At 39.2% G+C, this 132,400-nt stretch overlaps 22 protein-coding genes across 22 annotated transcripts; 14 read left to right on the top strand and 8 right to left on the bottom strand.

The window, feature by feature from the left end:
• Positions 1-6,417: 6,417 nt before the first annotated feature.
• On the top strand, positions 6,418-7,490 carry GCK72_017889 (uncharacterized protein; the record flags this gene model as incomplete). Its single annotated transcript, XM_003112685.2, has 4 exons — positions 6,418-6,456; positions 6,513-7,004; positions 7,055-7,333; positions 7,386-7,490. The coding sequence occupies 4 exons, from the start codon at positions 6,418-6,420 to the stop codon at positions 7,488-7,490; spliced, it is 915 nt and encodes a 304-aa protein (XP_003112733.2).
• A 216-nt stretch (positions 7,491-7,706) lies between these two features.
• On the top strand, positions 7,707-8,672 carry GCK72_017890 (uncharacterized protein; the record flags this gene model as incomplete). The annotated part of the gene is made up of 5 exons (XM_003112678.2): positions 7,707-7,844; positions 7,896-8,055; positions 8,101-8,199; positions 8,249-8,539; positions 8,587-8,672. The coding sequence occupies 5 exons, from the start codon at positions 7,707-7,709 to the stop codon at positions 8,670-8,672; spliced, it is 774 nt and encodes a 257-aa protein (XP_003112726.1).
• Positions 8,673-19,531: 10,859 nt separating this feature from the next.
• On the top strand, positions 19,532-21,974 carry GCK72_017891 (uncharacterized protein; the record flags this gene model as incomplete). Its single annotated transcript, XM_053732298.1, has 5 exons — positions 19,532-19,536; positions 19,891-20,026; positions 20,615-20,876; positions 20,926-21,648; positions 21,766-21,974. 5 exons carry the CDS (start codon positions 19,532-19,534, stop codon positions 21,972-21,974), a joined length of 1,335 nt encoding a protein of 444 aa, XP_053581211.1.
• Positions 21,975-24,425: 2,451 nt separating this feature from the next.
• GCK72_017892 (uncharacterized protein) lies at positions 24,426-26,242 on the bottom strand (the record flags this gene model as incomplete). The annotated part of the gene is made up of 7 exons (XM_003112276.2): positions 24,426-24,666; positions 24,809-25,018; positions 25,067-25,155; positions 25,205-25,289; positions 25,337-25,702; positions 25,948-26,027; positions 26,075-26,242. The coding sequence occupies 7 exons, from the start codon at positions 26,240-26,242 to the stop codon at positions 24,426-24,428; spliced, it is 1,239 nt and encodes a 412-aa protein (XP_003112324.2).
• A 678-nt stretch (positions 26,243-26,920) lies between these two features.
• GCK72_017893 (uncharacterized protein) lies at positions 26,921-27,314 on the bottom strand (the record flags this gene model as incomplete). Its single annotated transcript, XM_003112366.2, has 2 exons — positions 26,921-27,101; positions 27,154-27,314. 2 exons carry the CDS (start codon positions 27,312-27,314, stop codon positions 26,921-26,923), a joined length of 342 nt encoding a protein of 113 aa, XP_003112414.1.
• Positions 27,315-27,656: 342 nt separating this feature from the next.
• On the top strand, positions 27,657-28,874 carry GCK72_017894 (uncharacterized protein; the record flags this gene model as incomplete). Its single annotated transcript, XM_053732299.1, has 3 exons — positions 27,657-27,905; positions 27,954-28,379; positions 28,425-28,874. 3 exons carry the CDS (start codon positions 27,657-27,659, stop codon positions 28,872-28,874), a joined length of 1,125 nt encoding a protein of 374 aa, XP_053581212.1.
• Positions 28,875-28,920: 46 nt separating this feature from the next.
• GCK72_017895 (uncharacterized protein) lies at positions 28,921-34,455 on the bottom strand (the record flags this gene model as incomplete). Its single annotated transcript, XM_053732300.1, has 9 exons — positions 28,921-29,216; positions 29,263-29,419; positions 29,470-31,529; positions 32,124-32,832; positions 32,881-33,220; positions 33,269-33,633; positions 33,725-33,996; positions 34,210-34,290; positions 34,341-34,455. 9 exons carry the CDS (start codon positions 34,453-34,455, stop codon positions 28,921-28,923), a joined length of 4,395 nt encoding a protein of 1,464 aa, XP_053581213.1.
• A 3,065-nt stretch (positions 34,456-37,520) lies between these two features.
• GCK72_017896 (uncharacterized protein) lies at positions 37,521-40,296 on the top strand (the record flags this gene model as incomplete). The annotated part of the gene is made up of 7 exons (XM_053732301.1): positions 37,521-37,685; positions 37,800-38,063; positions 38,118-38,304; positions 38,823-38,939; positions 38,991-39,631; positions 39,680-39,970; positions 40,024-40,296. The coding sequence occupies 7 exons, from the start codon at positions 37,521-37,523 to the stop codon at positions 40,294-40,296; spliced, it is 1,938 nt and encodes a 645-aa protein (XP_053581214.1).
• A 2,660-nt stretch (positions 40,297-42,956) lies between these two features.
• GCK72_017897 (uncharacterized protein) lies at positions 42,957-43,999 on the top strand (the record flags this gene model as incomplete). Its single annotated transcript, XM_003112468.2, has 3 exons — positions 42,957-43,454; positions 43,500-43,819; positions 43,867-43,999. 3 exons carry the CDS (start codon positions 42,957-42,959, stop codon positions 43,997-43,999), a joined length of 951 nt encoding a protein of 316 aa, XP_003112516.2.
• Positions 44,000-46,467: 2,468 nt separating this feature from the next.
• On the top strand, positions 46,468-47,533 carry GCK72_017898 (uncharacterized protein; the record flags this gene model as incomplete). The annotated part of the gene is made up of 3 exons (XM_003112652.2): positions 46,468-46,565; positions 46,619-47,325; positions 47,373-47,533. 3 exons carry the CDS (start codon positions 46,468-46,470, stop codon positions 47,531-47,533), a joined length of 966 nt encoding a protein of 321 aa, XP_003112700.2.
• Positions 47,534-47,777: 244 nt separating this feature from the next.
• GCK72_017899 (uncharacterized protein) lies at positions 47,778-48,533 on the bottom strand (the record flags this gene model as incomplete). Its single annotated transcript, XM_003112725.2, has 4 exons — positions 47,778-47,825; positions 47,878-48,264; positions 48,308-48,421; positions 48,468-48,533. 4 exons carry the CDS (start codon positions 48,531-48,533, stop codon positions 47,778-47,780), a joined length of 615 nt encoding a protein of 204 aa, XP_003112773.1.
• Positions 48,534-48,799: 266 nt separating this feature from the next.
• On the top strand, positions 48,800-51,992 carry GCK72_017900 (uncharacterized protein; the record flags this gene model as incomplete). The annotated part of the gene is made up of 15 exons (XM_053732302.1): positions 48,800-48,882; positions 48,926-49,109; positions 49,156-49,213; positions 49,264-49,443; positions 49,493-49,788; positions 49,839-49,934; positions 49,982-50,059; positions 50,102-50,335; positions 50,379-50,512; positions 50,562-50,666; positions 50,712-50,832; positions 50,884-51,018; positions 51,072-51,173; positions 51,540-51,863; positions 51,909-51,992. The coding sequence occupies 15 exons, from the start codon at positions 48,800-48,802 to the stop codon at positions 51,990-51,992; spliced, it is 2,214 nt and encodes a 737-aa protein (XP_053581215.1).
• A 138-nt stretch (positions 51,993-52,130) lies between these two features.
• GCK72_017901 (uncharacterized protein) lies at positions 52,131-53,717 on the bottom strand (the record flags this gene model as incomplete). The annotated part of the gene is made up of 7 exons (XM_053732303.1): positions 52,131-52,287; positions 52,334-52,485; positions 52,529-52,798; positions 53,074-53,158; positions 53,206-53,324; positions 53,369-53,494; positions 53,541-53,717. The coding sequence occupies 7 exons, from the start codon at positions 53,715-53,717 to the stop codon at positions 52,131-52,133; spliced, it is 1,086 nt and encodes a 361-aa protein (XP_053581216.1).
• A 3,847-nt stretch (positions 53,718-57,564) lies between these two features.
• Positions 57,565-57,975, top strand: GCK72_017902 (uncharacterized protein; the record flags this gene model as incomplete). The annotated part of the gene is made up of 3 exons (XM_003112778.2): positions 57,565-57,633; positions 57,681-57,790; positions 57,843-57,975. The coding sequence occupies 3 exons, from the start codon at positions 57,565-57,567 to the stop codon at positions 57,973-57,975; spliced, it is 312 nt and encodes a 103-aa protein (XP_003112826.2).
• A 372-nt stretch (positions 57,976-58,347) lies between these two features.
• On the bottom strand, positions 58,348-59,086 carry GCK72_017903 (uncharacterized protein; the record flags this gene model as incomplete). The annotated part of the gene is made up of 4 exons (XM_003112631.2): positions 58,348-58,491; positions 58,655-58,743; positions 58,804-58,896; positions 58,945-59,086. The coding sequence occupies 4 exons, from the start codon at positions 59,084-59,086 to the stop codon at positions 58,348-58,350; spliced, it is 468 nt and encodes a 155-aa protein (XP_003112679.2).
• Positions 59,087-63,482: 4,396 nt separating this feature from the next.
• Positions 63,483-67,165, top strand: GCK72_017904 (uncharacterized protein; the record flags this gene model as incomplete). Its single annotated transcript, XM_053732304.1, has 15 exons — positions 63,483-63,645; positions 63,693-63,946; positions 64,038-64,240; positions 64,290-64,465; positions 64,522-64,647; positions 64,879-65,207; positions 65,258-65,547; positions 65,597-65,690; positions 65,740-65,928; positions 65,977-66,087; positions 66,132-66,203; positions 66,267-66,521; positions 66,567-66,743; positions 66,788-66,909; positions 67,069-67,165. The coding sequence occupies 15 exons, from the start codon at positions 63,483-63,485 to the stop codon at positions 67,163-67,165; spliced, it is 2,658 nt and encodes an 885-aa protein (XP_053581217.1).
• A 7,304-nt stretch (positions 67,166-74,469) lies between these two features.
• GCK72_017905 (uncharacterized protein) lies at positions 74,470-77,120 on the top strand (the record flags this gene model as incomplete). Its single annotated transcript, XM_003112738.2, has 9 exons — positions 74,470-74,500; positions 74,572-74,651; positions 74,736-74,858; positions 75,097-75,261; positions 75,376-75,896; positions 76,000-76,169; positions 76,251-76,423; positions 76,480-76,757; positions 76,862-77,120. The coding sequence occupies 9 exons, from the start codon at positions 74,470-74,472 to the stop codon at positions 77,118-77,120; spliced, it is 1,800 nt and encodes a 599-aa protein (XP_003112786.2).
• A 501-nt stretch (positions 77,121-77,621) lies between these two features.
• On the top strand, positions 77,622-79,422 carry GCK72_017906 (uncharacterized protein; the record flags this gene model as incomplete). The annotated part of the gene is made up of 8 exons (XM_003112467.2): positions 77,622-77,668; positions 77,716-77,848; positions 77,894-77,962; positions 78,012-78,305; positions 78,361-78,629; positions 78,676-78,816; positions 78,867-79,220; positions 79,272-79,422. 8 exons carry the CDS (start codon positions 77,622-77,624, stop codon positions 79,420-79,422), a joined length of 1,458 nt encoding a protein of 485 aa, XP_003112515.2.
• A 1,675-nt stretch (positions 79,423-81,097) lies between these two features.
• Positions 81,098-82,804, top strand: GCK72_017907 (uncharacterized protein; the record flags this gene model as incomplete). The annotated part of the gene is made up of 7 exons (XM_003112644.2): positions 81,098-81,220; positions 81,267-81,335; positions 81,383-81,676; positions 81,730-81,998; positions 82,045-82,185; positions 82,242-82,595; positions 82,648-82,804. The coding sequence occupies 7 exons, from the start codon at positions 81,098-81,100 to the stop codon at positions 82,802-82,804; spliced, it is 1,407 nt and encodes a 468-aa protein (XP_003112692.2).
• A 266-nt stretch (positions 82,805-83,070) lies between these two features.
• Positions 83,071-85,642, bottom strand: GCK72_017908 (uncharacterized protein; the record flags this gene model as incomplete). The annotated part of the gene is made up of 7 exons (XM_003112555.2): positions 83,071-83,140; positions 83,191-83,332; positions 83,609-83,733; positions 85,038-85,227; positions 85,280-85,350; positions 85,403-85,496; positions 85,564-85,642. The coding sequence occupies 7 exons, from the start codon at positions 85,640-85,642 to the stop codon at positions 83,071-83,073; spliced, it is 771 nt and encodes a 256-aa protein (XP_003112603.2).
• A 6,712-nt stretch (positions 85,643-92,354) lies between these two features.
• Positions 92,355-92,645, top strand: GCK72_017909 (uncharacterized protein; the record flags this gene model as incomplete). The annotated part of the gene is made up of 1 exon (XM_053732305.1): positions 92,355-92,645. The coding sequence occupies one exon, from the start codon at positions 92,355-92,357 to the stop codon at positions 92,643-92,645; it is 291 nt and encodes a 96-aa protein (XP_053581218.1).
• Positions 92,646-118,750: 26,105 nt separating this feature from the next.
• Positions 118,751-120,659, bottom strand: GCK72_017910 (uncharacterized protein; the record flags this gene model as incomplete). Its single annotated transcript, XM_053732306.1, has 4 exons — positions 118,751-118,855; positions 119,595-119,691; positions 120,161-120,372; positions 120,423-120,659. The coding sequence occupies 4 exons, from the start codon at positions 120,657-120,659 to the stop codon at positions 118,751-118,753; spliced, it is 651 nt and encodes a 216-aa protein (XP_053581219.1).
• Positions 120,660-132,400: the final 11,741 nt, after the last annotated feature.

The raw sequence follows: 132,400 nt of genomic DNA on the forward strand, positions 1-132,400 counted from the left end.
GAATTGGAGATGAGTGAGGGTGGCGGTTGGTTGCGCAATGTTACTTCTTATACGGGCGGACTGTACCGTAGGATTTGACCGGAACAGATGTCGTGACTAGATTAAAACACGGAGGAAACTTTTGAAAAATCACTAATTTGGTATCTTAAATAGGCAAGAGTTGGGCCCCCGGGCCATCGAGGTCCAGTTAGTTCAAAGATCTTACCTCAGAAAAACACGAAAAACAAGATAACAACTCTCCAAAATCACGAGTGTAGTGCTAGAATATTCTCGAAAAATCTTAACCTAGTGCGAAATTTGATTAACCAACTTGTTATTCTCTTGAGTCATTGAGCAAGCAAAGACAGCCGCAGGTGTAATGAGTCATAACCAGTTTTGATATAACCATCTCATTAGCATCACATCAAAACCGTAAAACAGTAGTGATTATGATGATTCATAAAGCGCCAGCGCGGCTTGTGTTGTGTTATACTTTTCTACATTGACATTAAATATCGAACGTCGTCGTTTTGGTGACGAATACGAATGATGATAAGTACCGTATCCACTTTTTTTGGAAAGACAGAGAGAGAGAGAGGCACTCGTTTCTTGATGATAAGACCGAATTGATGAATCTTTTGATGTCAATGTCGCATTCAGTTTGTTACGTGCCGAAAAGAGAATCTTTAGAAAAGATAGAAGAGGAGGAGGAGCTGAATGGGGGTGATAAGCAGCCAGGGGCTATAATACCGATAAGGATCAGTCCCTCGAGAGAAAAGAAGAAAAAAGATAGATGTCACATGTGAAAATATAAAAAAGAGTTGCAACGAATGACGAAAAGAAATGGGAAAGATTGAAAATCGAGGCAGGGGGGAGAGAGAAGGAAACGGAAAACTCGGAGATAAAGAGAAGAAGGACGATCGACGACCAACACAGAAATTGACTGATAACCTTTGGGAAAAAAGAGAAGAACCTTTCGAAGAATTGTCTCCACTCTCGTTATCGGGGACGCACAAAAAATGTCAATAGAGATGTGATGGGTGCGAGAGAAGGAGAAATGAAACGACATTCCCCTTACTTTTTAGTGTCTCGATCACTAGTGTAAACGGAGGGTAAAAAAAAAGAATGAGAAGAATACGAAGAAACATTTGACGAGGGGAAAACATTTTTTGCGTTCGAGATCACGGAAAACTTAGGTTGGGAGAAGTGAAAAGATCATGTTTCTCTGGGGGAACTTCCAGTAAGTGTTGGGTTTCCTGACGTGGGTTCAGGAGTCGAAGAGGATATTCCAAACATCGGAGAACCATGGGAACGAGAAATTGTAGAACATTTCATTGAATTTTGAACACAATTATATTTACCTATAAATGAAAAATCGCTGATGATAGCGATTCATTCAACGAAATTTGTCAATTAATTGATTTTTTTTCCCTTCAGTACTACTGTGACCGTCTTCAACTAGACCTGATGATTCACACTACCGTATTCTTTCCCTCAACAATCTCCAAGTATTTCCCAGAATCTCTCTATCAGCTACCGTATCCACCCAGCAGTTCCCAGAGTTGTAAAGTAAACTAAACAAAAAAGAGATTCTCCTCCTTTTCTTTCACTCGTTAAGAATGTGTTTATGTTCGTGAAACCTCCCAAGAGTCATTCGAGTGAACCACAAGCGTCCCAGAATAAAAAAAACTGGCGAAAAACGAAAAAAAACCGCTGGCAGCTGGTCTCCGCTCGCCTTTCCCCGTCAACCCTCCTACACACTAGTAGTCGCCGGTTCCGTCAACAAGTGTTCGTGTGTCCATCTATATTTTCAGCCAAGTGGAAAAAGAGAGAAAATGCCAGAATAAAAACACCCGTTCAGTGTTCTCTGTTTCTTGTGTTTTCATCTATATTTTCAGTTTTTTTCTCCAGTTCTTTTTCCCAGGAATAGAGGGATGTGTCAATATATTTTCAATCAAAACTAAAGTACGAAAAATCCGATTTCAGTGCCTCCTCTCCCAATAGATACGTCTTGTTCAATGTTCAATTTTCGATTCGACGATAAGAGGCTTATTATTATCGCTCTTTCTCTCTCTCTCTCTCTCCGCCAATAATGATTGACCGAGGCAGCGAACCGGGGGTTGAGAAGAGGACACCTCAGCTGGACAGGTCGAATAATTGAAGGCAATTATTTTTTGTGAATGAATGAAATGAATAGAAGGGACAAAAAATGGTGGTTAAAAAGGGAGAATAGCCTTTCATTATGACATTTCATCGCTATGTATCGCAGCTTTCGCTGACGATATTAAGCTTTACTCTCATGATCCTCTAGCACTTCAAATGGGAATAGACTTGGTAGAGTCTTGGGCTTCTGATAACTCCTTACCTCTGGCCCACTCTAAGACTGCCCTTCTTCGTCTCGGACCTCGAAACTCTTCTCACCCGTACACTATTGGAGGTTCCCTCATTGATTCCGTTGATTCGGTTAGGGATTTAGGTTTATTAATAGAACCTAATCTCAAGTTCACTAGACACATTAATCGGGCTGTTGCTCTCGCCTTACTCCGTTCAAAACAACTACTGAAATCTTTCAAATCCAACTCTCCCCAATTTTATATCTTCCTTTTCAAAACTTACGTACTCCCTCTAGTTGAATACTGCTCCGTCGTTTATTCGCCTCCCCCATCATCTAAACTAGCGCACAAGCTCGAAACTCCTCTCAGATTCTTTTCGCGGAAAATTCTTCAACGCTGTAACACACCCTATTGTTCCTACTCGGATCGCCTCTCCCAACTTGACCTCTTTTCTATGCGCCACCGTAGGCTCAAAGCGCAACTTCTTCTCTTATACAATCTTATAATCGGCGCCTCATATTTTCCTAGTCTTGAGACCCATGTCAGGTTAAGTTCCTCCTCCCGTCGCCCAATGTCTCTTATCTGTATAAATCCTAATTGCTCTAATTTTTTCTCAACTGTAATACCTATTTGGAATGCCTTAACTATTAATGTCCCCCATTTTCTTTGCCCATCGGAATTCAACTCTCTTCTTGTAAATAATATTGCACGATTCTGATTTTTTTTCTTTATTCTCCCTCCCCCTTGCCCAACACCTATTTTATAATTCCTTATTCCCGGTTTCCTTTCTCAGGTTTAGTCTCGTGAGGGACTTTACCTGACCTCCAGTGACATTTTCTGTATATTTAAATAGTTAAATAAAATATCAAAATTATGCACGAGAGGGAAGGGTAAAAACAGCTGGGGCATCATGGTTCGTTAACATGAATTGTCATTGTACAAAACTGAAAATTTATTCGGACGGAAAGAATTTCATGGTAGGAAGAGCATCGAGAGAAACATCATTCTGACGTCTTCCAAAAACTGGAAATATGGAACAAAGGGGACTGAAACTGAATCGACTTAGCCTTGAGAAACCAAAATGAACAACAGTCATTAAGTACAGTAACCTTGAATGTTGTTTTCTTTCAAAACCAAAAAAGTTCAAATTCTTGTTTATAACTCCAACACCTTCTAGCTTTTTCCACAATTTTCAAATAATATTTTGGTTTTACGTTTGGACAGAGATCATCTAATTCTTTTCTGTTTTTCAAAAGTTATCGCGTGGAAAAGTCCAGAATTTTCCTTTTGCAAAAACCAAAAACAACTCTTTTCATTCATGTTTTTTTCCAACTAAATTGCCATTTTTTCATCTTCTCATCTTTTCTCTCTTTCTCTTTTTCCTTTGAGTTGGTGTCAATATTGACGAAGACTCGAGACTGGTTTATGACTTTGTCTCGTTTCAAAAAGTGTACAGTATACGGTATTCCCCGCGTAAACTTTTGAAAATCACGTTGAGTTACGTAGGTGTGATATCAGAAATCACAGGTTTTTTCAGACTGGAATTGGAAGAATAACATAGAGTCAGAACAGTGGACACTATAATTAGGGAGGGTGCGTCACGTGTTTTTATTTTTTAGAAAAAGAAATAAGAAGAAAAAGAAGACGTACAGGTCTCGTTACAATGATCATTTTATGAACTCATCTGTCATATGTCATATGAATGTCTAGACTGGTTTCTTGGGGAGAAGTAATGTCCAATTCGAGAAAAAAGCAATGTAACGATTACCGTTCTGGCTTTCTAGTATTAGAACGGAATAGGTATAATTCTAAACAAAAATAACCATTTTTGGTTTGGAAAAGAACAGAAGCAGAATCAAAATTACAGGTTTTGGTGTTCCACGAATCGATCGTATTCAGAATTAAATCAAGATCGTCGATCCAGATTTATGTTGGAAGGGAGAAAGAGAAACTAAACAAGAGGTCGTCAATCGGGAGACGTAAAGATTGAAATAGAAGGGAAGACCAGACACCGCCACACAAAGGAAAACTTCTTCTTTTGATGCTTTCTTCGTCGTTTTGAAGACGTCCCGACGAGTACACACCCTTGTGCTTCTCTTCTATTGTCACATAGAAATATACACAGAGACACAATGAGGTAATAGACCACAATGCTTTTCTACTTTTTCTCATTCTTCTGGAGAGGTTATTCACATAATGTTGGGTCTCGACGCGATGGAGGAATTCCAGAAACTTGAAAATTCTCTGAACCAAATAGGGGTACGGTAGTGTAATTGGTAATTTGTAATTGATAATGCGATCCTATTTCGCCGAAATATTTTCCATTTCTCATTTCCAGTTTCTCTTCTTTCCTTTCTTCGACCCAAAACAAAAAATTAATTTGATGGTGTAAATTTGCCACCGATACAGAATTAGAAATGGGAATTAATGGTGGACTATGACGACCGTGGTGATGATTTAGAATGATTCGATGATTCGATTAGGATTGAACCGGAAGAAAATCAGCAGAATGAGAGGAAGAAGGAAATCAGAAAACCGTTTACTGATTTCGATTTTCAATTTGGTACGTGTCAAGAATGGACAAAAAGTGACCGAACAATGTTTATAAACGAAACCGGACCCGGTTGAAAGGGTGTGACCTCTGGTGTCCACTTTCCCAGATATCTGTCACCCATTCATTTGCATAGAAACGAGTGGATGGAGCAGATGGTGGCCTTTTCCGTTTGTTTTTTTCTTTTTCTGAGTGACTGGTCATCGGGTCGAGGGGAAAAGGGAACAAAAAGGTTTTATTCGGAGAAGGGGGATTATAGGGAATATGAAAGGAGATGTGGGCAGGTGTATTCAAACACGCTGTGCTACAACAAATAGAAACAAATTGGCACGATAAAAACGAGGGACATTATGAGAATATTCGAATATCAATATTAAAAATTGTTAAAAAGAGAATTCGAATAACGATTCATGTCCAGGACAAAAATACGAAAAATTTATGTCGAGCTCATTTTTGATGAACGATTCAAACCTAGATCCGATTCAAACCTAGAGATTGTAGTTGACAACTTATTTTTTGACGGGGGTCTCAAAACTAGAAATTTTATGAAAAAGAATGACTACTCAGAAATTGACAATCTTCTGAGCCACAATAGAATTTTTGAGTTTTTCTCAGCTTAGAACTGGAGAAAGGGGGTTTCAGATCAGACACATAGACGAAATATAATCGAGAACGATTCCTCTGGACACGTAATGCACTCACAATTTTGAAAAGAAAAAAATCCGATTCAGATATACTCACTGAAAACTGAACCAGTGTAGCTCTATGCAGTGAAAATGAAAAATCCTCACAATGTACCAGTAAAAAAGCCATAAAACCCCATTACAGTACTTTTAAACTGTATGGAAAAAAGCCAGTTACGATTTTATGAATGAAGAATAAAAAAGCCATAAAAATGCATTTGAATGATTTTTTGCGTTGTGTGGGTGGCAATAAACCTTTTCCGTTCTCAATCCAACAAGCCAACACTCTTTCAGATGTGTAAATAGAATTTTCAATCAATCTCAGTGTCCAGGGTAACATTTCTAGTCTTCCAAGTATCCATTTCCATAAATAATCTAGAATTTTCTTTTTCGGTTCCCATGGGAACAGAGTGCAGTCATCCTGTCTAGTAGATTTTCTATTTTGAATTCAAGACAACATGTTATTTCTTGCCCGTGTCCACGGTAATAGTCCAATAGAGCGCGTTTGTTTTCCAATTACCCAGGGAGGTCCTGTGTACTATCGAATCATTTTGTGAATATCTTTTTCATTTTCTTTTTTTAATATTGAATTTAGAATAACTTAATTTCATTTTTGATAAAACAGAAAACTATTGAACTTCCTCAATCGAAATAATAGCGTTATCACTCAAAAGAATGGAAATTTTGGTTTGCGATAGAGACAGAGACACAGACAGCATGTACACATTGATTGATCCAAAGGGTGCGAATGTTTATTTCTTTTGTACTTTTTACATGAAAGAGTAAAATAATAATCGATATTTTGAGCTAGGTTTATCTTTTCCTTCTCGTTATTTTAACTTGGTTCAATAATCTAGTTTTCAGGAGCTCAATGAACGAAGAAACTACTCATGAGTTCCAGTGGGAAGAGGTAACATTCATCTAAATTAAAATATTTTTAAAAAATAAAAGTAAATAGGTTTTCAGGAGAATGTAGACAACTACGATGCTCCTCTTCACAATCTCGTCATTGATTTTTTTGAAGATGTAGGCTTGCCGTTCGCGACCGTGGAAAATCCTAAGTTCCAAGAACTCATAAAATATCTGAATCCAGTCGTCACTCCTCCAACGATTAATTCAATAATGTACACCGCAACAAATACTCACGAACTAGAAGCCATTCCCGTATCCGACAATGAAGTAGTCGTAGTACCTCCACTTAATCTGGCAGAATTCCCGTCTACTGTTGATATTGTCAAGTATTTGAATGGAATCACGATCAGTGGAGGCACAAGTTACGTTTGTATTGTATGTTTGAAAAAGAATGATTGGAGCAAAGTGCGAAGATTGGATCGCAACGAAAATCTGATCTTCCTCTACGTCTGTGTCGCTGTAGGACTCTATTCACTGGACATTGCTCAGAAGATGTATACGATGCCTAAACCTCTCAGATGTTGTTCCGATCATTATTCCCATGTTGTAAGTGATTTCAATGCATCCAGAAGTAGAAGATAGAATTCTTATTTCAGGTTGAAGCTCTCATGAAAAAACTAAATGTAACAACTGTGGATGATATTGTTACTTGCAATGAAAAGCAAGTTACAGATTCTTATCTTATTTGGAAGAAGATAAAGAATCCAGATTTTATGGAAAATCAGCAGTCGCAGAAGGAAATTCTAAGCGGACTTGGATCATTCAGATATACTTTGAGGTGTTTCTCCAAGAAACACTTTCTTCCACCCGTTGATATGCAAGGTTTTCACATGCCTAGAGAATCAAATGAAACTGTTTCAGAGTTTCTATCAGATGTAAGTGTCTTTGTTTCAAACAGCTTTTGATCCAACTCCTAGAAATTTTCAGCAAAACTCTCCGCCGAAAGTTAGACGTGTGGAACAGTCCGGAATCTACGGAAATCCTAGGCCTGGAGAAGAAACATTCCCCGACGATTTCTTGGTAACCGACTGAATATATTCATTATTTTTTATTTCAAGGAGTCCATTGTAAAACCCGATCTCTTTCCTTTCTTGCTGTAATTTTTAAGTTTCACATTCCCAGTTCTTTAGCAATAAATCGGTTGTTCTCGTATCATGTTCTGTGTTCTTTTTGAAACGTTGTTTTCGTTAATCTTTTTTTCTTTTTACAAGTTGTTCATACATCTAACTATCATTTTCAGATAGAATAATGTCAAAGATCTCAGCAGTTTTGATTGATTTGAGTGGAACTCTCCACATTGAAGAGCTTGCAATTCCTGGAGCACAAGCAGCTCTTGAACTTCTCAGACAACATGTTCAAGTCAAATTTGTCACGAACACTACAAAGGTGAGTAAGAGTTTCAAAAATAAATAAAAACGTTATGTAGTTTTCGTTTAGGAATCTCAAAATCTTCTGCACCAAAGACTAAAAAGTTGTGGATTTCAAATTGAAAAACATGAGATTTTCACAAGTTTGAGTGCCGCTCGTGATCTCATTCTTAAGAATCAGTATCGCCCGTATTTTATTCTGGATGACAAAGCAATGGAGGATTTCGAAGGTATTAAGTTTTAAATTTATTTGTTCTAGGGAAGAATTGTTTCAGGAATCTCAACAGAAGACCCAAATGCAGTTGTTATTGGGTTGGCACCGGAGAAATTCAACGATGGAATCATGACGGAAGCGTTTCGATTGATTAAAGAAAGTATGTGAAGATAGTAGAAAGTTTCTATCGATTAATGTATTTTTTTCAGAAAACGCGTCATTAATTGCCATTCACAAAGGGCGATACTATCAGAAGAAGGATGGCCTTCATCTTGGTCCAGGAGCATATGTGGCTGGATTGGAATATGCAACTGGAGTTGAGGCGAAAGTTGTTGGAAAACCTGAGAAGTTGTTCTTCGAATCTGCACTCAAAACTCTTGGTGAAAATATTGACTTTTCGAATGCAGTTATGATTGGAGATGATGTGAATGACGATGCTCTCGGAGCAATCAAAGTGGGAATGCGTGCAATATTGGTCAAAACTGGAAAGTTCAGAAGTGGTGAGTTATAACTCATCGAGAATTTATTTCAACATCTCATCATTCAGGAGACGAATTGAAAGTCAAAAATGTGGCGAACTCGTTCGTTGACGCCGTCGACATGATCATTGAAAATAAGGTGGAGAATGATTAGAAAAGACATTTGAAAACAACATTTTCTGTCAAAAGGACATCTATATATCCGGATTGTTGCGTGTATTGACAGTGTGTTTTCTGATATTTGTATAAAATGATAAATCATTTAATATTGACATAAAAATATTGAGTGCAAGCTGGGTTTGATAGGATGAAATGGGAGTTCTAAGCATAAATAAATCTGGTTTGGAAAGTAAAGTAGATTAGATAAAAGAACGAAAAATATATATTATAAAGTTTATTTTTGCTCATAACAATATTATGATGTAGGCTTGTCAGAAGTTTTGAATTCAATCAGAACTAAACTTAATTTGGAAAAAAAATTGGAAAAATAAACCAAGCTGCAGGGCTAAAAATATATCTTATGAAATTATCAACTTTTTTTTTGATTTTATGGTTCCAGAGTCCATCTACAATCTTGATTTCTTAAAATGTATCATAGTACTCGTAATATTGTTTATAAGAAACATATTTTTAGCCACAATATCCACTCAAATGCATATAAAATTTAAGTTTCAAAAATATCCAGAACTAATCTGGCCCCCTACCTAACTCATCTAATTTCATAATTCCTTCCTTCTTTTACAATTTGCAGTTGTAAAATATTTTAATCTTAATCCAATGCAATGCTAATCCACTACTACTATTCGATGGGTGCATTGTATGCTAATTCTGTTCCGATGATTCCCTCCGAAACACTCGAAAATGTTACGAATCATCGACGTCTTCTTCTTCTTCTTTTCTTCTTTTCATTCATCTAATTCCTTCTTTTTTCTACTCTTTGACCTACCAAATGATCGAGTACGTCCCCTACCGTCGACGTATCGTGTGAAAGCAGCCCACCATGATTGATAATGAAAATCATTAAAGAGAAAGAGAAGTCAGTGGGTACACGATGCACCCTAAAAAGGCGGAAGAACAACTTGTTTTTCTTCTTCGGATTTTATAGTCTCATGTTTTTTTTTCACATTTTTGCTAGTGTGATAATGATTGAGGCCAAAGGATTGAAAGAAGAGTAGGGGAGGAGAAGATTGGATGATCGACCACAGTTGAAAAGTTGAGAAAGAAAAATGGAGAAAATGCAGGTAGTCAAAATGAAACGTCATCGGACCGGAGACTGATCCAACTTCCAATTTCACAATTTCAGTCGATAAACAGATTCTGAAAACTAGAACAGATGCAAAACATTGTATAGGTGGGGTGACATATTGAACTATGGACTGCTGAAAGTTCATGGTAATTCTATTCATATTTTCATTTGAATCAACAGTAGATTCTACCTACAAACAACCCCTTTTCGTTTTCAAAAGTTTTTATTTTATTTTTCTCAATCGATTCACGTGTAAAGTCGTCTTATCAAGTAGATTATGTTTATCAATGACTAAAGTTCGTATGATGATAAAAACGGTAATATTCTGACAATAAATGTCAGAGTTTGAGCAAAATGTTCTTCACTTCAAATTTTGTGTTTTAGTTTTAATTTCATTTTTAGTTTTTTTTCTAATTATTTGAGTTTTTGGGAACCGAGTCCCTAGCTTAGGATTTCTTTTATCTGCCATGATACATGGATGAAACGCTTAGAAAGATCTGAATTAGAATTTCCCGAATTATGTATTAATCAGAAGCTACACCATTGAACATTTTCAAAAATCATAAACCATCATGTCTCTGTCCTTTTAAAGTCATCACTTATCAGTTGACAGTTTTTCTGACTTTCGAAAGTTGTATGTGCAAAGTATCGGCCGATGGCGAGAACTGCGAGTATAAAACGGTTGAGAGGCATCGTTTTGAATCATTGCCCCATTTCTGATTTGTTTCCAGTTTTTTCCGGAATCCCTATTCGAATAAAGTGTAGCCCATTCCTGTAAGTAACTAGACTAAATCCCATCCATTTTTGAAATTCGTATGTTAGACTCCACTGTGTTTCATTGATCACAATTTATTTAGTCTATTCTCGCTACGTGCATTTGACAAATCTGTACCCATTTTGCACAGACAATCGCATTTTCTCGTTTGATTAGCTGGCCCGTTTTATCGACGACTAAGCGCCCCCATCGGCTGTCAATTTCTATCCGCCTTTCTGTCTCCTTCAACATGATTTTTTGTACAATACCGTACTCCTCCTCCCCGCCCACTCGTCTAATTTATCTTCATCCTTTTTCCTATTCCAACCACTTTTATATATTCACATACACTCACAGTTTTATGTTCTATGCAAAAATTAGGATTGCGGTCGATTCGATACGCAGAACTAAGCGATAGACGACGTAACACACTCGCAAAAGATTGCAGTCAAAAGTGAGAGTCTACTCGTTTTTGAGTGCTTTTGCGGTGCGTTTCGATTCATGATAATCATTTTGTTAGTGGCGTGAAAATGAAGAAGGGGAGAGAGGCGACACCAGAAGCCTATCAATCGGCCTTTTACATCTCGTGTAGAGTGTCGTCGGAGAAGACACAAAGGGTTGGATAAATCAAGAAGAAAGAAGAGGAAGAAGGAAGCCTTCAAAAGTTCAAACATTCTGGTCCTATTTCAACGTCATGTCAGAGTATTACGTTGGAAGAGAAGGAGAAGCAGGACAAACTTCAAAGAACTGTGTCAATAGCGAGCGCTTTTAGACGTTCTTTGAAGACTTATTCTGCTCGAAGATATGGGAAATTGGAGACGGAGATAACACCGAATGAGATGGAAAAGCTATGTATACGGTTAGGTGTAGCAACTATTATAGTTACGAGGTACATATTGACATGGCTTTCACCCTTCACGACATTGGAAGATCTTCAGATCTCCGAGATCTTTTCTGCTGAGATCTATTCACAATTGTATCGGACTCCTACCGGTGCATCAATCGCCTATCCGATTCCCTTGATCCGAACATCTGAGTCCCCTACACCAAATCCGCAATCGTCAGCATTCAGTCCTCCAACATTTTTGTTAAACTATACAGTAAATATGGCAGTTGAGGGCTGTTCAAAGTACGTACAAAATGTGTTGCGGGCGGTGCCTGTATGTATTCGGTGCGCTGCGCTCGCGCAAAAGCGTCACAATGTATAGAAGGGTGTTTATTTGATCAGATGTAAAAACCAGAGAGAAGGGGAGGCTTACTGTAAAACGTCCTCACTCTCGAAACGATGAGAAACGCTCGTGGAATGCACGTGTGATGAGAGAAAAGATCAAAAAAGTACCCTTCCTCACTTCCACTTTTTGTCATTTGTCGAAATTGCGGTGGTGATGGGAAAAATGGAGAGAAAGAGACATTGTGAAACTTTGAAAAATGAAATTGCAAAGCGAATCGAGGTAGTTGATCTTTGAATTGTCCTCCGCACATGTCTACTCAATCAAATTAAGCTGTAGTTAATTGGTTGACAAATTGAAACAAATGATAAGATACTACCGTAACCGGGGAAATCAACAACAGGGGGAAAGTAAGAGATCATCGGAAATCTGAGTGACCGTCTTTAGAAATCCTTTTGTTTGTTTTCCGGATTCGCCCGTTCGCTAGACAGAGAGCTGATGATCAAGAACACTTTTACGTCTTTTCAAAGATCTAGGAGTCATCAAAAGAGATTTTAGAAAATGCGGTGTAGTTAAGAGAAGGTAGACTGTACAATAGTCTTCATCACCTTTTTTGAAAAGTTTTTTTTGCAGAACAAGTACATCTCGATAGACTTTCTGACATCACTAACTGTCTATGTCCTTGAAATTTCTTTGATTCTTTTGTCTCATAGAAATCCCTCTTCTTCCTTTTTCTTTTGAAAAATCAAGACATCGAAATGTTTCTCTGGAAAAACAACATACAGGAACCCATTTCTAACTGCTCTTTTCCATTCTTTCTGACTGAATTGCATTGTGAAACCCTTCAATTAATCGTCACTTTTTAAAAATCTTTTTAATTCAAATGAAAAAAATAACTCAAAATCTATCTGAAAGCACTCAGTTCAAAATGTGTATTTTGAGTCGAGACACACCTAATCACAGGTGTTTTCGTAGACAGACATCAAGAAGAACGAACGAGGAAGGAGAGTAACCAAAATTGAAAAAAAAATACGCGAAGAAGAGAGAAAATTCTTAGAAAACACGTATAGATTAGTGTCTGTCTGGAAAGTTACTCTGAGACTTTTTGAGTCATTTCCTACTGATAAATGGGCCACATGTCTAGCAGTGGTCAACAGGGATGCTTGTTTATTCTGAAATTTCCTTGCAATCATAATCGAGTTTTGTAAGCGCGCTTGACTAAAACTGTTCTGAAAACTTTTTTTCATTTTGAGTGTACCGGTCACTGGGACATGTGTGACTAGGTGTTTAGAAATCTAACCTATCAATTTCTTCAGAATATTCTGATTCCCTATCATCCCTCCGTCAGTAGAATCTAGCTTCTCTCATTTGCCTTATCACTTCTTTCTGCGATGTCAGCTTCAAAAGTCATACTGTGTTCCTGTCACAATTTTATCAACAAGTTGTAGCCTCTAGCCACAATTTTCATAACAGACTTTGATCTTTATTGTATAAAGAATCAATCAAGTTTTCCCATTTTTTCTGACAGCATTATCATCAGACACTGTCCCTTCGCCCAGCTGATTCCTTCTTCTTCTTCTTCTTTTCATCTATATATTTTTCTAGTTTCCACAACAATCTGCACTCACCCACTCCCATCTTTTCCATCTCTTTCTATCTTTTTCATCTTTTGACAGTCCTCTCGTCGTATTCAAGTCTCTGTAGTCTGATCTATTGTTCTAGTTCACCCATCCCTACGCGCAACATTCATTCCGCTTAAGACGGAAACACTTGAATTTTCGAAGGATGGGAGAACGAAAGAATAAAAAACATCCTCACTTTCAATTGTCAAACAAGTTGAAACGTTTTGTGAGTTTCCCTCTGAAATCTATACAAAAAATAGTGTGTGTTTGGTCGGCTGTGGTCGATAGACGAAACGAAAGAAGAGAAGCTTATCGATAAGAGAAAGGGAAACTTTTGAAAGTGATTGAAAATGGTGGGAGGAAGCGTTTCTGTGTACCCGTGTGATCGACGGCTCGCCAGCGTTATCTTCTCCTTTGACAACGCACGTTTCGCTTCTTCGACTTTTCGCAGCCGCTGATCATAAAAGTTTTATGTGTAGAGATTACACAAAAACAGGAGAACGCAAAGAATCAGAGATACATCATAAAATCAATCGGGTTTACATGTACCCATAGGGCGCAGTTGCATCGACAGTTCTTTAGAAAATCATTCATGTGGATTGTTTTTTGTTCGATTTTTTCTTCTCAACTAGAGGAAGTCATTTTTTGAGTTCGCATATTCTTAACTTTTCGTGTTCGTTGAGGCGTTACGAACTCTCACGGTCTGCCGAGCTTTAGGTGTCAAAACTTCCAAGAATAACGTCATTTGAATTCAGGTATTCTTGGTCAGAAAGTTGAAAGTCTAGAACCTGTTTATTTCTCAAATTAGATGGTAATGTTGGAAACAACTTTTTCAGGAAAATTCTGAATCTCTGCGCTGAAAAATTGAATTGGTGAGAAGCAACGGTCTGAGCATGGGATACAGGCATATTCCGGTTTCCTCGGTAAAGTGAGTTGATTTTCTAGAACCGAAACATACCATTTTGAATCAAGAGTGAGATATACATGAGACAACCGGGCGGTTACAGTCTGCTCATCAAAGACTCTGTTACAGTTTAGTTCCCAATTTACAAAAGTGAACACTCTAATTGGCTTCATAATTGATCACAGAATGCTTCATCACTCAAAGTACCCCTTCCGATCCAATCGAATGATTTGATTCTTGTTGATCTCGAAAAACGTGAAAAACACTTCGCAGTTTTGACCTTGTGGATTGTTTTCATTTTTCCTTCAATGATTACTTTCTGAGATTTCTGATTCTTTGAACACTAATGGGTATGGTATCTGAAAATAATTTCGTTCGATCTATTAGACTTTGGAATTACTAATTCTAAGGAACAAATAGCAATAAGTGACCTATTATTTTCTGAGTCAACAACATTTAATTGAGCAGAATTAGTATTTTCAACAGAATTCGTTTCCTTTTCTTCCTCTTCCTTCAACAACAAATGATTTTTTGGACGCTGTCGGAGAGGGAGGAGTAGTGCGCTCTCAGTACATTTCTTTCTGAGCCGACTCCACACTTGTTTCTCTGCTCTCTTGCTCTGCTCACCTCCAGCCGATCTTTGCCCGTCGTCTTTTTCCGTCGTCGGAAGCTGCTAGCCACTGGGGTGCGCACTGCTCCGAAAACAAACTGCGTTTAATTTGATTGCCAATCCTTCTCGCACTCTGGGGCCTTCACGAACTGGACGACGTCTACTCACTTCTTCTTTCCGCTTCATTTTCTAGTTTCAGTTTCTCAGAAAACGAAGAGAAAAAACGAAAACTTGTTTACTACTTGTTGGACGAGACATGTACATATTTAGAAAATGAGCCCGGTGGTTAGTCATAGCCAAGCGCAAAGTACGACGAATGTGACATGACGAGGAACTGGAAATGGAAAAAAGAAGAGAAACGGGAAAGAAAAACGGGGAGAGCAGATGAAAAGAGAAAGAGCAACGTGCGATTTGCAAAGAACAGAGAAAGAGCTCTATCCTCTACTTATTCTGGGTGCATGTGTATCTGTTTGCACCCAGTTGGATCTATGTATTGGCTTTTAGAATTGAAATTTTATACTCAATTCTGTCGTGTTTTCGTCAGAAAACTATACGTCGGAAGCACATTGTATGTATTATCTGCTACGGTAATTATCATAGGATATGAGAATGAGCACATCGGAAGCGTCTGTCTGGGTAACTGTTTACGATAAAGATACTACGATTTCGTGTGTTTCTGCTCAGATTCAGACTGAAGACGGATCTTCTAGATATAATATACTGTATTCTTATTGTTTCTATCTGAAAGTATATCTCTAGGTCAGTGAAGTTATCTGATCCAGCTAAGAAACTGTGTGATGAAGAGATTTTTGGTCGTGTAGCTGGAAAACAGAGAAAATATTCTAGAATGAACTTGAAGAAAACTCTGTTTTAGTGGCGTTCTGTTTTCGCCTTATGAGTATCTCGAGATTTTCTATTGAAGTTATGGATCTTGGTGACAACACGTTGAGCTAACGCGTAATCTCATGAATTCTAAACCCAACGTCTTCAAAGATTCTGTGTCATTGAGAGAAGGTTACCGGAATTCCGATTCCCGTTGTAACATGAAACTAGAAGCAGCTGGCTCCAAAAAAACACTCATGAAACACTTCATTCTTTGAACTTTCCTTTATGAAAACTCTCAACATTTCTGTCTGATTCTCACTGCAGATTAACCAGATATAAAACCGCTACGTCAGGGGGCAGGATCTGGTTTCGAAATTGAATTGCATTTCGAAAATTTGGTTAATCCAACGAAAACGTGGCTTCAACGGCTTCCGGGGCATCATTATTTCAGAGACATTTCTAGATTTGTGACACATCACGCAGACAGGATTACGGTGGTTGATGATGCTGATGATGATTGTGATTCCTCACTAGAAATCAGAATGAATAAGACGTTGTTGTCAGTCTTACAAAAAATAATCAGGTATTGTTGTTATCGTTCTTCATCAAAGAATTTTGAAGATCACGATCTCGAATGGCTGTCAGCAAAAAAATGGGTGGATAAGATAGTAATTACTGTTTATATAAGACAGAACAATACTGTTTTTGGGAAATTTAATCCATTTTCTTCTTTCAATCGCCTGATTTTTTTCTTCTTCTTTCTATTTCATCAAATTGCTAATTGCTATTGGAGGGAATTTCTCGAATGTACCCAAACGTGTGTATTAGTGATAGAGATAACCTTGGGGGCCACCGCCTTTCAATGTCTTCTTCTTCTCTTCTTTGCATCACCGTATCAACCACCTTGTTCTTCTTTTCATTATCTTCTTTATCTTGCAATCACAGTCATCGTCGTCAGTGTCGCCCATTCATTTTAACACTAATCAAATCTCAGTGTCGTTAGATGGTACATTTTGGACACAATCTATCTCTCTTCTCTATCTCTGACACTACAGAAGAATTAGTCAGTATCAATAGACCACCGGACTTATTTTATATTCAAACCATTTCTATCTCTGCGTCTTCTCATCATTGTTTGTGTATATGTCTGTCTCAAGGCCCGAAATGCACCCACTATGTACCCAACGCCCCTTTTTTTCTCCGCGTCTTTTATTCTTTTCATTTTCCGACACAGTCTCTACGTCCATCCATCTCGTCCCCCGTCTCGACTCCGCCTCGCCTTGCCCTCAGTTTGCCTCCCTTTCCTCGTTTTCCTCTTGGACCCCCAATGTGCGTATGTCATCTATGTGACTATTGCAATTCCCACCAAAAATTCCAACTTTTCGAACTGTTCATCTATCTTCTTATTTTTTCTTATTCTTATCAAGAAACCGGTTCGTCGTGTTCCTCGTGAACCCCACGAAAACTACAGGTTACTGTAACTGTCTTCAAGAATCTTTTCTCGGATTGTAGTTTGTTGTTTCGATGGTTTCGAAATATGGACGCTGTATACGAACTCTCTTTCAAGGAGTAGAGACAGTCATGCCTGCCAGACCAGAATGAGACCTGAATATCAAGTATCTCCTAGTCTCATCCAGAAAATGCTCTCGTTCTATGAATGAGAGGACAAACTAGAGACAGAAACTTACTGTTCTCCGATTCACCTCAAGGGTTTTGTGTTACTTTGCTCTTTTTTGTTCGTCTTTTCAAAGTGTGCACACTCCTTCTCATTCCCAACCAATTCACTTTTGTCTCGTTTCCCATAGAAATATTTCAACATTATTCCCAATTCGATCTTTCGAAACAGTTTCGATTCCACTCAATACATATTCAATTCTTTTCTTATCATGTGTACAGTCTCTATATCTCTCTCTCCTCTCTCCACCTCTTTGTTCTGATTTTTTCTACACATGTCTACATGCATAACGAAAGGTAAATCTGAGACCTTCAAAAGTGGGCGGAGTCAACTTAAACCTCTTCTGACTAGGTTTCCAAACGCACTCGGTGCAAAAGGTTCAGCCTCGTGAAAGAATAAAAAGAAGAAGATTCTTAAGAAGAAAGTGAAAGATTGTATGTTCGTCTAATACTCGTTAATTCACAATCTATCTTCTTCTTCTTCTTCTCCGTATCGTTCCATATCCCTTTCTACAGTATCCGCTATCATATCCTATCACATCATTCGGCCATCAAAATGACAGTTCTTTGGAATGAAGAGAAGGGAGGAAGAGAAGATTAGATAGTGGGTGATAAATCTTCTAGAAGAAAAACTCTTATCTAGTCGTAAAATGGATACGGACTCGTTTTTTTTTTCTGTTTAGACACTGTCCATCTTTGATCGGTCTGGAACCAAGAAGTGGGTTATCAATGGACGATTCGATGAACTAGATGAACTATGAATCAAGAATTAAAGGGAAAAGAGATGAATGATTTTTGAAGAATTGGTTATCCAATTGAACTTTCAATGGTCACCCGACTAGTTTCTACAATCCGGATTGGTCATTGATCTATACAGTAATTTAATCTCTTTTTCAATTTTTAAAAATTGAAGAACAAACGACCCCTATTTTTAGACAAATTTGAATTTGTTATCAATCATTCGAAATGTAACATTCAATGTGCTCAATGATATTTATAGATTTGCCACTTTATCTTTTTTCTGTCCCGATTTCTTTTTCGCCAAAAAGTAAAGTCAACGAAAAACGAAAACACTTCCCGGAAGGCCCTCTCCCCGCTCGTGATTTTCCGATTTTCATTGAGCGCACTTTCACCACGGGTCCGAAGATCGTTGATTTCAACTGAAGTATTTTCGAACAACAACAGCTGTTCTCGCGAAGAAAAAAGAACCTTAACGATAGGAGAAAAGATTGCTTTTTCTGTTTTTCAAAGAATCAAATGTGTTCGGCGAAAAAAAGAAAGTGAGCACTCGCGCTCGGAGAGGGATGGATAACATTTGAGAGCAAATCATCGAAAATCGAAAAGCAATGTTTGCGCCTATATCGATTCAGAAAAAAGAGAAGCTCAGAGTTCTAATTTGCGGAAAAAATTATTTCTTTGGTCAGGTTCATTTTTATTTGTTATGTGTCTATCGGATTGATTTCTTTCTAATTTCGGCAGACAAACTATTTCGAGCAAATTGACCTGCATGAGTTGTACACGTGAATCTGCAACAACATTGTGCCAAAAATCAGCAAAAAACAGTTGACGATCCCTCGCTCAATATTGTTCGCTTTTCGAATTTTCAATGTCAACGACGTTGTTGACATTAAATGCCAATAATTTATACGTTTTTACATTGTCAGGGTGGTTGGATGGGTCATATCAACATTCCATTCTCTTTTCCGTTTTCTCGTTATTCATCTTCTTCTTTTCCCGTCATATTTGATGTTTGAATCCAGTTGAAACAATGTTACAACACGAGGGACAATCTTTGAAAGTCATCGTATTATCACCTTTATTGATCATCACGTGTTTCTTTTTTCATGTTTGCCAGTCATTAAAACGGGGTGGTCAGGAAGAGAAAAAGGAATGAAAGACCGCCTTTTTGTTCCCACTGTCATCTGTCATTTTCTACAGTAACCCCCCGTCTCTCAAACATGATTCGACTTTAAAGAATGTTTTTATTCAATGTTTTCCTCCTCCTCCCTTCGTTTTTATTTCTTTTCTTTTTGTCTCTGATCCTGATTATTTTCAATTCGATATTATTTCAGGGCCTGCCCTTCTGGGGCCGCTCGTGGTCACTTCCCTGCAACGACACCCCCGTGGATTCAGCGCTCATCCATCCAGACGATTCGTCGTTGTTGCAAATTCATTCAGTTTTTGCTGAATCCCTTCGCTTCTCCGGAGAATGAGGTGAGTCGAAATCGAATGATTTCATTTCTTGTTTCGCGATCTTTCCTCCGCGGCGATTTCGATCTTGCGATCAATAAAACTCGGGACAAAGTTTTTGAAAATTGTGAAAGTGAGGAGTCAAAAAACCAGATCTATCGTGTTGTGTCACTCCACCTCACTACCTCAAAACGTTTTAGTGCTATTTGGTAGACAGAGCGGGAAAAAGTGAAATAAAAGAGACGAGTTGCTGTATTTACAATGGTTGTATTGATCTCCAATCTCCATGTACAAACATAATAAAACATTTCAAAGACTGAAATTTACGGATTACTGTAGTGTCTTGTTTTTCAAAAAACCGTCTGTCTCTATTTTCAGCGAAATCGTCGCTACACTACCACAAGGAACACAAGTTGTACTAGAAGCGCAATTGCTCACTTCTGATGTCGATCATACTATTGAAGAGGTTCGACAGGAAGTTTTTCAACGGCAAATTGGAGGCCTGACCTGCGGGGTAAGTACTTGATTTCTGGAAGAGCGTCATAAAACTCTCTGCCACTTCATACATCCAGAACTTTCTGCTACCGTAATCCCTCTTTTTCCCATAGCTTCTAAAAATATTCTTGCACTTTTGAGTGGAACTAAATTCCAAGAAAAAAAGATCCTCCTCTCATCGCTGGCAAAAACGATGAATTATTCACTTTTCAAAGAGGACAACAAGCCGGTTGAGAATTTCTCTGTTTTTTGTTGGTCGTTTTTCCGGTGGCAACAGGAGCGAAAAAACAAAAATATTGAGTTCTTCACGCACCGAATCAGGCCAAGAATCATACTGTAATTGATGTTATTATTTTGTGGAAGAAGGAAAAAAACGGGGAGAAGACACAATAATATAAACACTGCCAATTGCAAAAATTGGGAGAAACAACTGTATACGTCATGAATGATGCAAAATAGCAGTGATTAGGAAACAGAGAAAAGAAGGATTCTGATTACGGTAGCATTGTAGTCTGACAGTTTCTTGAGTAGTTCTAGTGGTCTCCTCGCAATCCAGACACGAATTTCGACATCTGAACGCATGTCTATAATGTAATCTCAGTTCCAGGGTGCGTCACGATCATCAAACCGAACACTTTTCTGCCGTAAATGCGAGGGACATGGACAACAAGTCGTGCTCAAAGGACATGCGAGCAGATGTCCATTCAACAATTGCAGTTGCAAGACATGTACAAATGTCATGTCGATGCGTGCAAACGCTATCATCAGAAGATATCGTACCAGAACTTTGGAAGGAGGATTGGTATTGAAGCCGGTGCATTTCAAGAACGGAAACACCAGATTGAGAGTATTCCCGAAGAACATCGATGGTAAGATTCTAAGTTTTTCTCTATTTTGTACTAATAATTTATTTTTCAGAGAAAGACGCTGTCACTATCCATTTCAACAACAAGAATGGAAGTAATGGACAGAATCAAGGAGACATGCAGATGGAAGTTGGAGCCTACCAACAAAATTCACCACCAGCCACTGCTATCCCTGACTCTGGGAATTCTCAAAATCCATTTGCAGTGAAAAGAAGTCAATCGGATCAAGAACTTGATAGAAAGAATGGAGGTACACCAACCATTGTAGAGCAAGCAAGACAAGTTCAACAGGCATTGGGACAACCGACGTTTGGATTGGAGACATCACCACCGCCACCAGTCTCCAATGGAGCACAACAACCACCTCCATTGAACTTGTTGGCTGACCTTTCATTGTTGACTCCAGAAGCGATCACAGCTATCAAGAATCTTTTCTCCGGTCAACTACAATCGAATGAGACCGTTCCAACTACAGCTCCAACTCCAACAATCTTCGATAATTCTAGTTTGTTCTCCAGCTTTACAATGCCAAACGGATGTACCTACACATCTGCAAGCTTGAATGGAAATTCGATGATGATGACTCCAGAAGTACACACATCTTCATCAAATGGAATGTTCTCGTTTGATGATATTGAGAGAAAGGTATCCGACACTTCTTCAATCATCAATCCAGCTGTATCTCAACTCGATAATCTGAACATCGCGGTGACTGTCAACAGCCCAACTTTTGTGACTGAAACTGCACCAAACCTGACACCACAAATGTTTAATGGTTAGTTTTCTTTCTTTAATGTTTACTGGAACTTTTATCATCTTATCAGTTGTTCTCAACACAAAAAGTCAATTCCATGATCTGTGACTCCTCAGTATTCATGATAATTCCTTTCAGCCAGCTGTTCCCTCAACTCCAACGGAGATCAATCACCACCAGAGATCAAGTTGAAAGACATGATTCACGAGTCACTCGGACAGCAGAACTTGCTCATTTCATCGGATGCTCCATCCCGTAACCATCCCAACTTCCAAATGTTCCTCGACTGTGTCTGCAGTCTGGAGAAGACGATGCTGTTCGCCGGAGGAGCCATAATGAGTGCCTGAGGAGATGATGAGCAAGTACATCACCATCCCATAACCAACTTTGTCATATTTACCCGGATTCTGTAGAGATAATTAGTCCTTCCAAAAGATATATATTCATATATTGGTTCTCTTGCTCTCTCTCTCTCTCTCTTTCTCTTTCTCTGTGTCTCTCTCACTCTTTCTCTCCTTTTTTGCACACTCTCGGGAATATTAATTTATTGACTTTTAAAACATTTCATTGAAAAAAAACCCATACAAATCCCAAAAAAAAACTCATTGTTTCCTTTTTCTCTTTTTTTCTTGAGATATTTGACGGTTACCATCTTCTAAAACTCCTCTTTTTTCCAGCAGGTACTTTGTCTTCTCTCTTGTTTCATCTTTAAATATACTATAGATCAGTTAGGACTGTTTCCCTTTTTTCTAAATTTCCACACTTCTTTCTTTCCCCTATCGCCTAGAATTGGTCTGCTTTACAATCAATGTGCTCTTCCTAAAAGAACCTCAATATTCTATAAATTTTTGCTGTTTTGTTTTCCTGACTGATCTCGGTTTTTACTGTTTTTTTCTTTTCTCTCTTTAATCCTTTTCTAGCTGTATCCTTTATACATTTGATCGTTTTTTGTGTCTCTCTTCAAAACAAAAGTTACTGACTTTTTGCTTTTTGTCTTCTTTTCACCACATATTTCGTTTGTGATTGTCTAAAAAAAACAACATCGGGTTCACTCCCTTCTCAACTCAAATAAAACACTTTATAATTATAATTGTTTTTCAAATTACAAGAATAGACTGGAGCTCTGCTGAAACAGGTTGTAGTTATTTCAGAAGCAAGAATGTTTTTCTCGCAGGAAAATTTTTTCGAGATGTGCGTGATCTATCTCCAAATCTTCTAATTATCGTATTCTGTGTCTTAGCCATTTGCCTCAACTCGAATAGGTATCTCAACCACGGATCTGTCTTTTCTCAGAAAAATTTTGTACCTATTCTTTCCTGGCAGAAAAACAAATTCATTTTACTCCTCCTCCCTTCTTCGTATGTAGCTTGGGAGAGGCCGCTCTTCTAAATTGTTGCGGAAAAGAAGAAGAAGACGACTAGACGGATTGAAATCAGATCCTGAATATTCTCTTCTGATGTTTTTAACAAAAGGAAAAAATAAATAGAATGAGAATTTAGTGTGTGTTATAGTGCCACCGCGGTGAAGTTCGAATTCGTTACGGGAAACAGGAAGCAGAAGAAGAGAAAAGAGGAAATGACGGGATGAGCGATGGGGACTGAAAATAAGGAAAGCATATCTAACGGAATCTTCTAAGAAGTTTCTAATGTTCTAGTTTCTAGTTGTGATTTTAGTCTGGTCGAGACTCTGTGTGTAGTTCTTCTACGAAGGATTTTCAACAAGCTAGGGATTGCCTATTGTGGTTCTTATGGACATGCTACAAGAAAGAATAGTATCGGATTACTGATACTAGAGAGTTTGCTTTCAGACCACCATTCAAAAAGTTCTTCAGGTTACTGTAACTACGATAATATTGCAGTCAACTAACTTTAAAGATGGAAGATATCTTTTACCGAATAAGAAACCATGCCTTATAATGAGAACCTTTGAAAATGCACGGACGCGCAGGCAGACTAGCTTCCGTTTCCCGGACAATATTACTAGCCCATTACTTTTCTTGTTTCATATGATTCGAGGAAATCCGGACGTTTTAAAAGCTTGAACTTCTGTTCACCAGTAGATTATATCTATTTCTGCAATTCATTATCTTTAAAAACTTTTAGATAACCATTTTTAGTATAAAACAACTAACTTTTTTTCATCATTTCTCCATCAAGTACCTATTTCATTTGTCTACCCCCTTTAGTGTCTTATCTCCATGTTGACCATCGTCTATTCATTCTAAGATCCTAATCGATTTGAGTTGACTTCTCTCCCCGCAGCGCAAAAATTAGACACCTCTCGCATACTATAGATCATGGTGATTAGGTAAATCGGTATCCCGACGAGAACAAAGGTGAAACAGGTCAGATGACGTGAAATCTGAGAAACTGTTTCGTAGATCTTGAATCTTTTGAATAACAAGAAAAGGCACGTCTTCCACAGAATCGTATTCAAGGATGAATTCACGTGAAGTCAGTTTTCAGAACATGTGTGACTCAAGGTTGCAACTCGACTATAAAACATTCAAAACTTCACAGTCGGGTTCAGTGAATCTACGTAGTTATACTTTGAACTAGTTGAATTGCATATGCCGTACCAGCCTGTAGACGGCCAGTAAATCGGCTCAAAATGGACATTCGAAACGAGTACAATCGTCCTCGAGAGAGGATTATCGACTTTTGCTGCCGATTTTCTAAGTGTCTCTTTCCCTTTTTTTCACTCTCTGAAAAAGAACAAGAAATCGAACGATGAGAAGGGAAATAATTATTTTATAGAAGTAATTTAAGGAAAGGGAAAACAAAATATACATTTCAGAACTACCATCGAATAGTTTCCTGCTTATATCTAACTTTTCTTGCCTCTTCTCGTTTCTCTAGAATTATTTTCTTGCTTGTTTCATCTCGGAATTGACAATGATATACGTTAACCGGGCACCATGACAACACTTCTATATCGAATTCATCACAATATATCGGACGGGTGTCGTAGTTGTATTTGACTCGAAATAGAACAGAAGACGTCACAGATTCTGGGATAGAAGGGGTGAATATTGAGGCTCTGGAATAAAAGGAGAAGTTAAGCATACTAACTTTTTGAAAGGTACTGTATCTGAAAGTTAAACACCCACTCATGCAAACAGATCTAGAATTTCTCATGCTACAATGATCATTCCTACTGAAAACCAATAACTGAAACTCACTTCTTATATACAAAATCCTCTGATATCTGATCCATCGATTGAATATTCTTTGGATCAGTCACTTTTCTGAACTGAACATGCCTTTTATAACTAAAAGATCCAAGAATATCTCTTGTTTCCGTTTCATTTTTATATCTTTTCAAAGTACTATCCATCTCTAGAGTCTTTGTAACAACTCTTGTTTCTGTAACATCATCTCCTTTCAAGTTTCTGAAATTATTCAGATGAATTCAAACAACTTCAGAAACCTAGACGAACTGCAGGAAAAACGGTATATCCACAACTCGTTCATTAATTCTCAGAAAAGTAACCAATTTGGAATCTGATCTGGATTGAAGCAAACAGTTCTGAAAATTAAATGTTCATATTGAAAGCACGAAACGTCAGTAATCTCACAGTTCTCTGAATAGTCTTATAGTCGTCAGTTACTGTAGTCAAATTTCTGAAACTTCTTAACGAAGTCAGTTTGACAACTCCTAATCTGAAAACCAAATTCCTACAAATCCAAGGAATTCAGGAATCCAATACCTAATATAATCATCGAGAATCCTTCTTGTGTATGCATCCAAATCAATCGTTGTGAAATGGAAAAACTTGATATTCAGATTCTGATGATACTCGATAAATGCAGTAATTTCCAGCCAATTTGGTTCCAGTTCCAACTCGACACAGACTGTCAAATCGTGTTTCGTTTCGAAGAATTGCCGCTTTTGAACAGGAATCGGAACTAATTGAGGAGATTTTCGGAACGAATAACTCAAAGAAATGAATCTTGAATCAGAATTTTCAGGTTTTGGACATCTGGCAATTGTCTCTGTGAACATTGAAATTTGTCTCGACGAATCGGGAATCGAACGACGATTTTTGTCAAAATAGTGACAGTAAACTGAGGATCTGGAAGAAGAACTGTTGTTCAACTTTCTTAAAAAATCATGATAATAGGATTCTGAATTGAGAGTGTTGAACTCAACAGTTGACTTCTGAATAAAAAAGTTGGGCTTTGCTGCTGTAAATCGGAAAAATAGTGAAATCTTTTTCACAATTTTAGAGTTCTGAACCGCATTATTTTAAAAATTAAAAAGTGAGAACACTGGAATTCGAAAATTGAAAAAGCTAATGAACTGGAAACTATATCTTACCCTTTCAAAAGAACTTTGGATGTTGCTGATGTGATAAAACCATCTTCAAAATCGAACGCCGACAATAATGCTATATTTTTCTTCAATTCGTTATTTTTAATTTAATTTTATTGAATCTATTAATTACCTCTTCCGCTCTACTTCTCATCACTTCTTGATAGTATTTCTTCGCTTTTAGAGACACTTGAATTTCATCTCTCTGGTGACTATGAATCAGTAAAAGCCACAGTAAAGAAATAATAATTAGTGGAGTTAGAATTAAAGCTGAAATATAAGGGACACTCAATTTTCTCATTGTTCTAAAAGAACTAAAAGTGTCTCGAGAATCGAGAAATGTGAGGATGGATAAGCATTTCAGATTTTATCTCACAACGAGACAGGGATTTTAAGCACATAAAAAATGAAACGGACACACAATTACACACCAGAATGAAGAGCGAACAGGCGGGAAATTTGGAAGAAAATGTCTCTTGAAGCAATATCTTAATAATCTCAGTTTTACAAAAAATAAGAAAACAAGAAAATTGTATTTTTTCTCTATTGAAAAAAGAAAAATTCAAAAATTTTTAAAATAATCGTTTCGTTGAGAAGAGAAAAAAAAACAAAACAAAAGAGAGAGCAATTTGAAATGAGACATGATGAGAGAGAAGAGGAAACAGATTTAAAGAAAATAAATTATAGTGCAAAAATGTGAAATGAAGATGGTAAGAAGCACAATTTCAGATGACTTGTGTGCGCAATGGGGAAGTTAAAAACAGTCAATAAATAAATGATAGAGGGGTTATTTCTCAAAATTATGCTAAATTTTGGTATAAAAATCAAAAGAACAAAAAGCACAAGAAGTACAAAGTAGAGGAGGGGATGAGAGTGGGGCACCAGATATGAAAGCGTTATGTCTAAAAGTAATAGCACCAGATGTACATCGTTTTGATTTTGGAACAAAAAAAGAAAAGAAAAAAAGAGAGATGCAAAGTTAGTCATTATTTACAGATCTATTCAGCGAATCCTTGTCGGATGAAGTATGCGAATGATTCGACTGCAAGTCAATAAGATTCTTCTGCAGCTCATTGACAGGCGCCGGTCCCATGTGCACTATATGCATGAAATCCGACGGGGTCGAGATTTGGATGTGACTCCGACGCTCCGAAGCACTTCTGAAAATATGCTAGGATTTTGGTTCGGCATGTGCTGCAAAACGTGGCATACCTATCATCTTTTCCTATAGCCTTGAATGTGAACTTTCGTCGCGTCACTTTGCGTCCATCCGTACTTCCAGATGCCAAATTCACAGGAACGTCTATGGAGTCCTGGTCTTGAAGCACATTTTGAAGGAGCACGAATATTGGTGAATCATTGCATAGGCACATTGAAAGGATTCCATCATTTGATAATGGCTTCGCCGATCTGAAATTTGTTCAAATTATTCCTAGGAACCTGCTAAAACCAACAAATTTGTTTATAACCCGTTAACAATCAATCAAATGATAAGATAACACTGATGTTTCGAATCCAGAAAGCGAATGGATTCGCAAAATGATATAGGTGATGATCATTTTCTCTTTTCACCGCAGGCGCGCGCACGAAGCGCATCGAACTAGGCCAACAACCTAGTTTCTTTGCCTCCTGTTTCTCTCTCGGATCATCAAATCTCGAATCTCCTTTCCGAATTTTACGTTTGATATTCCAAATTCTTAACAGTTTCGCCTGAAATGAAACATCGAGAGGCTTTGGCTCTCGTGGCCTTTGGTCTCTTGGCAGTTTCTATCAGTGAAGCTGGTAATGTATTAGTATGTAGAGATATCAAAGACTGTAATACTTGTGCTGACAGTTATATTCATATTCTTGGCTTCAAAGAAGACTGCAGATGGTGCCTAGAAACAAATACATGTGGTGGACCTATTTCATGTCCTATGGGAAAACCAGTTATCCAGAAAGACCCATTCAAGTGTCCAACTCCAGTAAGTTTTTGCCTCAATCAATATGATTCAACATTTCTTAATTTTTAGTATAAGCCAACAGCTGGTAAACGGTATACCGATGCATTGGGAAGATCTCTATTCGCAATCTCCACTGCAGTTCGAGACCGTAACGTGTCTGAATGTCTCCGAAGTGTTCGACCTGATATTACTTTCTCCCGAACTTATGAAGTCGAGTGCGATGGATCTGGTAACTTGTGCAAGGGAATTATTGCAAAGAGTGAAGAAGCGAAGGCACTTTATGTAGCATACAAGGGAAGTACCGCTGGAAAGCAAGTATTCGCTGAGATGCTCCATGGATTGACCGCACAACTTGGTGCCTGGGAGAAGTTTGAGTCACAGGATGCTGGAGTTATCAACTATTTCCATACCGCTTTCTATCGTCTCTTCATTGACAGTGGAATGGAAGATGATCTTATGGATTTGATGAAGAAACACAAGAATTATAGAATTTGGGTGAGTTTTTTTCTTCTTGCGGACTGTCTCAATTAATGATTTCAGTTGACTGGACACTCTCTCGGAGGATCTCTAGCCTCCATGACCGCCCTCCATCTCGTCAAAAAGAAGGCTGTCGACAAGAACCGTGTACGACTGATCACTTTCGGAGAGCCACGTACCGGAAACATCGCATACGCCAAGGAGATCGAAGAGAATGTACCGTTCAGATATAGAGTTATCAAACGTGGAGATCCAGTACCAAATATGCCTGCTCCACTCAATCCAGCTGTTCTAACAGCAGCTCAGTACAACCGACAGGCGATGCATTATCGATATTTGGTTCATTATGATAACAATATGGCGAAGGGAGATGGATTCAATGTCTGCTCAGTGGCAGATGACCTTGGTTGCCGGAACACAGCACTCAGCAACTTGGCTGACCACACTAGCTATTTCCAAATCGATCAGGATGATTTCATTAGAAATCATTGCCCACGGCATGAGCTTATTTAGTTTTTCGTATAATTATTAATAATTTTGATAATAATAAAAACAAAACCTACCTCAAGTTAATCGTTTGAACCCATTCGGCAAGTGTCACATTGAAAACGTCGACTTCATTTTCAGAGAAAACACACAAGTAGGGCTCATGATATGCGAAATATTTGGCTTGTGTTGGGAACATCACTTCTGGTAGACGAGATCGACGGCCCATTTCGTTGACATACAGACCAATCATATTGAAAACAAGCAAGTATTCATCCGGTGATCCGGGGACGTTTACGATAAGTTTAGCCTCGTATTGAGTTTGTTGGTTCAGGAATTGCAGCGAGGTATCTTCCATGTTGACTAATGCTGAAATTTCTAGTTTAGATTTAGAGAGAATCATGGTAATACTTACAAATATGTTGAAGAACAACGCCGCTTGCATCTCCACCACCAATCGGGGAGGCATCAACTCCGACAAGTGACCATGAACGGAAGCTGTGTGGGAAACCGACGTAGAGACGGCCATTGAAGATTGCAATGGATTGTGGAGTTCCTGGCATAGCAAGATCCTGAAAAACAATTGTTTTTAAACTAAACTCAAATCAATTAATCTTTTTACCTTCCACTTTTTATGCCTTTTCTCAGATCGATCTATCTGGAATATTGTGACACTCTTCTTGAAAGCAACGGCAAAGAGTCCGGATCGACCTGGAGTGTTTGTGCCGACAGCCATCAGATGGCATCCTTTCGTATCATTCACTTTAATCCACTTCAAATCTCTTCCATCTAATGCTGCACTTGGAACTAATCGAACATGACGGTCTTTAGCTGGTCCAACAATCATCATGAGCAATTGTTCTCCTTCGTCGTATTCGACAGTTTCCACACATCGCTGCTTGTTCTCCTTCTCACCACCGACTGGAATCAACACTTGTCGATTGATTTCAACGCAGTAGAGTCCATGATCAGAAAATCCTATCACAATTTTCGATCGATCGATTATTGCACAACACTGTGCTACTCGAATAGATGGGAGAGTTGTCACATCAAACACTTCTTTCACTAGGAATGCTTTGCGGTCCGCCAGTTTTGATCTTCTGAGCAACGTCTTCAATTCACTCAAGGCAACAACCCACTTCCGTTTTTCTTCTTCCGTCTCAGCCATGAACAGAGTATAGAATTTCGACGATGACGAGTATTCCGATGACGAGTTCATGATTTGGGTAGTGGTTACTCGGAAGATCTTTGGAACATCTCCTTTCTGCGCATGAATTACATCGGCTTCACTGACTCCACACACTGTGAAATCTGGATCACGCATATCGAGTACCAATCGAATCTCATTCTTCACGTCTTGCATTTTATTCTGTTTATCAACAGTACAGTCGTAGAGATAGAGTTTGAAGTCACACACAACTACATATGCGGTTTGCCATCCTTTTCGCACACCACCAGTCCTCGGTGTCTTCACAAGTCCTTCATAAGCAGTTCCAACTCCACGAGTTGGATCTATTCCCAGTGGTCGACGTTCTTCTTCTGGTACCGGACATGATTGAGATACTCGTTCAGCACATGACACGTGGCAGGCGTAATGACAGCTTTGGCAGAAGAGACCTTGACGATCGAGTCCGATGAGGATTGATGTACAGTGCCCGCATTTCGTTGGAGTTTTGATTTTCATCCTTTCGAAATTATGACCTCTTTCCATTGCTGATACGGAGACTGGAGAGAAGATGCCACTACCAGTTTTGATTGGTTTCTGTTTATATCTCAAATCATCAACCCGTTTCGGCGCTTGATGGTCATGGAGAAGAATCGCATTTTCGTAAGATGGAGTAGATTGTCTTGAGATCATTTCTTGTCGCATTAAAGATGAATTCGACATCTCGTAGTCGTTTGTCATACTAATCATCAAATCGCCACGACCTACAGTAGAAGAGAAAGCGCTGTCTGTTGAATTATCGATATGTTTCTGTTGTTTGAGCATAGATACTTCTCTCATCAACGAAGCCATTCGTTTTTCAGTATCATCCAACCGAGCGGTGGCAGTGAGGTATTGTTCTTGGGTGTTTTTGAGCTCAGACTTCAGCTTCAACTTGGCATCAATTTCGGCTTGAAGTTGACGTTGCAAGTCTAATCCGTCCTTTCTCGCAACATTATTCATCCTTCGCGATCCCCATCCAGATGGAGTATTTTGGATGTAATTCGAAGTTGTTAATGGCGAATTGTTCTTCAATGACTCGACTTCTCCGGTAATCTTTCTTGTCAAATTCTCCATCTCCTCACGTGTTGCCTTCTCCTCATTCACCCAGTTGAACAGTTCCAAAAGTTGTTGCTCTGTGAGGGCACCACGTGGAAGAGCAGCCATTTGCTGCGAGAGCTTCTCGATTTCATCGCGAAGTCCACGATTCTCGACGTTCATTTGTTCAACGTTATCCTGAAGCATCTTCTGTGCTCGTTCGTAATGAGCCTCCAATTGCTTCATTTCTTGCTCCGATTGAGCCGTATGGGATGCACGCTCTTCTTCCATTCTCTGCTTCAGCTTCTTGATTTCTGCCTCTTTTTCTTCGTTGGCCGATTGTAACGTGGCAATGTTCTTCTTGGCGGCAACGACTTCTTCCGAGAGTTGATCGTCGGGTTGAGCGGATTTACGAGCCTCGCTGGTGACTTCTTCTTGCTCTGAAAATAGATAATATTAACTAGGAAACAGAGAAGAATTGAAGGGGAAGCTGAGAGATTTGCTAGGAAAACAATGATAAAGCTTCGAAAAACCGTTCAAAATATGACTCATAGCTCTGATTGAAATTGAAAAACCAAAACATTACATATTTCATCACATGATATGCTTGTGGTGTTTCCAGAAGATTTTTTTATTTGATACAGCATCGAACTGGAGAAACATGATTCAACCTAGTTTTTCAAACATTATAATTTTAAGAAGCTTCTTTTTATATTAATTATAGAAGTCTAAAATTATCTCAGCATTTTTTTCTGGGAAAAATAGTCACTACTCAATAAATTATATTTGCTAGTGATACGAATGAAGGGCGGTCAAGTACACATCCCCATTCTGTGCATAATAATTGAATGAGAATAATTAGAACGTTTCGACATTTTTTCATTTTCGTTTTGAACAAGAGTGATTTGTGTAAGGATATGATATGTAACGATATTCTTCTGTCTTTAGGTTATTGATAACATACCATTTTTTCTTTCTTTTTATATTTCGATTGATTTGGGTGACTCCAGAGTTAGAAAAGTTGACAAACTCACTCTTAATCAATACAATCTTCTCAGCTTCCACAGTTTTCAGTTTCTCTTCCAGCTCCGCAGCCTGCTTCTTTGCCTTCTCAGACTCTTCATGTAATCGTTTCACCGTATCTTTCTCACTTAGCAAGGCATCTCCAACATCAGTCAACTCTGCTTGCATATCATCTCTTTGTTGTACAACTGTCGCTTTCTCAACCAAAACTTGATCCAAATGATCGTTGATATTATCCAACTCTCTCTGGATTTCGCTTTTCTCCATAACCAACTGTTTGTTTCGTTCTTTCATTTCTTTCAATTTCTTCTCACTTTCCACAACGATTTCATCTTTTGGCTTCTGTTGTTGTTGAGCGACAGCTTCATCTTCCAGTCGTTTATTCAAAATCTGTATTTCATCTTTCAGTTGAGCTATCGTTGCTTCATAGTTTCGGTCCTCGTCAGTCCTTGGATTTTCTGCAACGTGTTGTGCAATAATTATCTGAGCTTCTTTCAGTTTTTGAACCAATTCAGCCTTCTCATTCTCAAGTTCAACCATAAATCCATCGACACTTTTCTCCATTAACTCAGCATCTCCTTGACACCTCTGGGCGATTGCTCGTATTTCATCTGTTAATGAGCGAGCATCTGACAGTAAACTGCCATGTGTGTACGAGAAACCAACAAAGGGGAGATGGTTTCCAGTGAATGCGGCTAGTACTCGAGGTGGTTGAGTTTCCTGAAACTTTTATAACGTTAAAATTATTTTTGAATTCAGAAAACTCACGCATGGAGTGAAATCGTCTTCGCAAACATCGACATCGAAATTCGAAGTATCTTCCGGACTCGAAACTTCTGGTTTATATGGAGGACTTGAATCTCGAATCGTGTTCCAATCAATTCCTTCGAAAAATGGATGAGACTGGAAGTCACTCAAACCATTTCGTCCGAATCGTACATCACTTGAACAGATGAGTTGTCGTATCAGATCTTTGGCTTCCTCTGATACAATCCAATCGATTTCATCATCAGGGAAATCAAGCATGTCTTGATGACTCATAATTTTTCCGTAAGTGTCTACCAGTCGTTCCGAATAGAATGGTGTTGTGCCGTAGAGCATTTCATACCTAAGAAAGATTTGAATTTTCACTTTTATCAGTTTTTGAAACACTTACATGCAAATACCAAGTGACCACCAATCACACTCTTTTCCATATCGGCCTCGACCATCTTCCATGGCTCTTAAAATTTCGGGTGAAATGTAATCAGGGGTTCCAACCGCTACGTTCGACGCTACTGAACCATCGGGAAGTATCCGTAGACAACTTCCAAAATCGGCTAGTCGAATGTGTCCTTGCATATCGAGAAGTACGTTGTCAGGCTTTACATCTCGATGTACATAGCCTAGCCGATGAAGGGAATCGATAGCTAGCACCATTTCAGCAATATAGAATTTCGCCATTGATTCGGGTATGTGATCGACGAATTTTGAGAGAAGTGTGAGCATGTCACCACCAATGTAGTAGTCCATCACGAAGTACTGAAAATATTAAGCAATTAATATTTAATATATATATTTTATTTATTTATTTTATTTGCGAACAATTTTTAAAAAAGTAAAAAATAATCACCAAATTCTTCTCATCTTGAAATGCATAATGCAAATTCGTGATCCACCTTCGATCTCCATACACTAAAACATCGCGTTCTTCTCGAAAACAAGCAGTTTCTGCTCTTTTCACCATTTCCCACTTGTTCAGAATTTTCATCGCGTAAATTTCACCGACTCCGCGCATTCTGACAACGGCTACTTCTCCGAAAGCTCCTTTTCCGATCACTTTGAGAACTTCGAAGTCTTCTCGATTTAGCCGAAGCTTCTTAGCTTTGCCGATAACTGATTTTACTGAAAAAATGAATATTAAACATTCGAATTGGATTGTAAAATTTATTATGTCTGAAGAACAAACCAAAAATGCATTAAATCTTGTAAAAATTAGAATTTTAACTGTCTTCAGATTCTTGCTATTTTTAGAACTTTTTGGTATTTCTATTTGAAAGTTTATGAAAATCTTGGGTTTTGGATTATTTTTTACAAATTTAAATTCAAAAAACGAACCTGATTCTACGAACTCTGCAATACATTTTTCCTTCCTTAACGTGCTGTTGCAACATTCGTCGTATAAGCAGATAAGGGAATCTGAAAGATGTTCGAATCGATTTTCCGTAAAATTTATTCAAGCGACTTACCAATAAGTGTCTCGAATGAAAGTGCTTCAGGCCTCTTGCTGGGACCATCCATATAAATTCCTTCCAGGTCTTTCAGCCGAACCGGCGCCGAATCATCGGGCGGTGGTTCTGCCATTTCTGAAGCGTAGAAGAATAATGAATGAAATATTTTTATTGAAAGAGTTTTCAATAAATAGACGAAGCACGGTTTTTGTTTTGAGAGCATTGTGACGAAATGCGAACAAAACGAAAACAATGATAACGAAAAATAATAAAGCAATTGAAGACGAATGTGATGGTATACCAAGAATGGAAATATGTTTTGATAAGAAATTCAAAACAGTTTACAAAACTATTTTTTTGAAATGGAATAAGGTTAAAAGTGCACTTGAACGGATAGTTGGGAAAAAAAAGAAAAAAGATGAGAAAAGGGGGGCAAGTTGTGGGAAAATTACACTATTTTTCGTCTCTATCCCTCGGTTTCTCCGCTTTGTCCATCCGGACGGACAGCGGCGAAGATCGGTTGATTTGATTAGCTTACGCGTTTCACGTGACACTACGAGTGCGCAAACCGTTCGCAAGGCGTGTTCTCCGTGCGTCCGTTTCGGAGGACTTTGAGGAGGCCAGATGTCACATTGACCCAATGGGAAAGGCTTCGAAGAGAAGGTTTTATTACGCATCTAGTACAAACTTGTGAGTGAAAGCTGGAGGAGGAGGAGTAGGGGATAAGTCATAAAAAACGTGAGGGAGCGGCGGAAAAAACAACAACTAATTGTGATAAGAGGTAGCGGAGAAGTCAGAGTTCAATCGTATTTTTAGATAATTTTTTTTCGGAATTTTCTTATTTTTAGTGAAGGCAGGGAACTAAAGAAAGATATAACAAGATCTTCTCTTACGCAGGTAAAATCCAGAAAAAAAACAGCAAAGTAAATAAATCACACTTGAAATAATGGGATTCAGTTCTACAAGTACTGTAGTCTCAAGTTGAAAAAGCTTTTAAAAAACAAGATTGTCTCTTGAAATGTTGGCATCTATTGCCTATTAATCAATGAACTTCCATTTTTCTGGTTTTCGGAATTCAAGAATCACTCATTCGCCTTTTCCATATTTAGAAAAGCCCAAATTAGTAGCGACAAAAGCAAGCAACATAAGTCTACCTAAACCCATTGTCAGCGTGGAGCGAGGAGGAGTTCGCAGCCAACTACTAAAGTATTTATGTTTACACAAATCGGAACCAATATACATTTCGATGTCGTCGTTCTCCTCTTCTTCTTCTTCTTCCCCTTTTTCCACCATCGTCATCGTCGTCACCCCACTCGGTTTTCGGATGGCTTTGGGTGTGAGGAATGGGCAGTGAACGAAGGAAAAAAAAGAAGATGGAGAAAGACTTTTTGGGACGGAAAAAGGGAAAAGTTGAAATCGAATCCGGGAGAATGGACTCGTAAATTTGGGATGATAACTTTGAAAGATTTTCGTTTTCTTTTTAAAGATAGAATTTTTCTTTAGAAAAAATTAATTTCGAGGAAGATTTCTAGAGAATTTCTTACTGTCATATTAATGAAGCAACCACCATCATCAGGGATTCTGTCATTAAGAATATTGCGAAATGTTTGAAACAAGGGATGACTCAAAAGCTGGCAGCTCACAACAATAACTCTTGGGTCCTCATTTCATTAGTTTCAACATTTTTTCCAAAGAAAATTTCCAACTAAAAAACTGCAACTGTTTCAGAAATAGAATCGAAGAAATAGAAAAAAGCTGTCAAAGAGCAGTAATTCCCTATTTCTAGTTTTGAAAAGTAAATAGTGATTAGTGAGAAGTATAGGGGAGCAGAAGATCAACGCATGTAATCATCAAACATTAGTTTGAACTGATTCGATGCAGTTTGGAGATAAAAATACAGTTCAGAAAAAAAACAGCTTTGGAGGAAAAGTTTCAATTTTGTGAGAGCCGAAAGCTTATGCTCAAGACAAAAGAGATAACACACATGCCGCAAAAATCATATTCAGGAAGTCCTTCGTTCTGACTGGAGTCACCACTAATGTCAATAATCACTAAGCAAACTATAGTACTTACATAAGTGCGCAAATGTGCAGAGAGCATCCCTACCCAACGTCTCTTGCGCCGCAATGAGCAGTTGCTCTGGCGGAGTTGAAACGAAAGAAGAACTGGCCACGGATCGGTCGGTTAGTAGAGGAAGAAGGGGAGAGACGCGGTGAAGTGGTTTGCCGGACGGATGAAATTGTCCAGGAAGAAGGAAGAAGCAACGATGAGAAGGAGGGGGAGGAGTGATAAATATTGCGTGGACAGATGTTCTCGATCTGTATGTATGTGCATACTTTCTGTGAGTGGACAGCCAATGAAAAAGTGTTGAAAAAGAGAGGAAGAGGAATAGAGAATGATGTGAAAAGAGGATTGAGTAACAGGATTTGCATGCTAAATCAGACTGTTTTGTTCTTTCAAATTTCGAATTGGTTGGTTATATTGTTTTTGTTGACAGACTCAGGGAAAGAAGGTGACCGTTTGGTTGAGTTATGAGGTGTGGTCATCTAGAATCTGAACTTCTGTGCAGTAGATTAGGAATACATAACGTTGAAGCAGTGCTCTAAGTTTCAGAGTCTTCCTAAACCTTTTTTAGAGACGTTTTACAGAGATTTGTCAAGAATAAATATCGTGACCCGTGAATTCAACAAATTCACAATTTTGTAGACTGAAAGATTCTGAATACCAAATCATGAGCTCAATTTGCCAAGATTTGATTTTGGGATCTTATCGAAAGATTTCGGAGATCTAGCTCTGGGAAAATGAAAAATCCTTCATCGTGAGAACTACAGTAATCCAACGATGCGTAATTTAAACTCATTCGGGTTACGGTAGGTACCGTAATCTGCTTCTCATTGTTAGCGCAGTCAGTTTTCCTGCATGATTCCTTTCATTGTCTCCCTAATTATCTTTGGTTTTTTCTTCTTCTACAAAAAAAGAGAAACATAAATTTCTATATTATTTATGAGTGCTCCGAAGCAACTATACAACTCTATCGGCTTCTAAAAAAAGAAAAAAAGAGTGATCCGCATCCCGACACAACAAAAACTCCTAGCAACATCCCAGCGAAAAAAAGAAGAAAAAAGAGGAGACCAACATTTTTTTGTGTTGCTTTTTTGTTATACTTCCCACTGACACTAACGACATAAATAGAAAAGAATGCTGACAAAATTCGATTTGTTTTATCTGTTACTTCTGTTTTGTATCAATGGAGGCATTGTTTCTGGATGTATCTGGCCAGAGGTGGATGCCCTTTTCATTCTGGATTCCACACCTCAAGTCACCTCATTTCAACATCGTGCTGAAATTGACTTCTTGAGACAGGTAAGTAAAGATATCTCAAAAAACTAGAATAGTACAAAACTCTTGCCAACGAATAGTTGTGACAAAAAACGACACCTGAGGTGTGCATTTCATCACAAAATATCAAATTTCTAGGTGATGTCCACAATGAAAATGAGCTCGTCGAAAGTTGCGATGGCTCAATTTACTCCATGGTCAAGCGTTGAATGGAGTTTAGCGAATGCATCATATCCAGAATCTCGGGTTCAAGAAGCACCATATTGTCCGTGTGAACAAGATAACTGTCCATCTACTAGTATCAATTCATTGACTAGATCCACTATGAATTCTGCAAATCGAAAATCAGTTCCAGATGTTATTCTAGTAATTTCAAATAGTTATCAGCCATTAGTAGAAGTTGTAAGTTATCGAATCATTTTCTGAAATTCCAAAATCTTTTGTATTACAATTCAGCTCCCAAATGAGCCTCTCATTTCTCCAACATCCCCACTTCACGTCTTCTACATTGTAATCGGATCAAATATGCATGTCTCTCGATTCGAACCATCTGCTCACACAGTTGGTATCAAAGTGACAGATTTTGAACATCTCCCCCATTTGGTTGGACCTTTGTGCCAGAGTGTTAATGGATATATCAAAGGTTGGTAGAGTTTTTTTTTGGTTAGGTACAGTTTGTACCTTCGTACGAGATCTGATTTTCTGACTTTCTTCAAAAAGTTTAGTTTCGTAAGATTTTGAAATAAATAGCCTCCCCCGATCCCCTTATAGTGTTTGGTGTCATCCTTTTTGTGCACCGATTCCATGTGCTCTGCGAGCCCCCGGAGCCCATCTCGTTGTCATGGGTGCCCACGAGCGCAATAGTGAAAAGAGAAGCATTCCTTTTTGACCACCACCACGATACGAATTGTGTATTTGTTCTGCGTTACGTGTTTTTTTCTTTTTTTCGTCAGTCTGACCGACAGTTTTATGCATGAGTAAAATTATTGCTGATGTGTCTTGGTGGAACTTTTTGAACTGGAATTCCACAAGTTGTCATCGTCAAAACGCTGAACAGACAGTGTTTTGGACAGTTCCATGTAAGTTATAGAGATTGTTCTTTTAGTGAGAATAAATTAAAGGAATGAAATGTATCGGGTGGTAACTAACTTTATCTTTCAGGTACATCCACTACTCGATTCGGTCCACTTTGCTGGATCATCATCGGCGCAATCCTATTCTTCGCTATCATTCTCGTTTCACTTCTGGCTTACGCAATCTACACTTACAACGAAGAAAGTGAGTTAATGATATCTTCTGATTTTCAGAAAGAATTATATTCGTATTCAGATCGTCGCTTACGACACCGAATCGCCGAATCCGAACGTCTTCTCAGAAAGCAAAACGAATATTTCACTTCACAACTGCATACAGAAATGCAGAAACAAATTGCAAACGGAGAAAAACATGCAGAAGAAATGAAAAAGCAGCAGGATATGATGCAAAATCAATTCGATCGTCAATTGGATATGGCTTATCAGCAAGGATCGAAAATTCAGATTCTTCCTCCGTTCCTTCAGCCACCTCATCATCACGAACATCATTCAGAAAATACAGGAAAGGAAAGCAACTTGAAAATTCTTAACTCAATGTCTTCTCAATTTTCAGGAAGAGGAAAAAATGATCGAAGAGACTCCGGTATTGCGTCACCAAGAAGTCCGAGAGATGCAGGAGTCCAAGTGACTCCGATTCCAACTCCAATTGATGACAAGAAAGATGGAAGTGAGGAAGATAATGAGTCATCTGGGACGTCTGAAAGTGTTTTCGGATCTTCGGGAAGTGATGTAACTGATAGTACTGAGGAAGATCTAGAGGAGTTGAATAGAACGACACATCTTCCGAGAGATCATCCTGCCAGAAAGCTGCCACCTATTGATTTGATGTTCCTGGTTGACACGTCGAGCAGTATTGGAATTAATAATTTTGATATTGTGAGCTTTTTGAGCTGATAATGATATATTTAATCTCGTTATCTTCAGCAAAAGAACTTCATCTGTGAGATTCTGAAAGACGTGGATATCGCACCTGGAAGATCAAGAATCTCAATGGTCCAGTATGCTCAAGACCCAAGTGTTGTCTTTGGATTCGATCAGTATTATTCATATGAAAGTGTCCGTCGTGGTGTTATGAGACTCTCTTATACAGGAGGTGCTACGATGCTATCCAAGGCGTTGGCTTTCGCCGGCGGAATCATGTATCATGAACAGAATCTGAAGAAAACGACCAAAAGACATCAATTCCTACCCACTCCAAAACATGACAGACTTCAGGTGACTAGTGTACTTTTTCTATTTATTTTTTTCAAAGTCTAATCTTTTTTCAGGTTCTCTGTCTTGTTTCCGACGGCTATTCAGATGACAGTGCCGATAAGGAAAGCGTAAATCTTCACGATCGTCTACATGTCAAGATCTTCGCTGTTGTCACCAGATCATTCAACAAAGACAAGTTGGTACCGATTACTCGATTTGATGGAAGTGTTTTCACTGTTCATCAGAGAGAAAGTGTGGCCATTTGGTTGTGGAGACAACAGAGAATATGGGCTGAACATTATAGTGCATTCATTGAGAAGGAGAAGAAGAGAAGTGCAAGGAGATGATAGTATTTTAAGTGTTTTCTGGATTTTCAGTCTTTCATTTCAACAGTTCTTTCAATAAAGTTTTCACTGGGTTACTAAGTTTATTTCTTTCTGTTTAGAAGTTTTCCGAAACTGACCGACTTCGATGCTGATTGGAACCTGAGTAGAAGAAACATAATAATTTTCAGAAGCCTTTATTGGAACTGTTTTCTACAATCATAACCGGTTGTCTCCTTCCAGGCATTGTCCAAATCGTTCCGTCGCACTTCTCGGTCTCACTATTTATTACCCAACTTTTCTTCGCTACGTCTCAATATTTTATACTTTCATCCTCGTTCTTTTGACTCTTTTCACCCGTTTGTTATCTTTATTCCATTTTTTGAAAAGTGAGAGTCAAGAGGGTTATTTGGAGCTGCAACTGCAAACCCCTCTTATCACTTACTCCCTCTAATTCTCCGATTGTCATGTGGCGGTCTGTCGCGATCATTAAACACGCAAAATAACATAATGACGTGGTGGAAACGTTGCGGTGACTTTCGAAAACTATTCCCACGAGATGATCTTCTTCGAAATATGATAAGAAGAAACTAGTTCTTTTCAGGAATCAAGTGGTCACTAAGTATCCAGCAACTTATCTCTAGTTTGATTTTTATCGAGCTGAAATATTTTAGAGCAAAAAATAGTGTGTTCATCAGAATAAATTTGACAGAATAGAGAAAAGAGTGATCTATGTTATAAGCCCGCCTAGATTCTTGTTATTTACTGTCTTTTTTCATCAATAAGCTGTTACCACGTTTTGACACGTTCATCAATTTTGTGCCTGAAGATCTGAAGAGGTCGTAGATGACCACTATAATCTATGTTCAAGGTGATCTGTTTTATGAGAAGATAAGAAAAACGAGAGAGAGAGATACCGGTTTTACTACGATCGTAAGAAGATGATTATTGAACTCATAGATCTACAGTTTCGTCGATTTTTTCATCTCCGATTAGAAGATTATAACAAGAATCTAAGACCAAAGGTTGGCTCTTTCTCTTGTTTAAAGAATACGGGTCTGCCCACAAAGTCACAGTACAAAATATGGACCGTTATCATCAAAAGTCTTTAGTCTTCTTTTAATTGCGTATTAATTTTTTTTCTGAACCTGCGTCACACACTTTTTTTTGAAGCGCCCTCTCTTTATCACTGGACTCAAATGTGGCCCTAAACCAAAAAAAGTTTATAGTCTTGCGGGAGAGTCATATCATTTTCTGGGAACCAGTGGAGGCTCGTGACCATTCCACAGGCTACATTAGAGGAACCATCAGAAAAAAACATAATCGGATGGAAAATTTCCAAGGTATTAACAGTTACATAGAAGTTTTTGAAGAATCCGGAACCATGCTGGGCGTATAATAACAAAACTGTAGTAGATGGGAATCGGGTTGAGCTATTTCGGGAATCTGGAAATGTAAACACAACTAGGTCAGGGAGAATTGATGATAATTTTGAGTCACTTGAAATTTAAGAGAAAGATGACGTCTCGAGCAGTTACATCATAATTCGTTAGCATTTCCTGTCATTATTAGAACGGTACACGGAGAATCTTAGGCGACGTTCAACTACAGTACCAATACCAGCTGAAAAATGAGGAAGATCCTCTTCAGTTTTAGAGATGACACGATCATTGATGTTCAGATGTTTTCAATTATTTTCTAGGAAAACTGTGCATACTTTTTTCCTTGCGTTCATCCATACCAAAACCAGGAAAGCTCTTCTCCTGGATAACAACTGTCAAGTAGTTCCATCTTTTTTGGGAGTAAACAACTGTTCTTTTGTGTCGAAAAAACAATTTATTTACATACGGGACAGTCCAAGAGTTCAGCTGATTCCATCTTTCTCCATTTTTTTTTCAAAAACAATTTTTTGCTTATCAGCGCTTCCCATTCCCTTTTCCGTGAGCGCGAAAAAAGAGACAACCATACAAAGTTCACTGGCTGATAATGAAGATCTTTCGCGCATCCTGGACACTCACACTATTTTCATTTGAATCCAAATCAAACAAGCATACTTTCGGTGATTCGGTTTTATTGATAACCTTGTTCAGTGCCTCACTCTCTGAGACAGATAAACACTCTCTTGTGTCGCCGCCCATTATCATCAGATTGCGGACTGGTCTCGTGATTTTCAGTCTGTTCGCGACCTGCATATAAGGCCGCGTCCAAACACGGGTACCCGTATTCTTATCAAATAGACACAACTTCACCTATTTCTGACCTTGTCCTATTCAATTGGTCGAGACTCGGAAAGTCCTCAGGCTGCCACGTGGCCTCCGATCATGGCAAATCGGATGCGACGTGTCAGGCGATGGATATTCTGGAGGTCTTGTCTTCCCTTTGTGCACGTCTCCATGTATGTGTAGTTGTTGGTGGGAGTACGATGATCAGTCTTAGAAATAGTTGTAGCTACAGAACTCCCATCAACACAAAATCTAATCTCAATTATTTTTTCCATAGGTCCTTCTCCTTCTTCTCGTAATGAAGACAGATGCACCCAAATGGTCTATGCCAGGACCATTTGTGCCGATGCTCGCTCTCGAATGGAAAGCTGGAATTCAATCCAATTTCCATAACTATCCAAACTTATAAATTCCATTTTCAGATATCCTATTTCCCCAACAAACCAGCGCGAAACTAAGACGATGGGAGTGACTGCAGATCTAAACATGCGGAAAGGCATCCGGGTCGTGCTCAACCCAACACAAGAGTATTTCGATCAGTTCCAGGAGTGGATCTCGGAGACGGAACGCTGGAATTATCGACGCGGAGAATACAAACTCTGGTGCACTGCATTCGAGAAATTCTGGCTGTATATGGCAATTGATGAGGAGAACGATGAGGTGGTCAGTGTTGTTTCATTAGCACTTCAACGTAATTCGGAAGGCAAGATGCTGTATTCGATCGGAAATTACTACTGCGTGCCGGAATGGAGGGGAAAAGGAATCAGTAACAAACTGTTTGTACAGGTCATGAAACATGTAGGAAAAGAGAATTGTACATTGTTTGGAGCCGTCGAGATGTCCCCTCTCTACGCATCACGCTTTAACTTTTCCATCATGAACGAATTCTGGCACAACTTTGCTGATATGGATGCAGCCGATCTTGTCATTCCAGCGATGCCAAACGGGTTTACTTGCAAGGTAATTGAAGTTGGATTTAATTAAAACTTATTGTTTTGTTTTCAGAAAATCGAAGAAAACGACTGGGAGAAATTCCACGAGTACGACGAAACGATCTGTGATCTCGATCGCAGAAAGTATATGAAAACCACAATGACTTTGGCGGCAACTGTATCTCGCCTTGTCCTTAACGAATCCGGAAAGATCGTCGGATTCGGATCCATCAAAATGGCTTTTGGAAACGAGCTCATCCTTGCTCCATTGTATGCTGAATCCCTTGATGCTGCAACTGCTTTGGTAGCCTCCATGATGAAAGGAATTCCGAATCTCCTCTCGTTTACAAGTCTAATTACGATCTACCCAGCCGCCAACAATGACGTGCCACGGTAACAGTTACAGTACCCCCGAACTATCGAAACGTTTCATTTTTCAGCTTGTTATCGTTAATAAGTAATAACAACTTCGATACCCATCAAGCGTATCGTCATCAATTCACCAAGGAAATGATGCACTTCCCACAACATAAAATCTACGGAACCGACGAAGTCTCCCACAGTCCATGCTAATTTATTTTTTGTATTTTGACTGGAAAATCATAGAATGAATATTTAACCACCAATCCTCTTCGTTTCATGTTTTCTTCCAAATTTGCAGATATAAACTATCTCAATAAAGTTTCAACTAGGAAATAAGATTAAATTTTTTGACAAATTAACACCAGGCATAGTGGGCTAAAAAACAATATCTATTGCCAGTTGCTGTTTGCGTTTCGCATAAACAACATGATATGCAATTAAATTTACAATAACATCTGAATAAGGTTATTTATGGCAGGATTACCCAAACCTTAAATTCAGAACTATCAAAAGAATTTTTCTAAGCAATTAGAAATGTCTTTTCGAACTTAAAGAGATCATATAAGAAGGGTCAAATTTCAAAAGTTTTTATTTTCGGCCATAATTCGATAGGTTTTGTGATATTCTGTAGCCAATCCATGTTTTTGCACGATGAGAGGACGCCATAAATTAGCTGTATAATAATACAAGAATTTTTGAAGTTAAAAAGGAAAACCAAATTTACAGTATTTTCCTATAAATTCATTGCTGAGTTTTCTATTTTTGCCGACGTGACCTATTAGTTTGTTAAAAAACTTTATTGAACAGAAAAAAAACAAAGATACTTGAATAAATAAAGAAAAACACGTGAACTACAGAAAATGAACATGTTCAAATTCTGTAGTTTAAGGAGAAAGCCACGTGGACTACAGAAAATAAACATGTTGATTTTCTGTAGTTTAAGAAGAAAAAGACGTGAACTACAGAAAATGAACATGTTTACTTTCTGTAGTTTGAAGAGAAAGCCACGTGGACTACAGAAAATGAACATGTTCAAATGTTTGAATAGAAAACGTTTGAATAGAAAAATGATAAAATTAACCAATTGAATGTCAAAAACCAATATGGTCCGAGTACTATTAAAGTGGAGAGTTGAATCCGGCCATGAAAAGACTATGTAGTGATATGTAAACGTCAAAATGAAAACTAACACAAAATAAAACAACAATTTATTTATGAAAAACATATTCAACGTCTGAAAAACAGTGATGCAGCAATATAAAATCCAGTTACCTGCCAGTGTTTCATTTTGGTGAATGAACACAAATTCACAGATTTGGGATAAAAGAAAAACAAAACTGATTATTTATAGCTAGAAAATGCAGCAGCTTCTTAGATTCGTTTTTTCTCGATTCATGCCTTTACTTCACGATTAGCCAGAGCAATTTTCAATATCAAATGCATATGAACTCTATTCAAATTCTGAAGGCACAGAATTTTTGCAATTCTTAGAAATAAAACAATCCATGTATTATCTTTTTTTTATTCATCTATAATTGTCATCGGTCTTTCTCTTAATTATTCAATTTCAGAATCCTCTGTTGTGCAAGTATTTCCAGTTATCACTTAAAAATACTCTTTGTTAAAAATACTCCAGATTTCAAATTCGCAAAAAGGTAAAGATATTATAAAAACAATATAAATTTTTTCTGGGTCTTCTTTGTGTAGTTGTTCATAAACACTTTTCGTCTAACAAGAAATCGCCGCGAGTAAACGCGCCGGGGACTCATCAGACTCAGATGGTACTAGCATAATATTTATCTACAAAGGAGGTTCCACTGGTAAAAACCGTTTTTCAGGATCCTGCTTGGCTTCAGGCATTATCAGTTAACAACTTTTGGACCTGAAAGAAAGAGAGTCATAGCAAAAAATATTGAACAATTGAGTTCGAAAAAGATTATAGCGTTTTTGGCTCCGTCAATATACGGATAATTTCACAGTAAAATCTATCATTATCTATTCTGAATTTAGAAAAAAGATGGTGCTATTCTCAGATTGGACAAACGCAAGGAACTAAGCTGACAAATGCACTTATCCTTATATTTGAAAGCGCCTACACTTTTGAAATAAAATTTTGAGGTTTCAAAATTGCTGTTATGTAAAATTTTTCTAGTAAAATTTTTGATATAGGTGCTGGCAATCTTGTCATCCCATCAATACCAAACTAGTTTGCTTGTAAAGTAATACCAATCAGATGCTCTGCCAGAAGTTAACTGATTTTACGACACTATTGTCGTTTAGGAAAACGAAACTTCGGCAATTAATAATAGAAAGGCAAATAAATTCTAACCCACTTTTTTCAAGTTGTGGTGACAATTGAAATTTTTGCTCTCTCGGTACTTCTGCACTTATGAACCCAGACATCACACATCGAGTAATTCATAGTATACCCCACACATGATATCACTCCCACTCCACCTACACGCATGTTTGGTCTACTGTTTTATCTTACAACTCTTACATATTCTTCCTCTCCTGACGCCAATCCTCCTCAATTTTCTGAAAATCAGCTCCTCGCCTACACACAATTTCGTCAGTTATCAGTGTTCAAGACACAGTTCAAAACACATACGTGTGCAACATGACTGTATAAAAGAGCAGGAGATAGGTGATACTCCAAGCACTTGATTTCATTCAAAATGCTCTTCTCAACCATTCTACTTCTAACCATTCTTGGTCTAACATCATCGGCAATCACTGGTCCACTATCAACGGATTTTCAGACTTGGTTGAAGAGGTTAGTTGTTTGAAACTAATAGTAAGATTTACTTATAACTGTTTTCTTTTCAGTAACGGATACGGCTCCTATGACTTTGTCCGTAGCGATTATGGAACCAAAGGAAGTTATGGAGGATTCACAACAAAATTCCCAAAATCCACCAAAACCCCTGTTATTTTCTTGCACGGAAACTCGGACAGTGCATTGAAAACCTCTTCAATGGCAACTGGATGGGATAACTCTATCACTTACTTCACATCAAAGGGATACACACAAGCTGAACTATACGCCACTTCATGGCAAGATAACAGTGCAGCAAAAGCCTCAACACGGACTCACAACTGCAAGGATCTGACACGTCTCCGTAAATTCTTTGAAGCTGTTCTCGCATATACTGGAGCCGCCAAAGTGTCAGTTATTAGTCACAGTATGGGAGTTACTCTTGGAAGAAAAGTAGTGAATGGAGGAACAATCACCGCGTCTGATGGAAACTGCGATTTGGGAGATTCTATCCGCGACAAGATCGATGTTTTTGTTGGAATTGCTGGAGCTAACTACGGTCTCTGCAGTTGTGCTGGAACCATCGGACTCTTTGCTGCTACATGTAATAAGAAGAACGGATTCTGGCCAGGAGATTCATGCGGTTCTCATACCTCGGCGTATTGTGGATTGTCAGCCATTCCGTGTAATGGAGTGTCTACATATTCTAACCTCCTCGATTCAATGAACAATTCAAATCTAAAAGATGGATCATATGTGTTCAGTATGTGGAGTAAAGGTAAAAAAATTGTTTAAAGTTTTAGAAAAACTCATAATTCTTTTCAGCCGATGATCTAATTGGAAACAGCGACATCGTATGGGGCCGTCCAACTTCTCTCATCCCATTGAGCGACGGAAAGATCATTTACGATTCGTTCAGTCATATGCAAAGCAAGGAAAACACCGCACCAGATCAATATAAATTGGTTGTTTCGAAAGCTGTATGAAGCTGAAACTTCATGCCAACCGCCATGTCTGTAAATTATCTCCGTCGTTTCTTTTTTGTTCCTTGTGTATCGCTCAAATAAACCCAATAACCCCGTATTAAAAATGTGTGATGTTACAGGATTATAGAATGGAATCGTATGATAAGGAAAGTCTTATTTCTGAAAAGTTTTCGTAGTGTCAGATGCCTTGGGTCAAACGAATTTTATTAGTGACAACGAAATAATTCATTGGGAAATCAAAAAGTTAGTATGCCTCGTCGTGGTAACCAGTCCGTGCTCTCGATTGGATGAACTGAAAAACACGTTTTGGTAAATGAACACGATGACTTTGTATAGTATCTTACTTTCGGTACTTGGTGACCATATCGGTTTCGCAGGAACGTGTGATACTTTGAAATAAAACAAATGAATAGAAGGCAGCAGAGAGCAGCAAACAAGCACAGTCCCATCACATAAATGATGATTGCTTCCTGATACTCATCAGTTCTATAGTCCTTTGAAACCACCAAGATTCGAGCTAACAGAACACCAAAAGCCAGCAAATTCATGAAAATTCCAACAACTAGAGCTGTGAAGTTTGGAACAACAAACACAGGGCGATAATATTTGAAGGATAAAACCAGGATGAGGATAGAGAAAAGCCAGAATGCTCCGAATCCAACATACCAAGCCATTCCAAGCTCAACCCACGACTCACTCCAGATCGTTGCATTGAATTTCAATGTATTATTCTGAAACTTTTTCAAATTTTCAGCTCTTTCAGTAGTAACTAACAGAAGCCGCCATAGCAGTTGCATTGTATTGCGTCTGTGGATAAGCAGTCTGCCATGTTCGATATCGAGACAAAATGAGCCCGGTACTGGATAGAGTCAATAAGAGAACGATCAGCTGAAAATGAAAGTTATGCTTCAAAGTTAGAAAATGGGGATTCTACCTGCAAACTGGTAACAACTCCAGCAGATGTGACAACATTACAACCACAAACTTTGTCAGTTGTCATTTCAGAATTTTCAAGAAAGAGAAATGTCAAGAATAACGACAAAAACGAAAAAAATCTTGGCTAAGGACCAAAATGAGTGTCGAATGGAGACACTGAAGAATTCTTCATGAGCATCCCCATTGTCTTGAAACAAACAAAAAAGATTCCATGGAAACCGGCCACGCATCGTTGAACGTGATGTCCTCCTCCACGTTTTTCCCGGGAAACGAAAAATAACGAAGAACGGAGTTGGAACATGTGGAAACAGTTTATTTCACCGTTTCGGAATGGGATTCTTCGATGATAAGAAGCGAGAAGAAATCAGGAGAAGACAGAATACTGGGTTTTTGACAGATTACTTTGTTAGAAGGTAAATGTTAAAGGTGTGGAGAAAACTCCTTATTCTGTTTCAGTGAAATAACAGATTACTACCGTCTCCGCCTTCTTGTCAACTTTATTTTCGGTCTTCTGATTTCCTCGTCCCTATATCATGCTGGTTGGAAAAATCTGAATTTTGGAGATTTCGATTACACTTATGGGTTAATTGTGAAATGGACCATAATATCCTTTTCCACATATGCTTTTACTGTTAGTCCGGTAAGAGAAAAATATGTTATGTTCAATTATCATAGGCTTCTTTCAGACTTTCCGATGCGCCCTGTTCTGTGTGTTGATTGGTGCTTTTGGAAAACAGGGACAATGTAAGCTTCTCTGAAATGATTCCAGACAACTAACCTTCAATAATTTCCAGATCCTTTTACGATGTTGGTAATGAGTAATCTTCAAGAAGGACCAATCACAAATATGATGACTAATTATGAAACAACGTCTGAAATCGTCATGTGTCATATCGAATTGCAGTCAAAGATTGTGGCAAATCGAGTTGCATTATTAACAGGTCCACTGGAAGAGTTGATTGAAAAACTTATGGGTACGTTGGGAAAGAGATTTCTGGAGATACTTTACTTTTTGTTTTTCAGCCAAAGGAATACGAGCAATGAAAGCAGTTTCTAGAGAGACTCGAGCTCTTATAACACCTTTCATGGAACTATTGAAAAAAGAGAAAACTAAAACTGATAAGAAAATTGAGATAGAAAGAAGTCAGCTGGCAGACATAGAGAAACGAAAAGAGCGAATATTAAAGATGTGGGAGAAATCGATGAATAGAAAACTGACAGAAGACGATGAGATTGCTGATGAGCTGCTTCCAGCAGAAGATATGATTAACAATGTGACAGTTGGAGAGCCTCCGATTTGGAAAAAGTTCAAGACTCCGGTAAGGATAATATTTCGAAAAAGTTCAAATTCACTATTTTCATTCTTCAGCTAGTTCAAAAAATGGCTGACAAAATGGCAAAGAATTGTGAGGAAATGTTCAACAAAGGAATAGATAAATGTAGGAATGTCGCCGGCGAACTTGTGGTAATTAACGAAAATCACTGGCCATTGTTTCAATGTTCCCTTTTCAGACATCCTGTAAAGACGCTATTATCTGGCCGATTGAAGCATTCATTTGTCCAAAATTGAATGTCGAGGGGCTTTGTGACGTCAGTCAGTTTTATCAAACTGATAGAAATGTTATCTTTCAGGCTGTTGAAAGAAAAGTTCAGTCTATGAATATCTGTAAAAACCAATTGGAGGATAGCCACGTGGATCCAACCATTGAGAAGGATATAACTGATGTGATGGAGTTGACAGATCAGCTGGAAGATAATAGCAATATCGAATTACACTCTGTTCGAGTGGAAACTCCACGTGTTGCTATTGAATACAGATTGTCTGATCTGAAAATCAAGATTCGAGCTGCAAATATTTATTTTAAGGTTAGTTGGTTAACCAAAATGACCAATCTTTCAAAATTTGCAGAGCCTTGTCGGAGTATCCAAACAGATATTTCAAGCATTCTTCATCTATTTCGTCTATACAATTTTCCGTGATTCAGTTGGAATGATTCGAAAATATCAAGATGATGTGGCTTTCTCAAACTCATTCGTCACAAAGTCAGCTGGATTATAAGTTTCTTATTGATCCGATTATTATGTTTTGCAGAGAATTCTGGATGATTGATCGCTTTCGAGAGGGTCGAGGACAGACTCATTTGTCTCACTTTTCGAAACAAGAAAAAGTCGAATGGAAGATAATGGAAGTTTTTAGGTAGCAAAATTTCTGAAATTCATTTTTTAGAGTTCTTGCTTTCAGTTTTCCAACAAAAGCGGAAAGATCCAAAGCAATTCGTCCATTTTTCAAATGGTTCGTTCTTGCTCTCACCGTCGCCATTATTTCAATTTTGGACTACTACCTATTCGTTTTCCTAGACTCGGTATGCTTGAAAATTTTGCTTTGATCATCGTTTCACTCATCCTATTTCTAGGTTGTCGAGTCAGCACGGCAGCAGATTAAGCAAAAAGCGAGTGCCCCCGCTGGACTCAACATTACTGGAGACGGAGTGATTGCAGACTTTCTTAAGACTATGACGTCGACGAATGAGACTTTGGAAATTGATCAGGTCTGTGGGAAACTTGAAAAAAATGGATAAGGAGTGAGCATTGATCATTTCAGACCCTTTCCAATGAGCATTGTCTCACGAAACCGTTGTCACCGAATACTGATATTTTGATTTATTGGTTGGGAATTCCATTATTGTTGTCTTTCCTTTTCCAGGTGGGCTCATGAAAAGTGCTTTGGAAATCGAACCAAGTTGGACTAACAAACCAAACAGCAGTGATTCAATTTTATAGTGATTTGGTTAGGTGTAGATTTTGTTTCCCAATTCTTATACAAGTATAAGAGAAGAATTGATCTTTAACAAGAAAAATCAGAGGCAAAGTTTAAAAAATAATTTTCTGGGAAATCTGGAGATTGGAAATGAACTTTTTCAGGTTGTTTTTTCATTTGCAATCCGGCGTATTGTACTCAATTACTTCCTGCCATTTATGTTTCCCAGGAGATCAAGAGTCCGGTTGATACAGTTTTATAATAAAGTAAATGAGAATAATCAAATTATAAACCCTGGAATTTCCGTTTCAGTGTCTGGTGAACCGAGAGAAGCATCGGAAAGAAGCGAGAGCTAGGATCAGATTCATGGTAGATCGTAGAAGAATTGAGACACTACACAAAGGAGAGTTCTCTGCTGGAGGTTCATTCTTGAAGCGGCATATCTTTGAGAGAATTTTCAAGACGTCAAAATGTTTTTTATGCCAAGAAAAGACTCACGCCGCAAAACTTCTGTATTGTTCGGAAGTGAAATGTCAATCATGTTTTTGCAAAGACTGTATTGAGGACAACTTCGGGAAGTGCTATGCATGCATGGTTATAAAGAAAGAAATTACTGATCAGAAATCTAAATTAATGGTAAGAAGACTAGTTGATAATTCTCTCACTTTTTGTTTTTTTCAGGCTCCAGATGAAGTTGACAAGAGGGATAATTTTCTATCGTATGATGAGTTTTTGGAGCGAGTGGAGCATGACAAGAAGGCATGATGTCCTTCATTTTAATAAAAAGTCACAAATAAGAACTATCAAAATGAAATCATAAAACACTTTCAATTCAAATTTCATTATAGTAAAGCTCGTATTCAATAAATGATGAAAGATTAATCCCGTTTGAAAAAAAGCATTTCATATATACCCAACACTATCAAATGATTCCTCGTTTCCAAATGAGCACTTTTTATGAATTCTGACATCAGATACCCGACTTTGTTTGAATCGACGAATTGAAACGGTGCATAGTATGGTCATCAGAAACTTTTTGTAGGGTTTAATAAAGATGAAACTGAAATGTTTGGAATTAGTTTGGAAAGTTTGCCTACGTGACGAACCTTAAAAGAACACTCAATGCGGGGTAGATGGCTACTACGAAAGTGACAAAATGCTTGATTAGCTCGGCAAAAGTATCTGATTCATAACTCATCGCAAATGAGAATATTACAAGAAGCAATGGAACAGAAAGGACAGCAGCGGGAACAAGATTCTGGAAATTCAAAAAGATGTTTTTGAACCACTCACAAACTTACTTGAACCAAAACTAATAGCGTAAGCTGCTTGTGATTCTGATAACTTTTGAAAGACATATTCTTCTTTCGAGTTGCGATTGCTCTCCAAACTAATCGAGATGCGAATAGATTCATGACATAAATTATTGCAAGTCCCGCAAAAACTGAAGAAATGAGTGGAAGAACTTGTGGTTTCCAGATGTCTACGTAAAAGAATACTGTATCTGGTTCGAATGCATAAACTCCTAATGCATGTGTCATATTTTCAGCTGCTACAACATGAAGGAACTCCTGAAATTTAGTGGTGATGTTATTAATGTTTCACTTTTTGTAATTATGAATACATTCTATGCTTTTTGTTACAAAAATCACATTTTTGTTTCATTAGAGTAATCATATAGTGATTAAAAAAAGGATAGAATCGATGTGTCATTCTGTGGGAGGTTAAATGAGTTATTACCAACAAAAAAAACAACAAAAATAAACTAATTTCCTCTCTCAGACTGAAATATACATTTCTGAGACCTCCCTGCTTTTGAATCCCACGGCTACAACGTATTGCTTACCTCATTGGTGCTTCTAGCAAGCCAAAGTGCAATAACTATGACGCCAACAGTTGTACCATTCGCCAGAACGAGAAAGAGAGCACCCCTGAAATAACATTGATTCATAAAATACTTGAAGACATATAACTATACCTCCAGGAATATATTCTTTTCAGAAAGTGATTCCATTGATAAAATATACAAACTCTAATGAAACAGCAGTCATTGATAGATGTGAAAACTGTGATTGCAATTGCAATTGTGACAGATATCTTCAAATTGAATAGGTTGAATAGAGAAGGTCTGGATGTGTTACCGTAAGAAACGCGTGTGTTTCACTGATTCCACCAATTGGACTTCGGACGGCAACTGCAGGTAAAGGACACAAAAGATCTGGAGTGACAAGTATGGCAGTCGAAAGATTGAATAATAAATCGCATATCTGAAAACAATATGTTCTGGAACAGAATTCTTCATAAGTCTCATACCGCCAACTTTAAAAGTACAAATTTATATAATTTCATATCTGCCGTAGACCGTGTCATAATAGTAAAAATAAAGAATATACTGAATACATCGCTTATCAAAATGAGAATCGTGTAGAAAACGGCGTATGCCGGCTCTTCGAGCATTCCGTCTGAGCCAATTTCTTCGACTCGAGACATTTTTTTTCTGGAAACAACGATTGCGTGGGTATGTGTGAGAAAGCAGGTGAGTGATCGAGATTCCGTAGACGACTTCCTAACGGAATTAGAGTCAGAATTGGGTTTTTTCGGTAGTTGGAAGAAAAAGTGTTTTTTTGGAATGAAGATAAAATAGAGGTTTACTTAAGTGTATGAATGAAATGAGTAGAAAATTGAATGGATAGGAGACAGAGGATTAGTAAAAGAGGAGGAGTTACGTATTTCAAATAATTCCACGGAGCAGAGCAAAGGAGAATTCCGTCTTATAAAATTCAAGCTTCTATTATGAATGAGTTTTTTATTTGACAGAGATCAAAGCTTCAAAAAAAAGAAAACACAATGGACCAGTCGGATCAAATAGTTAAACTTTAGATGCTATTTTCTCACGGATAAATCGTAGAAATTAGTTTCGATTCATGAAAAAGTCTTTCTTTGAAAACAAAAAAGGAAGTAATCTTTGTTGATTTTTGCTTTTGAAAGAAGATTTTTGTGTCTGGAAATTCTCTAACAAAGTGTAAAGAGTAAGGTATTCATATTCATTCTCTGTTACGTATACATATCAGAAAAATTTCTTTAGTATCTAGAATAATGAAGACATTTTGAGAACTTTATCAAATATCGAAGATGTAAAGCATGATTTTCATAAATCTGGGCTGAGAAAAAAGGTGCTGCTAATGAGATTCCTTATTTACTCGAAAAGTTCATGAAAAATAGTAAAGTCTTGTTTTCTGAGAACTGATTTCGTTTATTCATTAGCAGAGGAAAAACGCTAGAATACAGCTACGGAACCGAATAACCCATGTTGAACAATACAATTTCCTAATACCTCATAGACTGCAATATTTTGAGTATCCAAAACTCATGACCAATTATTCATCCCTCTGTTTTGATGAGAGAAAAAATAGTCTGGGTGCTTCAATTTTCACTACCAAGCGAGAGACATATTCGATGTGAAGAGATAAAAAACATCTGAAAAACTGATTGACTATAAATAGAGACCGCAACATTTTTTTCAAACTCACTTTTTCATAAAAATTTCCATCCTGACCTGTTCTTCAGGTAAATAAAAGTACATTCCCAATTTTTTTTCCGAAAATATTCACTCTCTCCGAAGTTACAGGACCTTTTAGTCAGCCATGGTTTCTACTGAATTCTCTTGGGCAATTCTTTCGTTTTCTTGACCACGCAAAAAATATTTTCTGTTTTCACGTTCAATCCGTCACATTTTTGCAAAAATTGGGAAAGTCCGAACCAGAAACTCTTTGATTAAAACACCCTCGTGTTACCCACTGAACCAAACAAGCACAAATGTGACGCGGATAATAGGAAAATATATTATTGACGTGATTTTTTGAAATTCAAGAGAATTTTTTGAAAGATTTTTAGCATATTTCGAGATAAAACATCAAATATCTAAAATTCGACAGCACGAAATTTTTTGTTTCCAAGTGCATCTAGTTCGAAATTTTGCGTAGATTCTGAATCCGTCAAAAAACGATGCGTGTTTGACCTCCTTTAACCTGTACTGTCGGGAAAACTGATTTTCTTTCTGAGTCTGTTGTCTTCCGACACAGAGGAAACTACATTTTACGAATCAATGAGATTCAAAATTTTGTGCTCAGATACCTGAAGAGATGTCCAAAAAGAATATGCCAGAAAATATATATGTTATCACAGAAAGTTTTTTGATGTGATGCCTCGCAGTTCAGGTGTCTCTCAAAAAAATTCGACAGCACGAAAATCGAATTTTCTTTCAAAACCTATTCGAGTATGTCCAGAACTATTAGAAACTGTCAAAAAATGATGCGTGTTCGACCTAGAACATCCTAAACGTGACATTTTTCTGAAAAAAGCAAAACGTTTTTTCAGTTTTCTGAGAAAACTAAAAATTTGGGTGAAACGAAAGTGTGTTCATTGAATTCTACGTACTCGATTACATAGAGGTAAAAAGTTTTCATTCTGCTTTAGCGTTCTTGGCTCGCAGGACAGTCCGTCAAACATTTCAATAAGCTCCTCATGACGGCCCAAGAGAAGAAAATGAATAACTCCGCCCACGTTCATTGCGGTCCCTAACTATAAAGCTTACATTTGAATGAGGAAGCGTTCTGCATCACAAACATCTAACTCAATAACTATTCATTTTCAGCTGTTTTTAATTATTTCAGAAATCAGAAAGGCAAAAGGCAAAGGTTAATTGATATTTAACATGCAAGTTATTTTTGAATTCAAAATGCATACATTTTGTGACACCACGTCATTCTTCACAGTACTTACTAGTGAGATTTATTGGGCAATTTTTTTTAAATCTTCCATCTACTTTCACCATACATCTAGCAAACCCTTTTAGCAGCTTCTTATCTGATATTTTTCAAAGTTGGTTGATTCCATAATCTGAATAGTATGCTTGTGTTTCTTGTAGACGTTACAGATAGTTCATCGATTCTTGAGCAACCTTTTCATAGAAAATCTATGACATTTATAGTAATTTTTGTTTCACAAAACCATCTGTTTCATTTTCAATTTATATTTCTAACATGAAGTTTAACTGATTTTTTACTCGCAATACTAGCTACTGATTTTTGAACACTTTGCACCAAACTGCATTCTGTGCGAGCATCAATTTTAGTTTTTTTTTCCAGCACAAATCTGCACAATCCTCCCGATATTTCAAGCTCCCTCTCCCATATTATAAATCACTCAGAAAAAAATGCAGAAGGAAGCGAAACGATGCGGCTGCAAAAGAGTTCAGAACTCTTCTTTTCACTTCTCTTTCTCCTTGGTTCGTTGAAGTCTGCCTACTGTAAAACCACTCTGCTCTAATAATGGTTTTACTTCGGAACCTGATTGTTTTTCTAATGATTGTCGTTAGAATGCTCACAGTACCATGCCCGGACTCATGCATTCGGGACTGCAGACGTCGGGGAGAAGTGAGTTCTTTCGTGTTATTTATTATAGTGTTTGCTCTGCAATTATAACCTTTAGTCATTTTCAATGTGCTGACCTTATTTGTCAAAGTTCAAAATATCGAAACATATATAAAAGAGTTGCGAAAACTAGCCCTGAACAAGGTCCAAGTTTAGCTCTAACCTGGATGTTCAAGTAATAAAAAAGATTTACAAAAAGTGAACTTTTATAGACTTGCCAGATATCCGACCATGATGCTCAAACATGTCGCTGCTATTGCTCCAAAAATGAACTCGCAGCCTTCGCCCTAGTCACGCACACCGATTGTCCCAAGTATTCCTCGTTCCAATAATATATATTCTTGATTGATTTTCTCTGAAATTATGCTTTCATAAATTCACAAATACTCCGCAAGTTATGAATAAATAGTTTTCTAGAAACTGGACTTCGAATGCGATAAAAATCAAATACGACCGGCTACTACTGTTTTTTGACCAGACATTACATCAAGTATTTCCGTCGGCATCGTTCGACGTCTGCGTCTATTTGGATCTCGATTCTTTTGTGAATTGTGTATACTTCGGGAGGGTCACCAATTGATTTTTATTTTTCTCAATGATTTCAAAAGTCTCTGCTGTTCTATTCCTCTTCTCTTCACTCGTATTCGTAATTGCAGACGATGGACATAGCAGAGTGAAACGAATGAAACTTCTGACCGACACGGAGTACTTTATATTTTTTATCAGTTTATGCAAAGGTCTTTTTCAGTTATCGCACTAAACACACAGATGCTTTCTATTCTTCTATTTTTGCACCAGACAATGTTGAAAAATTGTTCATTAGAGAAGCAAATGGTAAACTGATTATTAAAGAACAAGATGAAGCAATATACTTTGATGGGCAAAAATATTATTGGTATGGACTAATGTATTCATTCTGGAAAAGTGAGAGAACATGTCAATATCCAACAGGGCAAGATGCGGAGATGAAAAATGTTAGTGTTTATTGAAACTGAACTAATCAAAACTTTCAAAATTTCAGGTAAGATTCAGTGATGGTTCTTCTGTGAAATCCATAATGTTTGGTTGTTGGACTTGGCAGAGATGTTGTGGAACCGAATGCTGCTTTGAGACTGTGTTGTTCAGTGTCATGTGAGTTTTTTACTTTTTATCTGTGTTGAATTATCCAGATGAATCATTTCAGAGGTCTTATCTTCCTGATAGCAGGGATATATGCAGCACTCTATGCAGCCATCAAATATGTTCAGGAGGCACCACTGACAGAAGTTGGAATTCCGTTGAATGAGAGGAGGAATTTAGAAGCAGATGATGATTAGAATTTTTTTTCAATGGGTTCGTAATATTTTTTAAACAGTTCCAATAATAATAATAAAAATATTGGCTACTTGGTGTTTCATTATCCTTTTTCATCCAATTTTCATAAAACTCCTTTCTAGACTAACGTATTCCAGAAATATTATAAATTAAAACATCTCACTGAAATAGATCAAAAGAGCATAACCTTCTATCGAAGAATCAAACTTCATACTGTAAACATTTTGCCCGTATCAAACTAAAATATAAATCATAATCAGAAGAATAGTTGGCAATTGACTTTTTCAGTCGTAAAAAAGTAATAAATATCATACATCACGACCGGATTGTGACCGTAAATAGCAAGTGGTTATGGTTGAACGGGAGAGCATTGGTTAGAAAAAAACGAAAGTGGTGATAAGGAAAACTAGAGAAGGTATGAAAAGTGAAAGTTGGAAGGTTGAGTTACAAGTTTCAGTATTGCAGCAGCAGACATTGTAGATCTCGTCTCCTTCGGATCGTTCCGCACAACCGTTTCCCTTAAATTTCAGTTTTTGATGAAGGGTTGTAACATTTTAATCAAGTTGTAGTAGTTCAAAACTATAAAAAATAAAATTTCAAGATATAAGGTTGTTATCAAAATGACACTGTCACTTTAGTTGTTCATTATTGAGAATAGTTTTTGAATAAAAGATCTCTCACCCTGCATTCCAGTCCAGCAAAATGTGGCATCAGAGACACAGTGTCACATCCTTTCATAGTGATTTTTGTTACTTCTCCACCAGCAGCAACTGGAAATATTTATAATCATAATTTGAAGATCTTGAATTTGAATTAATAAAGCAACTTACTGAAATGACCGGTGATTTTTTGGCAATACTTGACATCTGGACCACATGGTTCGTGACGTTGACTCTCATGATATTCTTCACCATATAATTGACCTGAACTACGAAATTTGATTTTTATTTATTTTAAATCAGTCAGTTTACCTTCAGTTTCCACGTAACAAACTAAAGGATTATACAATCTTTGTCTCGGTTTCTCGATAACATCAGTGGAGTTTTGTAATGGATTAGATGAAGAGAAAACGACGATTGGGAGTAAGAATAACGAGATGGAAATAGTGGTCATTACGGGGTGAGAAAAGAAGAAATAGAGTCGGTGGAGGCAATGAAAGGTTGTAAATTGATTTTTATGATAAAGCGTGGCTCTCTAGGAAGCACATGATAAGCGTGGCAATTTTTAGAGAAAACGACACTTTCTGATCAGAATCAAGTATCAAGAAAATATCAAAGAAAAGAGAAGAGAAAAGAACCATCGGATAAGGTAGGTCCGAAGTTAAAATGGTCGATCTTGGTTGTGTTCGGTAGGAAATCAGTCCTGGATTTCTTTTTCTTGAAATATCTGTTTTACGTTTCGAAAACTTATTCGTCGGGATGCGACGGGGCGAAAAGTTGTTGGAGGACGGTGGGATGAGATTGGAATTTAATGAAAACGTATTTATTGAACATTTCTGGGAAAGAGCGAAATGCAGTTTCTGAAAGAGTACAAATTATTTATCAATATTTGTGTTTTTTTTCTGATAAAACTCAACTTTTCTCTAAACAAGATCTCTTGAAAAGGAGAGTTTCGCCGTTTTTCCTGAACCTAACAAAATGACGACTTCCCTATCATTCATTCGCTTATCTGAGAGGTTGATACATAAGAACCTTTGGCTCTATTGGCAAAGAATGGTCCCAACCGCAAAGAACGGTCCCAACCGCAAAGAATGGTCCCAACCGCAAAGAATGGTCCCAAAATTTTGGGTGACCCAAATTTCCGAATTACATGGTCCCTGCCGCAAAGAATGGTCCCAACCGCAAAGAATGGTCCCAAAATTTTGGGTGACACAAGTTTCCGAATTGAATGGTCCCAACCGCAAAGAATGGTCCCTCAAAATTGATACGAAAAACGTTTCACCATTCTCTTAGGCTTAGGTTTCTTAGAAATTGGGAAAAAATTGACAAATACGATTAATAATCGGTTTTGTCAATTTTTTCCCAATTTCTAAGAAACCTAAGCCTAAGAGAATGGTGAAACGTTTTTCGTATCAATTTTGAGGGACCATTCTTTGCGGTTGGGACCATTCTTTGCGGTAGGGACCATTCAATTCGGAAACTTGTGTCACCCAAAATTTTGGGACCATTCTTTGCGGTTGGGACCATTCTTTGCGGTAGGGACCATGTAATTCTTTGGGACCGTTCTTTTATTTTTTGGGACCGTTCTTTGCGGTTGGGACCATTCTTTGCCAATAGAGCCGAACCTTTTGATCTCCAGCTTCTCTTTCCTACAATGATTGTTCTTATGCTTTTCGATACCATGGACGAAAGGAGTGATAAATGGTTTTTCCATTACTCATTTTTCCTGTCGACCGGCGGCTGTTGTTGTTTTTCTTCGAAAATGTTGTGTGTCCATCTTTCTCGTAACGGAAAAATAACATTTTTCTTTATTCTCTCAATTCCCAAAATATTTCATCTTTTAGTGAATGCAACATTGCATTTAGACGCAGACTGACAAACGGCGCCTGGCACCCTTTGAACCGTTCACCGACCCTTCGAATATTGGAGAATCGTCTATTTGTTTATTTATTGAAACGAAGGAGCAAGTCAATGACACGTTACATCTGAAATAAAGTAAGATGAAACTTTTAGTTTAGACTGGAGGCGTAGGGTGAGATTTGGATAGATTTATCTCGATATGCTGTTTAAGCTAAATGTTACGGCAATTTCTTTATTTGCACAATAAAATTCGGAACTTTTTTCCATTTGATGCCTGCAGAATTTTCTTGCTGACCTATCATATTTTCTATCTATTCACCGCCGCGTCTTCTTAACACATGCGACCGTTAACACACATAGAACCTCACTGGTCAACTGATGTGACCGCGTTCATTTCAAAATTTATTAGTAGGTCTCTTCATTTTTCAAGCTTTCTCAGAACTCTTTTTTTGTGATTTTTTCTTTGCAAATGAGAGAAACCGCTCAAGGACTCTGTTCGATGCAACATAAATTTTCGGACTAGGAAAGAGTCACCATGGTTTTTTGATTCAGCCTCTTCGAGAAAAAAACTAAAAAAGTATTTTCTACGAGGAGCTTCTCAAGCTTCTTTAGTTTTTTTTTCATCCTGCTTTCATATAATGGTCTCGGATTCTTATTCTATTTCTGTCAATAAATATATAAACTGATTCCAAAAACAATTCTCCCCAAATATCCCAATTTCTCACCCCCAAATAGTTTGAAAGGAGGGAGGCTTAACAGTACCATGTAATGACCGGTTAGAAGATTTGTGAGCTTCCTGTTATGTAAGATGACCCCTAAAACAGTATTATATGAAAGGGTATTGTCAGACCAAAGAACAGAAATCTGTGCTGGACGAGCTCGATTGACCTTTGCATCGTGCACATCCCATGGTATGCATCTGGCGGCTAGAGAGTAGGTGGAAGAAGGAGAGCGCAGGTGTAATATCTGTCGTCATCTTTAGAATAAAGCAAAAGAGAATATATGGCTCCTAAGTGACTAATGGTAATGTCATAAAACTGAGATAGATATGTCATAAAACTGAGATGAGATATGTAAGTATATCGTATTCAATCTCTTCTATATGTTTTCTTTACAAAAACCTTTCAGAGCTTACATTTTGTTAGATTTTACAGATCTCCTAACATATTGGCTTATAATTGGGTAATAATGAGATAAAGGGTTCAAAATGGTTTATCACTTTTTTGTAGTCTTCCCACTCCTGCTATCTATATTGAACATGCATACAGTTTTTCGCCTTCAAACAACATCCCATCCCTTTGAATGTTCTCTCCAAGCGGTGACCAGTTCAACAGCAGAAGACAAAAAACGAGACGCAGGCAACATGTTTACGTGACACGAAGCATTGCTCACTCTAATATTTCGATCTGTTTTTTGATCAAGATGTGTCACTTTACACATGTCCTTTTTCATTTTTATGAGTGAGAAGCCCTGGCTGGCACTAGAATACTCTAGAACCCCGTTGAAGAACCTACGAAACTCTCCAAAATCGTCTACCTAAATTTTCCAAAATGGTCATGATCTTAATTTCTGTACTATAGCACCCGTTGAAGATCCGATGAACTCTCTATAAGAACTGCAGGATCTTAACTTGTTTTAAACTGTGAAGAGCCTAATTCAAGACTACACACGATCCGTTTCTTGGATAAGGTTTCTGCAACAAGAACTACTCATTGGGAATTGTTTTTCTTCTTATTTTTTCTATTTCCATGCCCATCACATCGTTTCCCCACTGTTCTATTTCTTCAAAGATTCCCCTAGTTATCGATTAATACATCATTCCGTGGGGGCGTGCATAACAAGCAGATCGACTGTCTTGTTGCTGGCTGCGCCCCTTTCGTCAAGGGGTATATGAAGGAGGTTCTGTCATGCTCGTCTCTACATTAGTTTGATGGTTGCTTCAACAAACAAGAAACCATTTCTTCTTTTTATTTTCCGTTTTTGCAAGATACTTTTTTTATTTCGCATCGGACTCGGAGAAGGTTTTGTTTCCAACAACATGAAAATTTGATTCTTTCTCTTCTCAGTGCATTGTAGGTGTAGATTTCTGCCCCACGGACGTTTCTAGATCTTATTTGTGAAAACCATTCTACATTTTCTCTGATAAATGAAAGCATCCATTCGAATAAGCTTTGTGTATTCGTGTATCTCTTAATGTGTATCTCTTTTAGAAGTCTCTTTGTGTGCTTCCTCAAAAGAAAAAAAACATGCGGTGTATCTGACTGATAAAAAAGGACTGATGAAATGGCTAAACTTTTGAAAATGAACGCGTCGCAGCCGCCTTGAATGTCCTCCCAAAAAACCGATTGGTGCCTTTTTCTCTCAAGCCCTATCTTCATTTTTTAACTTTCGAATGATCTATCTCGTGAAAAATGTCTGATTTAGAGACAAAACAATTTTCCTCTCCTTCTCATTTGATCTGTTTGATCCTGGGAGCTCCGTAACTCACAAGGTTTTTTCCGATTTGGCACCCATTAGGATACCTAACTGGCAACAACTGCCCCGTCTGAATTAAAGTTTCATCGGTTCTTCCTCTTTGTTTTCATTATATTCAGTCTGCATCTCATCTCGTTTTGAAATGTGAATGTTCTGAGTGAATACTCCACACGATCCTTTTCTTGCATAAAGTTTCTTTAATAAGAACTACTCATCGTAAACTATTTTTCTTGGGTCTTAGGTTTTTGACTTTAACAATCGATAATAAAAAATCGTTTCTCGACTTAAAATACATTTATGTTCTTCTTTTATCCTTCAATCAAGTGGCAGGCATGCCAATAAAACACAAGTCAGAGAAGCTCTAGTTTCTTTCAGTCCCTATAATATTCTACCTTTATCTTGTTGATTCTCGAGAATACCCAACATTTCCCAATTCCTGATAATATTCAATATAGAATTGTTTCAGAACTTCATTCAAACTTGAACCCTAGCTCAAATCGGACAACAAGACAATCATGTCGAATATCTCTGTAGTCGATCGCTCAATGGCGGAATTGAATTTGAACAATTCAACAGCCAAAGAGCTTCCAATCGGAAGAAAGCCGTTGTCTCAGAAACTAGCCAAAGGTGACAGAAAAGGACCCTTTGTCCAACTTGAGACGAACATGAGCAAGATCGGTGAGATAGTTACTTAATTGCCTATTTCTAAAGAGACCATTTTTCAGAGCTCAAGCCAAACGTCTCGATATTCAAATATGCGGTGGAAGTTTTGATGTTCTTCAAGAAAGAAAACGGAGAAGAATTCTCGATTGAGCTCTCTAAGTCGAGAAAGCGTGGTTTCGACCATGAGCACGATAAGAAAACCTGTGTTGTGGTGTACGAGAAGGCTTGCAAGAAAAGCAAAGAACTTAATAGTGGAGGTAACTTTGTCTACGATAGACAAGCATTGCTCTACTCGACGACCAAACTGAAAACCGACGTAAGTAAATTTTGTATCATAAAATGATCTAGAAGAGATTTCGAAATATTCAAAACGTCTGAAGATTTTTCTTTTATATTTATTTTTCCAGCCGCTTTCCATTATCGTCGATGACAAAGACGTTTGCTCTCGTTCAAACTTCATTCGGGCCGAACTGAAGATATCCAAAGTGGCTGATAGCTTCCAAACCACTACGAATGATGTGTCGAAGACGGTTCATAACTGTCCAGCTCTGGCGGACACTACAATCCTTGAGGTTTTGAATTTGATGGCATCGGGTGAAGCACTGAAAGAGTAAGTGCATAAAACTACCTCTTCTCTAACTTTATTTTTTTTATTTCAGTTCCAAAGTGTTAACCATCGGAAACTGCGTGCATTATTTGTATGATGACGCAGGAATCCAGACCCACCCGATGTTCTACGACCAAGGGTTGAAGTCATCCGCCGTGGGAGCAAGCAAGTCAATAAAAACCCTGGAGGGGAGAGAAAAACAGCCATCTCTCTATATGGCGACAGAGTGTGAGTTTCATTCGTTCTCTTATGAATAACGCTTTCTTCATTTGCATTCATTTCAGTGAAAACCACATTGTTCCATCCCGATGACACGAGACTTATTGATCTCCTCAAGTCTTACCCAGGATTCGATTCCAACAAAACTGCAAATAGTTTTTGGGCCACGAATGTCCAGCATTCGCTTCAGGGTAAGCAATTTTGTTTCTCGTCTGGATCATGTAGATAGAAGCTGATGTTCTATTTCGGTTGACTTTTCATGTTTTTTCAATAACATAACGGCACTACTTTCGCAGTCGAAGAAAACAGAGATAATGTCGACTGAAATAGTGTAATACTCTTTCTTTATTTCAGTCTAGCCATTCAGATAGGAGTGAAATCCGGCTCAGAAATTAACACAATATAATATTCAATTGTTTCAGACCTCTTCTGCTTCTTGGACTATGGAAAAAACAAAAATCTGAATGACGACCGTATCACCATTCAAATAGCCAGATTTGGCGACTCCGCCGTGAACCAGAAGTTCGAGTACGAGAACCGAGAAACTGGAGTTTCGAAACCTGTGTCTGTCTTTGAGTACTACAAGATGAAGTACGGAATCACACTCTCTTATCCAAATCTCTTCACGATTGTGGCCAAAGGAAGAGGCGGAAAAAATTCGTATTTCCCTGTGGAGTGTCTTCAACTCTGCAACGGACAGCCGGTCAGAACCAGTCAAATGATTGGGACGGAACAGGCAGATCTGATCAAAGTACGTTTCAAGCAAACTTCCTTTTTCATTTCAAAATCATTATCTTTCAGTACTCTGCCGCGTTACCAGCTCAGCGAAAAGAGAAAACGGATAAGGTCGTCAAAGCGCTCAAATTGGGAACCGACGAGATTGGGCTCATGAGAGTCAATAAACCAGAGACAGTTACTGGTCGTGTATTGGAGAAACCCAAAATCAAGTTTGGTCCTGGTGGAAGAATGGTTGTCAATTGGGAAGATCCGAGACAAAGAGGTGCGGCGACGGACTTCAACATCACCAAGTTCATCGACCCGAAGTCTCTGACAAATTGGGATGTCGTCTTCGATGAAGGGGAACCCAACCCGTAAGTTTTCTAGTTACAAATCAGTTGTTAATGAGAATATATTGAACAGAGTGGCCATCGAAAACCTGATGGAGACAATGAAGATGATGGGAATGCAAGTTGCTCCACCTCGACAATTCTTCATACAGAAGAGCCGTCTTCGAGTAAGAAATCATTTTCTATCAGTCTCCATAAAACAGGTAAACTTTCCAGCCAATCTTCGAGTCAGCAGCCGCGAAGAAAGTTCAACTCCTGCTGTTCATCACCAAGCAGAGAAACAACTACCATCAGGAAATCAAGGCTCTGGAGCAGGAGTTCGATATTTTAACGCAAGATATGAAGTTTGAGACCGCCGTCAAGCTCCCAAGACAACAAAACACAAAGAAAAACATAGTCAACAAGGTATATCATTGAGTTGAAAGAGTAAAAAATTATGCATTCATATTTCAGATCAATGTCAAGCTGGGAGGTCTCAACTACGAGATAGAAAGCCCCGAACTACAGAAGCGCAACAGTCTCATAATAGGATTGGAGACATCCCAGAAAGGGGGATTGGGAGATGTAAGAGTAATCATATTCAATTTTGAAATAAATCTTGAATTCAGGCCCCAATATCGATCGGTTTCTCGGCAAATATGATGGACCACCCTCAGAAGTTCAGCGGTGGATTCGTTTTTGTGAAGCGGTCGAGCGATGCAAGTTCTAAAGTGCTAAAACGGTTATAAATTTGAGTGTTTTAGGTGTATGGCCCAGTACTCCAAAAACTCATCCACCAAATCATCAAGCAAGCACAAAGCAGACGAACTGGAGAGCTCAACCAGATCCTGATCTACATAAGTGGAATCACGGAAGGGCAATATGGAATAATCAACGAGAAGTATTCGATGTTCATCATGGAAGCATGCAGAGCCATCCACCCAAATGCTTTCCGACCGGAAATCATCATCGTCGCCGTTTCCAAAACACACAATACCCGTCTATACAAAAACCACTCAGTAAGAAACTATTGTAAAGAAAAAGTTACGAACAAATAATTTCAGGGTCAGCTCTCCAACGTCGACCCGGGAACTGTTGTGGATGAGGTCATTGTCAGTCCGGTGCTCACGGAATGGTACCTGACCAGTGCCGTGGCAAGACAAGGAACTGCCAAACCCATCAAATACAGTTTGATATTCGCAGTCCTCAAGAATAACCCGCTCACGGCCACTCAGCTTCAAGTAAGAATTAGTTTTGGAAATTTTCAAAGTATTCTCTTTTTCAGAAAATGACCTACGATCTGGCGTTTGGTCATCAAATCGTTTACTCCCCAGTTAGCCTTCCAGTTCCACTCTACTTGGCAGGAGAGTGCAGTACTCGTGGAGCCGCTTTGCTAGCGACGAGAAGGTAAGATTTTTTGCAAACGGAGGTGTTTCGTTGCGTAGTCTGTACGTATTAAGCTAGAGTTTTAAAACAATAACTTGATTGAACTTATGTGGAAAATCTGAACTTTTGATAGATTGAGAACTATTTCTTTCAAATCATGACAAACATAACATTTTTCAGGGCGACTTTCACCAATGGTGAATTCGATATGACTGCCACCAACAACAAGTTGGGATACATTGGAAAGAATCTGTTCAACACACGCTTCAACGCCTAAATCCAACTTCAACGCTCCCACACTCTCAGTTTTCAGCCCACATTGTTTGTTCCCATTGAGATTCCCTCTCATTACCGCCATCCATCTATTCTCTATTTTTCCATCATTCTCACTGATTATTCAAGTGTAAAATCCTCAATTTTTCTCCCAGAACAAGATTTTCAAAAGAAATTGTGCACAATTGAGAATCTCTCGTTTAGTTCAATTGTCCTTTTCTTTTGATCATCTTCTCCTAATTCCTCACATCTTGATTCACACTTCTTAAACAAATTGTCAAGAATGTTTCAATTCTCCTGGGCTCAACTCGAACCTTATCTCTTGATTATCTTTTATCTCCGATTTCCATGCATTTTTTGCTTATCTTCTGATGATTTCCGATTTTTTGGCATTTCTTCAAATCTCTCACGCTCTTCTGTATGTTCTTTTGGTAAAATAAAACTTGTTAATTACTGGAAACAGTTGTTCGTCGTTACACAAAATTAATATTTTTGAATAATTTAAAAGGTCTAAACTGATTGATGTGTATTATCTGACAGGCTCCAATCAAAAACGCATCGTTTAGTAAGTTGCCGATTGTGCAGGGACTTTCCAAGATACAATGACAATCGTAAAACAATTCGAAAGTGTATGATGATTCAGATGTAAAGGTCCCATTTGTACCCATGTAAGTCTGAATGAGACAATTGCTTCCTCCTCTTCGATTCCCTCGTTCCCCTTCTGATGTAAGGGTGGGAATTGTTATTTGGTAGCTGGGTATTCTAAAATGTGTTAAGTACAGAACCTTTGTAATTTGTTTCCAATGTTACATAAAGAATGACATGAAGAAGTATTTGAAATACTGTCATCATGTCATTCGAGAAGAAAAATGAGTTTATAACTGAGTCGAGTTGAAAACAAGACACAGTAATAAAAATTCGATATGAAGTGTGTCATTCTTGATCCGTCTACTTTTGTAGTCTGGTAATCAAAATTCCTATCAGAAACCTAAAGAGTTAGCAGTAGACTGATCCGTCGGAGAATGCTCAGATATTATTTCTGTCAAGTTGTTGACAACTCGATATACTCCTTGCCCTCATATGTTTTCCAGATTCCTCTTCACTAATAATGCCATCGACACATTCAATACGAACACAATGGAGGGGGAATTCGCCCCACACAAAAAAGTATACAAAACGAGCCGAAAACACCTGTCTATTATATATTTTACCCGGTGTGAAACGGAAACGGAAGCCATCGCAACACCCACTTTTCTCACTTTCTCACTCTCGCATTTTTCACTCGCATTTTCAGGTATCGAGGAAAGAAACCAAGTGGGAAAACACCAAGAAGCACCTTTCACGTCTCGTTGTCATGCGATACGAGAAGAGGAAAAGCAGAGAAAGAAGAAAAAAATAAAAACTCATCTGAATACGAAACGAGACAACGTTTATCCATTTATCTCCATCTGAATACAATTTATTCGTGAGGTGAGTAGTTTTTTTTAATTCATTCAAGGAAAAAAAACTAAGAAACCCAGTTTGTTGTTAATAATGTAGTAGCATAATCTATTTTAAAACTAGGTCACCAGACATCAAACATGATTTATTATTGCTCAGAAAGGCTGCAAAGATTAGATGCTGACCAAGATTAGATAGAGTAACATTATGTTCCCATTGAGTACAAATTTACTGTGAGTGACAGAATTATTCCAAACAATTCTTCAACAATGTAAGTTAAACTTTATTTTTAAAAAGCTGAAATTTGCTAGGTTTTAGTAATTGCTTTGATCTTATTAAATATGGGCATGTCTTGAAATAAAAACCAGGCTGGTATGTATAACGATGGCTAACTTTTTCTTTACTGATATTTGATAAAATTCCTCCTATTGGGAGAGTGAACCTATCCGATTTGTTCAAAAAAAATAACTGTGCGGTAACAACAATCAGAAATTGCTGTATTTTATATCTTACCTGTCTTACACCCAACTAAAAACCTGAATATGCATGAAACCTTTGTTCCGCTAATTCTCATTCAGAAAGAATCGGATAAAAAAGTATTCACAAGTGAATCTCATTGACCCCCTTTCTTATTTCCTACCCTTGCGTTTTCGTTTCAATTTCATCAGTTTCTTCTAACTTTTTTACTTCTAATTTTATTTTTTTTTCTGCTATCGTCACGAGATCGCTAATCGAAGCTTTTTCGTTGAATAAGCTTTTGATAAGACCAGTTGTAATGACCTCGAATCTGACTTCTGACTTCGTGACTGATTGAAATTCAATTGAAAATTCCTTTTTACAGTTTCAAGTTCAATCGAAACTTGTTCCGTTTACCAACAAATGGAATCGAAGGGTCAAAAAGATTTTCGATAAACATTTTTCGTGTCGAATCGAGAAAAAAAGGAAAAACTGAATAGGTTGCGACAAAACCACGTAATCCTGCTGCCTTCCTCAATACGAAACCGGTTTCAATGAATATTGTCCGAATGTCTGATCAACGCTAAGATTCCGAATTGTGTTTTTTTCTTAGTGATGTTGCAATCAAGAGAAAGAGAGATCAAAAATTGAAAAGATGAAGGATAAAAGACTGATGGCAGAGACTAGTTTATAGGATTGATTAGCGGACGAGAAGCTGGTTGTTACGAAATATTTATTCTCAAAAATCAAATAGAAGAAGATTTCAAAAGTTGAAAAGTGAAAATTGATAAAAACGGTTAGTTGATCTCAAAGGGTTCGGTTTTTGATGGAAAATTAGGTATCAGGTAACCATAAAAATTAAAAATTAGGAATTAAATTATTATAGATTATGTCTGAAAAATTAAAAATTGAGTGTTGCTCAAGGTGAGATTTATTATTCCAAATCATTAGTTTCATACGGTTGAAGCTGCAATTCTCTGAAAACTCATTTCTAGTGAGATTTATTGCAATCATCGGAGTGAATAATTTGCAATTTCGTTATACTGAAATATTCACAGTTTTAGATTTTCAGAATTGCCTAGCATAGCTCTATTATCGAAACAAACTTTCTTGACATTCGGTGTTTGCGGACCTAATTTCCCGAGCTTAAAAAAAGCCACGCCCTCTTTCCGTTGTCTCGGCTACGATATTAGTCGAACTCCCCGATCTTTTCTGAATATATAGCCGAGACAAGGGAAAGGGGGCGTGGCTTATTTTAAGCGCGGGAACTTGGGTCCGCAAACACCGAATGTCAAGAAAGTTTATTTCGACAATATTAACCCTTGAAATTTTCGAACTTCCACCACCACTAATGGTAAGTGCCATCCAATTGAATTTTCTAGACTCTAAACTTTGAATTCGAAGACACCTCCCATTTTAACACTGTCTTTTCTGTTTTTCTGTTTTCTAGTAATCAAATTTTTCCATTTTCATTCGCATCTTCCCATTTTAATGAGAGAATCCAGAAAGAGAAAACAACACAACAAAAACAAGTTGTTCTTTATCGCAATAAAAAGAAAAGAGTAAAACGAAAAAGTTGGTTATGATTAACCACATTCACTCTGAACACCCAACTGGTTCTCTGCCATAGTCTCCCGACGTTCTCTGCCATCTAAATCCCTTTTTCCTTCTTCTTCGTCTTCTTCACCCTTCTGCTACCTATATCTTCATTGCTACGTCGATCCCCTTCAACTTCTTCATTATTTCACAATACTCTTCTAAAAAGTACTTTGCGTTGATTTTTAAACTTTGAAATTAGTGTGTGTGTGTATCCGCCCTGTATCACTAGTACTAACTAAGTCTAGTCCCATATCGAAAAATAAAATCATCGATCATCTGATCATCTCACCTGTAGGGCAAAGTGACGTTGATTTTTGGATTGTAAAGAAACGAGATTCTCGAAATTTCTTTGAATAGTGGTTTCAGTAAACCAGAGAAATCGTTTTAGAATCAATCAGATTGTCATAAAGGGAAAGAGAACGGGAAAATGAAAGTGTTAAATTAAATGGATTCTGTTCCGTCACCTTTCGATTGTCACCATTTGGAGAATTGAATCTTGCAGAGGTATTGGGTTTAGCATGAGTCCCGAATTAAATCAGGATACTTTTTGTGCGTCACAGACGGTTTGAAAATAAATATATTTCGGAAAATAGTCTGCAGACACAAATAAGTAGAAATATTGTCCAAACGTCTACATTTGAACCTCATCAAAACACAATCAACGAATTGATAAGAACACGAAAAAACACAAGTGTTGATCAAGACAATTGGGTTTAAAAACAGTCTACGTAATAAATGACGAAACCGTCAGCTGACCCGTAACAATGAGATTAATGAAATATCACAAATCTTTGCGGGATCTTATGCAAATTCTTTTCAAAAAAAGAATCCAAGGACAGCTTCCTCGTTTTTTTCCTTCTCACCTACCTCCTATTTTCCCACTCCTTCTACTTTTTTCCAGTTCTAATTTTTTGACAACGCAACAGAAGCAGAAGCGGCTAATGTCTTCTGCATCTCTTCGAATACTTTCCCTCTCTCACTCAATCTGCCGAAATCAGTCGTTTTCCTCCTCCTTTCGGCATTGTACATTTCTGCTTAAGCCGATGCTAAACACGGTCATCACTATAACTTTAACCTCATTTCTCTGTTTTCTTCTCTCTAAAATTGAGTCTCGTTTGTGACCTGACCCTCATTCAGTCAAAGGTTAATTTTCATTATTTTCCTCACTTCGTCTCAATTTCAAGTCGTGTTCCAGTCTTTAACAGTTCGTGATCTCTGACTATTTTTTACTATTTTGAAGTCCATTAGACTTGTTTCCGACCTATATTTGTGATGGTACTATTGTCATCTTCATGTGTGACAAAATATCAAAACATCACATCATATGTTTCTCGACTTTTCCAATTTTTGAATGAAAAAATAAATAATGACGTGGACCTAGCAACTGGTAATCTGAAAATCTATTTCTGGAAAATATTAAGTCAGTGGGAAGATTTGAGATCACGAGTTTAGGAAATGGTTCCGAATTTAGGAAATACGATTTACAAATATGTTTTCTGATTGAGGGTACAAGTTGTCTTGTTCAGTAATTGGAACTTAGAACTTTAGAACACTTGGTGAATTTTAGAAAATGTCACAGTCCCTATAATACAACCGCTTCCCTAAGTTCTTTCCGAGTTTTTGAATTCTTTTTTTAGGTGAAAAGGCGTGAATAGGTAGAAGTAAAGAGCAAACAATGCCGTTCTATTAGAGAGCTTACGTTACTTTCAACGTTTTTTCAACCTTCTTCAGAAATCCCCTTATTCACAATGATCCCAATAAACTCCTTGAACTATTTCGCCTATCCCACAAGTCTAATAATACGTGTTTTTGCAATATCCCGTAGTTGTTTATTGTGACTAGTCCAAAAGTCAAAACGTGATTTACTTTATTGTCAACCAAAAATTCCAGAGAGATACTGAAAGTAAATAAGAAATTCTAGTTTTATCACTTAGTCATGCTCATATTTTCTCTAATAGACACACCTAACTACATACAGTTTAGCAGAAAACGTATAGTCTGCCAATTTGGTCATTTCAGAAGGAATGCGTGGAGAAATCGTTCACATTATTCGTGAATGTGTGTACTCAGGATAATGTGATAGAAGGGTTTTTCTTGCAAACTTCCCTTCCACGTCATCGCGAAAAAGTTCATTTTATTTGGGAGGTGTCAGGCTACACAAGGTTAGATGATCTCATCTTATCTTTTTTGTGTCTGATGAGAATTCGAAAAAAGGAAATTCCATTTTTGTCACAAACTACAGGTATACTTGTAGTATGCGTTTTTGAAAACCTGTTTACCAGTATAGCCATGATCAGAGATTTCACTTAGAGAGAAATGTAGCCGACGTCTCGAACATTCTATCATTCAACTCTCATCTAATGATCTAAGATTAGTTAGGGGAATCCATAGAAACAATAAAAATTGTAGAACCTTGGAGATGGGCAGAAAATGCACTTCATGATGGCAATAATATGTTGAATGAAAGAAAAGTGATGTAGGTGTGTGCAAAATAGTAAAGGAACATGTGATGATGATAGTAGATTACTTAAAGTAAAATACTACAAAACAAGCGAACGTAGTTTTGTAGCGGAAAAGAAAAAAATAACAACAGACATTTTGCAACTTGGCATTAGGGCATTAGTGGAGAGACATTATCAAAGAATGATTCGGTGTTTACATTTCGGTTGCCAAGAGGGAAAAGATTAATTGGGTGCAGAAGAAGTTGGGTTCGGAATGTTCTGGAACATATGAAAAGATCAGCTTAAAATAAATAAATAAACAAATATGAATAACAATGCAGAAACCCTGATAAATTCCTACCTGTTGAACTACACGTTCTTAGAACAACTTTTCGAATCGAGCCATGTCAGAAATCATTTATCATTTGGAACAGTTTTGGTTCTGAGATTTCTGATTTCTCATCATGAAAATGCTCTTGCTACATTTCCTGGTTTTTCAGAGAACAGGCTCGCCCAGTCTGCCAAGAAAACAAAATGTTTCTTGATAAAATGACCAGGCCAATCATCTTCCACTGTTCTCTGATTGCTACGTTTATTTTTTGAAAGAGGCTTCTTTGATCTTCAAAAAAACTAGAGTTCACGGACCAATCATCACTTTTTTGGTAACAAATGTTTCAAAGGAACACCTGAATTCTGACGTTTTATGCTCTTTTGTTTTTAGTTTAAACTTATCACCTGAGTACTTTATTTATTTTGTTAATTTTTCCACTCTTCCTCGAACGTTATCCTATTTTCGGAATTATGTCATTTGTGTTGTTTTCCTCTTTTATTTTCCTCATTTACATTATCTTGATCCTCACTCGTCATAGCATTTTGTCAAACATTTTCCTATTTTCAAATTGTGTGACCAATCGTGTCTCTCATATCACAAACTATAAAGAAAGTACATATCTAGTATGTATCTCTGTTTTCAAATGTTTGTCTGTAACTGACTCTTCGTCCATCTGTCCATCTGACCTGCAAATCAAAGTCATTCGCTCAAATATTCTGTCTCTCTGTCTCTTATTTGTGTCGAATCATTCATCACCCTTTTTTCCTGTCATTTCAGAAAACATCGGAGACGTTTTTCTTCGTCTTCTCGCTCTCTCTGCGTCTTGTGATCTCTATTCTATCTAGTCCCCGCCCACCTGAAATGTATTTCTCGACGTCTTCGTCATCAAATTTACCAGCCTGGTACTATTTAAAAGGACCGAGAATCGGTGGCGAGAGCCCATTGCCGTTCTATTCGGTTAGAGCAGCTGAAAAACCAATTTCCAATTTTCCAAAATTAAAAGCCAAACAACGAAAAAAATACTATCATTGCAAATTCAAGATGCCGCAATTACTATTCCCGATCCGCAAAGGTAAGTATGGTCTGTTTAATTTATTGAGACTGTAATCAAGAGTTCTTATACTTACTTTTCATTAATTTCAGCCCGTGTTCGCACATCGAGCAACCAAAGCAACATGGGCACTTGCTTCTCAAATTTGAAGTCTGGAAAAGATGATAATTCGGTAAGAACTCTTTTTTGATTTTCAGTAATAATAAAATCTAGACGTCTCCTTAATCTTATAAAATTCTGAATTTAAAAATTTCAGATCGTCAGAGTACAGCAAGGACTTCTCGAAGGTTTCCGTGTCAAAACCCCGAAAGGTGATCTCTGTGACGTCTTCCACGGAATCCCATACGCAGAGCCTCCAGTCGGAAATCTCCGTTTCAAGGTGAAATATTTTCATTGATAAACTAGTTTGACGTCAGCAATAGTTTCTATCACACCTACGGATAGGATGGGCCGAAATAAGAAATTTGCCGAATTCTTCGAAATCATCTAGACAACTTTTTCTCGGTAGTGGTCATCGGAAAGTGACCTTCAACTGTCAAGTGCAGTCGTGTTCCATCATCAGTCATCACACAAACTTTTCTACTAAAGGCTTGATTCTAAACTAAATATTTTTGCAGAAACCACAACCTCCAAAACCGTGGGATGGAATTCGAAAGTGTAACAAGTACCCAAATAGATCAATTCACAAAGAAATGCCATGGGATAAAGCACTGCCGAGAGCAAATCAAAGTGAAGATTGCCTCTATTTGAATGTTTTTGCTCCCAAGATTAGAGAAGACAAGGTGAGTATTTCTTCCGAGATATTTGTCAAACATCCCTTTTGAAATCCACTAAAATCGAGTTCCCGGAAACGAAACATAAATCAATCACTCCGGAATTAATGTTTGATTTTTCAGAAATACCCTGTCTTGTTCTACATTCACGGCGGCGGATATGTGATGGATTCTGCAGAGAGATATACTGCCAAGAACATCTGCAGATTGCTTGTCTCCCGTGAAATCATCGTCGTCACTTGTCACTATCGTCTCGGCTTCCTCGGTTTTCTATCAACCGGAGATGACGTGTGTCCAGGAAACTTTGGATTGTTCGACATGCTTGAAGCGATGAGATGGACCCATGCCAACATCGCTTCTTTCGGTGGTGACCCAGATAACATTACACTTTCTGGACAGTCAGCCGGTGCAGCCGCCGCCGATCTTTTATCGTTTTCTCCACTTGCCAAAGGACTTTTCAATAAGAAAATCGTAATGGGTGGTAATTCATACTGCCATTGGGCAACAACAAGCAAAGCAGAAATCAGGGAGTACTGCAAGAAGTGGGCGAAGCGACTTGGCTGGAAACCGAAAGTGAACTATGCGACGAAGAGAGAGGAGAGTGTCGACATCTTCAACTTTTTCAATGAACTACCCACTTCAAAGTAAGTAATTGAAAGGGAGACACTTTCCGGAAACTATTCAGATTCCAAGGTTGAACTGTTTGTTGGGAAAAAATATACAGTTTTATATTTGATCTATTTTCAGACTCGGCATGACAATGTTCTTCTCGAATACCATCTTCAAAGAGTGTCAACTCCCACTTGCCCCAATTGTCGATGGAGATATTCTTCCCTATAACTTGAAAATTCTTCGAGAAACTCAAGAGCACGTTCCATCTCTTGTCGGTGGAGGAGAATACGAGGCACTCCTTTTCTGTGAGTTTTTTCTCCTTGACACAAAAAATCCGTCCCTCTAAATCCTTTCCGAACAGTAATTGAAGTATTATTCTTTTCCAGGTGCAATCGGTTTGTTACGTGGTACCGAGAAGGAAATCAACAGTGCCATTGACGTATTGTCCAAGAAAAGCGGATTAGCAAGGTCAAAGATTGAGGCGATGACCGAAAAGGTTTACGGAGATTCTCCTGCATTGAGGGCTGATCCGAAAGCCAGAAAATTGTTTTATGTTAATGTAAGACACCAAACAAAAATAACTAAGATCTTATGTGTAATAATTCCGACTTTCAGTTAATCTCCGATGTGTTTGCCAATTACGGAAATTACCGTTTCATGAGAGACTGCCAGAAACGAGGAACCGAATGTTACGGGTACTCGTTCGATCATCAAAGCAAACAAATGTGGGGATGGCTACAACACGTGGTTCCATTCACTGGTGGCACTCACACTTCTGAACTTTCATACCTTTTTGACTGCAATTACATGTCGGCACCACTTGGAATGAACAAGACCGACAAAGTTGTTAGTGGAATGACCGCCGATTACTTCACGAACTTCGTCAAGTTTGGGTGAGTCATTAATTCTTTCTTTCTGATCTTTAGTATTTGAAGTCTTTTAATGGGTCACTTATTCACCAAATCTCTTTAATCATACATGATCAATGACATTTCAGAACACCAAACGGACCGAATTCTCAACTTCCAAAATGGGAACGGATCTCTTCAGACGATGAACATATGCAACTGTTCAGTATCAAACCAGAACCTGAAATGAAGACAACTGTATATGGAGCCAGAATGGAAGTTTATGAAGAGCATGTTGGCATCATTTATGAAGAGAAAGCCACAGCTCCAATATCTCCACGTACTGACTTTGCACCCAGTATTGTCTCCTCTGGAAGTGATAACAGTTTGCATATTCTTGTTAGTTAATTCTCTTTTCATGTACTTTTTTAAAAATGCGTTTTATCTTTTCATGTTTCCCACACCCTTCCCATTGCTCTTTTCCCATTTTTTTCTGTCCGGTTTGTATAGTTTTACTAGCAACTGATCTCAAGACTGCTTTTCAAAATGACACTCGATTTCACACCTTTTTTTTAAAAACTTTATTCTCTGTCAGAACTGATAAATGATGACAATCAAAACTCATTCTTTTTGTTCTATATGATGCAATAGTGGGTTCGGCGAGGGAGGTCAAAAAAGCGGTTCAAGATTTAATATATGTATGGAAACAGAAGACAAGTACAGATTATTCAAATGAGGAAAAACTGAAAAAGAGGAGGGAACTACTGGAAAATTATTTGGTATAAAGTAGCAGACGACTCTTGGTTTTCAGAAAATTATTATTCAATTCAATTTTTATCACTTGACTACTGTAGAATTGTTTATTTAGTTTTGTATCGCTTACCTTGAATTGTTTCAGACCGTTACATAATGACGGCATCAATTGGGTCAACGGTGGACAAAAAGACGGAGGCTGAGTGAGTACAAAGATGTTCAGACTAGGTACAAATTATGAATCCTTCAGATTGTCCGCTGGGAGAATATTGAATGAGAAACAAACGGATTGGAGATCCATGTGGATTTGTATATTTCTACAATTTATAGTGGGAGTTCAAATATCTGTATACTATATGTCAATGTGGCCGTATTTGAGTGGAGTAAGATAACACAGTGATTGTACCGAGAAAAAATAAAAATTACAGCTTGACAAAACTGCAGATGTCGACTTCTTGGGCTGGATTATAGCGGCTTGCAGTATTGGATGTTCTATCGTGAGTCATTTTTATATTTTCAGAACCATATTTAATTATTTCCTTTCAGTCAAATCCAATTTATGGCTTCTGGAATCAAAAAACGATGTCTGTGAAATGGCCGGTTATAACTGGATTTCTGATAGCAGCAGTTGGTCAATTTTGGTATGGACTTCTTACAGCAGCCACTAATGTCAAGTGGTGGATGCTTCTCGCTCGATTCTTGACTGGACTTGGAGTTGGAAACATTGCAGCTCTTCGAGTTTATGCCGCCACTGCATCGACTCCAAAAGACAGAATGAGAGCAATTTCATTTGGAACTGGAGGATTTGTTCTGGGAATCTCATTCGGCCCGGTGATTTCTGTCAGTTCATTTTTTTCTTGCCCAAACTTCAGGTGGCAAGTTCAAATATTTTCAGGCAGTCTTCACACCTCTCGGAGCTCACGGTCTCCGTATCGGTTTCTTCGTTTTCAACATGTATACAGGGGTTGCTTACCTAATGGCTCTGATTTGTTTCCTGTCTTGTTTTGTTATTCATTTCATGTTCAAAGAGAGTTACGCTGGAATCGTAACAAAAGAAGAGAAAGAAAATGATGATTTGATTGTCCCTAAGTTTGATGTTCCCGGAGCAATCATCTGCATCTACTTGTTCATGATTGTCAACATTATTGCAACAAATGTGGAAGTGTAAGCTCCTGAATCAAATTCAGAAACCCAACATCACAGTTTTCAGATTGTCTACTCCATTAACAACTGTATTATACGACTGGAAGGATAGTGATTCTATCCTCTACAATGGTATTACCCTTGCACTAAGTTGCATTGTTTCTGTCACTTTTCACGTGATTCTTGGAACTAGTCGAATCGGAAAAATGTAAATTTGCGAACTCTAAGTGTGTGTATGCACCTTTGATCTATTTTCAGTGACAGGAGAAATCAAATATTGATCGGTATTGTCCTGTTTCTACTTTATCATGTGTTCATGTACCCATGGGGATTCTATTCTGGACCATTGAACTTCTTGCCGGAAGGAATGGAGACTACAGAAATCGGAGGATGTTATGCAGACTACCTCTGGTGTAATGAAACAACGAGAGTACCATTAGCAGTATATCTTTTCTGCTTCATTGTCTTCTTTGGAACATCCTTCCCATTCGTTGAGACTCCTGCTTCAGCTCTTTACTCAGAGATTCTTGGTCCCAGAAAGCAGGGAACAATGCAAGGATTCTTCTCACTTGGAGGCAGCATTGCTCCAGTTATTTCATCCATTTCATCAACGTATGCACTCCATCACTTTGACTTTTCTATTCATTGATTTCTGATTTTCAGAGCGATCTTCAAATATACCGGTTACCGTTATGTCATTGTACTTCAAACAGTGCTACTGCTCGTCGGAGGTGCTCTCATTTTAATCTTTTACAAGAGACTTGTACCGTTAAAAGTGATTAAAAAGTCCGAGGACGAGAAGGTGGAAAACTGAACTGAAAATGGAGAAAACTGTTATAAATTTGTTGTTTTGTTAGTTATTCCTGGTTTCAAATTCATCAATAAAACATATCACCATTAAGTTTTACTTGAATCCTGTTACAGCACAGCACTATTTCAGAACAACGATATTAAAGGGTTTTTCCTAAAAATGATTTCAGTTCCAAGAGAAATAAAATCAAAAACTAAAACCAATAATTCTTCTTCTTTTCTTCAAAATGAAACGCATCGCCGTCGGCTTGTCGCCTAGTTAAAACCACGCACCCAAAGCAGCCGACACCTCCCGGGTTCCGCCGCCTGCTATGTCTCTCATGGGGGCAGACCACGCCCCTTTCTTTCCCGTCCTCTTCTTCTTGAGACGAAGAGAGGCAAAATGGAAAATGAAAAGCCAACGAGAAAAGTTACAATTTTAGAAAAAATAATTTTTCAAATTTTTTTTCTCTTAAAAATTATTTTATTCCCATTTTTCCCCATTTTCCGTTATTTTTTGGCTATAACACGAACAAGGAATACATAGATGTGTTTTGTTATTCGTGACAAAGCACTTTGCTTACAGTTTTTGAAAGATATGTACGTTTTATAGCCAAAAAATAACGGAAATTGGGAAAAATGGGAATTTTTAAGAGAAAAAAAATTTGAAAAATTATTTTTTTTAATTGTAACTTTTTGATGTTGGTTTGTAGAAAAACTCAAGACACGTATTTTGGTACATGTTTCAAAAAATTTGGAGCATTTTTTGATGAGTTATGATTTTTTCCCCGAGGGCACTACTTTTGACTTCTGGAGCTCTAGCACGATACTCAGGAGTTGAGAAGCCAGTTCAACATAATTTTTTCTTTATTTGAGTGTTTTCCAACATTTTTAAATCAAAAACTCAATATCTCCAAGAGAAAAATAAAAAGTTTTTTTTCGAATTTTTAAATCAAGATCAGGAAAAATCGATTATCGAAAAAATCAGTGACGGAAATTTTTCAAAAAACATATTTTCTTATTGCTGAATACTTTGGATTTCTTTCAAAATAAAGTTTATGCAAAACGGACACGATTCAACTTAGTTACACCTAAAAGTATGAAGGGGTGCTCACTTATGCTCGCTACTGTAACTCTGAAAATGATTCGGGTTGACATAAATCTCGAGCGGAATATACACCATTGAGCTGAGTTATGAAGGTTGAAAGAAAACTGTTAGAATGATGGAATATACAGCTCCTAAAAACTGTTTATAGCATTTTCTGCTTTTTAATAGATACAAAATTGAACGATTATTATTAAAAAAATAATAATGATTTTCGAAAACTCTGTAAGTGAGCTGGAAGTGTACTTGAATTAATCAGAAGGCAGTGATTCTAACTTCATAGGCAAATCAGCAGGATTTTCCTATTGTAAATGAAATAATATACAAGGTTTAAAAATAAAATACATTCCCAACTCCACATTATGAGTTTGTTGTGAAATGAGTATTTTGAGTTATTGATAATATAAGAATTATGCAATTCAAAGTATCAGAAACACCGCATTTTGTAGTGATAAAGAAAAGTGACCACACAAAATACTGAAAAACGAGAAGATTATTCAGATGGCGGTGTGGTATAAAACCATTGGAATTCACTACATTTCAGAATTCGTTCTCTACAATTGTTTTGTCTTTTGATAACAAGGAAACAAGAAGGATGACAGTGTCAAACGAGAAGCAGACCGATTGGAGATCCATGTGGATTTGTATATTCTTGCAGTTTGTGGTTGGTGTACAGATCTCTGTGTACTACATGTCAATGTGGCCATATTTGAGTGGAGTGAGTTTTAAATAGGATTGACTGGATTGCAAAAATAATATTTCAGCTGGACAAATCAGCCGATTTCGACTTCCTTGGATGGGTTGTAGCGGCATGCAGTATCGGATGCACTATTGTAAGTCATCCTATTTTTAGGGGTCTAACTTCTAATAAGTTTTTCAGTCAAACCCACTCTATGGCTACTGGAACCAGAAAACTATGTCAGTCAAATGGCCAGTCATCACTGGATTCCTCATTGCAGCAGTCGGTCAAGGATGGTACGGTCTTCTTGGTTTATTCGATAATGTCAAATGGATGATGCTTCTCGCTCGGTTCTTGACCGGACTTGGAGTTGGTAACATCGCTGCTCTTCGAGTTTATGCAGCAATGGCGTCGACTCCAAAAGACAGAATGAGAGCAATTTCATTTGGAACTGGAGGATTTGTGTTGGGATTCTCATTTGGTCCAGTTATTTCTGTGAGTCTTTTCTTATCCAAAGTCATATGAAAGCCATGCATGGATATTTCCAGGCAGTGTTCACTCCATTGGGTGAAGAAGGTATCAGATTAGGAGGATTCGTGTTGAATATGTACACCGTTGTTGCTTACCTCATGGTGTTGCTTTGCATTTTTGGATGTTTCATCATCTATTTCTTCTTCAATGAAAGTTACGTCGGAATAGTGACTAAAGAAGAACAAGAGAAAGATGATGTGACAGTTCCAATGTTTGATATCCCAGCCGCATTGATCTGTATTTACCTGTTTATGATTGTCAACATGACAGCTACGAATATTGAAGTGTAAGTTCCGGATGATTGAGGAATAGTCAGAGTCTCGATGTTTCAGAATGTCTTCCCCACTTACTACAGTTTTATACGATTGGAAGGACAGTGACTCAATCTTTTACAATGGAATTGCATTGGCAATCAGCAGTGCCATTTCAGTGTCATTCAATATTGCTCAAGGAGCAACGCGAATCGGAAAAATGTAAGACGACCTAATATGAACAGAGAAAAAAAACAAACAATCTTCTTTTCATTTAGTGACAAAAGGAAGCAAATGCTCTTCGGTCTCACATTCTTCTTGCTCTATCAGGCATTCATGTTCCCATGGGGTTTCTATTCTGGACCATTGAACTTCCTGCCGAAAGGAATGGAGACTACAGAAGCTGGAGGATGTTACGCAGAATATCTCTGGTGTAATGACACGACTCGTGTTCCAATGCCTATCTACTTTTTCTGTTTTATTGTATTCTTTGGTGTGGCATTTCCATTTGTGGAGACACCGTCTCCAGCTCTCTTCTCTGAGATTTTGGGCCCAAGAAAGCAGGGAACAATGCAAGGATTCTTCTCACTTGGAGGCAGTCTTGCACCAGTTATTGCTTCGATCACATCAACGTGAGTTTTCACATTTTGGACAGAACAACAACGGAACATTTTCGATTTTCAGAGCAATATTCAAGTACACTGGTTACCGTTATGTCATTGTCTTCCAAGCAATTACTCTTCTTGTCGCTGTTCTCTTAATTTTGGTATTTTACAAAAGACTAGTCCCATTAAAAGTGGTCAAGAAGGGCAGCGAATCAACGATCTCAGAAGAAAACTGACATTCACAAATCACGGATTTTGTATTCTTTCATTCATTTTATCGTTAATCTAATTTAATTTCAATAGAATAATATATCTTTTCTATAAATTAAATTCTCAAGTTTTCACAATACAAATCACAGAAAGACGACACAAAAGACACTCGGATAAAATAATAGAGATGAATGAGTCTGAGTAGAAATATAGTAACTGGTTCTGCAGGAAAGACAAAAGACCCCAAAAATTGACGTATTTACAGACATTTAATTGGATGAAGATCGTCCACTTAAGCGATGATCCACTTGTCATTGAACTTCATTACACACGTATTGTATCCACAGTTTGTGGCGCAGCATCTGAGAATTTGGGTTGGGGGTGAGGGATTCGGAATTTCAGTTGAACTCACTTTCTGATATATAATCCACTTCTACAGTCATTATCTGTGTGACACCAGTTGGATCCACGTGTAGCTACACATTTGACACCGAGTTGGAATGGATCTGGGCATTGATCACCAGATGCAGCAGTTGGGGAGAGGGAGTTGAAAACTGGAATAAGATGAATTTAATTTTTTTTAAAAATTTCATTCACTTTATTTACTTCGTTTAAATACTTTCTTTTTTGTTCTCGAGACCACTAAAAACAATTTCGAAAAAACAAGCAAGTCAGAGAACGGAAAATTTGATCTGAAGTCGGTCTTACAATGGCATATCATACACTTCAAAATTCCCCAACCCTACTTTACTGAGTCTCGAAGTGATTAAAAATGTGAATTAATTTCAAACATTTTCAGCAATACATATCCAATACCATTTCCAACTTACCAATACTCCTTCTCGGATGGAAAACCTGTGCTCCAACATGCACACACATATTGTAATTACAGCCAGTTGGACAACACATCGAAGCAGTTGTTGATGCACCACGACAATCCATATCACTGTTACACCTGCAACGACACCCGATTTTTTCTCTGTTTTCTTTTCCTTCTTTTTATTTTTCTCTTTTTCTTTTTCCTCCTTTTCTCTTCCTTCTTCTTCCTTCTTCTTCCTTCTTCTTCTTCTCTTCTTTTCTTCCCCGTTTTTCTTATTTGTCACTTTTCTCTTCATCTCTCATGGGGGTATAGCTCAGTGGCAGCACAGGTAGTTGGCGTGCGGACCGCATGCGGATTCAGTCCCATTTTCCGTCCACATAGAGTCCGCAGCGGAAATTTGGTCCGCTGCGGACTGTATATGGACGTAGCGTGGACTTCGGGAAAAGAGGTGGAAGTGGGCGGCAGACGTCCGCGCGCGGACCGTATATGGGCGCGCTGGCCGCGGCCGCGGCATGCAGCAGCTCTTCCGAACCTCTCGGACTTCTCTCGGATAACGATAATTTTTTAATCATTTATGGAGCGTTTACGTTTCTTTCCCTATTTTTTCGAAAGTTTCGCTTTTCTTTATGTTTTTCTCTATTGAAATTTCTCTTAATTAAATTTTTCGTGAAAAATTCTCTCATTTTACTGTGAATGATCAGAAAAATATTGTGTTTTCAGTCAGTCCGATGGTCCCAAAAAGAGAAGCAGCAGCGACAGCTAATATGGAATCAATTCATCGCTTTTCTCAAAGGTTTGTAATAGTATTCAGCATTTTCTATTAAAAATAAACTTCTTTCAGTGAGGTAATTCGATAAAATTGGCCACTTCCCAAGCACAACACTGTATTTTTCCGGAGGGAGGAACCCATTTTCGAAAGTAAGTTAACTGAACAATTATATTTTATTCCGCAATTAATTGATTTTCTTTTCAGAAATACGAAGGGAAAGCAGAAGTCAACGACTGAAAACTGCTTCTACAACAATTGATTTTCGATGGATTTCAAGGGCAAGACTGCCGGACAAACTTCTGTTTTCTAAGTCTAATTTGCTGTGTTTTCTTCTTATTTTTATCATTTTTAATGTTCCTTCTATCTTTCTTTTAATAAAATAGTAATTTTATCTCAATTCTTCTTTGTTAAATGACAATCTCAACCGGAAAAAAAGTAGGGAGAGGGCTGGCAGTGCGAGCGACTACGTCCGCGCGCGGACTCAAAACGGACCGTATACGGACCACATACAATCCTCTGCGAATTCGTGCTGAGTCCACGCGCGGCCCATATATCGTCCATATTGCGTCCGTGGCGGACTACCTGTGAGAGCATTCGACTGCAGATCGAGAGGTCCCTGGTTCAACTCCGGGTGCCCCCTAGATTCTTTTGTCTTTTTGAAAAAACTTACCAGTTGACACCTCGAACTTTTCTGCAGTTGATGTTCATTGAGGTGACAGAAGGACAGCTGGCTTGATGGGGATTGGTACAACAGGATCCTTGTTCAATTCCATTCGTACAAATTGTTCCAGATTCACATGCAGTGGAAGTCATACATGAATGAAAATAGTTTCGGCAGAGAGGTAGAGTTCCAACGAGATCTAAAACAAATTTTGAGTGTTCTTCTTAAATTTCAGAAAAGGCAAAACTTACTATTTTGAAATGAGTTGAAAACGTTAAACTGTGGATTTACATTATTTCCACTTGGATTATAGCTGCTAAACCTGAAAATCAAAAAATCTTTAAAATGCAACCTTCCAAGATAATCCCAATTACCTAAAATTATTCGATGCCTGATACGTTGACGGATTGACGAATCCGAAATCTCTTTGTGGTTTGATGATATGCCCACATTCTGATTTCGCTACTCCTGAAAAAAAACTATTTTCAATTTATCTGTGGAAAAAATTATTCAAAAATTCGAAACTAAAACTCACCAAGTTTTTCATAATAATCACAAAGCGTCATGTGCTGCGATCCGACAACTGTGATACCAACCAGCAGCAACTGTATCATTCTCTGTAAATGATTTCAGCTAGAATATAGAATTGACTCGAAAATTGAGTCAAAGGAGTTAAGCGAGTAAATGGCAAGTTGTAAATGGTAAATGCGTGAAAAACTTTATGAAAACACACGCGGAGCCATGAGCCTTTGCTCCTCCCACTTTCGCCCTCCTCTGGCGCTTTTGTTCATGTCTGCGTCTCTTCGTCTCGCGCACTCTCTCACTCTTTGGTCATTGAATTGTCTTGTTGTAACTGAGTCGCCAGGAGGGGAGAGACAGACTGGAAACAACATTAAAGACGATCCGGAATACGGGCAACGCGTGGACCCACGTGTGTTTACCGCGCACCTGGCACCCCCGGTTGTGTTATTATTTGTACTGTACTGGAAAGCAAGGGTGCGGTTAAGCAAAATAATCGAGAGTGGATAACTGGAAATGCTGGAACGAGCAGTTCGAGAATTCGGGGTGATGGAGAAAACAAGGGATTGGTTGAGAGGATTCACTGAAACGTGCATATTCATGAGCTGAAGCAGGTGCTCTTTTGGAAAGGAACAGTGGGATAAAACAAACAAAATGGAACTATTGGATAGGACAAAAATAGAGAATTACTGTTTCAAAAGATGGTAATCCAAAGAAAAAATTTGGGTTAAAAAGCTGAAAAATGAAAGAATATGAATTGTGAAGTATTTGAAAGATCAGTAGCGGTAGCAACTCTACATTTGTACGAGATCACAACATCTGGGAAATCTTTTTCACAAAATTTTAGATAAGATATGAAAAGAAAACTGCAACTTTTGAAACCACTTTAAATTTCAGTTACGGAAAACTTTCAGTGAATTTTAGACAGAACAATATGAGTGATTGTTTTGAAGGAAATGGGTTATATATTCCAAAAATGTGAGCATTTCAAGTAATTGTAATTAGAAATCAAATATAGAAGTAATTAGAATCTAATCTAGAACTTAAAGCCACTATAAAAGAAACTGAAATCATGCGTGTCAATTATCAATCAAAATGAAACAATAATTCAAAGTTTCACGGAACGAGGCGGGTCTTCCAACGTGATCCGGCTCATCCCACTAAACAGGTGGTAGCCTGGAAACTTCTACGTCAGCCGGCAAATTGCAAAAATTAATCGTCTTTTCCTTTCTAATACAGACATTTGGATCATAATACGAAAGGTGGCAATAATTGGCCGAAACGCAAACAGCGGCTGAGAAAAAAAGGAGGGGAAAAGAGAAAGAGTGTGGTGCCAATCGGTTTGTTTCCGGTGATATATGCGTCAACTGGTCTTATTGGTGCTCTTTTGCCGCAAATGAGTCGGGACTCGCGCGAGAGGCAACACCGTATCAGAAATGAGGAGTGAGGATACCCTTCACGCGCGATTGAGATTGATAGAAAAAACAGTTGGGCGCTGAGTGATATTAGGATTAAATTGCACTATCAAGTGGGTTTAGGCCGAACGGCCTACTCAGTGATCAGTCTGAGTCAGTCTGAGTAGGGTAGAGACACTTTGTGAACTTGGGATCAAGGTTTTGGAGCTAGAAGGGAAGTTGTTTATTGAAAGTTTGAAGAAATTCCTCCTGAAATTCTACTGTCTTGTCTGATATACTTACAAATTCAACCATCCAATGCCGTTGTTTTCGCCAACTGTGGGTCAGATCTAGGCAGGATTCAGGAATGGTTGCTCCAAAAATCACTATAATTTCTGAGAGTACTTCAGGAAAATTTCATAGAAATTATTAATTTTGATCAACTACAATCTCATAATTCATAATTTTCAGTCAATCCAATAAGTGAATCTGAACATGTAGAGTATCTAACTAGATTCCCAGATGCAGAAATCTCAGCTTTCAACATCAGGCCATCCCTGACATTGATCTATGGATCTTTAAAACTTTTTTCCATTCTCACACACGGGTCGGATTAATCGGAAAGCGGTAATTGATATACAGGAAGCGGCAGCCCGATGTTGCGTGTTTCGTTCTTTCGCACTTTCTCGAGGTGTGAAACGAAAGGAGATCGTATGCGTTGCGGATCAGCAACAACACATGAGCGTTGGGCGCCCGGCAGCTGTATGCAAAGAGCAACAAACACGAAATACAACACATTTTGCGAGTTGCGGTGCCGATAGAGTGAGGAAAATAATGTTGGATTCATGGAGTACAAATAAGAATTTGGAAAGGAATGAAACAAGTGAAACAATTGAAAATTACAGGAAATGGTCTGGTAGAGCTGGTGCAGAGGAGAGGATTGAGGAATGGGAACTGTAGATGATCATTGAACAAAAAACTGAGTTTCGTCTAGAATTCAAGATCGCCGAAAATATAGATGCAAGGGTGATTAGTAGTTTTTGAATTTATGGAATCAACTTGTCAGTAACAAAGAAAATAAATTTTCAGAAATCTTTTAAAAATCCAGTTAACACAATTAGAAATTAAAATTGCAATTCGTTAAATGAAAAAATCGAGTTTCTGGCTCAAAAACTACACAATATTCTCCTGATAAATTGCTCATAGAAGTCAATTAAATGAGCCGACAAGTGGCAGACGACGGCATTTTATGGCACGGAAACATGTAGACCGTAAATGGTTTGTCTTTATGTTGACACACCGACTACGACGCTGCTCGAGACTATTCACGCCTTTTGTGTTCGCGCCCGGGCCTTTATGTGTTCATGATACATTGCAGTCAAGACGGACGTGCTGCCGATGGGTGGAGGGAATGAGGTAGAGATGAATGAATGAAGGAGGACTGGACTCTGAACCTGAACATGGAAGTATGAGTACGTGGAATCAAATAGTCGAGAACAAGTAAACGATCAGAGAGCATACGTGGAAGTGAAGGTTCACGGAGTAGCTGGAATGTATGTTGAAACCTGAGATTCTTATGACTGATATCCAGTTTGGTTCTTTTTGTATTGAGCAAATGTTCATTGAGATCAAAAAACTGTGAAGGTAATTTTCAACTGAAGTAGTCTAATTTTCTCTATCCAGGCGTGGATAAAATGTCAAGATAAGACTTTCACTTTCAGTCTTAAATTGGTTTGGGTTGTGAGCGAAAAATAGGTCGATCAAATGATTCCTTTTCTCTTCCTTCCTTTATTTCTAGCGATTATCGCTGTTAGTATTTGTTTCGCTGCACAATCGTACTTCTCTTACATGAATTCATTAAATTACGCTACGTGCTTTCAGACAAATCTATGTCGATTACACTAACCGTCTTTCTATTTTTCGCGGCCTATTCACACGCAGGTAAGTTAGCTCGCTAAATATTGTTTTTAGCTAAATAGATTTCCACCATTTTTTTCAGAATTCATCATAAGTTACAACAACACTACTTCTGCTTCATCTTCTGCGATCTCCGCACAAAAGCTACTTTCTCTGAACACCAACGAAACGCCGCCCTCTTCACAATTTACTGTCAAGAATGAGTTGGCTAAAATATCTACATCCTGTCTCAACTCCAGAGATTATGAAATGCTAGCAGCAATTTTATGAAACACTGGACAGTACGAACGTTTTCCAGCAGTCTGCTTAGCACCAGCGCAATGAGCATAGGACTGGAAGAGTTACGAAGGGCACTTAATTTTGCACCACAACGTCCATGGAAAACATACAACAGTACGAAGCCCAGTGAAGGCGAACTGGCATCCGCGTCTAACATCGAGGCCCATTTCGATCTGATTGAACCCATTTCCTCGGTACAAAGTCTTGATAACCTATTCTATTTTGAGTTTGAAGAGGTGCATCAGGATGATGAAGGATTAATAGACAGAAAGTCAATTGACCGTATGATAGACAAGTTATTAGCGATTCATGACAAAATTGAAAAAGCAATTTCAGAAATGAGGAGAAACGACTATAAATGTTTTGATTCAGTCAAATAGATCAGGAATTTTATAGATCATTGTAATTGTATTTATTGATATTATGGTCATTATACCAAATAAAAAAGTTTTTTTCTTAATATAAATTATTCTGTGGTCAAGCATCTACTAATCATCCATTTATGTGCATTTTGTCTTCAATTGGTAAGACCAGGACCTAATTGTAAGTTTAAAGCCAAAATGTTCGTACCGCAACTCGACTCCACTAAATGAGGGATTCAGAAATTTATGTACATATCTCAAAAAAGAAAATGCAAGAAGTCATAATTCAGGGTTTACGATCACATAATTTTTATTTCAGAATCTTTGAAAAGACACATCTGAACTTCTTCCATCCAACCTATCGGTTTTCTCTTTTTAACTTTTTCAACTGTGACTTTAGAAGTTGCTCTTTGTCTAATTCCATAGGTCATGTATTCTTTCACTCCATCATCATCATCATCAACAAGAAAAAGTACACATTGTGTTTCAGTGCTCTTTTTTCTTATATTCGTATAGTAGTTGTTTGAGAGTCGTCTAAAAGCGGCAGAGCGCGCGCGCACTGATTAATCTCGGCACGCGGATAAACTAACTAAAAAAGGAGACGACGAAAGGCAACAAGGCCGAAGGTAATGCTGATGAACTTGAAGTCTAGGAGACACTCTAATTGGGGTGATACGAGAAGCTGATGTCTACAATATTTTATCAGTAATTTATCTTTTTATTTTTTGTTTGGTGAAGCTTCCGATTCCTTTTCTGATTTAGTTGAAACGTAGTTATTGAAAGTTTCTCGAGTATTTCAGCCATGAGAATCACAACCTAAGCCATCTCGGGAAATCAAAGATTCTGTCAAGAAGGCGGTAATGTTGTTTCGGATTCTATTACCTTTTTCTTTAAAAAAAGAGAGTGCCAACTTCAATAAGAAACCCCTCAGAAACGTCACAAAGGTCCCCTCGGTCAACTCTGGAAACGCTTCACTTCCATAACTTCCTCAACAAATCATTGAGTTCTTTTCTTTGCTATGTTTTTCTTTTTTATTGGTTTTGAGGATGCCCACTCTCCGATCAGCTGACGCACTGCTTCTTTTTTCATCTTTTTTCTTCCTTGAGTGTCCACCCCAGCTGGTCGTCGTCGGCTGCTCCTTTTCCTTCGTTTTTCCCCTTTTCCAACCATCATCATCATCCCTTTTTCTTATTTCTTTCTTCTTTTCCCATAGAATCTGCGCCCGTCGACCCTGAATGTCGCCGTGCCTTAAAAAGTGGTTGAGTTGAGAGGCCAATGGCCGAAACTGGAAGAGAATAAAAGAAGAAGGACTTCAGAAGAGACTTAGACTGAAATAGAAAAACACCAATGTTTAATAGAAGAGAGACTCAGCAGAGACGTCGGCGAGAAAAAAAAAACGAGAGAATAAACGAAAAATGCACACCGCACATAACATGACAGCACTGGCAGTTTCGAGTCTTCAACTTCGTGTTGACGGGTCGCCTCTTCCAGGAAGGGCCCCCTCTAACTGACTGGACACACACATTTTTCACCTTTCACACCTTTTCAAGTGGACACTCTTTCTTCCACTCTTTTTTTTGTGGAAAACCTTTTCCACTAGAATAAATCTCGAATCTACCGTAATCCAATTTTCTTTTCCTTTTTTTAATAATACGTCAAGGATTTTTATTTTTGTTTTTGTTGATTGTTTTTGGATGTGATAGTAAAATTTTATAGTATATGTCGTATATGAAGCCAATATAGCAAGAATATAGTAAAAAGAATCACTTTCAGTAAAATTCTGAGTAGCTTTGGTTTCCAGTTTCAGATTGAAGTCGTTCATTTTCTGTTTTTGTCACCTGCGCGTTCAAATTAGTTTCATGCGTTTCAAATTCCAATTCCTGTAGTTTTTTGGTGATTTTGTATTCTTGCTTTTTAAAAACTGAAAATCCTAAATCTAAAAATCTATACTACAACAAAATCAGTAAATTGAGTCTTAACTTCCTGAATCTGCACCTGACTACGTAAATCGAGTCTTGCCTTCGTAAATCGACACTTGAAAATTATCAAGACCGCATTCTCGTTTCCATCCGCAACTTTCTTATGAGATAAACTCTCATTATCGGAAAATCGAAAGGTTGTACTTTAATCCCATTTTTTGGATGTCCACTGGCCATCGAAAAACCGAAAATCTAATTAGAATTACAATTGATATTCATAGTGCTTTGTTATCACTGTTTCGCTTTTTTTCATTATTATTGACAGTTTGTCAACGGTCTCTGATGAAATATAATTCATTTCTTCATGAAATTGTTTCTAGAAACATTATTTTTTGGAATTCTTGATAGCTTCCTACAGTATGTCTGTTCATCATTATCATTTTCATAACTTTTTCTTCATAAAACAGTGATTCCTCAGTAAATACTCTAAACCCTTTAAATCATCAAAAAGTAGCCTTCTTTACTCCATGAAACCACTGTCATTCAGTGATTAAATTATCCTCTGATTCACTTTTTACCATTGCTCTCCCTTTTTTCCTAATCTCTTTTCTTCGGTCGATTCCCTCTAATCTCAGCATCGGTCTCCCCAAAGACATGTTCTCGGTCGCCAGGCTCGTTCTTTTTATTTCGTCGTTTTCTTGTGCATGTGTTCCTCGAAGCACTTCTGAAATCCTCTCTGACGCGGCACACAATGGAATGCGAAGGAGGAGAAGAAGCTTGAAAAAGTTTTTGTGTGGACAAAAAACGCGGTCAAACGAGCGGACCCATGAGTCCCGGACTGCCCGGGAGAGATGATTGTAGACGGGAAGTCTAGAGACGCAGCACAAAACAGCTGCTCTGACGATGTGAGTATTATGTGTAACTGATCGAAAACACATGCACAAAATAACGGATGAGCAGGAGGAGAATGGTAAAGCTGAGAAGGCTGAGATCATTCCTCGACTCTCAGAGCAGAAACATCTGGAGAATATGGGTTATGATGATGGGAGAAAAAGAAGAAGAACTTGTCCGAACATGAAAAAATATAAGACCACCTCGAGATTTTACAACACTGATCCAGATGGAAATCCATGTGATTCTGATGGATTTGATGATGGACAAACACATTCAGATAATATAAAGAAAGTGGTTTCTCCGTATGTTTTTTGTTTTCGATATTTCTCTTGAGACGTGGATTAGGAATGACCACTTTCGAATGTTGGATTGGACATCTGAAAGTTTTTATCGATCTGGAAGATTTTGTGATATTAGTGCATGTTTCGTTAGATGTTTCGAGAAACACTTCAGTTTTTCAATAGGGTCATGCTGAGACTTCCTCACGGTCACAAGGACGGTTTTTTAAACTTTGGCCACCGGCTCAAGCTGCTTCGCATTAATACTTCCTCTCATAGTTATTCGAAGATTCAAGGCATCCTAACCTCAGTTCAGTGGAAGATATCGGTGAAATTCCCAATTTTTGCTCATGATTCTATGAGACTGTTAGAAGAATTCAATAGTTATCTTCTATTTTCAACTTTCCTTGATTTTTTCACACTGAAATACTGAAACTTCTGATTTTTTTTTTCTCTCCTCGAGCCGCTTTTCGAAAGTTTCTCTTCTAAACTAGACTGAATTTCTGATTTTTTTTCTCGTTGTGGCTGATGTTGTGGTCACAGAAAGTTCTCCATTCAAACGAAGAAAATCTAAACAAAGAGTGAAAAGACTTTTTTGGTGAATTTTGAATAACTTGGTCACTGCCTCTTTTCGTTATTCTCTTTTTTTGTTTTGAGGTCAGTTGCCACTGAATCATCGTCAACCTGACATACCCATTACATGTCTCCAGAACACCATAAAAATCCTTGAGTCCTTGTCGTCAGAATTTCCCCTTTTCCGTTTCAGACAGCTCTCTTTTTTCCTTTTTTTCCACTACACACGTTTTCCGATGTGTTCGTCTTCTTCTCTTTTTTATATACTAGTGTCACAGACGCGGCGGCGATTGCAAAAACAACACTAAACAACAACAACATAGATAGATGGCAATGGAACCGATCCTAACGGCCAGAAGTGTAGGAGTAGATAGATAGATAGGGGTGGTAGGGGGAGCAGACACACGCAAAAAAACAACATATGACCATGTTGAAAAATGGGTGGCATATAGAGAGAGAACCATCAGCAGAAAAGAAACAACAAGAGCAAAAGTTGTCTGGGTTCTGGAAAAAAAACTTCCAGAGGCTCGAGAGAGAGGAGGAACTAGAAGACGAGACGGTCGGGTTACTGTAGCGAAATATATCCAAAGTATGGCCGAACAGATGGCGCCTTCACCATTGCATATACTGATATCGTAGGATGAGCAAGTCTGGGCCAGATCTTTCCTACATCTTGGTAAGACTAGAATCATGGTCCGATGATTCATCTTTTCCCTGTCCCAAAAATGAAGCTAACTGACCGCAAGTGCATGGAGCTAGTCTTCCAATTCCCTCAAGACGAGGTTCCTGTTACAAACGCCACGTTTGTATACTTTAAACGTGTACCTCCCTCGAGGCTACACGCATTTTATTATTTCTATTTTTCCATTGACCTTGCCTTTTTATCATGCCATGTCAAGGTCAATGTTATCCTGAACTTTCACTGAAAAGCTCAGTTCTGATTTTCCCTCGCTCCACGATTACCGCAATCGCTCGCAGAGGACCTCGCTCGCAGAGGACCTCAAAACCCGGATTGTCCTGTCAAAGTTAGGCCAGAAGGACTACGCGTTGTACACGAACCGATGCTTGCCGAAACTACCGAATGAAATCAGTTACACTGACACCATTAAAAATCTGAAAGCTCTATTCAAATCGACGACGTCAATATTCAGGAAGCGTCAGGAGTTCTTACGAACAGAATTCGGCGGAGGAAGCTTAGAAGAATACACGGGGACAGTTCTTCGAAGATTTGCCACATCAGAGTTCAAAAAGATGACCGACGAGCAAACATGTGCAATGGTATGGATAGCAGGGATGCGGGACCCATCCTATCAAGACATCCGAGCGAGAGCACTGCAAGTCCTCGAGCAAAAGCCTAATCTGACACTTCTGGAGCTGGAAAGTGATGTCAAGCGACTACTGGATATCCGTGCCGACGCGAGAGCTGTGGGAGGATCCGTTACAACGACATCGGACGTGAATGCGGTGCAGAAGTTCCAAAAATCCAAGAAAAACACTCCGGAGAAGAAAGATAGCAAACAACCACCATCTGCATGTTATCGATGTGGAGGGAATCATTGGGTGCGAGATTGTGAACATAAAAAGGTGACATGTAGTTACTGTAAAAAACCAGGTCACTTAGAGAAATGTTGCAGAAACAAGAATCGGGAAAACAAGTCTCCAAAAGTCAAGACGGTCTACATCGGGGCCGCATCGATCGATGGCGCAGAGCGAATCTATCGACAAGTACAAATTAATGGTCATTGTGTGAAAATGCTTCTGGATACCGGTGCCGACATCACGCTGCTCAGTCAAAATGATTGGACTGCCCTGGGAAGACCAAAACTGGAAAAACCCACCATCAAAGTCAAATCTGCCACACACGAGCCGGTGAAAATATTTGGATCCCTCCATTGCAAATACATGATGAATGGAAGACAAGAATCTGGAGTTGCATTCGTATCAAATACAGACACTTTACTCGGAAGAGACTGGATTTCAAAAGATAAAGAGTTGTGGAAGTTCCTTCAAAATTCTGAAAAGATTAACCGCGTCTCTGTCACCGAACCAGCATGCAACTACCTGGGCGGGACAAGGGAACGGTTGATCGAAGCGATTGGAACCAAATACAAGGAAATAATGAAACCAGGACTCGGAAAGTGTACGAAGACCAAAGCAACCCTGACACTGAAGCCAAATGCTAGACCCATATTCCGGAAGGCGCGCCCCGTGACGTATTCTGCTCTTCCAATGGTCTCAACTGAAATCGAACGACTGAATCAAACCGGCGTCATCTCCCCAGTCGACCATTCCGAATGGGCCGCTCCAGTCGTTGCAGTAAAGAAAAAGAATGGTTCCATCAGACTATGCGCTGATTTTTCCACTGGATTAAATGATGCCATTGAGTCAAATAACCATCCGTTGCCCACTGCGGACGATATATTTGCTAAACTAAATGGTGGTAATTTTTTCACGCAAATCGATCTCGCCGAGGCATATTTACAGGTTGAAATGGATCCGGACTCGCAGAAGCTTCTGGTCATCAACACACACCTGGGCCTCTTCACATACAATCGCCTTCCATTCGGAGTCAAGTCAGCACCAGGAATTTTTCAACAAATCATGGATACTATGCTGAATGGCTTGGAAGGAGTGTCCACCTACTTGGATGACATCATTATTTGTGGATCTACCATAGAAGAACACAATGAGAGAGTGCTTAAAGTATTTGGGCGTATTCAAGAGTATGGATTCCGGATCAAGATGGAAAAATGTTCATTCCTTATGGAAGAAATCAAGTTCCTTGGCTTCATTATCAACAAGCAAGGACGACGTCCCGATCCAGAGAAAGTACTACACATCAAGAATATGCCGGAACCCACTAACGTGAGTCAAGTTAAGTCTTTCCTGGGACTTATCCAATTTTATGGGCAATTCGTAAAACAACTTTTCCGATTACGCCAACCCTTGGACAATCTCACTGCCAAAGACACTGATTTCAAATGGACTCTGGAATGCCAAAAGTCATTCGATACAATCAAGGAGATCCTGCAATCGGACCTACTGCTGACTCACTACAATCCCAACTTGCCAATCATTGTGGCTGCGGACGCATCTCAATACGGAATTGGAGCAACCATCTCTCACCGATTTCCGGACGGAACCGAAAAGACCATATATCACATCAGCAAGACTCTGTCAAAAACCCAGCGGAACTACAGTCAGATCGAGAAAGAGGGTTTTGGTCTCATCACCGCCGTCACCAAATTTCACAAATTTATCCACGGGAGAAAATTCACTTTGCGAACCGATCACAAACCGCTACTAACTATATTCGGAGGAAAGAAAGGAGTACCTGTTTACACTGCAAATCGTCTTCAACGGTGGGCTACAATTCTATTGAATTATGATTTCGACATCGAATATATCAACACCAAAGATTTTGGACAAGTGGATGCGCTGTCCAGACTGATTGATGAGCAGAATGCCGAGAAAGCACCAGAAGACTTCGTCATTGCACAAGTGGAGCTGGATCCTGTCGACCAACTTTCCCAAAATCTCTCGTTCCTACCTATAACTGCCAAAACTATTTCATTCCAGACCGGTAAAGACACCCTCCTGACAGATGTTCTCAACTCCTTGAAATCTGGTAAATGGCCCAAAAGTGAAAAGGGAACCGAAATGTGGAACATGTGTAATCGAAAGGACGAATTCTCAATTGTCAACGACTGCATCGTGCTGGGCGAACGAGTAGTGATCCCCACAGTTTTGCGACAAAAGGTCCTGAAGACACTCCACCGTGCCCACCCTGGAATCGTGAGAATGAAAATGTTGGCAAGAAGTTACGTATACTGGCCGGGTATCGACAAAGACATCGAAAAATTGGTCAAATCGTGTGATGAATGTGCCTCCGCCGCCAAGAATCCAGTCAAAAATCTTTTATACTCATGGCCAATTCCAAAGAAGCCATTCGAACGAGTTCATGTTGACTTTGCTGGACCGGTAGACGGTATGTATTATCTTGTTTTTGTAGACTCGTTTTCGAAGTGGCCTGAAGTCTATGCTACAACTTCGACTACCACCGCAGCTACTATCAAGATATTGACAAAAGTTTTCGGACAGTTCGGGAATCCAGAGACTCTAGTCACCGATAATGGTCCTCAGTTCACGTCACAAACGTTCCAAGAGTTTACGGCATCCAATGGTATCACTCATGTTCGCTCTCCACCATATCATCCTCAATCGAATGGTCAAGCCGAGAGATTCGTGGACACTTTGAAACGAGCTTTATGCAAGTTAAGAGGGGAGGGAAACACTGAGACTGCGCTCCAGACCTTCCTTCAGGTTTATCGATCGACTCCATGTGCATCTGTTCCAAATAACCAGTCTCCTGCCGAAGCCTTCATCGGACGTAAAATGAGAACTGTGCTGAACCTGCTCCTGCCACACAAGCCGACTCCCAGCCTAGAGAGAAATTTGGCAATGGAAACGCAGTTCAATTTGCATCATGGAGCACGTGATCGGAGCTTTGAGATAAACGACCAGGTTTATGTTATTGACCGTCGTAGCCCAAATTCTTCCCCATGGGTTTCAGGAGTCATCGAACGTAAACTGGGCCAGACTGTCTACAAAGTCCGAGTGGGAAGTCAACGATGGACAAGACACGCCAATCAACTTCGTCAGCGAACGTCTCCACCGTCTCACTACGATTGGTCAGATTTCCTCGAAATTGAAGACCCTGCTGAAGAGATGCCCAAGTCCGACAAAGCCGATGCCACCACCATTCCAGTACCATCTCCAAGAACGAGCATTCCACCAACCACACCAGTGCCACTCCGCCGCTCTACCAGAAACATCAAACCCGTGCAACCATTCCAAATACAACCAAAGCAGAAAAGATATTAAGTGAACTCGTTGCCTCTCTTACCTCTCTCGCATCCATCTTAAAAAAGGGAGATGTTACAAACGCCACGTTTGTATACTTTAAACGTGTACCTCCCTCGAGGCTACACGCATTTTATTATTTCTATTTTTCCATTGACCTTGCCTTTTTATCATGCCATGTCAAGGTCAATGTTATCCTGAACTTTCACTGAAAAGCTCAGTTCTGATTTTCCCTCGCTCCACGATTACCGCAATAAAGAGTATAACTATAACCCCGTCTTCTACGACATAAAGATGGCGGACACTACAGTTCCCAACTTCTAATATTTTCAAAAAGCACTGATCAGATTGGCTCGGGGAATTCACCCATCTGCTATCCCGAACTTTTACCCAAACATAAAAAGGAACCTACACAAAACAGTAGTGTGCTGAGGAAACACCCGGAAGATGTCATGCATTTTTGATAGTGTCACTGTCTAAAAACTCAGAACCCTCGCCGATCTAAACAACGGCTTGTTTTGTTAATAGACATGTATCTGTTTCTTATTTTTTCGGTGGTGTGGATCTCGGAGTTGGATCAAATCTCAATGACATTTCAATCAGCTGTCTATTGGTTTGTCTTTTTTATTTTCTCTCTTTTTTTCTCGACACGGCATCTGTTTTCGAGTCCCTTCGGTCACATGCATTGAGTCTCCTATGTCCTATCAACAAGAACTGACCGACTCTTCGTCTGTCTTTCCGTTTACTTCGGATGGAAAGGTTTTGAATTTCCGCCTTCTCGAGAGGGACCCCTGGCGCCCGCGGAGAAAAGCTTTGGTGCCCGGGCGGAAAAAAAACTGACGACCGCAGTAGCAGCAGTGGCGCCTTTCGAGCTCACACTCTATTGGTTATAAAAGAAACGCGAACTATACGAAAAGAAGGCGCCGAGAGAGCATATAGGTCGAAGAGATGCAGACAACGGCCAGCCGGGGGCGCCCCGAGCCCACCTCCTGTGTTTTTTCTCGTCGTTCTTTTTTGTGTGTGGTCTCGGCGGCCCTTTTCGCAGCGCCGCGCCTCCGTGGTGCTCCAACATCTTCTTCTTCTTATCCTTCTACTCCGTCGTCGTCGTCTTCAGAAAGCCTTCACTTTGCTGAAGGGCGACTAGGAGAACAAGAACGACGACTATGTTGTGTATGTTGTGGGGATGTGTGTTCTTTTTTCTGTTGGCTACTCATTTTGTCTCATCTTTTTCTTCTTCCATTCATCTTTTCAAGAGCTCCCAAGCTTGCTGCTTCTAGTTTTTACCCTCAGAACTACTGTAATTCTTTTGCCCATCTTCACGCAAGAGGTTTATAAGAGAATCTCAAGTTTAACTTGAGAAAGATCTTGATCTCGATCATCTCATTCAAATTTTTGAAAGAAATCAGTTGATTACTCGGAGAGTCAACTTTAGTTTATTCTAGAGATTTGAAAAGTCTGTGAGATGATACGACTAACGTTAAGACCTCTATCTAGATCTTAGTGGAGCAGTCGCTGAATCATCTGAGTACGGTATCCAACCTCATCTTAGAAACGACGGCTCCAGAAAGAGCCGATCCCAGAAATTTCTTGTGCAAACTCATCTCTGACATTCAGCTTCTGCGTCTGAGATTCTATTTCAAGAGCTGCTCCAGCTCGTAGTCCTCAACTAAGATCATGATCTACTCAACATCGTATTCACTCACCACCTGCCAGTAGTAACCGATTTCTCAGTTTTCATGTTCTTCTCTTTCCTCGAACTCTCTTTTTTTCTCTATCCCATGATCTTGAAGTGAACTGAACCTTTTTTCCAAAATCCGAGCTGTCATGACGTCTCTCGTCAGCCCTGCCCACCCGACCCATGGATCATCATCTTCACGTTTCAAGCATCACGCAGTGCTTTCGTTTTTTTCTTTTTCTCTTTTTAAAATTTCCGATTATCCTGCTGCTATTTCGCTATACAAACGAGCAAAGCGAGAGGCCATTCGTTTGTTGCTTCGTGTATATGTCTGGCGGAGTGGTTGTTGGGTGGATCGAGAGAGGAGGGACCATCGAGAAAAAAGAAGAAACTGACAAAAAGTGCAAAAAATGATGGGGTGCTACTGGAAGCGAGAAGAGATGTTTCCTATCAACACCTGATACATTGGGGCGGCTTAGTCGATGGTTGGCAAGAGGCTCGTGGCCAGTTGTTTAGTGTATAGCATGTTTCATGTGTCGGACACTTGATGATTTCCGGATGGTCCTCCTCCTCCTCCCCTTCGTCCATTTTTTCTCTTTTTTCTCTTCTTTTTTTGTTGGTTTTTTCCTTTCTCTTTTTTACTGGAAATTTGATCCTATCGCCTGTGCGCCTAGTCGGTTTTTCGTTTTGTGCCTTCCACGCCTCCAGAAGAAGCTGGCCACAGCAAATTTTTAGTTTACGATAGTATCGCGAAACATGATATCGACGAGGCTCTCGGTGGGCAGCAGCACACGCGGAAAAAAACGGAAAAAAAGAGAGAAAAGCATGCAAAAAGAAGAAAACGACTTGTATGAGCCCGTTGCTCCCCCGTTTTTTGAAGAGTCCGTTGCCACGTGGTGCACAGCAACCGTGAATTTCAGTCACTAGGTCAATTCGAATCTACAGGCTAACTCTTTTCATTTGAATTTCATTTAGCTTTCTTTTGAGGACATAGATGCTCAGTATTTCAATTTTTTTAAGGTATTGTGGTGATCCTTACTGCAACTAGTCATAACTGAAAACCACTTCCGTTCTAACTAGTAAGTGTGTAAATGTCAATCCCAGAGTATTGGCAGGCAGTTCCAGATCATCCAGATTCTTTAGTATTCCAGTTTTGAAGTTTTTCAAATTCAGTTCAGCCGTAACTTTTGTACGAACTCTTCTGGAGAATGTACAGCCTTAAAAAGTCATAGAGCCTCTGCTTGTTCTTATAGCTTTCGCCTGTTCTGTATATATTCCAGACATGAAGATCTAGATATTTTTATTAAATGAGACCCCGGGGATCCCCTCACTCCAGTATCAAACCCATCACTCTTCTTTCGATTCACAAACGTTGACTCCTCTCGTTCGATCAACCTGAACTTTTCTAGATTGATTCTTTCTAACTCTATTCCTCCCTCTTTCCTGAAACATTTCAATTCCTGTCAATCATTTGACAATGTCCATTTATTTCACATAATGTTAACACCAAGTGACCATCTTATCAGTCCTCTTTCACCTCCCTCCGGCGCCTGAAACTGTTGCCCTCTGGCGCCCCATGTGCTTTAATGTTATATGATGTTTGTGCAGTGTCATTTCATTTCAGCGTCATCAACACAGAGTGTTTCAAGTTCCAAATCGTCATCAGATCACTGATAACGACGGTCACTTTCTCCTTTTTTCAACACAGTTTTTTACCTCACTTTCCCTTCTTTTCTTTTCTATTTTGATATGATAAACACCTGAGCCGTGTCTCTTCGGAATTCCAGTTTTTTGTAATATATTCATTTGGAGTGAGTGAATTCACAATACTACACCTGAAAAGAGAAAGTATTTTTTCAGTGAAAATTTTGGAAATCTGACCAGTTCTACCTACTCCGTTTTCACTGTTTTCTTTTTTTTCTATTTTTTCGATTTCATGTTGTCTACCACCACATCACTTCAATCATCTGACCACTCATCCTCTTCGAGACCTTTTGCATTTGCTCCCTTCTTCTTTCTTTTTCTATTTTTGGCATTTCTTTTTTTTACTTTTCTGCCTTCTCTTTTTTCTTCGTGAGAGCCGAGCCCACTGACCACTTGAGGGGCGGAGCTTTTTAAAGAAACATACAAAAAATAAGGAAAAGAAGTGAGATCTTGTTCGGTTACAAGATTCAAAAAGTATATAGTGGGAGGAGGAGTTGAAGCAACAAACTCATGCTCATAGCCAGGAGAGATAGGAGATTCGAAAGGAAGAGTCTAGAGGGGCGTGGAGAGGAGGTCCCTTTTGCTGTGTCCAGTCGTTTGTTTGTTGCATTTAGAGATTGAAGAAGACGAAGAGACGCAGAGTGGGGTGTACTTTTTTTGCTTGCATATACGAAGTAATACTAGAATTTCGAGTTCTAAGTAAAAAAAATGGAAAAATTGAGATTTTAAGGAGGTAGACGAGGCGGGATGTAGGATCAGGAATAGATTTGGAACCTTGGATTCTGAATTATATTGTTGGAATTGAAGATTCGGTATTTGTGGTTCGGGATTTCAAAATTTAGGGTTCAGAACCTTAAAATTATATTTCCTAATTTCAAGGTTTGAAATTCTAGATTCATAGTTTTGAATGCTACATTCTGAAAGTCAATTTTAGGATCCAGAATTCAGAATTCTAAATTCCAAGCACTGTATTCAAGACTTATGATTCAGAACCTCCTTTATAGAATGTTGAATTCCAACATCTGGATTCAGAATTATTTCTAAGCTCTTCGTGAGAGCCGAGTTTTCGAATCTGGATACAAAAACTCAGAATTCAGACTTCAGAAACCTCATTATCGGTGGATTCAGAATTCCGGATCCTCGTTTCTCGATTCTGGAATCTGCATTCGGAACTTCGGACTTTGAGTTTAGTGTTTTTTTTTATTCAAAAGCACGTTTTTTCGAGTTTTCAACTTAAGATACGGAATTTGGGAAAAAAATGTGAAATCCAGGAATGGGTTTATATTGTTTCCGCAAGCTCATCCTGACTCGTTTTCTAAGTTCTAACTACTCGGCTCTCAATTCTGAAATTTCACAGTCTCTATTCTAATATTTCCCTTGTTTTCGACTGTAGATTCTTTAATTCCATTATAATAAATCAACCCAACACATCCGCTAATATCCTCTTCTTCCTCTCATTTCCATTTCTCTTTGTTGCAATTTCCGTGAGAGCGAAAAGACCTAAGAAAAATAAACGAGCATTGAAAAAGAACAAAGACGATGTCTGAGAGAAGAGGGTAATGTGGTGCCCCCTCGGCGTCGAAGTATGTTGCGAGTAGCCGATGAGAGAGTGTGAAAGACATTGAGACGCAGAGATTCGTCTTGGTGGCGTGAAATTGAAAAATGGGTGGAGAAGGAGAAGAAGACTGGGAGGGCAGAAGAAGGACAAACTGACTGACCACGATGAGTACATGTGTTGCATATCAGCTCTCAGTTTCACATGCACTTTGACATTCTTTCACGACACTCGCTCACTCTTTTTTGTTTTATGGATTCTAAGAGTGCGGGAGTGGCGACAGACGTTTCCCAGATGTTACTGTACTGGTCAACTGCACAACATCTGTTACACGCAGTCATTCCTTCATATTACTTCTTTCAAAGTTTTATTCAGATGACTATTTGTGATCAAGTGACCCCTACGAGCCCACTGTCAAAGATGTAAAAACAGCTTTTTTTGAGACTTGATCCATGAAATGACTGAGATTCTTCTTGATGTTCCTGCCTTCTCTTAAAAACTAAAACTCTAAAACTCCTCAAATGCTGAAATTCAAAAATTGATAGTTTCGAGCCGTATTGACTATAATTTTTTCTCCTTTTCCTGCGTCGGCGGTCAGAAAGAAAAGAAGAAGAAGACGTCTTCTTTTTTTCTCCTTTCGACGGAAACCGAGTTATCTCTCAAGTGCGACATCTTTGCATTTTTTACTATTGCTGCCCTCCTCGACGAAGTAAAAGAAGAACGCGTTTGCCACTTTTCAGTGCAAACTCAACTAGTACAACTTTTTTTCTTGTGCCGGTCGAAAACGGAGAAGTTTCTCCATTTCTGTACGCGTCTTCGAGTTGTTTCGTTCTTTTTCTGATTTTGAAAACTTTTTGAAAGAGCTTTGCTGCTTTGGTTGTGGACTGACAATTCTTTATGGCAACTAGAAAAAGCAAAGCTTCTTAGCTACAGTATCCAAAGAGGCGGCAAACCTTGTCAGCCACGTCAGTGGCTGAAGTTTCAGGAAAATTCTAAAAGATCACTTCTATTCGAACATTCTAATCTCTGGCTCAAGTTTATTCAGCTGTTCACTCCCTAACTGATATCTCCCCTATTTCTGACCATTACCTTTTTCTTCTTCTTCTTCGATCCTATTCTGTTTTCCGATCCCCATTCCGCAACAACTTATGTGCCCCTAATTCGTTGTCTCTCGCGCGAAATCGGAATGTACGTTGATGAAAAATTCTGCCAACCCCAAAGTGACCACCACCATCAGTAACTACTAGTTGACTGTCTATTTCGAAAATTTCGCTTTTCCGTCCTTGAACCGCGACGTATGTCCACTCACCTCTCCCTCTCTTTTTTTCTCTTTTTGATTTTTTCTATTTCCACCATCACGCATGACCAATCCCAAAAACTTTTCACAACTTTTCTCGTTGTTGTTTTTCCAGTTGTTTCCAGTCACGAATCTGTATAGTGCCGATCGGCTGAAAATCCAGAAAGAAAAACAAAAAAACTAAAAAGAAACAGCACACATGCTCTTGCTTTCCGGGAGCCATGGAGCTCTGGAGCAGCTCCGAAGCTCTTCGGGGGGCTATCCAATTGCTGCTTTACTATTTTATTTTTCTTTTCTTTTTTCTTTTTTCCGGCTGCCCCGTCGCCGCTCCTCTCTTTCCTCCAGAACAGCAGGCACAACAATCTGAAAAGCGGGAAGCAAAAAACGCCTGCTCCAGCAGCTCAGGCTCTCCCAGCTGCAGTTCTTTTCTTTCACTCAAGCTTCTCTTCCATGCTCACTCACTGCTCCTCGTTTTCGTATAGTTTTGTTAGTGTCCGTCGTCTCGACCAGCGGCGGGCGCGGCGTCGTTGAACACAACGACGCCGCTGTTGTGTTGTGATGGATGGCAAAGTGGAAAAAGAAAAACGAAAAAAAACGAAAAAAGAGTGAGATAGAAAGCAGGAAGAATAGAAAAAGAAAGACGAAGAAAAAAGAAGAACGCCACGCGGATGGGAACCGAATGGAACACCCGGAGCTGTTGGCGAGAACGGGGCGGATAGAAGTAGGAGGAGGAGGAGCCAATGATGCGTCGAAAAACATCAACAACATCAATAGATAGAAGCACAAAAAGGTCCCACCACTAGTTTTTTTTGTTGTGTGAGCATTTTTTATGTCTGGTCCTGGTCGGATTCATTTATTCGGATGTATAGGATGCCGCGACAAAAAAGTACATTGTTGAAATTGATGCTCTTATGGAGAGTCGTGGTGAGCACATGGGGGTGGTCACCTTATGAAAAACATACTCTCGTTCTATGTATTGGGATTCTGGGTGGCTCTGTGAGAGTTGTGGGGCTGGAGTTCTGATGTTTCCTTTCTGATATTTCTTTAGCTTCTTGTTAACTTCTAATCAGCTGTAACAGATTTGAAACTTCTAGAATTTTTCTCATTCTTTAGGATTACGGTCACTACTGAAACTATTTTGATAATCATATAAGTCCTATCCCAGTTATTTGTGCCATCCTGCTTGACTTTCGTCTAGCAACTGAATCTTTAAATCGTATTTGAATCCAACCTCTATGTCTTTCTAGATTGACTGATGTTCATTCGATACTTAAAATTCTATCCACCGTACTCCTTCTATTAAAAAAACTTATGTGCCCTACTGTTTCAGGACATTTTGATCCCAGTTATTTTGGAGCTTTCTGGTTTATCTCGGCTGGATAATCAGAAAGGTTTCAAATTCTAAAACTTTTTCCTTTGGAGAAAACTGCTTAAGAAGACTTGAATGGCCCAGGAGCTTCTAGATTCTTCAAAGCCACAGTTCTAGACATTAACCAACAGATAACCAGTGCTTCCAGCTCTGTCCATATCCAACGATCCGTTTACCAGCCGATCCCCATGTTCACATTCTCTCTATCAACATTATTTTTATCTCAACTGATTCACTGTTCTTCCTCTTTCGGACTTCAGTCACTTTCCCTTGTGCACTTTTGTCCACTCTCCCTCTCATTTCCATTCACTTTCTCTGTAAAAGCTAATGGCGATCGCTTCACTTTCCCCTTTTTGATCCTCGTTTTCGCTGCTTTCACTGAAGCAAAAAATGTTGCAACAAACACACACATATACACGCGCCAAATTCAAAATCGCCATCGTAGAAACCAGTTGTTGCGTAAGGCGCAGACAGTAGCAGTGAGGAAGAGGATGCATTAGAAAAAAACTGAAAGTGCAAGTGGACACCGTCTACCGTGCGGATATGTAATAGCTTGTGGCCAAAGAGAAAGTGAAGCGAAAGTAGCGATGAAAGTGATGGACAAAACTTGGAGGAGAAAGTGGCATTGAAGCCAACGAAAGTGGTCTCTGAAACCAGTCCTTTTTTGAACTTCTGAAAGCTCGAGATTCAGATTTTGATACTCTGAATCTGAAACTTCCAGTAGAAAAAAATCATTGTAGCATCTTTCTGCGGAACATGGCAAACATTCAAAAAAATGAGCAATGCACATTTCTCCGCAAAAGCTCACAAAAGGACAAAGCCTTCAGTACGTCATAGTTGTGTTCATGGAGGTCTCGAACTCAAAGAAACAGATGTTCTGCTGCAGAAACTGAGGATACAGTATACTTTTTGCAAAAAAAAGAAAATTAATGCTCTTGTCGGACGAAAGAACAGAAAAATTGCGTAGTAACCGGTTAGGTGGATTGATGTGATGGCCGGTACTGCAATTTAGGGGCATGATTTTGAGACAGAGACTGCCAACCGGCCGCCCTGAGTTTTCCCCGAAAAAAACACAGTCTCTCTACTTTCACTTTAGTCGTGTTGATCACTCTTTTGTTATTGTTGTTTTTTCTGCTCGCATTACCAGTAAATACTACTCGATTACGGTTTTGGTTCGGGTTTAGTTTTCATTAATATGCAGTATCGAGAATATGTACGTTCCCTGAAAAATATATAGAAAAACTAGGAGAAAAAAGCGACAGTTTTCAGTATTCTCACATATAAATGTTCCGAAATTTTCATTTTTCATTCTGCTATCTTTTCGTTTCTTATCAGTTTACTTTTCTCTGAACGCGGGAGGAGCAGAAGAAGACAACAAAAAAGTAAAATTCTACTACAATATGCTAACTCAGCAGAGCAAAATTGTGGTCAGTTCAACTCGGCTGTTGATAACACTTTTTCTATTCTAAATTAGACTCTGGAATTTTGAGATAGGACTTTCCACTTGACAAGATTCTGATGGTTAGAAGGTGCCAGAATTCCATCCCCGAGTTGGATCCAAGTATGGCATCATATTCCCCAAAACTAGCCATTCCCAACTTTCCACATCTCTTCCCCTTACTTTTCCATCTGTAGTCAGCGCCACCGACGCATCATAATTCTTGATGGCATCCAGTCATCCAATTTCGAATCCTCCTCCTAACGCCGTTCACTTTTTTTCCGTCATTTCTCTTCCTGCCTAGTCTGCCACCGACCATTTTCTCCAATCACGCAACCACTTTCACTTTGATATCCATCCGACTTTCACTGCCGCTGCTTTTGCTTGCGTAATCGTAGTGGCCGGTAGGTGAAAGCTTGAGGAGGAGGAGGGAAAGGAAAAAAACTCGAGGCTTTTGCAGACCATCATGGGATTTTTTATATGGAGAGGTGTTCGCTTTTAAGACTATTTTGAGATTTTTGGTACTGTAGATCCATAGTTACTGTTGTTATGATCGAGTGGAAGTTGGTCATGTGTGGTTACTGTATCTTAGTTACAGGTGTCCAGATATTCTTGTTAAACTACTTTGATAGAACTAGATATTCTGTAATAGAGATTTAACAGAAGTTTGCCTAGGTACGGTAGCTTCAATAATTCTGAATAGCAAACGTCCTGGTATATTTGTTGCGTCTTGACTACTCACCGAAACTGCTTACTCTGTTATCCCAATTCAGTTTTTCAACTCTTATCTGTTCACTCATTTTAAGAATCCTCAGAATCTTCGATATAGCTGCTCTCATCTCTGAAATATTCTTGCTCCCTCAACTATTCGTTCACCCCATCTTCCTCCTTCCTTCCAAAATCTCATACTTTCATTTTCTTAGTTCTTTCAGATTTCGCCTTCTACAGCTGACACAGCTTTTACTTGCCCACCACTCTCACTGCTGAAATCGAAAGGAAAGCCGCAGCTTTCACCAATCATTTTCTACCGTCCACACACATACATCTTCCTTCTTTTTCTCCCTCACTCCCTCCGATGATCGCGTAATACGAATGCCAAGTCGACCAGTCTCCTGTTGTGGAGGGGCTGCATGGTGCCTCATCATCATCTAGTTCTAGATTTCGCTCCTGTGGCCAGCCACTTTCGCCTCACTGCCGTAGTCGTCGTCGCTTGCGTAATCCTTCGTTTGTTACTGTCGCGATATGTATCGTCGACGTCCCACCCATCATCCCCCCCCCACCTTCGCTTTCGTTTTTTCCTGTATCCCATTCACTTTCCGCCAATCCTCACTTCACTTTCTCTGCCCATCGGATGAGATGGATGCTGAGGCTTTCCTTGGTGACGTGAGGCAAACGCCTTCCTGATCGGTGCCACCGTCAGTCGCATCCTGCATCCGCCGAGTTTGGTGAGGTCTTCCTGAATCTTCATATTTTCTATTCTATTCTACCGACTTCTAGGATCTTCAGCCTCTAACTATAAGCGTTCCGATTCTACAGTAATCTTTACTGATCCTTCATTCTTTGCTAGAACTCTTCTTCCAAACCTTCTTTATGTTTTTGAGCTGTGCCTAGCTTTATCTAGAATTGTTCTTAACTTCCTATTTCTCCGTTCTAGAATAATTTTCCGTCTTGTTCAATCTGATTCAATATGCTACAAGAACCTAGAAACGGCTTCTATTTTCAGAACATCAAACCTCATTCCCTCTTATCCTTTCTTCTTAATACTTACCTGCCTCCTAGTCATCCACTTGCCCATTATTTTACAACTGTTTTTCATATAACAACGTTTTCCACCTTCTCACCACCAGCATCACAAACATCTCTTTTTGGTGAAAAGGGGGTATACTGTAATCCATCGGTTCGTCAATAGTACATGATAGAGAGACCGCCGCGCCACTTCTGGCATCCCCAATTCCACCGGACCTGATCTGGGCAGTGAGAGAGTGTGGGGGGATCAGAGGGAGTGATCTAGAGGAAGCTTTCGCTAGGTGATGCATCGGATGAATTGCGCAAGACGACGCTTTCACTGCTTTCGTTTAACGTCTTCTTCATCCTCATCCCGTCCTTCCCTTTCGTTTAGTGTTTTTTTCCCCCTTCTTCTTTTTTCTCCGATCGCTTAACCCAGGCAGCACGTCAAAAGCCAATGACCAGTCGGATAGTTGCCGCATCTATTGCGCAACTTGTGCACACAGAGCTCCCGCGGCCTTCCGCGCGGAAAAAGTCAGGGCGCGAAAGATTAGAGAGCCATCCCGTCCACGTGTAACTGCACACGGCTCACTGTCTGGCCATTTTCTGGTTTTTTGATCCACATGTTACACTGAACTCGACGGAGCCAAATGAGCAAGGTTGAGAAAGTGAGGGATCGTGATATTGGGTAGCATGATACAGTATACCTAGGATTTGAAACTGAGGGACAGTAGAAGGGGATTCGGAAGAGATTGAGCATGCTCCGAGAGCTCAGAGCTGGAGGGTTTCAGATCATTCCAATACCTAATATTGAACCATCTAGACCAAAAACTACATCCCATCCAATCATTTTCATTTCCGTTCCCGTTCCATGACCACTGAGAAGAACCTAACAAAAAACCTTGTCTCTTCCTGTGTCCGTGTGTAAAATACCAGTTACGGTCAAGATGACCAAAAATGACCGTATTGTGTTGTCTCCGGTCTCCTCACTGTTTCTCTCATTCACTCGAGACCACGTCGACCTGAATTTTGAATCAAATCGAATGAATCTCAGGGTGTGTGAGTGAGTGAGTGTTGTATGTGTGTGTGTCCGCCAAAAACTTTTGAGATAGAAATAAGAGTATCCCTTTTCTCTGTCCATCAACTTGTTTTCTTTTCTTCTTCCTAGGACACTATCTACTCACATCTCCTTTTTTTAGATTCTTCCCTAAAATATTTCAACGTTCACATATGACGTTGCAGGAATACAGTTCCAGAGAGAAAAGTGTTCCAAGTATTCCGTGTATACATTGTTACTGTTTTCTTTTTCCTATTTTCTTGATCATCTTCTTCTTCTTCTTTTTTCATCATTTTCTTTTCCAGCAACCCCCCGACGACCATGAAACCGTTCTTCTCTTTTCCCGCCGTCTGAATCTCACTTTCTCTAGTTTTCTCTCGTTTTCTTTCTGCTCCGCTTTTTTGAATATAAAAGCGAAATAATAAAAAGTGACTGTGTGGCTTGTGTGTGTGTGTGTGCTACGTGAGGCCCCTTCTTCCACCGATCACTTTTCTTCTCTCCGCGTCTTCTGGAAGCGCACACAATTCTACACTTCCAGATCGAGGTGGGCGCGGAAAGAAGTGAAAAAAACGGGGCAGTGGAGAACTGTTTGCGCAGCTTTTCGCGTCACTTTCCGTGTGTATGTGAGTGTGTATTCCTGCCATCGTCGGGATAGTGAAGGGACAGAATGAAACCCCCACCACCGAGTCTCTCGGCATCACGCATTTTTTTTCAATGTATGCTCTATGCTCGACGTCACACGGAAATGGGCGGAGCCTAGTTTTTTCTTCCGCGCGGATCGTCTGCCCGGTGCGCGCGGCGCCCAAGCCAGCATGTTTCAACGAGACATGAGTACTTGCACTTTTTTGCAGACACCTAGGGCTTACGCGCCATTCTCCCACACCGCCTCATACTGTCCGGCAAAAAAGGACTCGGTGGGTGGCCAGCTTCTTCCCAATCCATTTTTTTCATCCTCCAATTTTTTCTTCTTCTGTTTCTTCCCTTTCAAGAACCACCTCATTCCTTCATTTCCTTTCAACTCATCATCAGCTCTTTTCAATGATTATTCATCCCTCATTCCATCATTTCGTAACTCTTTCCTATCACTTACCTCACTCATTTTTTGCCTCAACTTCTTATCACTTAAATATTCCATTGTCTTTTGCCTGTCCATTTCGATCAACACCCAAAAAAAGCAACATCTGTAAACGACACACACCGCTTTTAGCATCAACGTTTCTATTTTTAGCATCACGTTTCCAATGCTCTGAAAATATTCGAAACGTTTCCATTGTCTTCTTCGCCGCCGGCGCCGGACGCAGTACTCCTTATCAGTACTGACCATTTTTTACTACGTTGTGATTCTTTCTGTTTCTTTTTTGCTGATTTTTTTGATGCCTGGAGCACAATCAATAGGCTTTGATAACGACTTCATTGCGTAATGTTTCTTGTTTTTCTCTCTCTCATCTTGTCATTCGTTCAGCCGTTCCGTTCTCTCGAATATCACTTATTCCTTTCATTACAGTACACCCGCTACACCATCTACACGTCACGCGCGCGGCAGCTCCATCTTCCTGCGTGTGTCTTCAGAATTACAAACATTGATGTTTTATGTGTCTTGACAATACAGTAATATCTAGAAATCATAAATTCCATTTTCATAACTCTGTTCTCCTTTTTTCAGGACCATATTACTTCAGTTATTGGATACCAAACCATATTTAGAGGGCCGCGATTTTATACGAATTATCCCGGTTGAAAGTGAGAGAAGAAGAGCGACTTCACATGAGTAGTGGACGTTCAAAATCACAGGTGAGTCTGGAATTTCTAGTTCTGAAGTACTGTTAAATAGGGATCTCTGGTATCCTTATCAGTTTTCAAATGGCCGCGTGACCAACTCTTTTTCATCTCTCCCATATCATCCGTTTCTGCAAATTGCGATTCCTTTGTTCCTAGGTTTTGTGGGCGGAGCTTGAAACGTTTTGTTATCAGCGTGACAGTGTCTGGAAGGACAATTGACAAAGAAGTGTGCGTCCAGTTTTTGACATACATCGTTTTATGTGGACCATTCGATATTTCATTATTAGAAAGAGAAACTTTCCTAATTATTGCGAAACATGCATTTTCTGAATCAGATTTTGCTTAGCTCCAGAGTTGTTCAAGTAGGTTTTCTAGGTTCTTCTCACTTTTCCATTCTTTCTAAATCTGAAATTTCGGTACTATGACTCATTCATTAAAAAGTAGACCCCCAAGAAAAAAAAATAAGAAAGTATGACTCGAGTGAACGACAGAGTTTCAAAACGAACAAAAAAGCGTGTCTCTTTTTTTTCGATTCTTTCATTCTTCTCGACCAATCGACCCCGTCTCTTGCCAGAAAAATTTTTTGAAGAGAATATTTGCTCTAGTTATATTGTGGCTCTGATGCCCCGAGTACTGTACACATACACTGTAACCTCGCGCCCTTCCCGCTACGCCCCTCTGCCAAGTCATATGCTCTCTCTATCTCCCTCTATTTCGTTCCCCACAAAGAGCTCATTTTCCACGCAAACTTTTGGCGATCTACCTAACTCTCTCACAGTTTCAAAATCGTTTCAAAAAGTGACCCTCTCCAAATTCTGATACCTATTCAAATACCAACTCTCTACAAAACTCTAAATCATGTTCAATCTACCGGTATAGAGCATAACGCCTGAAGTTTAATGACTGTAACTGATAATTTTCAGACAATAGAAACGTCTTCGGCGGGGCGTCGGCGGAAGAAGGCGAACAGTGAAGTCGATAGTGGAGCAGAAGAGCCGACAGCCACGAGTAGCCACGACGGCAAAAGTGGTTGGTTTCTAGATTCTAAGACTTCTTACCCCTGACCCAAGTGTTTTCAGAATACCGTCTCGATCTGAAGAAGCGTCTCACCACATTTCTAACCAGTAAGTTTCGTTTTCTCCCATTTTTTCCGATTATTTCTCACATTATTATGCATCATGTCATTCCCGTTCGTTTTTTCTCTCTCATCCTTCCTGCCGCACCTTCTTTTTCCTGATATCAATGACTGGACGTTTGAGTGTCTGTGATTACACGTGTGACGTCACACGCGGCGCTTGCGCCAAAAAGTGTCTTCCGCGCGGAAATCGACCGCAAACATTTGATCAGATCGACGACAATGCAAACAGCAGCACAAAAAAACGAGCACAAAGTGTGCCGTACGCAACACTGTGAATGTTCAATTCACGAAAAAAACACATACTATAACAATAAAGACATGGATGTGTCTGCCAAACATGGAGGTGAAAAAATGAGAAAAAACGTCGAGTAGAGCAGTAAAGTTGACATGACGTGACCCAGTTTTCTCCAAGTTTACAGTGTAGATCACCAACCAAAAATCTAGTCTTTTTCCATGAGTCGGGGAGCAGTAGCTTGGGAAGAAACAATATTTGAGTTGGCATGTTTCACCGATTTCCCTCATTTCAGGTAACTCTCAAATGGCATCATCGGACTCTGGGGTTTCTGGAGTTGAATCAACCGTTGAACATGATTTGAGTGAACTGAAAGCATCGGACTCTCCGATGTCTCATGATGGTGCAGACTCGCCCAGACAAGAACTAGATCGAACGGATATTGTAGTTTGTGGTGAATGTCATACGAGTTTTTCGTTGAGCTGCTTTTCCAACTTCATTGAACATAAAGTGAGTTTTGATTCAGAATCATCTAGAAAAATAGGAATGATGTCATTTCGAGTTGTTTATTTGTTTCTTTTTCTCTTTTTTCAGGTGTCAAACTGCGGTGGAAAACTGACCCCATCGGATGACTGTGAAGTGACACCACGCAGTTTCGACCGATCAAGACGGCGAACCTTCAACCCGGCGGCGCTGGTAAGCGAGTTGTTGATTTCAAATTATTTGACCAATATTTGCCCAAAGAGCCTTAGCCTAACTAACAGAAAGACCTCTGGCGCCCCCGGCGCCTCATGACCAAGAGGGTTAGTCCCCTCTATTTCCACGTCTTTTCTTGTTTGTTCTGGACATTGAAAAACTGTCGGACGGCGCGTTGGGGCGAATTGAGGGGCTCTGAAATTCTCCATAGGAGATAGTAGTACCTGTGCAAATAGAGCGACCCTTCTGACAAACTGCTGAAGAGAGTCACTGCCATTGCCATCAACAATTTTTTGGGACACAACAAGAAATGAAAAGGAAAAAACTTGAATAATTTCAGAATCGATGTGGTCGATCAACATCTGCCAATCCTCTTCTTTTGAACTACAACATGGACGTCACGACAGACACAAATGACTTAGGTGAGCATATATTTGAATGACCTTCTAGTACATGCACTTTCCGGACTCCGGCTGGTCTGTCAAGATAGGAAACTTTATAATTCTAAACTATGCGAAACTTCGACTTTCAGTTATTATTTGTCCAGAGGGTTACGGTACTTGAAATCTTTTTTCCACATTTTGCCATCCATCTCTCTTTCCGCTCGTTGTTTACCACAGTGGGGAACCATCGACTTCTTCTCTTTTGCGGCGAGTTGCGTTGGTAGAGGTGATCCCTGCGTGGATTGTGTGGCGTGAAGAGACGGTAGAGTTACCACGTGGCAAAATAGTGTAGAGATCAGTGAGACGCAGCAATGACTATATGTACTGACGAGTGGACCAGTTTTGACCGGCAATTTGAGAAGAATTTGAGGGTTGAGACAGGGGCGCCGCGCACAACGCAACCCAACATTCTGCGACAGACTCTTGAAACTCGGCGCCTTTTCTTTCTTTTTTGTTGTCTCGTACGTGAAAGAGAATGCGAATAGAGAGAAGAGTCAATGAATAGAAAAGTTTGGGGTCGTCAAAGACCGGTCGTTGGCTCTCGGATCTTTCAGAGGTCAGGTTACTCGCTCTCTCCTGTTTAGTTTACTTTCCACGTCATGTGACCGAAAAAAGGATTGGGCTCAATGAGAAAAAAGAGAACAGTAAATGAATATACTCCTTTTCCGAAGAATTAGAGTTTTTGTGTGCACAAGTGAAGTAGAGTAATGGCATCGAAACTCTTTGAGTCCACACACTGACCGCGTAGTGTTTCGTCGGAAATAGCCACGCAATGAGTAATCAAAGTTTATCCAGTTGCCATTGTCATATGAAAGTTTTAGTTTTTGCAAAAGGGGGCAACAGACAATGAGCTCTTATTTTCAGCAAATTCCACAAAGTCATTGACATGTTGTGCTTGCAAAGAACGATTCGGAGATGTGTGGACACTACTGAAGCACAGTTACAATGTACATGGACTTCGAGTATGTCAGGAGACACTTCCAGAATCAGATGTATCAGTAACGTCAACATCTTCGCCCACTTCAAATGATTCTATGCTAATGTCCTCAAGATATAACCATACTGAGTCAACGAGCAAAATCATAAATCCAACTTCCATGAAATCTGATTCAACAATGCTCAACAGTTATTGTTCTGACAGATTAAAAGAATTGGCAACCCGAGCAGGAGAACAAGATCAGAAGCCATGGATGGCTCTTCGAAAGTTGATTCCAAGTGAAGAAACAGAAGAAGAACAAGTCTCTGCATTCACATCAACATCACTTTTGAATACAAGAGCTTCTCAACCACAACTCCCCACTTCTTCGAATCCACAAGGATTCCAATCTTCTGGATCTGTTCCGAATGTTTGGATGCAGCCGTCAATGCTTGCTGCAATGCAGGACTACTATGCTTCGATCCAACAGATGCCGTATCCGATGACGAATAGTACTGCAGTTGCTCTCTTGAATCTTTCCAACAATCTGCAACAACAACAACAACAACAACAGCAGCAGCAGCAACAACAACAACAGCAACAACAACAGCAACAACAAGCAATGGCAGCATCTCAAACAACAGTGGCGACACCTCAACCACAATTGGCACCAACTCCTTTATTTCAGAGTTTGAACCGATTGTAAGATACTAATCGTGAATTTTATCACTCTAACTTTTCTATTTTCAGAAGTACTTCCGATGAGCCCTCTGCATTCACACCAAGACCCGCTTCAGCTGCAATCAGAAGACGTGCTTCCCCAGAAGAAGAGATGACGCCTCCACGGAAAAGTATGAAGATTGAAGAAGACGATCCGCTGATTGTTGTAGATGACTGTGAATTAGCTGAACCAGCAGCAAGAAGACAAAATAATATCAAGAAGGAGAGATGTAACTTTTGCAACAAAGTGTTCACGAATCGTTCCAATCTGATTGTCCATCTTCGATCGCATACTGGAGAGAAGCCCTACAAATGTCAGTTGTGTCCCTATGCTTGTGCTCAGAGCAGTAAACTGACTCGACATATGAGAACTCATGGACAACAAGGGAAAGAGACATACCACTGTTACATCTGTCGAATGCCTTTCTCTGTTCATTCAACATTAGAAAAACATATGAGAAAGTGTGTTGTCAGTACACAAGGAGGTCGACGTGAAGGACCATCACCACCAGGTAATCCTGTTCCATTTATCATCTCTTAGAATCAAAACTTACAGTTTCAGAACGATCAATCCGTCCGTCCCCATCAGCACTTGCAGATGCTACATCCCTTCTTGCTCTCTCCACACCATCCCTTCCAGCCCCTCCTCAGCCACCAACCAGTGCTGTTAGTCAGAGCAATCAGATTGTTCTGAACTGGTTACAAGCATTGAATGCAAGTAACACTACACCCACAGCAACATCAAAAGACGACATGATTGAGGCTGATGAGGATATGGAAGAGACGGAAGCGAGTGAGATGAAGCCACAGAGTCTTTTGGTGAGAGACAAGTTCATTTTCAGTTTGGTTTAGGTTATTTGAAAACAGGGAAACCTTGAATTTATAGACTTTATTTAGAGCCGGAAAAAAGTTAGAGGTGAATCTGAGATTTACAGTGACTCACAACGTTTTACAGTATCTTTCACTCCAATTCAGCTGCTTTCAAATCCAAAAACAATATATTTTTTGATATCTAATCAAACTATATTTTCATCATATTTTCAGCCTGAATCCAACCAAGTGGCAACAGTCGCCAACTAATCACCATCCCTCTCGAATTGTGTCATTCATCTCTACCATCCAGTCAATTCATCTCTCTATCTCGCCAGTCATCAACTCTCATTCTACCTACCTTCCAACTCTTTCAGAATGTATTCAACGTCTTCTAGTCGCTCTCCTCCCCATCTAGCATTTTGTTTCTTTTTTTCAAAAATTTCAGTGTTGTGCTTGTGTTGTCGTCCCGTGTGTATGTTCTTGTGTGTATTTTCCGTATTTTTCACCCAGTGATCCCTTATCGTCCATCCCGTCTAGCTGTTCGTATTTCGCTCCTCCCCGGTGCCAAAACAAAATGCACATTATATCCCTCGTTTTGATTTAAGATTTAATCGCCCTCTCCCACTTGTCGTCTAGTGTTTCATCTGGTTTTCTAAAAACCATCTTTTCGATACCCATAGGACTTTCAACAAACAACATGCAAAATAGCCTTTACATGATTCTTTCGTCTTACTTTTTTGGAATTAGTGAGATTTGTCTTGAATGGAACCTCCAAAAGAGAGAGAGAGAAAGCAAGTGTTCCACTCCAGCCAAATCTCAGTTCTCCCTAGTAATACCTACCCAAACTTTCAGCCTCCCAACTAGATTGTGATTCCCTTCTTCTTCTCCCAGTTCCTCCCTCCCCATCCCAATTGATTTACTGATTTACAGGCAGCTTTAATCTTTAATCTTTCGCAGTGAACTTCATCTACTTTTACTCTTTCTCTAATAATCCATCATTGTCGCATCTCCCTCCTCATCTAAACTCCAATCAATTGTCTTTCTCTCTTCTTTCACTGCTATATTATTCATAATTATTCTTTTCTGGCGTCGTTCCAGTTGTCTTTTGCTGATAACCCCCGGTGAATTCGTTGTACAGACCCTGTTCCCCCCACTCTCCGTCCCCCTTCAACCCGATTAGCTTACCCAATGGAAGTAGTATTTTTTAGTCGAACCGTTAGACTCTCCTGTATACTAACCTATACATATACATATATATACATACGCTCTCTCCCAGAATACTTTCAGATATTCCATTATTTTATTGTCTTCGTCTTCCTTAATATTTTAGTGTATCAATCCGTTTTTAGTTGCTGCCCCGCTTTCGTTTAGATGGTTCACTTCAATGAGATTCTCCTTTTTTCGAAGAGATCATACAAGTGTATACCGTATATCGTTTATTCTTTCTTCGGTTAGCTGGTGTACTTTGAAACTTGTGAAGCTATTTTCCCTCCCTCCCCCTCCCTAACTCTACCCATCTACTCTTTCCAATTGTGTCTCCAAATAAATTGCAAACAATACCAAGTCACTGTTTTCTATTTTGTGGTCAGGGATCACGCTTGGGGTGTCATGAATCGCATCATAAGATCAAGTTTTAATTCAAATATTAACTTTACAAGATTTATTTGACAATATGTTTTTAAAAAAACATGCAGTCGCACACAGAAAATGAAAATGCAATATGTGGAAAGAAGCCAGAAAAATTCCGATAATTTGGAGCGATTTATTTGTTGAAATATTAATACAATAATCCTACCTAAATAGTAGACAAGAACGAATTTTCCTGTTGCAGGAAGGAATGGAGAACATTCGAGTACCTGCCAGAACCGAATATTCTTATTAAATTATTATTTGTCTACGCATTCTCGATACGTTAAGGTTAATCAATCAAAAACAGAATACAAGAAAAGAAATACAATAAATAGAGGAGGGGAAGCCAAGTTAGGAAATGTTAGTATCCGTGTCACTACTGGAGCTTTGATTTATTATTTTGTTCAGCGCTCTTATTTTAGATTTTGATATATTCCATCGGCAGGAGCGGCAATGCCGGGTTTGTAAGAGAGAGTAACCAAAGTAGTTGTTGTGATCAATTTCAATTTCAGCTTTGGGAGTTTAAAGATTGTAGTCATCAAGGCGGTCCGCAGCATTTCGGTCCTCCGAGTCCGTACCACTTGAATGGTTGAATTGAAGTTGTTTTTCTTCTTGAAAGATTTCCACTTGTTTCATGAGGGACCTACGAGTATGAATCAGGAGTGGTATGATGAAACTACCAAATAAGAGAAAAGAGAATGGTCCAGTGAGTATTACTGCAATCAAGAAATTACTGCAATCGATATGTTCAACTTGGACCACTTTATTTATATGCGTGTGGACGTATATAATAGCACAGGCAACGAAAAAGTGAAATATCCAGCCGAGAGTAACACCAGTGCAGCTCTATAAAAATGAAATTTTTCAAGAAATTCAGGCTTTCGGCCAATATTCAATTGGTCCTGACTCAATTGGTACGGCTTGCTCTTTAAATCCCACTACTCTTTTGGTACGTAATTTAGTACATTATTCATTGAGTACGATGGCTCTTTGCGTACCATCACTCTTTAGGTACGGTTTTCGAAATTTAACTTTGGGTTCCTGAATTCTGATTGTGAGTATTTCATTGTGAACCATTTCTTCATAAAAATCCCAGTCGTTTTTGAAATCTAAAATAGATTGATTCAGTATTAAGGTTTTCTTATCTCTTTTGAACTTGCACAATTTTCTGTTTTCGTAATGGAATACTATAATCAAGACTATAAGTTATGCTGAAAAACTGAAAGATTGAACTTGTCTCAAAGAGTTAATTTCCTAAAAACCGTACCCAAAGAGCACTCGTATCCAATGAATAGTGTAATGAATAATGTTACGTACTGAAAGGGTGATGGGGCCCAAAAAGCAAGCCGTATCCATTGACCGTACCGATTGAGAAAACTCACAAGGTCGCAAATTTGCTTTATGACTTTGACAATTCTATCCTTTAATACTTCCATTCCAACAGCATCTGGTATTACTAATTCGTTGGTCATCAAGGGTCTGAATAAAAACATTTATTAAATACAGCTACAGTGACCTGGTTGTATCTTGGGAGTATTACTAGTGTGTACGAGTTTCCTAAAATCTGCTATTGGCTTAAAAGCACGCAATAAAGCCACTGGCTCACAATTTTAGTCATAAAGAGGCGTAGTCCACTATTGAATTTTGAGGAAAGCATTTATTACTGAAAAGTCAATTTTTTGAGGAAAAATTAGAAAATGGTTGAATTTCCAAAATCCAAATTGGTAGCATTCAAGAACGTTAAAAGAAATATCAGGAAATGTCAACATTCTGACGTTTAATGTTTTATTAGAGGAGCCTATTTGAATTGAAAATTGAGAAACTACGGAAACACTCGAAAAACAAGCAAAGGTTGGGTTGTTTCTACCGTAAACAGGACAATAACTTTCTTCTTATATCCTAGAAGCGTATATATAGAAGGTTTCAATTAATCATCGATAAAACTCACTTTAAATCGGTGTACACAAACTTCACTTCGATAAGACCCACAGCAAAAAACGCCAGGCGAAAGGTCAAAAGAAACGCTACTGGAAATGCTGAAATAACAAGAGTGAAGATAGCTGGAAGAGACACAGGTGAGAAAGATGAAATATCAGCAAAAGCAGCGACTGCGATTGGGAAGTAAACTTTATCAATCCACCAGGCGTCGTGAAAAGTTGACTGGAAAAAATGCATTGAAAATGAACAATCTAATTTCAAAATAAATTCACCAAGTCATTCAAAATCTTTTCAAAGTTATCCACAACCCTGGTGTAGTGTTGTCTTTGAGTTGATTTGAGCTCTTCTTTCCTTTTACATTTGTGGAAATCGGAAAGTGAATCGCAAAAGAAGTTATGTTCAAACTGTAGATTCCTCAAAAGCCGTTCATTTCCTCTGGAATACGTGTTTGGTAAAATATCCATCCGTTTAGAAGACAACAGTTCGCAGATATTCTTCTCGTTATCCATGTTTTCTCCGAGTTCTATTTTAGGCTCTGAAAACAAAAGCATCCTGCTGTCCAGTTGATAAAATAATTGTTCTATTTTGAAAACGTGGTTAATTGTGATCAAATAAAGGAAGATTCGCTATTCAACGACTTCTGCAAAATGTCGCTCTGGCAACCGTTCTGCGACGGAGCGCGTTTCCGCGGCCTTCCGCCTCGCACTGCTGTGTGGTCCCCAGTTTTTGCAACTGCGTCACATGATGCAGCTTTGCGTCTCTACTCGTGAAGATAGAGCGCGTTTGTAAAAGCCACATATTCCACTTCGATAACGATGTTCCCAGCTCACTTTTGTGTTTACAAAGAAGCCAGGGCGAATCTTTATGGGTGAATCTCCCTCAGTTGGCTTGAAAAATTGATATAAAGTCTAAATGTTTGTAAGGATTTGATTTGACAATCGGGGACCTGAAGGAAACTTTTTATTCGGCTTCCGTCAGTTGTACGTACTCAAATCTCTTCTCGGGAACACCAAGGCCAGACAGGCATCAAGTTTGGGGTGTTAGGAATCGTATGTGCGATGCTTAATTCAAATATTAAATTTACAAGATTTATTTGACAACATGTAAAAAACATATTCCCGTCGCCTACAGAAAATGAAAATGCAATTGGTTGAGTGAAGCCAGAACAGTCCCGAAAATCTGGAGCGAATGATTTGTTAAAATTTCAATACAATAAACCTAACTAAATAGTAGACAAGAGCGAAACAAATATTTAAAACTAACAGGAGATTTTAGAGGGTCCCCGCAGTAAACCCTGGCTGACATAAAGAAATAAATTGGCTAGAAATGAAATGGGTTGGAGGAAGAAACTAGTTATAAATAAGAACGTGAGTAGATGATCTAAACGAATCCGAAGTTTCTGGCCTTGATAGCCAGTAACAGCTTGGAACGAAGCATGCGTTTTGACGAGTAGACTGGTACATAAATTCGGGAAATACACGTGTTCGCAGTTGGAAGGAAAACATCTTCTTGTGGGCGGAGCATTACACTTGCAGAGCTTTGCCATTTTCCTGTTGCAGGAAGTGATGGAGAACCGGTCCAGAAGAAGACGAGATCCTGAATTTTGTTTTATGTCCCAGTTATTCATTGTACGGTTCTGATTTACCTGTTTCTCTTGTGGAGTAAAAGATTCGATGACCTGCCAGAACCACTGCTTGAAACGATTCAGAGTCTCTTGAGATGCTCGACTCTCATCAAGGAACGAAGTATTCGCTTGTAAGACACTGATGGATACCTAAAAGTTTCAACAAAGTTGATAAATTTTTCGAGAAAATATCATACCGATTCGATTCCGCAAATGATGAGTCTGAGATCTTCTGGTGTCAATCCATCGAGCATGGACTCAGGAATTACATCAAGAACGCCTTCACGAATTGCTTCGAGAGCTGTGATCCGTTTTCCGATGAGAACTCGCTCAGCATACTTGTAAACAAATTCAATCACGTTGTCCTTGTTGACTACGATGGTCTCTCCATTCGGTTTCAGATTGATCAGTGCAGTTTTCTGAAATTTTCGTTATGATTTATTATTCCTTTAAAACAGAAAACTCACTCCACTGGGTGTTTCTTCCATATAAGTGAAGTCGTTATCCAGCGCATCTGATTCTTTGAAATCTGATCTCAAGAGCATTCTGAGGTTATTGAAAAGTGCTGGATCATAGAATCCCAGATCAAGCCAACAAATGGGTTCCTTGAGGATGAATGAGAATACATGTCTAGCAAATCTCATAGGGAAAATGTCGCCTTGAGAGAGGCAGATTCCCATAATTCTTCCAACCGTTCTGAATGCAGCAATTCTCATTGGTGCTCCGTTTCCCATACATGGAACATAACATTCTCCATATGGAGCTTTTTCGAACAGCTTGCCCAACGGGTTTTCGGTTCCCACCAGAGCATTCCATTGATCTTCTTCGGAGCGCGGCTGCTCGCTTTGCATACTGCGGAAAGATTTAGGGTAATCATCGAGTTCGCCTTCAGCACGAAGTTCTGCGAGAATTTGTTGAATGTGTAGACGCATTGTATCGTCGTTTATGACAGCATTGACAAATACTTCAGTTGGAAGCTGACACATGATTCCCATAACTCTTCCAATCGTTTTCTCATCACTCAGGAACCCGGCAGTCCTGAAACATGTTTAAGAAATTTAAAACACTCAAATACCTAGTGGCTTACATCGTGTGGATTTTTCGTAGAGTTACTTCGTGCTCACCCCAATTGAGAGGGGGTACAGGTTGAGATTCAGCGGAGCTGTCTTGCAGCACCCTCTTCGTCCAATTTCCTTCGCCAGTGAAATTTTTAATGTCGAATCGTGGAGCAGCTAGGTTTATTGGGAATGTTTTCAAACGACGGAGATGAGCTCGCAAACGGATCGCTTGTTCTCGACGAGCTTTCCGAAGCGTCTTGCTGACTTCCATATCTGAAAAAAAACATAACTCAAATTGTTTGTAAAGACGAAAGAATTACCATGTTCATAATCGTTTTTCAGGTGAAGTACTGATTGAATCAACGACATTTTTTCATTGGCTGCTCCAGTGTGGAAAGGCGCCATTTCAGACATGCACGATTCAGCGAACGCAGTATAGAAACTACGAGTCACACCGGTTCCCTCTCCTGGTTCGTCAATGAAATGAACACGAAGACGAGTTCCAGCCAGTGGAGTATGCGCCCCATCAGTGCGAATTGATAGCATTCTCTTCACATACAAACTGTGTAGCTGCACCATCGTGTCACGGAATAAACTTCCTTGCTCTCTATGAACGTCGAGTACAATTTCTTTAACAGCGGAGTGTTGTGTTCTGTACTTTTCCGTCGCTGTATTGAACAGTTTGTATTTTGTATCAAAAGTAGCGAGTCGGCGTAACATGATTGAGCTTTCGAACGCGACTTCAGATCCAAGAGCTTCGGTCAATCTGTCGTAGAAGCGGTTTCCGATAGTACTCAACGTTTTATACCACTTCGAGAAGAATAGTTGTTCTCGCTCACAAGAATGTGCGAGAAGTTTTTCTTTGAACTTGGAAACAGAGTCCTCGACACGACCGACATATCCTGGGAATTTCTCGGCTTCAGTGGAGTAGTTTCTGACTTCATCGTCAGGAGTACGATCGTGGTGATAGAAGTCTCTAGTAATACTGATAAACTCTTGTTCCAGCTTCCGGCGATGAGGTACTATTGCAAGACTGACGCCTGGACAACGGTACTCGAATGGACGATCGACAATGTTATAAGTGTACTCTTCTACGGGATCCTGCAAACTCATCTCAGAAGTTATTCTTCAAATATGAAACTTACATTTAAATAGCTTGAGGTTTTTCTCTTGATGTCATCTACATTCGGTTCTCTGAACAATTCTTCTGGTCTTGAATGCATTGTGAGAATTTTGGGACCTCCAACCATCGGACATTCCTCCTCAAACTTCAAACTTTTCATGATGTGATAACGTCCAGAGAGTGTATCCCATGCACCGTCATGAAGGTGTCCTGGCCAACTAAGCGAAGCAGGTCTCATGAAAAATCCAACCATCAAATCGTTGTCGGTTTGTTCGCATTTCTCGCGGAAATGACGCCGTTGACTATCCTCGTAGCTGTCAACTATTCTTTTCAGCTCCTAAACAATAAAACGACTATTTTAAATATGAAAAACTAAAACGAACGATTGGCTTTTCAACGTTGCAATTCAAGAAATGAAAATAAGCGTCAGCCACCAAAGCAACTGGATAGAGCATTTCAATTTCAACATGTGCCAACGCGTCCTTCGCTTCATCTGTAGCCAGTCTTAATAGAGAATGAACATAATTCAAAGCATCTTTTCGGCCTCGTTTATCTTCATTGCCGGGAGATACAGGACGAATCAACGATTTCTCATATGTTTCATTGAACTTTATTTTTGCTTCAGTTGATTCGAAAACTCTGCCCATCCAACGGAACGTCTCCTGGAGAATATCGCCAAAGATACGTTGAGCCTGAAAAATCATGTTATTCGATGAAGAACAATATGAAACTATACCTTTAGTTGAGATCGTTTAGCATTGTCATCGGCCTTCGTGTAAACAGACATCACTGGTCGTGGCATTCTTGAAAGAATATCACAACCAGCTCGAACAAGAACACTGAATGTCAAAGCAAGTTGCTCACGAGCTGTTTCAAGAGATGGAAGTTCAGTATTCTCAGACTTCTTCGAAGAATTGGAATTTGGAGAGGAATCTTGATTTCCAGAAGTAGCGGAACCAGTAGCACCAGTAGCTGCTGCATTTGAATTAGTCGCTGATGATGATTGGGCAGATGGATTACTTTGACTATTTCCACTAGAAGCTGCTCCTGATGAGGCTGTGGAAGGAGCACCAGAAGCACCAGCTCCTGTGTTCGATGCAGAACCTTGAGGGTTTGATGTTTCATCTCTGCGGCCACTTAAAAAGCTTCCACGTGACCCAAAACGATAAGGCAGATATCTTTCCATTCTCTGAAATACGTTCGAATAAGCTCTAAATTTATAAAGAGAAACATACCGATTGTCCAGCAGCTCTGGCTGTCTGACGCCTAGCAGCTTCAAATGCAGCAAGAGATCGATCACGAGCTGCATTGAGAGCAGCAAATGATCCAGAAGCAGGATCTGAAGCTATAATTATTGGTCCAAACGGATTTTATGAGCTCTGAACTTACGCTCAGCAACAGGTCTAGCTACTGAAGGTTCTTGGACCTGAGCTTGAATTTCGGCTTCTTCCATTTGTTGCGCAGCATTTTCTATGGCGAACACAGGTTCCCGAGGTGCAGCTTCTTGCGAATCTGATGAATTATCTTCGTAATCAACCCGACGTGGGGACGGGCTAGCAGGTTCATATTGAGCTTCCATATTCCAAGCCGCATCTTCGTCTCTGTCGTCCACTCTTGGCACTTCTTCGTCGGCAACCACGGCCACCGGTGGTCTTCTAACAATACTCATATCAATTTCCTCATTATCATCTTCTCCATCATTTACATCTGGGTCATCCTGCTCATCTGGATCTGGTGGTCGATCACTATCCTCGTCATCATCATCGTCATCGTCATCATCGTCGTCATCATCATCATTATCGTCGTCGTCGTCATCATCGTTCTCATCATCTGAGCTACTGGACTCGGCTTCAGCATCTCTTTGTTGACCAGTTCTCTCTTCATTGTCTTCATTAGTATCATTAGTCGTGTTTCCGGATAGAAGACGACGTCTACGAGGAGTTGCAACTGTGGCTGCTGAGTCGTGACGAACGCGAACTGTCTCTTGAGATTCAGAAACACGATCGCCAGCAGATCGTTCGTCTTCCATACTTTCACGATTTTCGGATCCATTCTCTCGATCAGTGTCTCGGCGACTAGGCTGAAAAGAAACGAATTAAGATTTGAGTGTAAAACGAGGTGAATGAGAAAGGGTTTTGAACAATTATCCACTTACCCTTCGCACTCTTTTCGATTCAGATTTCGTAGTCACCGACTTTTCTTCTTTTTTCGATTTTTTGAGCACTTCAGAGAATGACAAATCACTGGCGAAATACTTTTCGAGAATATCCATGGGATCATGCGAGTTTCCAGCTAAAGCTGGGTTCACCATCGGTTTGAGCATTCCATCACGTACTGGTTCGAAAACAGCATCGGCTGCGATAGCTAACTGAACAACAGCAAAGGTGGGAAGCTGTTGAAGAACGTACATGATTCTGCCAACCATTGCAACAAAAGATGCCGCTTTTTCTGACAGTTTTGAGTTCTCTTTTTTTCCAATGACAATTGAATGAAAAACTTGATGATAGGATGATTGATTGAAACGATTACGATCATCTCTCGGATCTCTCAAATGTGAAGTATCGTGGGCATCATCGGCAGCCAGGATAGTACTTGGAGCCATTGGAGACACGTTGATGGCCAGAGTGAGTACACGAACTAAACTTCGAACAAAACGGCCAACCCAGTTCTCAATGTCTTTATCCCAATGAGGCTGTTGAGAAGTTCCCGATAGAAGATTCCGCAATGTTAAGATGTACATGTTTGCAAAATCTTTTATGTTTTTGTTCGACAATGCAAACGTTAGTTTGTCGAGATGAGCAGCAGTGCTTTGTAGGACAAAACTAAGCTGAGAAGGAGTGGAGAGCTCAGTTCTAAAAACGTTAAAATATGTACGATTAATTCGCTTATTGCACTCACTGCTTATTCATTCCACATTTTATCGAGTTGATCACCACATTAGGATTTTTGCAACAATGCTCTAATGCATTTCTTGCGAACTTTGGAGGCTGCAAGTTGTGCTCAGGAGTACCAGATGTTTGAGAAGTAGGCATTACGTGGCCTGAAAAAATAGTTCTTGAACTTTTCGATGAAGAAAACATACGATATCTGCTTCGACGCTTCTGTGAGTAAGCCTGCTCACGGGTCTGACGAATAACAGTCCTAGCCAGGAAAAGCATAATGTGCTCATTTCGAGCGTTCGGATATTCATACAGACGGGTATTGTGGAGTAGTTCAACAAGTAAAAAGTTTCTGAGGGGATCGTTGCCATTAACCTAAAAATGGAATAGAGTTCTTCAATTCTATTAACCAAAAATGTTACCAGAGCTTTGCAGCTACTCTTCTCCCAACAATCACAATAGGCAGTTGGCGAAGTGCGTTTCAATCGACAATCATGATTTCGATGACATGTTAAAGCACACTCTGAACAGCAACACAACGATCCAGTAAGTCCACAAGTCTTGCACTCGTAGATGTCTTGATTAATGTGATCTTCCCCAGTCCATGTGAAGGAGCACACATCATTGTAGCAAAGAATGAAAAGAGGCGAATCGTCAGCATTGTGTGTTTCATCTGTGCTGAATCCTGGGAAAATGAACTTCAGCTTCTGTTCCTCAGTCATTCTTTTGAAATTCAGCTTCAGCAAAGTTTTCCAGATTAAATAGGCAGCACCATAAGCTCTCTGGTTTATAGCTGATTGGAAAGGTGTCATTCCGTTCAAATCACGACTAAGAAGAAGTGTTTTAATTGCTGATAATCTGTCTGCTTCATCCAAATAATCTGAAATTAAGGGTTTATTATTCAAGTTAGTAGTCGGTTTGAAGCTGACCAATATGTTCTCCGGCATCCTTATCATAAAACATTGCCGGATGCTTCAAAAGTGTCTCTACAATCTGTAATGCTGACTTCTGTCGAGCCTCTGGAGGTCTGGGAGATCCAAATGGCATTCCAGTTGTCTCCGATCGTACAGTGGTAAACGAGTTATTTCTAGTAAATTCTTCAAACTCTTCCGATTCAGCTCTTCTTTCTTTCCGCTTCTTCACTGGCGTGGCTTGATCTCTCCTTGGTCTGCTTCGGAGAACTCGAGACCATCTACCCTCATCGCTATCTCCAGCATCACCTTGTGGGTTGAATAGTACAGCTTCTTCGGACGAAGGTGCTGGCATAGAGTCTTCATCCATCACAATATCTTGTGGAGGTGGAAGAACGTTCTTTGTTGGGAACAGTTCCGGTGTCGAAGTGTCCGGCATTGCTCTATCATCATCCTCAGAATTCTTAGTAGCAGTAGTCAATCGGATAGCAGCGTGTAAAACGTTAGCGCATAGATCGGAGCTGATTGTGAACAGCTGCTCATTCATAGTTTTCCGGAATTCATCGTTCGTCATAGCATTGGTCACTGAAAAATAAAATAACTTATAATTGGGACTCTGAATTCGAGTTTACTTCTCATTTCGAGCAGTCGATCCAAGAAGAAACTGACACCATCTGCATCACAATAAAGAACCATTTGCATTAATGATGATCCATCTTTGATGAAATGGTTATGCCACGGACGATTGACACCGGGAATGATGAGCATGGAGCCTTGCCATTGAGAATTTTTCTGTAAAGTCAGAATATGAAAACAGATCGCATGTCGCCGAAGATCTACCTCGCATGCTCCTAAAGAAGTAGAACTCGGAGGTCTCCAAGCTGTGGCTATGTGAAGAATTGGCTGTGAATTCATTGCAGGTGGCTCACGGAATCCATTAAGTGCGTCTCGTTGAAGTGGAATAAGTTGTCCAGCAGTATCACGAAGGAACAACGTGCGGGGCTGAAATGGTTGATTGAAAGATGTAAACAAGACGAACTGAGCTGAAACTTACATCTCCAAAGCTAATTAACTTAGGTGGCAATGCTCCCGGAATAGAACGTTCGACCGACGGAAGATAAACGGGAACTCGCCGTCTTGATATGACTTTTCCAGTCGTGCTGACTCTGTACATGTGCATTCCACGTTCGATATGTTTGCTCCTAGCTAATACACGAAGTTCGTTCATGTCCGCAACCATCGAAACAATAGTACGATTAGAGTCAACGTCGAATTTCAGCAGTTCCTTTTGCAAAATGATTGGAGCCCGAGGTGGACACTTATCAACTACTTGCAGATTTTCCATCCGCATCAAACGCGGCTTTTCAGAATCTCCCTCGCTTTGAACTGGATCAACTCTGTGAGGCTGAAAACATAATTACAATAATCATCTAAACTATAAAAATCGTTACCATTCCTTCCATCTCTGGTCTATCACTATAAATACTTTGAAACATCGGTGGTTCAATGGAACTTTGCAAAAATTTGACAGCCACCAGATCCTCGTCAACTAAATGAACTTGCATTAGATCTCTCTTTCGATGTTCATGAATCCATAAAAGATCTTCGACAGGCCATACTTCCACACGACGTCGACCGAACTCTGGGGGAGGCGCAGGACGTGATTCGTCAGAACCTTCGTGTGCTCGTTTCCGTGACAGACCTCCAGGAGGAACGATGCTACTAGCTGATGGTTGTGAAGGCACGGAAGGTTTCAAAGAGGAAACAAATCCTTCGATTTCTAACTCAAAGTCGTACTCGCGAGGTGTCATGGTTCGGAAACGACAATGATCAGTGGCGCTCCAACAATCTTCGAGGAGGATACCAATCTATGATAAAACATTAGCACATATTAAGAATACTTTTTTAATACCATTGGGTTGCTAGAATCGATAAGAGCAGCAACACTTCCAGCCGGATATAGCGGCGCTTTCTTCATTTGGACGTGTTGACCAACTACGAATTCTGTGACATTCGATGTAGAAGGAACTGTTGTAACAGTCGGTTCACCGAATGACACATGCTTCTTTTTATCTTTCTCAGTTTTCTCCTTGTCATAACGAGTACTCTCGAGCAATGGAACAATTCCACTGAAATTACGATTATTTCTGAAAACACCCAAATTATTCTTTCGACATACCACCAATGAATGATGCTATCAATTCGAAAAACCGCAAGATGATCACTTGTTACTAGATCTTGAACTTTAATGACAGACTCTTCTGGAACTTTGACGATCGTTTCGGTGGCAAGTGATAATCGAGTTCCTGCACCGTTTTCATCGAGCCAAGTAATCATGTGACCGCACCGGGTGACAACAGCCACTCTTAAATTGCTGGCAGAAATTTGCACAACCGGATCCGCAGTACTTCCGATATTGGTGTGGTTGGGGTACTGTTGATTCTTCACAACGGTCAGTGGTTCATCCGTTCCTACTTGTTCGTCCCATCCCCATGAATAAATCTTTCCGTTCTTGTGAAGAACATACATCTGATAAGTTGTTGCAGCGATGCAAACTACTGGATTAGATTTTCCCGGTTGATCTCCAATTTGGGTATCCATTCTAGAAAATTAAGTCTGATGAAGGATAATTGTTTTAGAAAAAACTACTTTGAGTGCTCTGGGATTCCTTCGCCCTCTTTTCCGCACCACCACTCGACCATATCTGACAGTTGCATACAATTCTTCCAATTTGACTCAGTTTCTTTCTTCTTTTTGTCTTTATCTGTTGACTTTGATTTCTTGCTAGTTGTACTTCCGAAGTGATAGCGTAATTCAGCGCCACGAGATGACAAAGAATCAAGCAAGCGTTCTTCTGCAACTAATCATACCTATGCATTTCTAGTTATTTTCAGCAGAGTGTACCTCTTTCTAGAAAACTTTCAGCAATCGATGAAACTCCACCGCTTGCTCCTGGTGGAACACCTCCTTCCAGTATTTGCAGTAGTTCTTCAGGAATGAGGTGTTCGCCCCCAATTTCCATGCTGTCTTGATCTATAAACATTTACGTAAACTGGTAAACAATTCATTCTCATCACAAACCATCGCCGTCGTCTCTGGAAAGTAAGTTGTTGACTGCTTCGTTGACATTCAGGCCAGTACGTTGAAGTTCTCTGATGATAACATCTCTTGATTTCCCTTGGAGAACTTGCTACAATTACAATTAGTTTATATGTGTAAATGCGCGATATTTTGAACAAACCTGAACATTATTGATGAGTTCTTCGGGAACATTTGTTGCAGGAACACGTGGACTTCCCAAAATATAGCTTCTCGCATCACTGAGACCACCTCTCAGACGATAATAAGCTCTGGAAAAACTTAAACACTAGGCGTTTAGTTCTATTCAGATGTAGCAAATACCTATTTGAAAGCATGACTCTCCGATATTTGGCTTGTCCGGTTGCGGCTCTTAGAGAACTCAAACCACCACTCAATGGAATGACTTCAACTTCACCAGAACCACCGGCACGAGCGTAGACCTCGTGTAATCTGCTGCTGGATTCTCCACGGACTGGTTCAGCTTCTTTAACTTCTCCGCTTTCGATTTGTAAGAGGTGATAAGGGATGCGACAAACATTATCGTCATCGAGCATAATTCCTATGTGTTTCGGACCGAGAACAACTTGTTTGATACGAGAAGGACCGAGAGACTGAATTGCGGGGTTATTGAGAACATTGCCAATATTCTCTTGCTTGAACTGATCAATAATTCTGAAATTTCAAACATTCGAAAAATGACACTTTAAATATATTTCAATTACAAGTCAATTATCGATGAATCTTTCTTTTCATCCCCGACGGCTTCTTGAGCGTACAGTACATGAGTTAGGGTCTCATTTCTTGCGGGAAGCGCCTGTTCTCCTTCTTTGTCTTCTGAGGTAGCACTCATCGCCGGACCTTAACTATTTTTATGAAAAGTTTATCGACAATATTCTGAATATACCTGGTGTTTGACGACGGCCTTTCCGCCCTCTTTTTTTCGTTCTTTTAACCAATGTGGAAGAATGGTTAATAGCCTGTAAAAATCAATACTTTTCATTTCATCGTGGCAGAATGCATCAAGAAAACGGAAAGCAAAACAGAACAAACTGATATCCCTGTCAAAATTTGGTAGATTTTAAAATAGTCTTTCTGTGTAATACACCAATTTTTGTTTTATTTTCGCAATATTTCGTATTAGCCGAATTTATATCGCGAAACGAATAAAACGTTCAGATATTGTTCGCCATTTTGATTTCGAAAGAACTCAGACGTCAACATGCGTACATATTCGAAATCAAACGGAACACATCGATTGGCTACAAGATGATAACGATAAAATAAAGTAAAGTTGCTAGTCAGTGAAAGAGACACGCACGCACGCAACAAACTTTTTCAGAAAATTTGGCGCAACACTTTGAAATTTGTTTCCGACTGAAATTAATTCAATTTACCACTGGCGCAGTGATATATGTTCGAATTCATCACGCGAAATGAAGTTTTCTGACTGGAAGCTGGCGGAATCGAAAAATGAGAGCGACGCGCCACACAGAACACATGAGACTAGTGGTTTGTGTCGCCTGCGTCTCAAATCCTTTTTTCTTTTCATTTCTACGTCTCTTCAGCGGCGGCAG

The sequence above is a fragment of the Caenorhabditis remanei genome, chromosome V, assembly GCF_010183535.1.
Source record: "Caenorhabditis remanei strain PX506 chromosome V, whole genome shotgun sequence".
Lineage (NCBI taxonomy): Eukaryota > Metazoa > Nematoda > Chromadorea > Rhabditida > Rhabditidae > Caenorhabditis > Caenorhabditis remanei.